Source organism: Bubalus kerabau, chromosome 12, assembly GCF_029407905.1.
Source record: "Bubalus kerabau isolate K-KA32 ecotype Philippines breed swamp buffalo chromosome 12, PCC_UOA_SB_1v2, whole genome shotgun sequence".
NCBI lineage: Eukaryota > Metazoa > Chordata > Mammalia > Artiodactyla > Bovidae > Bubalus > Bubalus kerabau.
In genome coordinates, this window is record NC_073635.1 from 4,810,672 (window position 1) to 4,954,850 (window position 144,179).

Below are 144,179 nucleotides of genomic sequence, written 5' to 3' on the forward strand. Positions count from 1 at the left end.
TCCCTGGATCAATTGACATTTGTTTATTCAATTAACAAAAATTAGAAGTCAATCAGGTAGATAAATATAAATTTGCCTGTGGATATAGACTGAAATGTGAGACCAGAAAGGTGACAAGTTTCATCCTGTGTGCAAACTTGATTAATTATTAATGGCTCTGGAGCAGTCAGTTAAAGAATAATTCTGGGACACCTTGGCCAAGCTGGAGTGCAATGATTGGTTCATAACGTCTATTCAAGGGTAAAAGTTGGTGGTTTGTTTTATTTAAAACCTCGTCTAAACTCTTCTTTTATAACTTGACTTACAAATTACTTTTATGTATGTATGTAAGTAAAGTTTTCTATGTCAAATGAAGAAAGTGATCAATACAGATATAATATCACTTGCCCTCTGCATTTTGGATGAGGCAAAGGTGTATTATGTGACCAATATCTCACATGATAATGAGGAAAGCAAATAAAGATCCTATTCAGATCTGATGAAGTATGCAAAATTAAGAGCAAAACGAACAGTAGTTAATAGAGCACTGATGCGTACGTGAAGGCCAGGAAATGATGATAACGGTGATGAAGAGTACTACCAACAATTACTAAGATATTTCTATCTGCCAGCCACTGAATTAAGAAGATTTAAATAAACTGAAAATCATTTTATTTAATAATTACAGGGACTTCTTGAGTTACTAACAAGTATGCTCATTTTTCAGGTGAAGAAATTGAGATTTTGAAAGTTTAAGTTAGTTGCCTAAGGTTCACATTATATTTAAATAACTTGTTCAAATTTGAAAACAGAGCCTGGCTCCAAATCTCGTATTTATTTAGAATTCTATTCAGATCAGAAAATTCAGTGTTCAAAAGTTTAAGTTGTCATTTAGATAAAATATTGCAGAGTTTTAGATAGGATATGGGTTCATAGTTTGGTTCTGGCATATATTAGCTTTGTCATTGTGAAGTTGGCCAACTTTTTAAGTCTCCTGACTCTTCAATAATAAGAAGGGTGCAAAAATATCCATCTTATGAGGATGTAATAAAAATTACATGAAATGAAATTGTTGAAAGCATGTAGCATAATCCCTTATATTTAATAAACACTGACAAAAGCAATACAAATTTTAGCATAATTGTACAATTGATTAGGTATAATTTGTCATAACCCAGCTAGCTTAAATCATAACCTGCCAGATGAAAGTAGTGGTGACCATAATTTTCTTTACACAGCCCTCCTTTTTAAACCCTTAATGACTTTAACTTGAATATGTAAAGACCTTGAAAACTGGTCTTCAGTCTCTTGATCTCAGAATTCAATAAGATTTTTTTTTAAGTGTTCATAATTGAAAATTTCTATGAATTTTGATGAAAAACATCAGTTTTCTACTTTTTATTAAATAATAAAGATTTATTTTCAATATAATGGCTAGCATATTTATCTTGCTTATTTTTTATATCTGGTTGATTGAATCACAATTTATTTACTAAAACCTGTCCTGATTACAGATCTACTCAAAATTATATTGTGTTGAAAAATTAAGAGATATCATCATTAATACTGACCTCCCTGAAGACACAGCATAGCAAGGTGTTCCTGGCATACTGGGTCAAATGTGTCTTTGCTAGTATCTGTAATGCACAATTTCTTATGCTTATTTATGAATACTTCTTGGACTGATGTTTCTGTTGATGTCTTTGCTAGGAAATGGCATGCTATTTCGATCTGGCAACTGTTTCAGTTGCTACTTATCAATAGCTGAATTACAAATTGATTCTCCACCTAACCCTAGGTAATAAAAGGGTGTCCTTATGCAGCCCCTTTAATGAAAGATTTCCAGTGAGCAATTAATAATGTGATTTTCAAGAAGATAATTGACTGTAGTCTAGCAGATGGAATTTACAATTTCTTCTCTTACTTATGTTTGAATTGGCCTGACATCTTGGTCAGTATTAATATAACTCCTCAGGGTTTTTTTTTAACATATTGTAATATAATCTACATTTAATATTTTAAATGTAGGTTGTTTTTTTTTTTTGAAAGTGCCAGCACATAAAAAGAGTGAATGTTAGACTAAACTGTGGTGATAAAAATGGTAACAGCAACAAATGCTACCTATATAAGCAACGAACTCAACTTTGCTCTTCACTGATGTGTTTGGGTCTGTGATGTAAAATCTAGGAGTGTGTGTGTGTGTGTGTGTATGTGTGTGTTGGAACATTCAGAGTAGTATCATTTGGAGGTACTGAGGAGTAACTATAGTGACAGAAAGGTGCAGAGTAAGAGCTTCTTCTCAGTCTCTAAAATGTCTGCACATGTACAAACATCAGCAAAACATGGTGCAAATATATGGTTACAGCAAAAGAGTGCTAAAATAAAGACAAGGATATAAAACTTTTCATGTATTTGTTTTCATTATGTCTGCATTACTACGTAGCTGAAAGGAGAAAAGAATGAAGGTGTAGAGAAATCAGCTACTACGTATAAGACAACAGAGATATCAGCAAATCACATTAATCCTGACACGGTTACATGACTATGTCTTCTGAACCAAAACACAAATTGCATCAACAGACCCAGATTCTTCCCCTAAGCATCCTAGCCCCACAGGGGACAGAGGGATCCTAACCTTTCTCATCAAGCTTTGAGATTGAATTTTCCAAGATGTTCATGTTCCTCCAATCAGAATTTCTTTTTTCCTACTCTATGCCAAAGCACTCTTATCATATGCATATTATTGGACTTAATGTAAATGTCTTATTAAATTGTAAAATTTAAAAAGTTGCTTTTTTACAATTTTCCATGAATTTTTCACCTTTATAGGCAAATAAACTGAGGTCTTGACCTAGAATTTATTTAAAAATATCCAATGAAAGAGATTATCAAAGCCCCATTATTTATTAGAATATTCTAAATATCCTGAATTTCCAAATGGTTGATTTCCCACTTTGAGCAAAACTGTATGTCTGTTTTTACTTTTTTTTTCTTGTATTTTTCATGCAGAAATTGGTACCTTGGTCAGATATAACACAATTCTCATTTGCCTCATGACTTTATAAGATATTTGCAAAGTGAAAATTTCCCTTTAAGTTGTTAATGGGTAAATCCAAAGAAAGACAAAGCAATTTAGTAACATTGTTACAATCAGATACAAATTTGCCTCTGATTCAATCCCTTCAAGCATTCAGTTGAATCTCCATATATTACCTATATTACCTTCTAACTGCTATTTTATTTTATTTACTTATAACTCAGTTTATTCCAGAAAGAGTTTTCAATGGCATTCAATCTTGGGAATCCTAAATTATATAAACAGAAAATTTAGTTTGCCCCTGTACCTCTCTTAGACTATCTGAAAAGAAAAGGGAAAATAAGAGAGAAGCTTCTATGATGTAAAATCTATCTGTATTGCTCTTTTTCTCTCTCATAGCCCTTAAGTCACCCACTTGGAGAAGGAAATGGCAACCCACTCCAGTGTTCTTGCCTGGAGAATCCCATGGATGAAGGAGGATGGTGGGCTACAGTCCATGGGGTCACAAAGAGTCGGACATGACTGAGCAACTTCACTTTCACTTTAAGTCACCCAGCCTCCCAAACAAGGTGGTTTGCTCTCAGCAGAGACAAACATAAATATTTTTTGAGTAAGATAAAAACCTAGGAAAGCCTCTAAAACCCATGGGGATTATGATTTCTCAAGATAATGTAAGCATGATTGTCACAGATAATGTACTAAATATCTGTAACTAACTTTGGAGAACGTTACTTTTTTAAATTATTAACTTTGGAGAATGGGTTGAGATGATGAGAAATACTGTAAATCAGATTATAATTTGATTTGCATAGGTAGGAAATAAAATATAGTGGTCAAAGCTGAAAAGTTAAATAATAAAGAAACAAAATATAAATATGTGATATTATTCATACTGATTAGCTAATAAATTCTTTGATGAAACAAAGAATTAAATGTATGACCATTCCTATCTTCACTAGACTTCAAGATTCATAACTCAAAGCTCCAGCAGGGCAAGGACTGTGATTACCTTGTAGAAAATCCCAGCCTTAATTGCTCATCCTACCCCAGGCGTCTATCTAGTTCTCAAGAAACATCTTGTAGGTGGATTAATCAACACATTCCTCACCCACTTTCCCTCTTTTCTCTTCTATTTATATATATTTTTCCATATTATCTAACTTCTAGGAGCTCATTTTTTAAAATCAATACCTTCCTGCTGACTGATATTGCTAAAGATGGCTGGAAATCATTAACCAATTGTGAATTGGGGTCACTACCAACTCTTAGTCTTTACCCTAAACTGGAAAGCCTTTGCAACATCCCCATTGAAATTCCTTCCCACTGAGGCTATTTCAAATTCTAGTGATCTTCCCCCAGCTCTTCAGATCCCTAATAGACTCACTATCAAAAGGTGACTTCTCCCCCTTCTTTATGGGACTTTTACACCAACATATACAAACTTCAATATCTCAACAACCATGAGCATTGTTGTTTCCATTCTATCTCAATCTATTCTATCATGATATAATTCCAAAGCAAAACAATGAAAAAGCAGAAAAACATCAACTAAACATTTTCTGACATCATTTTCCCCTTGTCGAGTTATCATTCTTTCACAGATAAGCTTCTCGAAGTAATCATTAAATTTGTTTCATTTACCTTTCCTTTACTTCCTGGCCATTGAAGTGCTCTCCTTAACCTTTCAAAGAAATTCTAGTCGAAGAGATTTTTTTGACTTAACCTTGACTTCTCTGCTATCTTTGGTTTCATTAGCAGGGGATTTTTTTTTTCCCTTGAGACACTTTTTATATTTTATTTTAGTGACTATATGCATTACAGCTTATCTTCCTATTTTCCTGATGTCACATGTTAATACATACATATATATATATAAAACATATATTTATATTATGTATACATACATATATAGATATGTATGTATTATATAGGCTTCCCAGGTGGAGCTAGTTGTAAAAAACCTATTTGCCAAAGCAGGAGGCACAAGAGACTTGGGTTTGACACCTGGATCTGGAAGATCCCTTGGAGGAGGGCATAGCAACCATTTCAGTATTCTTGCCTGGAGAATCCCATGGAGAGAGGAGTCTGGTAGGCTTCAGACCATGAGGCTGCAAAGAGTCAGAAAAGACTGAAGTGACTTAGCATCACACATGCAGCATGCATGCACACATACACACACATAATTCCACTTACATTTGTATTTGATGTCCCCTTATCACTCGATATACTTAGTGAAAGCCCATAGTCATGTCTTCATCTATTACTTGTGTGTTGATCATCCCAAGATCCATCTTGAACTGCAAGAAAACATTCTTTGCCCCCAAACTGATTTGCTCAGATGTCTCACATTACCTTAGCCTCAAATGTTGAAAAGCGGCTCCCCTTTGCACTCTAAACTTGCATCTTTTTGTCTCTATTTTCATTTGATAACAGTATACAAATAAGAAACCAGGGGCAGTCTTGAGTCTTCCTGGTTCCATAATTCCCTTGTCCAGCCAACAGATCACTTTGATTCTACCTACAAACTACCACTTGAGTTATGAATATAACTAGTTTTAATATTCTCACTGTTGCCACCTTAATTTCAGCCCTGACCTTGTCTTGTTTGGATTCCTGTAACAGCCTCCTGGCTGGATTCCTTCTTTCTAGTTTTACTTTCCTCTAATCCATTATTTACACTGCTGCCAGAGTGAGCTTTCTAAAATGCAAATCTAATCATGTCTTTTCCTTGCTCAAAATCTTATAATGACTCCCATAGCTTTCATGATAAAGTCCAAACTCCTTAGCATAGAAATATAAGGTATTTTACGACTCTTGAGAGATATTGGTATTTTAAGACTCTTGAGAGTTCCTTGGACTGCAAGGAGATCAAACCACTCTATCCTAAAGGAAATCAGTACTGAATATTCATTGGAAGGGCGGATGCTGAAGCTGAAACTCCAATACTTTGGCCACCTGATGTGAAGAAATGACTCATTGGAAAGGACTCTGATGCTGGGAAAGATTGAATTCAGGAGAAGGGGATGACAGAGGGTGAGATGGTTGGATGGCATCACCAACTCGATGGACATGAGTTTGCACAAGCTCTGGGAGTCAGTGATGGACAGAGAGGCCTGGTGTGCTGCAGTCCGTGGGGTCTCAGAGTCGGACACGACTGAGCGACTGAACTAAACTTTTTTCTCCCTGACTGTCTTGTATTGAACAAAGGCTGTTCACAAGAAGGGTCCCCCCTGCTCCAGCCTTTGCCTATCTATGACTTGACGGTTCCCCACCACTCAATTTCCAAGTAGTTTTCACTCATCTTTCAGAATCCAGTTTAGGGGATCCCTCATCCCAGAAGGCAAGTTGTCTTGATTCCAGTCCAGTTTAGACTAATTTCCTTCTTTCTTTTCATTGTATAATGCTTAGCAAGCTGTTGAATCATATCATATTTCTGGGACATATTTTCACTACTTGAAGACAAGATGTGAAATGTATAGAATATAGCTTATTTTTCTCTCTTGTATCCTATACATATTTCATGAAAAAATGAAAGAATGAAAAACTCCAGACAAGTCTGGTAACTACATTTACATATCTGTTAGGGAGCCAAAGGAGACATTCAAAAGAAACATTCCTAGCTCTAACAGTTACCAGTTGTGAGACTTTAGATAGTTACAGAATTTCCTGAAACTGCAGTTATTTCATAGAGATAGCCCATCATTCCTAACACATAATGGAAGCTAAAGTGAGGTAATTCAGAGGAAGCTCTTATGACTGTGCTTTAAAAAATGCTAACTCACAATCCTCACCATACAGTAGTTACATGGGCAGATATGTTTGGCCATAGTGGTTGGTATGTACAGATGGACATAGTTTTTCTGATATAAGGACAAACTTCACAAAAGTTTTACGTTCCCTATAATCAAACAGCTGCCTTGTGAAAGTAGTGCAAATGTACAGTAAGGGAGACCAAAAGTGTCACAGTGTATTAAAAATAAGAGATTTTAAATGACAGGAATTCAGTGTGATTTGAAATGTGGTATGGTTAATAGAAAAGGAAATTATGACTTAAAGGAATATCAGATCTAGAAAAAGCAATGATAGTTCAATTTACACCATGCTTATCAAATTATACCTGGAATTTTCAATCCACTCTAAATTTAAGTGAGAGGAGAGGAAAAACATGTGGATGATAAAAAATTACAAAAACCAGTGAGGTGAAAAAGGCTGAAAGGGAACTGGGAGAGTTCAGCGTGGATAGAGGAAGACCACAGGTGAAAATTACAGCTGTTTTCAGAAATTGTAATGTGATGTGTGACCTCAGGGGATGGGATTTTAGTTCTGGCTTACTGATTTATAAGCAATGTGAACTTGAATGTCTTCAATATTAAACATCCCTAAATTTAAATTTCCTCATTTGTAAAAGGGGAAAATAATAACTGTTTTTTTATGTTGTTGGGAAGGTGGAATTGGATAATATATCTAAAGTTGTTATCTTGGTGACTAGCATTTAAAGAATGGACAAAGTTTGAAAATTATTTCTAACAAGAATTTTTAAGCTTATTCTCCAATAAACTATAAAATCTCAATCAAAAGAGAGATACCCGTTTTACATAAGGTAGTATTTTCCAATTGCTAGAGGTGATAGTGCTGACTTTGTTGTTATAACTCAATAATTACTTCTTCAGGGAAGCCTTCTTTAAATATCAGTTCCCTGTGCTTTTCCTTCATAGCATATTAACTCAGTTGTTGTCTCTTATTATGAAGCACATCTCTGCCGTTTAGGCATAATTTTCCATGAAGAAAGGATTATTCATACTTCATTTTACTATTGTTTTCCCAGAATCTTACACGTGAAGGTTTGAAACAGGGTAATTTTTAAGTAGTATTTCTTGAAACACTGAAGAAAGGGTGCCTGAGGAATTAATTAATACACTCATATTCCAGTAATATTTCTTGACTTAATGAATGACTGAGGTGAATGTCAAAGCTATTGTAGAGAGGATTTAAGAATTTGCGAGAGGTTAGACAAATTACTTGCTCAATTCTTTCCAACACCAAGATTCATTTAAACTTGAGTGAGCTGCTATCCTTAGAAATTTCCAATAAGACTTGCTCTACATCCATCAGAAATAATTTAGAAAAGAGTCCTTCACTGCTTAAAAGGTTGGATTAGGTGGTCTTAAGTCCCCTTCCAACACTGACATCCAGTGAATTATTTCATGATTACTTTAGCCATGAATTGAAAAAAAAAAAAAAAAAAAGTCTACAAAATACAGAAAGAGCTACCAACAAAGAGTAAACACATTCACAGGTTTAAATGAAGATCTGAAATCAATGTCTCTCTCTCTTTCTCAAGTGGTTTGATTAATTTTAGTTCTGAGATATAATAATTATTGTGATAGCTTTTGCTGTATAAAGACTGGCATCTTAGGAAGTTGATCATCTAAGTAAATTACCATTTCAGAAATGATAAATTAAATCTACTAAAATTTTTCATTAAGTCAGAAATAAGAGGCAGCTGAACCTGGTCACTTTCTACTTGCAGTTAATGTAGGACAAGCTCAGTAAAGTTGATGCAAACTTCTTGAGCCTTGCTACAATTCTGAAATAATCCCAGAAGGGGGATGTTTTAAGTAGATGACTTTTATTCTCAAGACCTTGGTCTCCACCTCTCCCCATTCTCCCCTCATGCTTCAGGAAACTGGCATTTCTAAATAAATGACTTTATGCTGTCAAGAAAAATCATACATGCTGATTCCCTAGTTCTTATGTTCCTGAAGCTGAAATCTGTGCTGCATGTAAGCAGAAAAATATTTTAAAAAAGAGAGTCTGTACATATAAATTAAGTGGAAGTAAACAATTTGGCTGTCACAGAAAAGTAGCATGTATGATTACAGAGATATCCTGTGAAATCCAGGACTCACGTTCATGAGTTAGGCTGTACACTTTTCTCCAACTTGGAATTATTGACTTTTGAGGCTGGATAACTCATCGCTATGGGGGACTGCCGTGTACGTTGTAGGCTGCTCAGCAGCGTCCTCAGCCTCTTCCCATTAGATGCCAGTAGCATCTCCTTCCTCAGTTACGACAGTCCAAAGCTGTCTCTAGTCTCCCTAGATGCTCCCCAGAAGACAACGCCGCTTCCAGTTGAGAACCACTGTTTTAGAGGAATGGAGAGAATTCCCAAGTCTAGGATAGTTTCCCAGTATTAAAGCTGTAACAACATTAAGGAGTATCTCTGATATAAGCAGGGAAGTGTCCTAGGTCTAGTCTCCCACTCTGAAGCCCAGTGGTTGAAAGTAACTCCACTTAATTTCTGAAGGTAACCAGATCCAGATATCAAATTATAAAGAAACACTGAGTTTTGATAACAATTCCCTCTTCTGACACCATCCTCCCCACCAAAGGCAAAATCAGCTTGTTTGTATTTAAGTATGATATAATTTACAGTTTTAAGTCAGAACATTCATAACAATTTTTATAAAGTTATTATTTTTCCCCCATCAACAAGAAAATGTGAAAGTTAATAGAATACAATGGTCCAATTTCTTTCTGACTAGGGGTTCTCTGGAGTATGTGTGTGGTTATGTGTGCATGTGTGTGTGTGTGTTTATTTAATGTAATTTTGAAAATGAAAATGGTGCCCACTGACTTCCAAGTTTTTTATTTCTAACCTATTACAACCAAGTGTTTGCTTCTGGGTTTCTCTCATGAGGTAGTGAGTGGATTAGGGGAAGATTTAATACATTCGTTGCATAGCACTTGTATTTGCTTATGTCAGATAACAAAGGAAAGTTTTCCTAAGGTAGTTGGTAAATGTCCCGTGTCAAAAAAGCTCCACTATAAACATTCTGCAGTTTAATTTCACATGCTACTCTATTCCATATGTGCTTATTACTCTCTCAAGGGGTCAATACCAGACATGAATTCTCTGCAAAAGGCTAACCAGTAAGGAAAATAAAACTGACAAACAAAAGCACTGAAGCCTTAAACAATCAGAAAAAGTTTAGACCCTTCTTATTTTTAGTGAGATTTGTAAACAACTTCAGATTTTTCCATACTCAGCCACTCCTTTGAGGTTTGTGTCTTCCTTACATAATTATTCTTATAAAATTCTGTTTATGTTATTCTTTTATATATCCAAGATGACCTTGACTAATACCAAAAAAAGAATGTCATTTAATGAATGTTTGTTATGCTTACTATTGGGGAAGAGAAAATCCCCAGGGGCGCATAGACCATAATCGGTATAAATTGAGCTTCCCCAGGCCGCTCAATGGTAACTAATCCACTTGCCAATGCAGGAGATGCAGGTTTGATCCTGAGTCTGAAAGATCCCCTAGAGGAGGAAATGGCAACCCACTCCAGTATTCTTTCCTGGAAGATTACACGAACAGATGAGCCTGGGGTCTATAGTCCATGTGATCGCAAAGAGACATGACTGAGCATGCATGCCCACAGTGTATATTATATACCTTGTAGGTGATTTGGTACATAAAACAGGTGATTCATATTTTACAATTACTTCTTTAGAATAAAATTTGTTTTGTTTTTATGGAAAAAGTGAAAGTTTTAGTTACTCAGTCGAGTCGTGTCTGACTCTTTGTGACCCCATGGACCATGTAGCCCACCAGGCTCCTCTGTCCATGGAATTCTCTAGGCAAGAATACTGGAGTGGATAGCCATTCTCTTCTCCAGCGGATCTTCCTGACCCGGGAATTGAACCCAGGTCTCCTGCATTGCAGGTGGACTCTTTACTTTCTAAGCCACCAAGGAAGCCCTTTATAGAGAAGGACATATTCAAATTATATTTTTCTCTATTCCATGTACCTATATGGCAACTTGGAAGGAAAATCAGATGGCAAATCCTGCAGCACTTCTGTGTTGTGTCCTGGTGCCCCTAGCAATTGACCCTCTTGAATGTAAGAGGCAAAGCAACATATTTTGTGAATTCTTTCTTGCTCGGATTATTGGTTCAGCCTTTCTCTGCAAAGTTCAATGAGGTTCATTAGCTTATCTGAAGAGAATGGGACCAGTCCTTTCGAGACAGCTCCTCTCTGTGACTTTTCTAATTAAACCCCTTCCATCAGATGAAGAGCTGCCCTTTTTACTTGACAAACATTTGTTCTAATTTGGCCTTGCTTGATTTTTCAGTGCTTTTAAGTCCCTCTCCCCCTCTCTATACCCATCAGCATCTGTTAGTCAGAAGATCACTCTGGCTGACATTTACCCTGAATGTGCTTGCTTATTAAAATATTTCAATGTTAGACAAGCTTATCAGTTGAAAAATACAATATAGTTCCTGGACACTGGTGGAGCTCAATTTAAAGAAGGATTTTGTTGTATAGATGCATATTTCTTATTTTTTATGAGGTAAGATTAAATGTATTCACTCATACATATAAAGTCTATGGGAAGCAGAGAAATAATATATTTCATAATACAAAACTGCAACCTCTCCTTCCATTTGATCTTACGTGGAAGAGTTATAAGTTGTCTAGGTAAACATAGGAAGTAAGCCTATGATTAAGAGGAAAATAACCTAAAGCAAAAGGACAGATCTTATTTGAAACTAAAACTAAATAATCAGGATGGCATCTGACCAACCTGAAAGGAGTTGAAAACTTTAAACTGAATTAAAAGTTAAAAAAAACATTCAAATTCCCAGCATTTTCAGCAAACCTCGAAAATACTAGCAAAAGTACCCAGATATCTGGGTGACCTCTGGCTAATTCTTCAGGAAGACTCTTCTTCATAGACAAAATGATAATATGTAGAGTTAAGTGCTTACCTAGGAGCGAGTGAACAGCTGGGGCTTTGGGTGTTCACCCTGGACTTCAGAAAGATATACTCTGTCAGTGACATGCCTTGCTACATTCAGTTTATTCTCCTATTTTCTTTAACACTATCCAGTGCTATTAGCTTGCCAGCCATGTAGTCTGTAAGTAATAGGTTGCAATAGCAGCTGAAATTGACAAGTGCTTAGCCCAGAGCATGGATTGAATGTAATTCATAGGGTTCCTGAGTTAATTTCCAATACCTATTTCATCAAGTCACACTGATAGATGGCTGCCAGCATCTTTTGGTTTTATCTGTAAATCCCTATGTCTTTTACTGCCATCATCTCATTTTTTAAATACTTTCTGCCCCTTGCATTTGTTCCTCCCCATTTCCATAACTTCAAATGGAGCTTCTCTCTAGACACATCAGTCATTTAGGTTAGAGGCCCTTGCAGCTAAATGCAAGACCTTCAAATGTTATTGAAGTGTATTTTTCCATGTGGCCCTGTTTAAAGTGATGTTTCTTTAGGGACTACAGGGTGAAATATGAAGTTATCTGGGAGAGTAAATCTGAGATGTTGGACAGATGGTGAAGCATCAGTGCATCCACAGAAATGCATTTCATTTTTATACAGGGGACACTCTCAATCAATTTTGGCTTGAGAAAACAGTTGCTGGTATTGCATCAGTGATTTTCTTTTATTTTTCTTTAACAGATCAATAGTGAAGCTTAGAATTCTCTAATATATTTTAGGTAAATTCTTTAAATAAATGTGGAGCAAATATAAAATGGGAAAATTTCTTAAAGATTAAGAATTTATCAAAAATGGAACAAAGGTTACCACTGAAAGATCAAATGGAATGAGTGTTGGTAAGATGTAAAACTCTGTTACTCTATAGGATGGGAATTTTCATTTCTTACCTAAAATGTGCTGTGGGAACAACATACCTTTTCTAAAGTTCTTATTTAAACTTGGTAAAATGACTTTTTCCACTGACGTTCCAAAGCTTCCATTTACACTGCATACATTTGACAGCCATTAAATTACCCATCTCAATCTTCTTCTATTTCCTTAAGTCCTACTCCAGCTGCCACAGTCCTCAAGGCACTGGTTACATCTAGCATTTTCAAAAGAACATTTAGAATATTAGATATTTTATCTATTGTGAAACAGCTACTTAAAATTTTTCAAATGAAAATCCAACAATATTTTGGTGTGTGCCATCCATTCATGGTCAATGTCCCAGACAATATCTTCTGTGCTATGGTTATGATTTACCATTTAACAAATGCTTGATAGATTAAGCTAAAACTGATTTCCTCAGTCAATAGAAAATATAAACAAACTTAGAAAAATACATCAAATATATATATATATATATATATATATATAGTGTATGTAAAATTCAGAATCATTTGAATTATTCAAAGATCCATTCATATCACTACAATTATGTAGTCTCCACAATTGTATGAAAAATGTCCTAAAGTGCTATTTCTATAATTTAAGAAAGACTAATTCTTTATAACTTGTTGCTCTGTACTTTGTGAATTCCAGTGAAATCTGTCTACAAGGAGAAACATTGCTTTGGTGACAGTATTGGGTACTAGAGGGGATAACTTAATGATGTAGTTGCTAGAGCACAGGTTGGTAAATTTTTTCTGTGAAAGGCCAGATAGCAAGCATTTTCATCTTTGTGGGCCATGTGGTCCCTAATCCAGCTACCCAACTCTGCTGCTTAAAGCCCAAAAGCAGCCATAAGCAATTCGTAAACCAGTGGGCATGACTGTATTCCAATTAGACTCTTGAGAGTCCCTTGGACTGCAAGGAGATCCAACCAGTCCATTCTGAAGGAGATCAGCCCTGGGATTTCTTTGGAAGAAATGATGCTAAAGCTGAAACTCCAGTACTTTGGCCACCTCATGTGAAGGGTTGACTCATTGGAAAAGACTCTGATGCTGCAGGGGACTGGAGGCAGGAGAAGAAGGGATGAGATGGATGAGATGGCTGGATGGCATCACTGACTCGATGGACGTGAGTCTCAGTGAACTCCAGGAGTTGGTGATGGACAGGGAGGCCTGGCGTGCTGTGATTCATGGGGTCGCAAAGAGTCGGACATGACTGAGCGACTGAACTGAACTGAACTGAATATAAGTAGAGGAGTGAGTGTTATAGTCTGAGTGTTTGTGTTCCCCCAAACTTCAGTGTTTAAATCCTAATGCCTGATGTGATGGTATGAGAAAGAGGGGCCTTTGATAGGTGCTCATATGGTGAAGGTGGAGCCTTCATAATGGGATTAGGGCTCTTAAAGAAGAAATCCCACAGGGCGCCCTAGCCCCATGATGATACAGCAACCCATAGGCAGTCACAAGGAGAGGAACTTTGCCAGAATGTGAGCATGCTGGTGCTATCAGCTTGGAGTTACCAGTCTTCAGAAATGTAAGAAATAGATTTCTGTTGTTTAGCCACCCAATCCATGGTATTTTGTGGTAACAGCTCACAAACTAAGATTAAGGATTTCCTACACACTGCTTTAGAATTCAGGTGGAATCACACATACCAAGATTTGAAGCTTAACTTTCTCATTTACTAGTGTAAATGAGACTTGTGTGACTTATGGAAAATTCCCTTACACTTATCAGCTTCTTCCTCTGTACTATGAAGATAAGAATAACACCCAGGATGTAGAGTTTTTAAATGAGAAAGGATCTTAATGTCTGTAATATGTTGTTAGTGGTCATAAGTGAAAGACATTGATGCCAGATGTGGGTAGTGACCATCTACTTCGGGGACATTGAAGATCCAGGGAAGAAAGAATGGTTCAGAATGACACATGCAGAGGGAACCATTTAGATTTGCTAAGGATAGTCCTGGGAGCCAAGCAAAAAGATCTCCACAAAAGTCAGCAGCTCCTATTTACTGATTTTAGAATTCTGTAATGAGAGACCCGTGGAACTCAACATTGATGTGGGAAGAATATTGCAATACTTCACTCATTCAGAGTAATTGAGGTGGAACCCTTTCTGGATCATTGAGAAGTCTGAATTATATGATGCTTTTATAGAAAGAGGTTTTGTTGTTTTTCAGTACATATAACAATTGGCAAAATATCCAAGAAAGTATTGCCAAGTAGACTTCCTGCTGGCATGTTTAAGTGGAAAACTGAGATTCATTTAAAATTAGCATAGCATTATGTGTGTATGAAAATGGCCCAAATAAAGTTCCTGAAATCAGTTTGTTTTCTTAGGCTAGTTAGATATTCTCCATAGTTTATTATATGACAAAAATAAACAAAAACAGGCAGTTTTTAATCTTTGTGCTTCCTCAGTGGGATTATTTTCCCTGCACATTTAACTTGTTTTGACTTGAACTAATAGCTAAAACATGTCCTTGGAATCCCAGCATTTCTCAGGCAGCTCTTGCTTATTGGCACGTGGGATTCCTTCCCATAATTCAAAATAGACTGGCAAGCCATTTTGAATGGAGACCTACTTCTTGCTAAGTGTGAGTGTTCATAATAATCGCAAGCAAGTATTGTGTTAAGACTTTAATAGAGTGTATATCTCAAACCTTATATAAATCATTATAGATAGCTGTCCTTGTCATTCCTCTTTCTAGTTTGTAATATCTTTTTATAGGCATTCAATTTTAAAGGAATTATTCTAGGTAAAATTTGACCTTCTTATGGCCCAGATTGGTGCTAGATTTTTTTCCTTCAAGCCCTTTAAAAGCTTTAAATAAATGGAGACTCCATTCAGTACATATTCATTTAGTCAATAAAATTTTGCTGAGTCACTATTGTGCCACTAGGGGCCAGGTATGGAGAATATAAGAATGGCTACATATGTTTATTTTCAGTGGGGTTTTCCTCGAAGGCATGGGCTGTGTCATTTTAAGCCTTGGGGACCTTTCTAGAGCCACTTTAACTAGAAGGTTGCAATACTCCTCTAACAACTTCTGCTCAATGATCCCTACCTTCACTGTTGCTAATTTTCTCCCTGTATCCCACCAAAATGAAAATCTAGGTTGACTATTCTTGTGTGAGGATGAAACTATCCTTCTAGTCATCACTACTATAGCAAATAAACCAGTTTCATTGGCATCCTAACTCTATGGTCCTTGGTTATTAGTTTTCTCCTTTCTTCTTTGGTCATTACACTTAACAATATTCTTATCATAATTTTTTGTCTCATTGTAGGCCATACTGTCTTGCATCTAATTCTATATTTCTCTTTTATGGTGGCCACTTTTCACTTATGTCTGCCTCCTGAAGTAAACAGTTTTTTTGACCCAGCTTTATTTGCCAACAAAGATCCGTCTAGTCAAGGCTATGGTTTTTCCAGTGGTCATGTATGGGTGTTGTTTTCATTCTCCTATTGCACATCCTCATGAGACAGATGCTACAGTTGCATTTTACTTTCTCTTGGTTCAAGTTTAGAGAAAGAAAGCAAACACCTCTTCAAGGTACTCCAACAAAATCCCTGGAATAGGCAGTAAAGGGGCCTCATGGAGCCATTTTGATGGTAATCTGTACGGCCAGAGTAAAAGAATGCACTGCCTACCTAAGCCTAAGCTGCCTTCCATTCAAATACTCCACTTGAAAACTGGAGCTAGGTGTTGACAAACAGAGATCACAGGCTCTTAATAGCAATAAATGGGTGACTGGATACTAATGTTAGCCCACAGACAATAGACAGCCGCTAGGAGAAAACTGATTGCAAATTCATGTATTATTTCATACCCTGATCATTAAAGATAATAACTGAGTAGCAATCATTGATAGGAGAATGCTGGATCCCACCAAAAAAAGATACCCCACCTCCAAGGGAAAAGGAGAAGCCCCATCAAGATGGTAGGAGGGTCAAAATCACATTTAGAATCAAACCCTGTACCCTCCAGAGATGCTTGGAGGGCTCAAAATCTTGTGTGCATCAGGACTCACCACACAGACTGAGCCAGACCTGCCTTTGAGTGTTTGAACATCTCCTGTGGAGGTACAGGTCAGCAGTGGCCTACTGGAGGGGCAGGGACTCTGGGTACAGCAGACCTGGGTCTCACACAGCCTGTGGCATGAGCCCTCTTGGAGGAGGTCACCATTTATCCCACCATAGAGCCGCCAGAACTTGTACAGAACTGGGGCAAAAGAAGCTTGAAGGGCAGAAATAAAACCTTGTGTGCACCAGGACCCAGGAGAAAGGGGCAGTGACCCCACAAGAGACTGACCTAGACTTGCCTGTGAGTGTCCAGAGGTCTCGGGTGGAGGCTTGGGTCAGCGGTGGCCTGCCTCAGGGTTGGAGTACGGCAGTGCATTCACAGGACTTTAGAAGGAGGACTCAATCATCTTCATTACCTCCACCATAGTTTGGTCTCAGGTCAAACAACAGGGAGAGAACACAGCCCCACCCATCAACAGAAAATTGGATTAAAGATTTACTGAGCATGACCCCTTCCATCCAAATAAGAACCAGATTCCCCCTCAGTCAGTCTCTCCAATCAGGAAGTTTCCATATGCCTCTTATACTTATCCATCAGGGGGCAGATAGAATGAGAACCACAATCACAGAAAACTAGTCAAACTGATCACATGGACCACAGCCTTGCTAACTCAATGAAACTATGAACCATGCTGTGTAGTGCCACCCAAGATGGACAGGTCATGGTGCAGAGTTCTGATAAAATGAGGTCCACTGGAGAAGGAGCTGCAAACCACTTCAGTATTCTTGCCTTGAGAACATCATGAACAGAATGAAAAGGCAAAAAGATATGACACTGAAAGATGAACTCCCCAGGTCAGTAGATGCCCAATATGCTACTGGAGAAGAGTGAAGAAATAACTCCAGAAAGAAAAAAGAGATGGAGCCTAAGCCAAAATAATGCCCAGTTGTTGATGTGTGTTGGTGATGGAAGTAAAGTCTGATGTCGTAAAGAACAATATTGCATACAACCCTGGAATGTTAAGTCCACGAATCAAGTTAAATTGGAAGTGGTCAAAGAGGAGATGGCAAGAGTGAACATTTTAGGAATCAGTGAACTAAAATGGACTGGAATGGGTGAATTTAACTCAGATGACCATTATATCTACTACCGTGGGCGAGAATCCCTTAGAAGAAATGGAGTAGCCATCATAGTCAACAAAAGAGTTGGAAATGCAGTACTTCTGGAGGCAATCTCAAAAACGAAAGAATCGTCTCTGTTCGTTTGCAAGGCAAACCATTCAATATGAGAGAATCGAAGTCTATGCCCCAAACATTAATGCTGAGGACGCTGAAGTTGAATGGTTCTCTGAAGACCTACAAGATCTTCTAGAACTAACACGCAAAAAAAAAAAAAAAAGAGTTGTCCTTTTCTTTAAAGGGTACTGGAATGCAAAAGTAGGAAGTCAAGAGGTACCTGGAGTAACAGGCAAATTTGGCCTTGAAGTACAAAATGAAGCAGGGCAAAAACAAACAGAGATTTGCCAAGAGAATGCACTGGTCATAGCAAACACACTCTTCCAACAACACAAGAGATGACTCTACACATGGAAACAACCAGATGGTCCATACTGAAATCATATTGATTATATTCTTTGCAGCCAAAGATGGAGAAGCTCTATACAGTCAGCAAAAACAAGACCAGGAGATAACTGTGGCTCAGATCATGTACTCCTAATTGCCAAATTCAGACTTAAATTGAAGAAAGTAGGAAAACCACTAGATCATTCATGTACGACCCAAATCAAATCCCTTAGGATTATACTGTGGAAGTGACACATAGATTCAAGGGATTAGATCTGATAGAGTGCCTGAAGAATTATGGATGGAGGTTCCTGACATTGAACAGGAGGCAGTGATCAAGAACATCGCCAAGAAAAAGAAACGCAAAAAGGCAAAATGTTTGTCTGAGGAGGCCTTACAAATAGCTGAGAAAATCAGAGAAGCTTAAGGCAAAGGAATAAAGGAAAGATATACTCATTGGAATGCAGAGTTCCAAAGAATAACAAAGAGAGATAAGAAAGCCTTCTTCAGTGATCAATGCAAAGAAATAGAGGAAAACAATAGAATGGGAAAGATGAGAGATCTCTTCAAGAAATCAGAGATACCAAAGGAACATTTCATGCAAAGATGGGTACAATAAAGGACAGATGTGGTATGGACTGAACAGAAGCAGAAGATATTAAGAGGGGCAACAATACATAGAACTATACAAAAAAAAAATCTTCATAACCCAGATAACCATGACAGTGTGATCACCCACCTAGAGTCAGACATCCTGGAATGCAAAGTCAAGTGGGCATTAGGAAGCATCACTATGAACAATGCTGGTGATGGAATTCCAGTTGAACTATTTCAAATCCTGAAAGATGATGCTGTGAAAGTGCTGCACTCAATACGCCAGCAAATTTGGAAAAGTCAGCAGTGGCCACAGGACTGGAAAAGATCAGTTTTCATTCCAATCTCAAAGAAAGGCAATGCCAAAGAATGTTCTAACTACTGCACAATTGCACTCATCTCACACACTAGCAAAGTAATGCTCAAAATTCTCCAAGCCATGCTTCAGAATGTGAACTGGACACAGGACATGAGCACAGGATGTGAACTGTGTATTTCCAGATCTTCAAGCTGGATTTAGAAAAGGCAGAGGAACAAGAGATCAAATTGCCAACATCTGTTGGATCATTGAAAAAGCACGAAAGTTCCAGTAAACCATCTGCTTCTGCTTTACTGACTACACCAAAGCCTTTGACTGTGTGGATCACAACAGACTGTGGAAAATTCTTCAAGAGATGGAAATACCAGACCACCTGACCTTCCTATTGAGAAATCTGTATGCAGGATAGGAAGCAACAGTTAGAACTGGACATGGAACAACAGACTGGTTCCAAATAGGAAAAAGAGTATGTCAAGGCTGTATATTGTCACCCTGTTTATTTAACTTATATGCAGAGTACATCATGAGAAACGCTGCATTGGATGAAGCACAAGCTGGAATAAAGATTGCCGGGAGAAATATCAATAACCTCAGATATACAGATGACACCACCCTTATGGCAGAAAGTGAAGAAGAACTAAAGAGCCTCTTGATGGAGCTGAATGAGGAGAGTTTAAAAACTGGCTTAAAGCTCAACATTCAGAAAACTAAGATAATGGCGTCCGGTCCCATCACTTCACAGCAAATAGATGAGGAAATAATGGAAACAGTAACAGACCTTATTTTTTGGGGTTCCACAAATCACTGCCTATCGTGACTACAGCCATGAAATTAAAAGACGTTTGCTCATTGGTAGGTAAGCTATGACCAACCTAGACAGTGTATTGAAAAGTAAGGACGTTTCTTTGCCAACAAAGGTCGGTCTAGTCAAAGCTTTGGTTTTTCCAGTAGCCATATTGATGTGAGAGTTGGACTATAAAGAAAGCTGAGCGTTGAAGAATTGATCCTTTCTAACTGTGGTACTGGAGAAGAACCTTGAGAGTCCCTTGGACTGCAAGGAGGTCTAACTGGTCAATCGTAAAGGAAATCAGTCCTGAATATTCATTGGAAGGACTGATGCTGAAGCTGAAACTCCAAACTTTGGCCACCTGATGCGAAGAACTGACTCATTTGAAAAGACCCTGATGCTGGGAAATATTGAAGGCAGGAGGAGAAGGGGGTGACAGAGGATGAGATGGTTGGATTGTATCACCGACTCGATGGACAAGACTTTGAGCAAGCTCTGGGAGTTGGTGATGGATGGGAAATCTTGTCATGCTGCAGTCCATGGGGTCACAAAGAGTCAGACACGACTGAGTGACTGAACTGTACTGAGGGTTTTTTTTTTTTAATTAATTAATTTTTTATTGGAGGATAATTGTTTTACAGATTTTTTTTTCAAACCTCAACATAAATTAGCCATAGGTGTATACATATCCCTTCATTCTTAAACCTCCCTTCCATGTCTGTCCCCATCCCATCCCTCTAGGTTGATACAGACCACCTGTTTGAGTTTCTTAAACCATATAGCAAATTCCCCTTGGCTATCTATTTTACACATGGTAATGTAGCCATACACAAAGATACATGCTAAATGGATCAAAGATCTAAATGTCAGACCATAAACTATGAACTGAACTTTAGCACATCACTTAACCTCCCTAATCCGTTGTATTTTCCTTTTGGAAATGTGATTAAACACAATTGGTGATAGCATTGTCTTAGGTAATAAAACCACATACATGAAAATACTATGTACGATGAATTTTTTATTATTAGTGGCAGTAGTATCATTTATGCCAAGATGATTGAAATAATTAAATTTCAGAAATGGAAAGAAGACCCAACTAGCAGTATTATACTGGAAGCATAAATAAGAGGTACTGGTAATTTAACACTTAGACAAGTGGTGAGGTTTAGATCTAAAGAGTTTTAGTTTGAAGGACATTGACACTATAGTATGGAGAAAGGCATAAACTCAGAGTAAAATAGATAAGAAAGTACAGGGCAAGGCCATGTGCTAAAACTTTTGGAACTTGCTTTCAGAAGATCAACACAGAATTGTGAGAGAAAGTAATCTACTAATCAGACTTTATCTTTTAAGACTCAGTGCAGGTGTCGTGCCTCTCCACTGCCTCATCTGTAGTTGGGATATGTCTTATTGTTTGCTCTGTTTTTTCCACATCTATCTATCTCTCATCTCTCGCTAATACATTAACTTGGACTGGCATAAGAGAATACGACATTTTGGGTGGCTTAAACAACAGACATGCATCTTCTCTGTCTGGAGGCTGGAAGTGCAAGACCAAAGTGCCGTCAGTGCTGGCTTCTGGGAGGCCTCTCTTGCCGGATTGCAAGTGGCCACCTCGATGCTATGTCCTCACATGGCCTTTCCTCTGTGTGTGTGATGAAAGAGAGGTCTTTGGTGTCCATTCCTCTTCTTATAAGGACACTGGCCCTATTAGATTTAGGCTCACACTTACAACTTCTGCTGCTGCTGCTAAGTCACATCAGTCATGTCCGACTCTGTGCGACCCCATAGACGGCAGCCCACCAGGCTCCCCTGTCCCTGGGCTCCTCCAGGCAAGAACACAACTTCATTTAACCTTAAATGCATTCTTAAAGGCTCTACCTCAAAATAGAGTCACACTGGGGTTTAAGGTTTCAATATAGGAATTTTTGTGGGGCAGGGTTAGGGGGCATGAACAATTTAGTCCATGCCACTACCTAGTATCTGTCTCTTTTCTCACGGTAGTTCTTAAAACTACTTTGTAATTGATTGCTATTCTCCTATTTTCCTTAAGTGTATTGACCTTATCTAACTCTTTTTATATTTTTAACTCATAGTATATTTCTTGGTATGCTGTGGTGTTCAATTAAAAAAAAAAAAAACTGGTTGGTTTCTTGACTTGAATTGATAATACATAAAAAGCTAACCACAAGAATTCTTTCACTTTTGTCTACTAGTGTGAGAACTGATATTGGCCTTGCTTACACACCTCACCACTCTTCTCTGTTATCAGGCTCATTCAATATCTCATTCAATAAACTTGATGGATTATAATATTTCCCCTGGGAAATCACACTCAGTCTTCCATTAGAATCTGAAAATATTGTAAAATATAACATATAATTTTGCCTCTTTCTGGCATAATTCTTCACATTTTATAGAGGTAGAAAGAAGTAAAATTATTAAAAAATATATATACAATAAATTTATTTAATAAAATTTTATGTTTCAAAGATGTCTCTCACACACATACACACACATTTTAACCTACCTAGAATTTTTCAGACAGGAATTCCAAATTAGAAGCATCAGATTCAAATAAACAAATTTCTGAAGCACTGAATGAATAGGCAATCACATTCTGGTAACCTTTTAAGCATCTGATACTTGTGAAGTGTGGTACTATGCTAATCACTTTTCACATTGTGAATTGCTCTTTTTGTTAGACAGTAAATTTAGAGACCTTTTTTTTTCCCTAACCCCCCAAATAGTTTAAATTTCTTTCAAGGAAGCAGTGAAATCATACTTAAAGACTTATACCGATATTTGGTTTGTCAACATTGAGTTAAGCCGCTAGATTATCTAACCCTTTAGATTTCTGTTTGAAAACTGTTAGAAGGGTATGTGCAACCCACTTTTAAACGTATGCAACCGGAATACTTTGGAGGTTAATTACATTAAAAAATCTGCAAATTGCTTGGGGTTGGAGGCTATATAAATATAGCTGTCATTCTTTTCCTAGGACATGACCACATTCCTTTTAAAAGCAAAAGATTTTCCTCTTGTTTTCCAGAAGCATGACCTGTGTTAGCAGTCACGGTGCTTTATAGCATTGATGCAGCTGCCTACTGAACTGTTCAGAGCACCTTTAGATCTGGAAACTTTGATTACATTTTATGATAACTCTCCTAAGGTCAAAGAATTTGATTTGCATCCATCAGACAAGTAGAAAGAAAAAAAAAAAAAAACTTTCTGAAGGATTATCACCAGCTTATCTTAGGTGAATTCTTCCAATAACATGCTTCATACACATTCAGATTTTCATTACTTTGAATGTAGATGTTTTGTGTTAATATTTTTAGAGCTAACAAGTAAAATCATGAACTTTGTAGAACCTAGAATTAATACAGAATTTCAATGTTACACGGCTTTAGGTCTTGGAGAGCCATTGACATGTTGAAATGTTTCAGAAAGCAGAAGTACTTGTTTGATAAAACCATGTAGCCACACATCAGACAAGCATTATGTAAAGGGCATGGAGCTTGGTGGAGACAATATAATTTAGGCTGCAGATGCTGTGCTAACTTCCTCCTAGGATTTGGAGAATCAGCTCTGGAGCCATACCAGAAGCTGTCTACTAAGCCACATGTGAGAAAACTTAAAACAAATTAAGTCTTGGAGCCACTTAAATCTAATGCTCTTCACTAACTTTATTAGACCCGAATGGAGAAATATTTGCTATTCGAAGCCTACCACAGATATAATAAAAACTGGAAAGCTATGAAAGTCAAAAGGTATCAAGCCCTGCTTGCAACTTGACAAAGAAACAAACAGGAGAGGGTCAGCAGCTATTTCATGCCCTAGGAGACAGAGAAAAGATGGAATTTAATGTATGAAGGATGGCTGTTCACAAAGTTTCATTTGACTTGATGCAACTCGATGTCAAATTGTGGCAAGAGTAAAGAATGTCAGAAAAGCTGAATTTTATCAAATGGTTTATGTAGTCTCTTTACAAGGTCACCTTAAGTTTCACTACAGAATTACCAAGATTTCCTATTTTGTCAGAATACCATTACCACCTCTTGCAACATCTATAACATTTTTTTTTTCAGAAACAATTTTCTTGGGAGTATTTATGCCACAGACCTCCATATTTAATAAAGATGTCTCAGTAAACTTCAAGGTATTTCCCAACCCTTCATTTTGGTTGGCTTATTCTACAGTTAATTGGTAATCAATCTTTGTCAAGATAAGCAATTTGATCTACCTTAATGGAGTAGCAAGTTCAGTTGGGAAGTGATAAAAACTCATTTCATTTTAATATGACCTACACTGCAGGTATTGCATGGGTTAGCACAGACATTCTGTTTGTTTTTATGATACAGAGAAAGAAACGCCCAGACTTATCATAAATGTTCTGATACTACATTTACATATAAAATGTACATTAGCATGGTATATAATTACATATTAATTAAAAATCATTGGTCAAGCATTTATTGATGCCTAGAACCATGCTATAATGTGGTGAGTGTCTGGGATTTTAACAGATGAAAAGGTTATGCTTACTTGTCAATCAATTCAGAAGTCTCCATAGGAAAACAAAGGGGACGATGCTCTGGGATTGGTGATGGCCAAGACAACTTGAGAGTCTGGATAGATAGCAAAACTAGCTGCTGTGGCATACTTATAACCCCTGAAACATAACCAAACATACCCCCTTCCTCCATACTGCGACTTAATTGAGTTTGTTACAGGAATCAGTTTCTTCACGTTGCATGAGAGGAAACTGTTTAGGTGACAGTCAAGAGAATATAAATATAACCCAAGTGCAGCCTGAAAGGATAAGAAAAGAATGATAATCAGAAGACTTCTGTGACTTCTCCACTCTTCTGGTAGTTAAGGTCCTGAGCTTCCACTGCAGGGTCACCAGTTCAACGCCTGGTCTGGGAGCTAAGATCACACATGCCACATGACGCAGACAAAAAGAGAGAGAAAGAAAAGAAATATTTGCCTCGACATAGAGTTGTTCCAAAATAAAAGACGTGAGAGGCAAAAGTCATGAAGAAATGGGTTAGTGTGAAATATGCAGCTCTGCTGCTGCTGCTGCTAAGTCGCTTCAGTCATGTCTGACTCTGTGCGACCCCATAGATAGCAGCTTTGAGTGGGTATTAAATATTGAATTCTAGAGAAAATCCTATTATAACACATTGTGAGTTGAATTACTAGGGATGAAGTATCTATATAGTCAATAAACAAAGTAACTTATGGATATCATGTATGCATGTCACTTAAAGACTCCTGTTAGGTATATGTGTATGTATGTACTTCATAGCCAGGAAGAATGACTAGGTATCTAGTGATTTATGCAGTGCCAAAAATTATAGTTCATTTTTGTTTTCTTCTTATGCTCTTGGTAATCATTGTGATGCATTTAACATATTTAATGTTGAGTCCATGATCAGGAATACAATCTATACCTTATTTATTTATTTAGAAAATTTAATGCTAGTTGAATTATTAAGTGTAAATGACTCTCAGAAAGACATAGAGTCATTTGGTTATATTGGGGTGTGTGTGTGTGTGTGTGTGTGTGTATGAGAGGGAGAGAGATGGAAAGAATTTGTGTGCTGTGCTTGTGTTTGTATTCATATCATTGGAGGTTAATAGCAGGTAACAATCCCAAGTGTTTGCGTTTGTGTAATTTTAGAATATTTAGAAACAGATCAAGCAATCAAATTAAATTATATCTGTCAGAACAACCAACATACAAGACTGTAGACTTTGCATTTTGGATTAGTTTTATTGAAACAATAGTTAGGGTCCTGAGACTTTGTACATGTTCAGCTTCATAAATTGGCTTAGCAAATCAATGGCATAAATTATTAATTTTACAATTTTTCCAGTCAACCAGTGATTCTTCATCTGTGTTTTGCTACATGCAAATCCTCAATAAATTGTTTAATTCCAGTGTAAGAGGATTCTCGTATATGCATACGATACAGGAGACTAGCTCTTTAAACTGAGTTAAACGACTTTATTTTGTTTTATTGAAATACTTTTGTAAACAACAAAACATGTTTTCCTTCTTCAAACTCACTCCAGGAAAACAATTTAGCTTTTTGACTTTTTAAATTCTGTACCTTAAAATTATTTTATATTAAATAACATGAAAGTATATATCATATCATATATAATAAATTAGAAGGTATTCCTATTATTTGATTTTCCTATTTTAATTATTATTTCTAGCTTCATCAATAACTATCCCTCCAATTTTGTATACTCACAAGAATAAACTTAGTCCTGATTCATTTTTTCCTGTATGGCTCTTTTCTTAGCAAGTCTTACCAGTATTGTGTGGAATACTTTTTCCATTTTCCTTTTGTTCTCATTATCAAAATCACTGGTTAAACTCTAACTGCAGCAGGTGTATGCATTTTCCCTATCCTTTCAGAATATTTAACACAGAGGCCTTTATAACTTTCATCCTTGTATTAAGGTTCTCTAGAGAAACAGAACCAATAGGAGATTTGTTGAGAGGAATTGGCTCATACAATAATGAAAGCTGAGATTTCTCACAAACTGGCTGTCAATAAGGTGGAGATTTAGGAAGACCAGTAATGTTAATTCAGTTCAAGGGTGGGGATGTGAGAATTGGAAGCCTGGCATGCTGCAGTCCACAAAGTCTCAAAGAATTGGACACAACTTAGCTACTGAACAAGAACAGAAAGTGGAGAGTCAGGAGGACTGGTGGTGCTAATTCAGTTCAAGTGTGAACACCTAAGAACCAGGGGAGCTGATGATTTAAGCCCCAATTTGAGAGTCAGAGAAGATAGAAAAATATGTCTCAGCTTTCCTCCTCCTGCCTTTTGTTCAATCCAGGTCCTCACTGGTAGAATGATGCCTACCCACACCCCGCGGTGTGCAATCTGCTTTATTGAATCCATCAATTAGAATTACCCTTAAAGACAATGTACAGAAACAGTGTTTAATCTGAGCATCTATCACCCACTAAAATACATAAAATTAACCATCAAAAACATATTGCTTTTTAACATTTTACCCAGGTTTATCCTTAAGTATGAATTCCAAATTTCCTCTTACGACTCTTGTTGAATAGCTTATTCATAATCCATAAATTGTAAATGACGATTTTTCCATGAAGCACTCCATGCCTTGAATGAAATTCAGTTCAATTTAGTCAGTTCAGTCACTCAGCCATATCCGACTCTTTGTGACTCCCATGAATTACAGCAAGCCGGGCCTCCCTGTCCATCACCATCTCCTGGAGTTCACTCAATCTCACGTGCATCGAGTTGGTGATGCCATCCAGCCATCTCATCCTCTGTCATTCCCTTCTCCTCCTGCCCCCAATCCCTCCCAGCATCAGAGCCTTTTCCAATGAGTCAACTCTTCCAATGAGGTGGCCAAAGTACTGGAGTTTCAGCTTTAACATCATTCCTTCCAAAGAAATCCCAGGGCTGATCTTTAGAATGGACTGGTTGGATCTCCTTGCAGTCCAAGGAACTCTCAAGAGTCTTCTCCAACACCACAGTTCAAAACCATCAATTCTTCGGCGCTCAGTTTTCTTCACAGTCCAACTCTCACATCCATACATGACCACTGGAAAAACCATAGCCTTGACTAGACGGACCTTTGTTGACAAAGTAATGTCTCTGCTTCTCAATATGATATCTAGGTTGGTCATAAATTTCCTTCCAAGAAGTAAACATGTTTTAATTTCATGGCTGCAGTCACCATCTGCAGTGATTTTGGAGCCCCCCCCAAAAAAGTCTGACACTGTTTCCACTGTTTCCCCATCTATTTCCCAGGAAGTGATAGAACCAGATGCCATGATCTCAGTTTTCTGAATGTTGAGCTTTAGGCCAAGTTTTTCACTCTCCACTTTCACTTTCATCAAAAGGCTTTTCAGTTCCTTTTCACTTTCTGCCATAAGGGTGGTGTCATCTGCATATCTGAGGTTATTGATATTTCTTTTGGCAATCTTGATTCCAGTTTGTGCTTCTTCCAGCCCAGCGTTTCTCATGATGGACTCTACATAGAAGTTAAATAAGCAGGGTGACAGTATACAGCCTTGACGTATTCCTTTTCCTATTTGGAACCAGTCTGTTGCTCCATGTCCAGTTCTAACTGTTGCTTCCTGACCTGCATATAGGTTTCTCAAGAGGCAGGTCAGGGGGTCTGGTATTCCCATCTCTTGAAGAATTTTCCACAGTTTATTGTGATCCACACAGTCAAAGGCTTTGGCATAGTCAGTAAAGCAGAAATAGATGTTTTTCTGGAACTCTTTTGCTTTTTTCAATGATCCAGCAGATGTTGGAAATTTGATCTCTGGTTCCTCTGCCTTTTCTAAATGCAGCTTGAACATCTGGAAGTTCACAGCTCATGTATTTCTGAAGCCTGGCTTGGAGAATTTTGAGCATTACTTTACCAGCATGTGAGATGAGTGCTATTGTGCAGTAATTTGAGCATTCTTTGGCATTGCCTTTCTTTGGGATTGGAATGAAAACTGACCTTTTCTAGTCCCGTGGCCACTGCTGAGTTTTCCAAAGTTGCTGGCATATTGAGTGTAGCACTTTCACAGCATCATCTTTCAGGATTTGAAATAGTTCAACTGGAATTCCATCATCTCCACTAGCTTTGTTCATAGTGATGCTTTCTAAAGCCCACTTGACTTCACATTCCAGGATGTCTGGCTCTAGATGAGTGATCACACCATTGTGATTATCTTGGTCATGAAGATCTTTTTTTGTACATTTCTTCTGTGTGTTCTTGCCTCCTCTTCTTAATATCTTCTGCTTCTGTTAGGTCCATACCATTTCTGTCCTTTATCGAGCTCACATTTGCATGAAATGTTCTCTTGGTATCTCTAATTTTCTTGAAGAGATCTCTAGTCTTTCCCATTCTGTTGTTTTCCTCTATTTCTTTGCATTGATCGCTGAGGAAGGCTTTCTTATCTCTCTTTGCTATTCTTTGAAACTCTGCATTCAGATGCTTATATCTTTCCTTGTCTCCTTTGCTTTTTGTTTCTCTTCTTTTCACAGCTATTTGTAAGGCCTCCCCAGAAAGCCATTTAGCTTTTTTGCATTTATTTTCCATGGGGATGGTCTTTATCCCTGTCTCCTGTACAGTGTCACGAACCTCTTTCCATAGTTCATCAAGCACTCTATCTATCAGATCTAGCCCCTTATATCTCTTTCTCACTTCCACTGTATAATCATAAGGGATTTGATTTAGGTCATACCTGAATGGTCTAGTGGTTTCCCCTACTTTCTTCAATTTCAGTCTGAATTTGGCAATAAGGAGCTCATGATCTGAGCCACAGTCAGCTCCTGGTCTTGTTTTTGTTGACTGTATACAGCTTCTCCATCTTTGGCTGCAAAAAATATAATAAATCTGTTTTCGGTGTTGACCATCTGGTAATGTCCATGTAGAGTCTTCTCTTGTGTTGTTGGAAGAAGGTGTTTGCTATGAGCAGTGTGTTCACTTGACAAAACTCTATTAGCCTTTGCCATGCTTTATTCCATATTCCAAGGCCAAATTTGCCTGTTACTTCAGGTGTTTCTTGACTTCCTACTTTTGCATTCCAGTCCCCTATAATGTGAAGGATATCTTTTTTGAGTGTTCGTTCTCAAAGGTCTTGTAGGTCTTCATAGAACTGTTCAACTTCAGCTTCTTCAGCATTACTGGTTGGGGCATAGACTTGGATTACTCTGATATTGAATGGTTTGCCTTGGAAACGAACAGAGATCATTCTGTTGTTTCCAAGATTGCATCGATGTACTGCATTTTGGAATCTTTTGTTGACCATGATGGCTACTCCATTTCTTCTAAGGGATTCCTGCCCACAGTAGTAGATATAATGGTCATCTGAGTGAAATTCACCCATTCCAGTCCATTTTAGTTTGCTGATTCCTAGAATTTTGATGTTCACTCTTGCCATCTCCTGTTTGACCACTTCCAATTTGCCTTGATTCATGGACCTAACATTCCAGGTTCCTATGCAATATTGCTGTTTACAGCATCGGACCTTGCTTCTATCACTAGTCACATCCACAACTGGGTATTGTTTTTGCTTTGGCTCCATCCCTTCATTCTTTCTGGAGTTATTTCTCCACTGATCTCCAGAAGTGTATTGGGCACCTACTGACCTGGGTAGTTCCTCTTTCAGTATCCTATCATTTTGCCTTTTCATACTGTTCATGGGGTTCTTAAGGCAAGAATGCTGAAGTGGTTTGCCATTCCCTTCTCCAGTGGACCACATTCTGTCAGACCTCTCCATCATGACCCACCTATCCTTGTTGGCCCCACAGGGCATGGCTTAGTTTCATTGAGTTAGATGAGGCTGTGGTTCTAGTGTGATTAGATTGACTAGTTTTCTGTGAGTATGGTTTCAGTGTGTCTGCCCTCTGATGCCCTCTTGCAACACCTACCGTCTTACTTGGGTTTCTTACCTTGGACATGGGGTATCTCTTCACGGCTGCTCCAGCAAAGCGCAGCTGCTGCTCCTTAACTTGGATGAGGGGTATCTCCTCACCGCCACCCCTCCTGACCTTGAACCTCTAGGCCCTCCTGCGCCCGTGCAGCCACCACTCCTTGGACGTGGAGCAGCTCCTCTCTGCCGCCGCCCCTGGCCTCGGGCATGGGGTAGCTCCTCCAGGCTGCTGCCCCTGGCTTTGGGTGGGGGCAGCTGCTTCTGCGCTGTGGCAGCCTGGCACTCTCGGCCACTGCCCCTTACCTCGGACGCGGGGTAGTTCCTCCCAGCTGCCACCCCTGACCTCCTCTTTGGGGTAACTCCTCTTGGCTGCCGTCCCTCGGGCATGGGGTCCCAATTAGGTGTTACCAATTCTGTCTGTGTAAATATATATATGTATGTGTGTGTGTGTGTGTGTGTGTGTGTGTGTGTACTGTTCACAGATGACATGATACTATGCATAGAAAATTCTAAAAAGAAACACAAAAATATATATATTAGAGTTCATTAATGAATTTGGGGTAAAGTTGCAGGATACAAAATTACTGTACAGAAATCTGCTGTGCTTCTATAAACTACCAGAAAGAGATATTAGGAAAGCATTCTCATTCACAGTCTCACTAAAATAATAAAATATGTGGAGATAACTCTGATTAAGGATGTAAAAGACCTATGTTCAAAAAATTATAAGATACTGATGAAAGAAATTGAAGATGGCACAAGCAGATGAAAAGATATACGGTGTTCATAAATTGAAATGATTAATATCGTTAAATTGACCAGATTTACAGACTCAGCACAATCTTTAGCAAATTAACAGTGGCATTTTATTTAACAGAACTGGAACAATGATTCTCAAATTTGTATGAAAACATAAAAGAACTCAAAAGGCCAAAATGATTTTGGGAAAGAAGAAAAAGATTGATGGTATAATGTTCCCTGATTTCAAACTCTACTACAATGCTAGAGTAATCAAAACAATACACTTCTGGAACCAACACAGACACATAGATTAATAGAATTAAATAGGGAGTGTAGAAATAAACCTAAACTTATACAGGTAATTAATCTCTGACAAAAGAGGCAAAAATATACCTTTGGATCCATCTAGTACTCTTGCCTAGAAGATCCCATGGATGGAGGAGCCTGGTGCAGGTTACTGTCCATGGGGTCGCAAAGAGTCAGACACGACTGAGCGATTTCACTTCACTTCAGTGGAAACTATGTTTTTTCCAGTAGACATGCATGGATGTGAGAGTTGGACTATAAAGAAAGCTGAGCACCAAAGAATTGATGCTTCTGAACTGTGGTGCTGGAGAAGATTTGTGAGAGTCCCTTGGACAGCAAGGAGATCCAACCAGTCCATCATAAAGGAAATCAGTCCTGAATATCCACTAGGGCTGAGGCTGAAGCTGAAACTTCAATCCTTTGGCCACCTGCTGCGAAGAACTGACTCAATGGAAAAGACCATGATGCTGGGAAAGATTGAATGCAGGAGGATAAGGGGATGACAGAGAATGAGATGGTTGGATGGCATCACTGACTTGATGGACATGAATTTGAGCAAGCTCTGCCAGTTGGTGAAGGACAGGGAAGCCTGGCGTGCTGCAGTCCATGGGGTCACAAAGAATCAGACATGACTAAGTGACTGAACTGACTGACTGAACCTCTTCAATAAATAGCATTCAGAAAACTAGATAACTACATGCAAAAGAATCTGACTGAACTATTTTCTCATATCATATATACAAATAAACCCAAAATGGATTACTTAAATGTAAGTTTTGAAATCATGAAACCTCTGGAAGAAAGTGTACACTTTATGCCCTTTGACATTGATTTTTGCAATATTTTTTTGATATGTCTCCTTATGAAAGGGAAAAAAACAAAAATAAACAAATGAAATATAGCAACTTTAAAAAGATTTGCACATTGAGAGAAACTATCAACAAAACAAACTATACTTACTGAATGGGAGAAGATATTTGCAAATGAAATATCTGATAAGGGGCTAATATCCAAAATACACAAAAACTCATACAGTTCAACATCAAAGAAATAAACAGTTTGATTACAGAATGGAAAGAATACTTGAATAGGCATTTATCCAATGAAGACATTTAGATGGCCAGCAGACACAGGAAAAGATACTCAATGTTGCTAATCCTCAGAGAAATGCAAATTCCAACCACAAAGAGACGTCACCTCACGCCTGTCAAAGTGGCTATTATAAAAAAGACCACAAATAACAAATGTTGGTGACAACCTGGTGAAAAAAGATGTGCTGTTGGTTATAATATAAATTGATACAATCACAATGGAAAGCAATATCTAGCTTCCTCAAAATACTAAAAATAGATCAAATGAGCAACTCCAGTCCTGGGTATATATCTAAAGAAAACATAAACACTAATTCAAAAAGATATATGCATCTCAATGTTTAGTGCAGGATTAAATACAATAACTAAGTTACACACTACATATTTTTCATCCACTCACATGTTGATGGATGCTTAGATTGCTTCCATATCTGAACTATTATAAATAATGCTGCAGAAATATATATACATACATGTTTGTGTATATATGTATATACATTATATATCTATCTATCTATCTATATCTATATATATATATATATATATATAGATATAGATATATATACACACACACACACAAAATCACTGCAGATGGTGACTGCAGCCATGAAATTAAAAGACGCTTACTCTTTGGAAGGAAAGTTATGACCAACCTAGATAGCATATTGAAAAGCAGAGACATTACTTTGCCAACAAAGCTCTGTCTAGTCAAGGCTATGGTTTATCCAGTGGTCATGTATGGATGAGAGAGTTGGACTGTGAAGAAAGCTGAGCGCCAAAGAATTGAAGCTTTGGAAATGTGGTGTTGGAGAAGACTCCTGAGAGTCCCTTGGACTGCAAGGAGATCCAACCAGTCCGTTCTAAAGGAGATCAGCCCTGGGATTTCTTTGGAAGGAATAATGCTATAGATGAAACTCCAGTACTTTGGCCACCTCATGCAAAGAGTTGACTCATTGGAAAAGACTTTGATGCTGGGAGGGATTGGGGGCAAGAGGAGAAGGGGATGACAGAGGATGAGATGGCTGGATGGCATCACCGATTCGATGGATGTGAGTTTGAGTGAACTCCAGGAGATGGTGATGGACAGGGAGGCCTGGTGTGCTGCAGTTCATGGGGTCACAAAGAGTCGGACATGATTGAGCAACTGAGCTGAACTGAACTTATGTGTGTGTGTATATATACACACAGTTTTCCCTGTTGGCTCAGTCAGTAAAGAATCTGAAGTGAAGTGAAAGTTGCTCAGTTGTGACCCCATGGACTATACAGTCCATGGAAATCTCTCGGCCAGAATACTGGAGTGGGTAGCCATTCAGTTCTCCAGGGAATCTTCCCAACCCAGGGATCGAACCTAGGTCTCCTGCATTACAGGTGAACTCTTTACTGTCTGAGCCACCAGGAAAGCCCAAAGACTCTGCCTGCAATGCAGGAGACCAGTATTTTTGCCTGGAATATTCCATAGACAGAGTAGCTTGGAGGGCTAAAGTCCATGGGATCACAATAGTCAGATACAGCTTAGTGACTAAACCACCACAAGTACATATATATACACACACAATGGAGTGTTACTCAGTCACAAAAAAGAAATTTTAACTGTGTGACAACATAGATGGACTTAGAGCATATTTTGTTAAGTGAGCTAAGTCAGAGAAAGGCAAATAATGTATGATTTTACTTGCATGTGGACTCTAAAAACAAAACAAATGAATATAACTAATCAGAAATAAAGCCACAGATACAGAGAAAGACAGAGGGGAAGGGAATGAAGGGAGGCAATGTATATTTGAAGAAGATTAAAAGGCATAACATTTCAGTTACAAAAGGAATGAATCATAGATATGAAATGTACACTATGGGGAATATAGTCAAGGATTATATAATATCTTAGTATGACCAAAAAAAAAAAAAAAATTAGTTTCCTTACTGCTTTGTAGTTTTTATTCTCATGAGGGAAGCTATTTAGATAATAATTATTGACAATAAGTAATATATAAATTAAAAAAAATAAGGCTCTGATAAATACTATAAGAGAAATACTTAAGCTATTGTGTAAATATAAATCTCTTACAGACTAGGTAGGGAAGCCCCCCTGAGACATTGAACTTGAGCTGATATTTGCAAAGTTCAAGAGTCAGTCACTCAGAGGTCCTTAAAACGTGATTCTAGGAAGGGAACATGGCAAGGGAAAAGATCCTGAGGTGGGGACAATTTTGAGACTTAGAAGACCTGCATGTTATGGGATTATAGCAAAAATGGATAAGAAAGCATCACATAGAATCAGAAAAAGAAGAGTTCAGTTGTGTAGGCTCTTCTAGGCCCTGGGACAAAGTTTGGATTTTATTCTAATGCAACAATAAATGGAGTAATAGGTTGATGTGCATTTCCCAAAGATCATGCTATTTGTTTCTGTATAGAAACAGGTATACCACGTAGACTTCTACTTCATTCCTCTAAGCAATAACAAAGCTAGCACCATGCAAATTGTGTCACCTCACATTTTCTATATAAAAGGACAGAAGAAACAAGAGAAAGGAGGGAGGTCAGAAAGAGAAGCTTTTTCTAAAATAGAGTAAGTATGCACACTTTTAAATCATTTTATAATCTTTTGTAAAGGATAAACATCAATTTTAAAGAAAGAAATAGCATCAGTATTGCTAATATTCATCACTATATTTTAATCACTTATTGTACTAAGTCTCTTCAGTTGTGTCCGACTCTTTGCAATCCTATGGACTGTAACCTGCCAGGCTTCTCTGTCCATTGGATTCTCCAGGCAAGAATACTGGAGTGGGCTGCCATGCCTTTCTCCAGGAGATCTTCCTGACCCAGGGATTGAATTTGCATCTCTTATGCCTCCTGCATGGGCAGGCAGATTCTTTACCACTAGCGCCACCTGGGAAGCCAACAGGTTTTATTCCGAATCAAGAATAAAGCAGGCTTTGGGTAAGGAAGTACTCACTGGACTTCCTAGAACAACATCTGGTTGGCATATGCTATCATCTCACCATAAAAATCTAGTACTGCAGTGTTCATAACAGCCTTAGATGTTGTGATAATATTAATAGTTTCTTTTCTAAGATCAAGGTTCTGTATTCCAGGGTCTACTCTCATCCTCCTTGAGTAATCGTGGTTGCCAAGAAGTCAAGAGGTAGAAATGTGGTCTCAGTGGTAGATAAGCTGAAGACTGCACAGCCCACCTGTTCAGTGGTCCATGTAACCCTCAGAGCAGCTGAGTGATTTACCTGCACTCTACCTAAGGACTCATTTTCTCAGTTTAAAAATTATTTTGCAAGACATAATTAATATATCTATGATTTCTTAACTATTTTCTGTGTGCCAGGTAATGTGCTAATTATTTCTATAATATTATCTTAATTTTCAAAATAATCCTATGATATGGGTATTACTAACACAATTTAAAACATTAAAGGAAGAAAGAAATCAAATTTTCACCCAAAGTGATAGTTTGCAAATATTACAATGATTAAAATCCAGATCATGTTGGTAAGCAAAGATCTCTTGACCCCAAAGATCATCCTCTACAGTAATATATTATCCTTTTATGATAGCTAAAACACTTTATTTCAAATAATTGCAATAGATGATTTGGGAGATATATATATATATATATATATGTGTGTGTGTGTGTGTGTGTGTGCATCATATTTATTTATAACATATATATTTATATAGAAATATGGTTTCATCCTCATTTAATCACTAAGTCATATTCCATTCTTTCATAATCCCATGAACTGCAACCCACCGGGCTTCTCTGCCAAAGGGGATTTTCCAGTTAAGTATACTGGAGTGGGTTACCATTTCCCTGCCCTCCAAGAGATCTTCCTGACCCAAAGACCAAATCAGCATCTCCTGCATTGGCAGGTGGATTCTTTACTACTGAGCCACTAGGGAAGCCCAATATAGAAATATATGTGCATATAAATGAATATATTTAAATTTTTGGTGTGATTTTAAATATCAAATCTACTTGCCACTTAAACAATCTCAATTTTATTTCTTTCAGATAGACCCCTAGGATAGTTGTTAAAAATTTTAGTTTAGGTAAGCTTAATATGTTAAGGTAGTTTCAGATAAAATTAAGTGTAAGTAATATTTATAATAATTACTCATACATTGCCATAGATCATTTTTCATCTTAAATATCCCATAGGTGTGCCATACCCCACTCTAAGAATGCTGCCCTAGGGTAGAAATGTGTGGATTCTTGATATCATTTATCCCATAAAATTTAGTCTTCATTCATTTAATTGATTTACTAATACAAAATTATAAAGTTATATGACTTTGAATGCCTAATTCAACTCACAATGGAATCCCTATGTTGCCAAGATGTAGGAAAAAAATGACTAAATCCTGTGTCACACACTTGGTGTGATTACCAGATGTGCATTAACTGTGTGAAATGAGAGAGATTCCTTCAAGCACTGGATTCTCAATTGTGACCTCTGCTCTCTACAAATTCTTCGTGGGAGGATGATGTCACTTGATGACCCTCCCTTTTTCTTTGTCTCCAATCTCACACAGATCAGCATTCTTTTCCCATGTATATTTACTTTCATCCACACTCATGTGAAAAGTAGAAAGTTAAAGTGAATAAAAAAGTAAATCTTTTCAGCCACGCTACCTTCCATGAGCCAGATATCGTTCTTGCAAATTCCTTTCAATGGACAATGTTGATAAAGTATAATATCAGGTAGTAAACAGAACTTTCTTTAAGTATCTCTGTGGGTGATATTTCTTTAAAAAAATCATTCACATCTCACACTTCCAAGAGATGAGGCAAACTTTCTCCTAGGACAAGTGAGCAAGTTAATGAGGATGAAAATGGTAGCTGAAGAGGAAGATGGACAATCTGCCACCTGTCGCTTTCATCTTGCTGTAATCTCAAGTTTGTACTCGCCCATGGGGAAATTACAAGGGGATAGCAATAAACCACTACCTGCTGACAAAGCAGAATGCTTTGTGAAGGCATTCCAACTTATTGACAAATACATGGCAAAGTGTTTAATTTATCAGAGTAAATCGTAGTTCATTTCTCATTCGAGGGTCAGTCTGACTACTTGTCTAGATCTGAAGATGCATATCAAGATCAAAGTTATGAAACTGTATAAAAGCAACAGATAGAGTTAATAGTTGATATTTACATAGTTCATATTAATATATACATATGATTTACATATTATTTATATAGAACTTTTATTTTATTTTTTCATAATTAAAATATAGCCTAAATCTTATACAATTTCACCTGCAGGAAGAAAGGAGAACCATGAGAATTTAAGAGCAACATTGATGTTTGTATATATAAAGGATTTCCTTTGTCTGTTTCCTATTTTTCGTAGATTCAGGCTAGCTCCTAAGCTTATTCCTATCCTAAGAAAAGTGTTTTAAATAAGTTTTATTCTGTCCCTCTTCCTCTTGTGTTACCACAACATTATAATTCCAAGGTATTTAGTTGATGTAGAATGTAAGGAAAGATAGGAACGTGTTATGATTTCAATTAAAGTGTAATACCTCTTTATCTTACTTTCATATATTTTTATTTAGGAATATAATATCAGGATCCAAGAGAATTCAACTATAACATTTCCCAAGAAGTAAGGCAACTTCTCGTGTTTTTGGAGCCTTTTCCTCTTTCTACCCAGGTTCACTTTGGATTCTATGAGGCCAACAGGAGTATCTAATTTCTTTCAATTGCTTCTCAAGTTTCACATAGTTACAGAAAAATATTTGCTTTCTATGTACTTAAATGTACCAATTAATAAATATTTCAGTTCAGGCAACTCTTTTAAAGATTAACCTGTTTTCTAGGAAATAGACAAAATCCTGGAAGTACTAAGATGAATAAGAAGTCTCCTTATGATGAAATGCTTAAAATCCAGTAAGGAAGTTGGACACAAAAGCATGAATTGAAAACATGGGCTTTTGTGAAAATATAAAAACAAAATCTATTCATAATCTAAAAGCTGTCAGAAAATTATGTAGTGAAACAGTGATGTTTGATATATGTTTTTGATGATGAGTAACTGTCCATTTCTGCTTTTTTGGGTCCATACCATTTCTGACCTTATTGAGCCCATATTTGCATGAAATATTCCCTGGGTATCTATAATTTTCTTGAAGAGATCTCTAGACTTTCCATTACTGCAAAATTCAGACTTAAATTGAAGAAAGTAGGGGAAACCACTAGATCATGCAGATATGATCTAAATCAAATCCCTTATGATTATACAGTAGAAGTGACAAATGATTCAAGGGATTAGATCTGATAGACAGAGTGCCTGAAGAACTATGGACGGAGGTTCGTGACATTGTACTGGAGGCAGTGATCAAGACCATCCCCAAGAAAAAGAAATGCAAAAAGGCTAAATGGTTGTCTGAGGAGGCCTTCAAATAGCTGAGAAAAGAAGCTAAAGACAAAGGAGAAAAGGAAAGATACACCATTTGAATGCAGAGTTCCAAAGAATAGCAAGGAGAGATAAGAAAGCCTTCCTCAGTGATCAATGCAAAGAAATAGAGGAAAACAATAGAATGGGAAAGACTAGAGATCTCTTCAAGAAGATTAGAGATACCAAGGGAACATTTCCTGAATATTCATTGGAAGGACTGACGCTGAAGCTGAAACTCCAATACTTTGGCCACCTATTGTGAAGAACTGACTCATTGTAAAAGATCCTGATGCTGGGAAATATTGAAGGCAGGAAAAGAAGGGGACAACAGAGGATGAGATAGTTGCATGACATCATTGACTCAATGGGCACGCGTGAATAAACTCTGGGAGTTGGTGATGGACAGGGAAGCTTGGCGTGCTGCAGTCTATGGGGTTGCAAAGTCAGACATGAGCGACTGAACTGAGCTGAGCTGTCCACTGGGAAATTTGGAAATAATTAGTGTGTGTGTGTGTGTTGGGGCCATGTGTGAGGTGTGAATCAGGCACAGGTGCCTGGAACAGTCTGTCCCAGTGGGGAATCTGTAAGGGATGGCAAAGTAAAGGGATGTAAGCAAAGAGGAATTTGAGGCCATAGGATAGGGGCCACATTAAGGAGAGCCTCCTGTGTCATACAGAGGACTTTTTAGTAGTCCTGTAGTAAACAGGGAATCATTAAAGGGTTTTAATCAGTGGCAAACATGATTAGATTTGCATTTTAGAAAAATCAATCTGGCAGTAAAAGCCAGGTGCATTGTTCAAGACTGGAGGCAAAAACTATTTAGGAGCATATTATTATAAATCAGGCTGTGGTGAGGGTCTGCACAAGGGTAATAGCAGTAGCAATTAGAAAGGAGAGATCAGATACAAGGCAGGTTAAGAAAGTACAGTTGAGAGAAACTGACAATTGATTGTCTCCAATACAGTGGCAGGAATGATAGACACGATGGAGGAGTTAATCATTCAGTTTATGGGCTTGAAGATTCATGGGGGAAATTTGGAAACCAGACATCTAGTATAAAGGCAGGTGTTGAAGAATTAAACGTGGTTAAGGTTACTCAGAAATCTTTTTGATTAGAGAGAGAAGCCCAAAGATAAAAATACAGGGAAGACAAACAAATACATAAAGAAGAAACATAGGAATTGGAGCCAGCAAAGAAAACTGAGAAAACATGCTTAGTAAAAACTGAAAGGACCTTGGAAAAAGTAATATTATAAAAGGCAGTTTAGGAAAAGTTTCCAGAGAATAGCTCATTCAGCAGAAATGCTGAAATGCCTTGCAGTGGTGAAGAGGAGGACTAAGAAGGTTCTTTGGATTGGTGACTATAGATGGCTGTCACTCTTTTCAAAAAGTAGACTCAATGAAATAAGGGCATGGCCTTGGATGGCAATGGATGAGCATAATGGACAAGATTGGTATCATGTTATAATGGAATGTTTTAGTGGGAATTGAAAAATATAATTAAGGAAGGATGTATACAGAGGCCACATGTGGTGCTGGTATAAAAATAACAGCAACTTATAAGTTTTTACAGAATGAGACAAAAAATGAGTTGAGAGAGAGGTTAAGAAAATACTAATCATTGGAGACTATAAATAGTGTTCTTAACAATAAAGCAGTAGATTATGTTGATATTTTGCAAGTGTTTAATTTCATTTCTTACAAAAAACACCTAGATGAGAAGTAAATTTGAGATTGAGGGTTTTTGTTTTTCCTTAAATGAAATCATATAAAGAAAACATTCCGGTAAAAGGACACCTTAAGTGGGTGCAGATTCAGTTATGTCTGACTATTTACAATCCCATAAACTGTAGCCCACCAGACTCCTCCATGTAATTTTCCAGGCAAGAATACTGGAGTGGGTTGCATTTCCTTCTCCAGGGGATCTTCCTGAGTGAGGGAAGCACAAATTGCTATTAAAAAAAAAAAAAAATCTGTACTGTATTTGTAGAAATTATAAACAAAAGTCATGAATGGGACTTCTTTTTTGGTAGATTTCTAAAACCCATTTATTTGCATGCAGGATGTCATTGATCTAACAAATTTAGGTATACAGATTCTTCATACTGGGTGTGTCATGTCATTTTATGATCATCTATTGCTTGAAGGGAAAGTGTGAAACTAATAACAGTTCTGAGAAAGCATAAATATTGAATGTCCTGCTATAAGATTGTAGAACTGCTAGTCTCCTTACTAGATGATGTGAAAATGAAAGGTTGTTGCTGAATCATGCAAAGATGCTGGGATTCTTGGCATCCAGAGGAGAAGAATTCAATTCAGGGCCAGAGACAAGGCTTGATCGCTCAGAGCTTTTGTGTAATAAAGTTTTATTAAAGTATAAAGGAGCTAGAGAAAGCTTCTGACATAGACATCAGAAGGGGGTAGAAAGAGTACCCGCTTGCTAGTGTTAGCAATGGAGTTATATACTCTCCAATGAATCCAAAAAATGTCTGGAGGTTGTAAAGATCTCACCAGACCTACTCCCATAATTTACATTTTAAGATAACAGGATTAGCTAGAAGGTTTAGTCCAGAGACTGCCTTCAGGCAGGATACATTATTGTTATATAATCCTTGTAAAGATCAGACCTACTCCCATAATTTACATTTTAAGATAACAGGATTAGCCAGAAGGTTTAATCCAGAGACTGTCCTCAGGCAGGATACATAATCCTAAAGAATGTAGAGGGAAAAAAAAAAAGTTGTCCTTATTCCAGACCCTTCTCTCCTTGGGGACTCCTAGACTTCTTATCAACCTGCCTAGGAAATGACTCTCTCAGTGAGTTATTTTATCCTAAAATTATTTAATCCATGTTCATTAATTGTATCCCCTCAGTGAGCAATAACACTCATTTGTAAAATTTTCTGAGTGGAGTTTGTGAAGGGAGGACAAACTGTGCAGTGGAACTTGGAAAGATACTGATCCATGCAGGGATTAAACCTGTGACCTTGGTTTTATTAAAATTTGTCCCAAACAATCATGCTAAGCAGCCTAAGGCATCAAAGCTAATACAGCATTGGTGGCTAATAAACAATATCAAATGAAAACATGCAGACATCCCTAGTCTGAAAAAAGATTTTCAAATAAAAAAAAAAAAGAGAGATAATAATAAATTAAAGAAACTCTAGAATTTAACTTTTACTCTCCAAGCAATGATGGAGTTTAAAGAAGCTTATTCATGAATGTTACCTGAGGTTATTTCTGGTTGCAGATTAGTACATGTGTATGGCATTTGAATACTCATGATGAGGATAGTAATGATAGCAGTTCATTAATTTCACTAACATATGAAAATGGTATGAGTTGGAAATGGTATCAAAATTTAGGCAAGATGAGAATTAGGCTGAATCAAAACTTAGAATCAAAACTTAGGCTACAGTTTTAGAGGAGCCCCACACTTCTGGAGGTTTACTTCCAGGAACACCACCAAGTTCTCAAAACAAAGATTGTAGAAAGATGACCTCTGGCCTCTGGCAGGGGAAGGGAAAAGTAGATATTGTGAACTATACCTATAATTTTTCTGTAACAGATGTATATTCTCCAGAAGGGGCAGGGTGAATAAAAGAGCCTTTCCCACCTGGAGAAGCTTATCCCTCCCAAACGAGTCCCTTCCAGACTTCCTATATTTCTTAAATGTAGGAAGAAGACTGTACTAATGGAGAAATGTGTCCTGAGGCACAGATTACTCAAGGCTGAGATTTAATCATAAAATTAAAGAATATGCTCAGTCACTCAGCCAGGTCTGACTTTTTGTGACCCTATGGACTGTAGGCCACCAGACTCCTCCATCCATGGGGTTTTTTCAAGCAAGAATACTGGAGTGGAGCCAATTTCCTCCTCCAGGGGATTTTACCATCTCAGGGATTAAACTCACATTTCCTGCATCTCCTGCATTGGCAGACAGATTCTTTATCACTGAGCCACATAAGAAGCCCAAGATTAAAGAATACTTTCCCCCAATCCTAAGTAACAAACCAAATGGACTGGTATAATCATAGAGGATTGCAGGTGATAAAAACAGGAATAACTAGAAAAGCCCAAAGACGAGAGATGAGATTAAAAATAAAAGAAGGACACTGATGCTTTTGAAACATACAGCTATGGCAAACACTAACCACAACCCAATTTCTAGCTGGATCAGTATGAATCCTCACACCCCACTTATCTTAGTCCCTACGGTGCTATGCCCAACTTTCAACAAATAATTACAAGCTATGGCATAAAGACAACAAAAAAAGTCTTAAGAGGCAAAGCAGGCCATAGAATTAGACTCAGGTATGACACTGATGTTGAAATTATCTGATAAAATTTTAAAAATAACTATGATTTATATTATTAGTCATATATATGACTAATGAAAGTGTGAACAATATGTGTGAATAGATGAGTAATGTAAACAGAGAGATAGAAACTCTAAGAAAGACTCAAAAGGATATGCTAGAAATAATAATAAAAAACCTAACTATACTGAAGAATATTTCTTATGGTTTTATATGTAGCGGGGACATAGTTGAGGAAGAAACAAGTAAGTGAGTTGGAAGATAATCAGTCACAATTTCCCAAACGGAAACACAAAGAGGAAAAAAAGGAAATGAACATTAAGAACTGTACGGTAGTTTTAGAGATGTAGCACATTTGTATTTGGAACTTCAGGACAAGAAGAAAGAACAGAAGAGAAAACATATTTGAAGTAATGATTTCTGTGAACTCGCCAAATTTAATGACAGATCCAGCAAGTTCAGGGAACACAAACCAGTATAAATTCCAAAATAAATAAATGAAACACAAACAAGCAAAAATCCAACGTTACCTTGGTATATCACATTCAAGGTGCAGAAAACCAAACGCAGAAAATAAATCTTGAAGCCATTCTGTAAGGCCATCCTAATTTCAACACCAGGAAAAACAGACAGACAAAAAACACCTGTGGGCAAATATCTCCCATGGACGTCAATGCAAAAATCCTCAAAACTGTTAGCAAATCAAATCCAACAATGCATGAAAGTTTTATATACTACAGTGAAGTGAGATTCATCCCAGATGTACAAGCATGCCTCAAGATTTGAAAATCAATGTGCTCACCATATCAACAGATGATAGATGAAAACCTGTACATCAGTTAATGAATGAAAAACATTTGATGAACTCCAGTGCACATTATAATAAAAACCTATCTCAGAAAACTAGGAATAGAGGGATTCTTCCTCAGATTGACCAACAGCACCTACAAGAAACCTATAAACTAACATATTTATACAAGATGTGATGTGCGCGTGTGCTCAGTCGTGTTCCACTGTTTGCCACCCCATGGATTGTAGCCCGCCAGGCTCCTCTGTCCTTGAGATTTCCCAGGCAGGAATACTGGAATGGGCTGCTCTTTCCTTCTCCAGGGAATCTTCCTGATCTAAGGATCTAATTCACATGACTTGAATCACCTGCATTGGCAGGTGGATTCTTTACCACTAGCGCCACATGGGAAGCCCTTTATACAAGATAAGGAGCTGAATGTTTTCTCCCTAAAACTGGGGACAAGGCCAACTGTCCTTTCTCAGCACTTCTATTCAGTCAACATAATGGAAGTCCTAGCTGAGCAATAAGACCAGAAAAATGAATAAAATGTATATGTATTGGGAAAGAAGATATGAAACCTTTTATTCACAGATGACATGACAGTCTATTTACAAAAAAAAAAAAGTGTTGTTGAAAACTTTTGAGACTAGCAAGTGAGTATGTTGTGTTTACAGGATAGAAGTTAAAAACATCCCAATTGTTTTCCTAAAATAAAAGCAATGAATAAGTAGACTTCAAAATTACACCACCATAAAATTGAAATACTTTTGAAATACTTACATGTAAGTATAACATAATATGAACAAAATTTATATGTCAAAAACTTAAAAACTCTGATAAAAAAATGTTAAAATCTCTTAACTGGCATCTGCATATATTTGTCTATGTGTGTATGTGTGACATGTCCTTTCAGATCTCTTACTCATTTTTATTGGATCTTTTCATTTTCTTATTGCTGAATTTTACAAACATTTTTGATGCATTTTGCTTATAAGTTCTTTATCAGGTATATGTTTTTAAATATTTTCTTTGTATGTGAACTGCTCTTTGATTTTACTAACAGTATCTTTCTCAGGGCAGAAATTGTTAATCTTTTTTTTTTTTTTTTAAGTGTCAAAGAATATTAGATAAAAAGAAATTGTTAATCTTAATGAAGTCTAATATCAACAGCATTGTACCTAAAATCTCATACCAAATCCAAGATCATCCATCTATCTATCTACCATATTTTCTTTATCCATGGAAATCTACCTGGCTTCCATGTTTTGGCTATTATAAATAATGTTTATATGAACAACAAGGTACATGCATCTTTTCTAGTTATAGCTTTCTCAGAATATATGTCCAGGAGTGGGATTGCTGGATCATATGGTAGCCTACTCAATGGACATGAACGTGAGCAAACTCCAGGAGATAGTGAAAGACAGGGAAGGCTGGAGTGCTGCAGACTCTATTTAGAGACTAAACAACAACAATAACTCTATTTTTAGCTTTTTAAGGAACCTTCACACTGTTCTCCATAATGGAAGCACCAATTTACATTCCTACCAACAAAGTAAAAGGATTCCCTTTTCTCCACACCCTCTCAAACATTTATTGTTTGTAGACTTTCGATGAGGGCCATTCTGTCCAGTGCGGGTTGAAATTTCCTTGTGACTTTAATTTGCATTTTTCTAATAATTAGCAATGTGAAGCATCTTTCCATGTGCCCATTGGCCATTTGTATGTCTTCCTTGGGGGGAAAAAATGTCTCTTTAGATCTTCTACTCATTTTTTTTTTTTTTATATCAAGCTGTATGAGCTGTTCATATATTTTGGAAATTAATTCCTTATTGGTCTCATTTTTTGCACATATTATCTCCCATTCTGTAGGTTGTCTTATTTTGTTTATGGTTCCTTTGCTGGGCTTCCCTTGTGGCTCAACTGGTAAAGAATCCACCTGCAATATGGGAGACCTGAGTTCGATCCCTGGGTTGGGAAGATCCCCTGGAGAAAGGAAAGGCTACCCACTCCAGTATTCTCACCTGGAGAATTCCAGGGACTATATAGTTCACAGGGTAGCAAAGAGTCTGACATGACTGAGAGACTTTCACTTGTCGCTTGTTGCTGTGCTAAAGCTTTTAAGTGTAATCAGGTCACATTTGTTTATTTTTGTTCCCATTACTATAGGAGACAAATCTAAAAAAATATTGTGATTTATGTCAAAGAGTGTGCCTCTAGCCATAATATGTTTTCCTCTAGGAGTTTTACATTATCAAGTCTTACATTTAGGTCTTTAACTGACTTTAGTTTCATTTTTGTATGTGATGTTAAAGAACGTTCTAATTTCATTTGTTTATATGTAGCTGTCCCAGTTACCAATTATTGAAGAGACTGTCTTTTTTCTGGGCTTCCAGGTGGCAAAGAATCTGCCTTCCAGTAGACATAAGAGATGTGGGTTCCATCCCTGGGTCGAGAAGATCCCCTCAAGAAGGGCATGGAAACCCACTCCAATATTGTTACCTGGAGAATTCCATGGACAGAGGAGTCTGACAGGCTACAATTCATAGGATTGCAAAGAGTCGGGCAAAACTTAGTACACACATCCCATTGTATAATCTTGCTTTCTCGGCATAGATTAATTGACCATAAGTCTGTGGGTTTATATCTGGGCTTTCTGTTCTCTTCCACTGATCTATGTGTATATTTTGTGCCAGTATCATACTGTTTTAATGACTAGTTTTGTAGTATAATCTGCAGTCAGTGACTGTAATCTCCCCAACTTTATTCTTTCTTGGTTTTGTTTTAGCTATTCAGGGTCTTTTGTGTTTCCATAAAAATTTTTTGTTCTAGTTCTATGAAAATTTTCATTGGTAATTTGATAGGGATTGCATTGAGTCTGTAGATTGCCCAGGGTAGTATGATCACTTTAACAATATTGAATCTTTCAATTCAAGAACACAGTATACCTTTCCATCAGTTTTAGTGGTCTTCAATTTATTCCAACAGCATTTTACAGTTTTTGAAGTATAGTTCTTTTGCCTCCTTAGGTAATTTTATTTCTAGGTATTTTATTATTTTTGATGCAATGGTAAATGAGATCATGCTCTTAATCTCTCTTTCTGATACTTCATTGTTAGTGTATAGAAATGGAACAGATTTCTATATATAAATTTTGTAACCTGCAACTTTACCAAAGGTATTGATGAGCTGTAGTAGTTTTCTTTTGTCATATCTTTGGTATTTCCTATGTATAATATCATGCCATCGACAAACAGTGAGTTTTACTTCTTCCTTTCCAACTTGGATGGTATATTTCCTTTTCTTCTCTGATTGCTGTAGCTAAGACTTTAAAACCTATATTGAATAAAAGTGGCAAAAATGGGCTTCCTTTTCTTGTTCCTGATTGTAGAAGAAATGCTTTTCACTGTTGAGCATGACAGTAGCTGTAGGTTTGTCATATATGGCCTTTATTATGTTGAGGTATGTTTCTGGATGGCTGGCTGTGGGGTCAGGGGACCCAGGTGGTAAGAAGGGTAGTTCCTGACATGGCTGGTTGAGGGGTCCAGGGTGTCTAAAATCTGGGGTCTGCCCACTGGTGAGTGGGCCCAGATCTCAGATTCACTGGATGAGGGCATCAAGCTTTCCTGGAGCTGCTGTCTGTCTCCTGGTGGGCAGGGCTAGGGTCCAGGGCACCTTCGGGGTAGTGCCTGGTGTAGGTCCTGAAATCTCTGGCTGCTGTACCCAGGGCATCCTGGAGCTGGTCTGGTGTTGTCTTAGTGATGTGTGAGGCTGGATCCTTGGTCTGCTCTCTGAGGTGCCCAAGGCATCCCACAGCTGGTGCCAGCCTGCTTGTGGATGTACTGGATCTTGACATGTGCAGGCTGAGGGTCTGTGATGCTCCCAAGACTGGTGTCCACTTGCTACTAAGTAGGACAAAGGTACTGTGCTCATTCCAGCCCACTGGTGGGTGGTCTGGTTCAGGGGTCTGAGTTGTGAAGAACTGGTTGTCAACTTGCTTGTTGGGAGGGTTGGGACCCAGGTGTTCCCAGGATCAGTACTAGTTCTCTGGTGGGTGGAACCGGATCTCAGTGTCTCTGACTAAGGACCATAGTGGTCCCAGAGTTGGTATTGACTTGTTAGTATGTGGAGCCAAGACCCAAGTGTCCTGGGGCTGGTGCTTACCAACTGGTGGATGAAGACAGATAGTGCCAGCTACTGGTGAGATGAGCTTTCTCAGGGTCTCCAAGTGCTGGGGCCTGAGGTCAGAGACTTGTGGACATACACTGGTGGCTGGGGCTGGGTCACAGGGCTTCTGATGGGTGAAGAGAGTCTCCAGGCAGTCATGGGATCAAGGATTTCTAAGGCAGCTGGTGTGCTAGTGGGTGAGGTTGAGTCCTGGGGTGGCTGTCTGAAAGGGCTGGTGTGACCTGGGGCTAGGGCTAGCTCATCAGGGGTTGGTAATCTCTTGATGCTAACAGTCTACAGGGAGGACCCCATAGTGGCACTTGACAGCTCAGGTACCCTTATGACAGAATACATTTCCCAAAGTGGCCGCCATGAGCGTCTATGTTCCCCGGGTGGATTCCAGTTTCATCCTTCTTCTCGGAAGCCTCTCCAAGATGGGCAGATGGGTCAGGCCCAGTCTCATTTTTAATCCCTTCTTCAGTCCTGAGTCTTGGAGCATGTCAAGTTTCCCGGGCACCTTTTAAATGAGCAGTCTCTCTTTCCCACAGCCTTCTGGCTCTCCCAAAAGTAAACCTCCTGGCTTCAAAGCCAACATTACAGGAACTCCTCCTTGCCACACAGAACCTCTGGACAGAGGGCTCCAGTGTGAGGTGCACTCCTCGCTTCTTAAAGAGATACTCTTCCATGTGTGGGTTGCCCACACAGGAATGTTGGTCTTGACCATCCCATGTCTCTATTCCTCCTGTGCTTCTCAGTGTGGAAGATCTTTTCCAGCAGTCTTCAGGTCTATCTCATCAATAGTTGCTCTGTATTCAGCTTAAATTTTGGTAAGTCTGTGGGACGAGGTGAGTTCAGGGTTTTCCTACCCTCCTTTGAAAGTGTAACATTCAAAATATATTATATTATAATAATCTTAATAATGTTAACATTGGAAATGCTTTTTAAGTGCTAGTGTATAAAACATTGGGTACTATAGTGGGAAATAAAGATAGATTTCCTTTAAAAGAATGAACAGTGAAAATTACTAATTACGAATACAAATACTAAATATTTTTCTATTGAAAAAATATAGAATTTCTAGGTAAATGCTTTGTGACTACATAGAAAAGAAAGCCATGAGCACAAGGAAATATGATCATTCTAAGAACAATCTGTGCTAAATGGAAATTATTAATTTTTAGATACAGATGATGATCAAAATATATTTAAATATCACCTTATTAAAGAGATGGACATACCAGACCACCTTACTTCCATCCTGAGAAACCTGTATGCAGGTCAAGAAGCAATGGTTAGAACCAGACATGGAACAATGGACTCGTTCAAAATTGAGAAAAGAGTGATTTCAGACTGTATATTGTCACCGTGTTTATTTAACTTATACACAAAGTGTGAAATGCCAGGCTGAATGAAACCCAAGCTGGAATCAAGATCGCTGGGAGAAATATCAATAATCTCAGATATGCAGATGACACCACCCTTATGGCAGAAAATGAAGAGGAACTAAAGTGCCTTTTGATGAAGGTGAAAGAGGAAAGATAAAAAGCTGGCTTAAAACTCAACATTCAAAAAACAAAGATCATGCATCTGGTCCCATCACTTCATGGCATATAGATGGGAAAAGAAAATAAACTTCGAAAGACTTTATTTTCTTGGGGTCCAAAATCACTGTGGATGATGATGGCAGCCATGAAATTAAAAGACATTTGCTCCTTGGAAGAAAAGCTATGACAAACCTAGACAGTGTATTAAAAACAGAAACATTACTTTGCTGACAAAGGTCCTTCTAGTCAAAGCTGTGGTTTTTCCAATAGTCATGTATGGGTGTGAGAGTTGAACCATCAAGAAGACTGAATGGCAAAGAATTGATGCTTTCAAACTGTGGTGTTGGAGAAGACTCTTCAGAGTCCCTTGGACTGTAAGGAGACCAAACTGTCACTCCTAAAGGAAATCAACCCTGAATATACATTGGAAAGACTGATGCTGAAGCTGAGCCTCCAATACTTTGGCCACCTGATGCAAAAAACTGAATCATTAGAAAAGACTCTGATGCTGGGAAAGATTGAAGGCAGGAGGAGAAGGGGATGACAGAGGATGAGATGGTTAGATGACATCACCAACTCAATGGACATGAGTTTGAGAAAGCTCTGGAAGATGGTGAAGGACAGGGAAGCCTGACACGCTGCAGTCCATGAGGTCAAAAAGAGTCAGACATGATTGAGTGACTGAAAAAAAAAGAAAAGCTGAGTGATGATGTTATATTTTATGAATTGCATTAAAATTACAGTGAATCTAAGCAATGAAGAGTCTGCTGAGAGAGTTTTATGAGAAGCAATTGAAGGGATTGGATTTCTTATCTAGGATTTAAATACAAGAATTAGATTATGCATTAGACTTTTTTGATAGAATTATTACTGTTTTTTAATGGAAGGGAGAAGGAAGTTGTACTCTACATAACCTTACTAGGTCAAGTAGGAAAATACAGTTTCAGCTAAAAGAAAACCTTTTTTTAGTTGGACAAAAATTCAAAAGTCATGTGATGAGTTTATGTCATTTGGCACATTATAGCAAAAGCTATCAAGATAGTTTTCCAACATTGTTTCATATAGTTTCTTGTCTTTAAAAGATATTAACACAATAGCTTCTAAGTTTCCTTTCAAATCTAACACATGCCCAACTTGGACATAAAGTCAGTAAAATACATACAAAACGTGTGTCCAGACATGTACAATTTGACAGATAAAATTTTAAATACACTGACTAGTGAGTGGAGTAAAGTGGAAGTGGATATTTGTCAGGGAACAAAGGACACAGATTTGGTGCAGATATAAAGGATGTGTTGATAGCATGCTACAGAGCCTGATGACTGAATTTAAAGAGGAACTTTCCCTAAGCTTTACCTTGGAAAACATACACAGGTAACTGTGGGATTTATTAATAAATATATAATTAAATAAATGTAGTGATAAGGAGTGGAGAAGGAAATGGCAACCCACTCCAGTGTTCTTGCCTGGAGAATCCCAGGGACGGGGGAGCCTGGTGGGCTGCCGTCTATGGGGTCGCACAGAGTCGGGCACGACTGAAGTGACTTAGCAGCAGTGATAAGGAGTAATGGAAGAGACAGATATTAAAATATATTTGCTAAATTAACTCTTCTTGTACACAAAATGAGAGGAAAAGTCAATGTAAGTTTATTGGGGCAATTTGATAGGAGGTAGCAGGAACATGCTCCACTCACAAAGATCCCTTGGAGGAGGGCACAGCAACCCAATCCAGTATTCTTGCTTGAGAATCTCGTGGATAGAGGAGCCTGATGGGCTACAGTCCACGCGGTTGCAAAGAGTTGGACATGACTGAAGTGACTTAGCACAGCATGCAATAAGAACTTTAAAATGGGAACAGAGATTATCTTGAAGAGGAAGAAGGTATGTAGTCTTTTTCTTCTTCATATATTAAAAATGTTTTCCAAATATCCTATAGAACAGTCTTTTGGACTTGTGGGAGAGGGAGAGGGTGGGATGATTTGGGAGAATGGCATTGAAATATGGATAATATCATATATTAAATGAGTCGCCAGTCCAGGTTCGATACACGATACTGGATGCTTGGGGCTGGTGCACTGGGACGACCCAGAGGGATGGTATGGGGAGGGAGGAGGGAGGAGGGTTCAGGATGGGGAACACATGTATACCTGTGGCAGATTCATTTTGATATATGGCAAAACCAATACAATATTGTAAAGTTAAATAAAATAAAATAAAAAAAACAAATATCCTGTGGATATATTACTTTTACATGCTAAATAAAAATGGTAAAGTAGTTTTGCAAATATAAGAATGAAGAAATTGAAATTACAGTGTAAATTCTTCTGTTAGTGAAAGTCAAGCTATACTAATGACTCCTCTGAAAACAACATTTTTCTTATGTGAAGAGCCATGTGGAGCTCTTACTGACACTTGGGGTCCCTCTAGTAGCCTGGGTTCAGAAAGGAAATGTTGAAGTAGCAGTTATTCAGTTGACAGTAGCATTGCAGAATAGCTCCTACTGAAGACTATATAATTGGCCGAACTTAGTTGCACGAGAAGCTTTTCAGTTTACAGCTGTGTGCAGATGCTCTTCAGCTGGATGGAAAATGAACACCAGGAATGGTAAAGTTACCAAGTAACTCCCTACCTTGTCAGGAGAAGGTAATGTTTCAGGACATTTTCACTTCCCTCTCTTGGTTCTTTGCTTTGGGGAGGGGTGCCCCTTTTATTTCAGTATTCTTTCTATTGTCACCTTTTCTGTCTTGCTCCTGCTGTTCTCCAAGTGTCCATTTTTCTTCCTTTCCATATCCACACTCTACTCTCATCTTTCTAAATGGCATTCTGAAAAGCACCAATGCAGAGCAAAATAACTTTGGATATGCAGAGTGGGTCCCTAACTAATAAGTTACACTTTTACTAATTTTAGTAAAAGCTTCGGAACATGTTAATCTCTCTGGGGCATCTGACCTTCCACTGATCTCCGGGGTTGCCATAGGTCAGCAGATTAGCACCTTTTCAATACTGGGCATTCGTTCCAAGGGCATTCCGAGATAAAGAATCTTTAGTAAGATGAATCCATCATTCTTTAGTAAGATGAATACTATTGGTCTTAAAGAGAAAAGAGTTTAAAGTTTCTAGCTCATTCCCTTTCTCCTCCAATTATCACAAAACCCATCACCACCACACTTTACCACCACCAAAGAAAAGTGCTAATTGGATGGATCAAAGGACACTAATTAGATGACTTTTGTTGTGGTATATCATTAGCTGGAGGGTAGTCTATACTGCGGAAGAGATAGCTTTTTTCCTTTGGAACTTTTTAATACAGGCAGAGTGATAAAGTGGCTTGGGCTCCTCCTTCTCATTTCTCAAAAACTCTCTCTTTCATCTCACACTAAGTGTCTGTCTCTGGGTCCTTTTCACTGTCTCTCTCTTTTTCTCTTCAGTGAATCTGGAGAAACGTGACATAACCCATTCCTTTGTGGGTGCGTGAGCAACCAGGGTAGATTTTTTGAAGGTCACTGCCATGTACATTGCCCCATTCTTAAAGATCTTTGTTAGAGGACTAGACACATTTCCCTAAACAGCAGGAAAAGTTCTTTGCTTTCTGAGGACTGATATGATCTAGGGTTGCCTTTCCTTGATGCTGGAAGAGGAGTCTGAACATGGATGTGAAAGGTGAAAGCTGAAAGGGCAGGCTATTCTGCGGCTACACTCTCAACTCAAGGTATCTTGTGTTCAAGCAAAAAAAATTTCTCTTCTTCTCAGTATAGCTCATTAAAATTTCACACTTGGGTTTGGAGCCCAGCTTAATAATAATATAACTCTTTTGAACTGCTAAGAGGAAGGGCTAACGTACCTGATAAGATTCAGGAATTTTTCTGTTCCCTCTTGCCTAAAATCCCACTTACATCATTCTGTCAATGCCTATAACAAATTCTATGCTCACTCCTTTCCTCCTCAGTATCCTCACTAAAGTCTCTGTAACTTCTGTTACATCTGAAGCAATTGGAAAAAAATAAAATAGAGATTTCCCTTCAGTAAAAAGATTTGTATCCTCTGATGCATTATAAATATTATAATAAACCTGAAACTTGAGTTAACCAAAATTGTTACACAGTCAGCTTTTTAGGAAAAAAGTCAAATGACCCAAAAAAGGCATAATAAACTAAGTTAATATCAGGGCTTTGGTAAAAATGCAATTTCTAGAGTTTTACTTATACTCACTAGAGTTGCTGTCTGATCTATGCCCATAAAATGAGGATTGATGTTTAGAATGATGTCCCTGAGGCATTGAGGATTCTGAATCATGAAAGATTCAATTACCTTCAATAAACTGAACTTAACCATCTCAAGGAAGGTGATGAATACAAATTAGAAATATCATCAACAAGCAGTGCTGAAACACAGAAGTTTTTTGATTAAGTATCAAGTAACTAGCATTTCTGATTTATTAGAAACTATATTCTCTACATAGCCTAAAAAACAGAAATTTTCTATGTGCATTTCGCTGCAGTTCAGCACACTGTGGTACAGCACAAATTGTATTTATACTATCAAATAAGTAACCATAGGTAACAAATGACTACCCAAATACCCCAAATATTTTGAGTTAATCCTACTCCATCTCCTTTGCCACACTATCTTTGACTTGGTTCCAAAACTAGTCACTTGTACCACAGATATTATTTTTAACTGAATTAACTTCTTTGCTTTTAATTTATTTTAGAAACATCTATAAAGCACTATGTAATTTGATTTTATCTTCTTATTGAAATTCAGTTAATGTCACTGTCTCCCTTCTCACTCTGGTACTGACAAATAGGATAACTCAGTTTCTTCAAACTATCCTTCAAAGGGAATGTAGAAATAGATCCTTGTATAGATGAGGACATAATATATAATGCTGTTTCCAGTCAGGAGCACTGTGATTCATTGCTCAATATTACTGACACAAATGGATAGGTGTTTGGAAGAAAACAAAATTAGGTTCTATCCTAGAGAATATACATCAGAAATTCCAGGTTAATTCAATATTTATGTGTAAAAATAATAATTATAACACTATAATGAAAAAAAAAAATAACTATCAGTGTAAAAATAATAGGCATAACAATGTAGGAAAACCTAGTTGAATAAATGTAAAATCAGGTAGGAAAATCCCAAAACCCATATTCAAATATGAAAACTGAATTTGCAAGGAGAAAGTCCTGTAAATTAAGATAATTGAGAAAAATCAGATTTATGGAAAATATTGGCAATATGGAGCATGGAAAATATAAGAACTACTTAAAGTTTGATCATATGGAAATTAACAATATAAAAGGAGCAATGAAGACAAAATTTATTAACAGAACAGGCATTTCACAGAAGAGCAAACCCAAATTGCAGAAAATTATGAAGAGATAGTCAACCTTAGTGGTCATCAAGAAAGTAGAATTAAAGTCACCTCATGGTATCACATTTACTTATGAAACAGGCAGAGTCTTAAGTCTAAAAGTGTTTCTCTGTGACACCACCAGTGATGCAGATGAGAGAGTACTTTCTTCATTGCTGCTGGAAATACAAGCTGTGCGTCCTTTTTAGAAAACAGCTAGGTGACAACTACCAATAAAATAATAAAAGCTGTTTGACTATGCAATCAAATGAGGGCAATTTTCCCCACAAGGATCTTGAACCCAGCTCTAAAATGTGTATGCACACATGCCTGCTTGCAAGCACTCATACGATTTCAGAAGTTTTTTTATAGTGGCAAAACCCTGAAAAATGAATATATGTGCTATGTATATAAGAAATTAAATATGGAATAAAACGTATTAAATTATGGTCAGGGGAAGAGATAACGGGAAGAGAAAAGGCAAAAATGAAAAAATGAAACAAAATGGCAAAAAGACTGATTTAAAAATTATTCATGCAGGTGTTTATGTGAAAGGACAAGAGGTTTTTGTTTTTAATGAATAAAACTAGAATTCTTCAGAATCAAAAGAAAAATTTCTGAAAGCAAAATATATTGTTAGTATTATCAAATAATATACATAAAATTAGTGTATTTTTATGTAAATTATTTTCTTGAGAAAGGTAGTTTGAAAAGAAATAAACTTCACCTGGTAATTTGTACCATGTGGAACTTGCTTCCCTGGCGTCTCCAGGCCAGAACTCTTTCCTGCTTTGTGTGGCTGGCTCTCTTCCCTCCAAACACCCTTTTTTAAGTGATCACACAATCCCACTTTTCTTTTTTCTTTTCTTCTTAGTGCTTAGCACATTAATCATCTATATATTTATTGCTTTTCCTCTCTACCAGAGAAGAAAGTTCTGTGAACCTCATCTGTCTTATCCATTATGGAATGTCTTTTCATAGCACCATGATTGCACAAAATAGATTCTCTGCTGATGTTTGTCAAATTAAGGAATAAACATTTTAAATCCCTTTTTGTGTCTTCATATCCCTTGCTACCCATTCAACTATGAGGCAGGGTATAAGTACTACTTTGAAAGGGAGAGACAGAATTCATTTTATTCACACTACATGCCAACCACTGGACTAGTCAGTGCCTTATAAATTTTGTCTCATTTAATGTCTTCTATGAACCATACCATGACCCCCATATGTGATGGCAAAATATGATTAATTAACTATTTTCATTTTATAGGTGAGTTTACTGATAATAATTGAGGTGAAATATTTTACCCTAAGACCATAGTCATAGTAGTTGACACAGTGAAGACCGAAATACAGGTCATTAATAACCACATCAAGTGTGCTGTATGGTATATTACACTTCTTCAAATCCTACAATTCATTTTAGAGTGTGAAAGTTCATTAAAGTTATCTTGACTCCTGGTTGGATCCAAGCTTTTAGAAGTTAGTGTTATTATTTTTCTATTAATATAATCATGGTCAATTTACCTAACTTGTCTAATTATCATTTTTCATGTTGATAAAGTTGATAGTAATAGTATCCACCTCATAAGATTATTTTGAGGATTATTAAAATAGTTAATGCTGCTGAAAAGTGAAAGTCACTCAGTCATTTCTGACTCTCTGTGACCCCATGGGCTATACAGTCCATGGAATTCTTCAGGTGAGAATCCTGGAGTGGGTAGCCTTTCCCTCCTCTAAGGGATTGAACCCAGGTCTCCCACATTGCAGGTGGATTCTTTACCAGCTGAGTCACAAGGGAAGCCCAAGAATACTGGAATAGGTAGCCTATCCCTTCTCCAGGGGATCTTCCCAACCCAGGAATCAAAACAGGGTCTCCTGCATTGCAGGAGAATTCTTTACCAACTGCTGAGAATGCATCTATTTTGAAGAAGTGTACAAAAAATACTAACAATGAAGTACTTATCTTAAAATTATGAGTGACTTCTGAAACTCAGAAAAATAAGTGACCTGTGAACACAGGATCAAAAAAAGGTGAAAAAAAGGACTTGGATTTCTTCTATCTTACTATAAGCCCATGTTTCCCCCCGTTGCTTCACACAAAGTTACCCTTTGAGGGGAATGCATTACTTCATTAGTATAGTATTTGGATGGTCAAACATGAGGTTCACCTCTGAATCAGAGCATGGCTTCTAAAGTCTGTTTTCTCTTGCCAGGAAAGGAAGCATCTGAGATAGGTACTGCTTCTGTGTTGAGCAGAATTTTCATTGTTAAAATAGTGATTTTTAATAATAGTGACTATGGAAGTAATATATCCTAAGTATGCCCTAGGATACTTCACTATTATCAAGTCTGTCAGAGCTAATTCTGCTTCACAAGGGTCCCTGGTGTAGAGTCTGTGTGCAGTGATTGGCAATGGTAGGTATTAAGAACCTGGAGTTATGTGGCTCTTGATCACGGCTGCTCTAAACAAGGGCTGACAATCTGGGCTGTTTGACCATGTGCAGGCAGAGGGCTGAGGAGAGCATCTGGGCCTTGATGACTCAATTTCACCAAGGTTCAAGACATTTGCTACTCATTTTTCTTTCAATCAAGGATCCAAAACATGTTCTCCTTTAAAAAAAAATAACTGCAATGCATGTGTGTCTGCTAATTCCTCATGTCCGACTCTTTGCAACCCCATGGGCAGTAGTGCAGCAGGCTCCTCTGTCATATACTTTATGTTGTTCTTAGCTGGTTCCCCTTAAAGTCATGGTAATGCACCGAAGTCGGAACATTATCTTGTTCATGAAATCTTAGGAAGCTTTACTAACCTATTGAAATTGTCTGACATCTTGAGAGCAGGCAAATGCAAAACGTGGCTCTCAGGAGACCTTTAATCAACACCATAATAATCTGTACTTTGGTTTGTTTAGCTGGAACTGTCTCCCACATAATCTTGTGGTTTATTGTTGTTCAGTTGCTGAATCATTTCAGATTCTTTGTGACATCATGGACTGCAGCACACCAGGTTCACCTTCCCTGTCCCCAAAATAATCTCCATGTCTCCAAATGATATCAAGGTCCTAATCCTCAGAAACTATGAACACTTTGCCTTACAGGGTCAAAAGGACCTTGAGCACATGATTAAGAATCTTGAGAAGGAGGATGTTATTCTGAATTATGTCTTTGGGCCAAATCTAATCACAAATATTCTTATGAGAGGGAGGCAAGATGATCAAAGTCAGAAAAAATAGATACAAAGATGAAACTAGCAGTTGTAATGATGCCCTTTTCAGATGGAAGGGATGACCACTATCCAAGGAGTGCAGGCAGACTGAAGACTGGAAAGTTAAAAATAATAAAAAGATTTCTACCCCCAAAGCCTCCAGGGGAACATAGCCCTGATGACTAACAAAAATAATTTGTGTTAAGTCACTAAGTTGGTGGTGATTTTTTACAGCAGCAATAGGAAATAATACAGATATATTGATGTAAATAATGCATTCAACGGTGACATTATCACCAAATATGTGAGTAATGAATCTACAAATAGGCCATCCTTCCCATTATAGATGGTTCTCATTCAGGAAATTTATCTTTTCCATGTAGGAAAGCCTATAAAATTTTTGATAGCCTATAAAATTGTGTCTATATATCAGTAAACATGTTTTTAATGGCAAGCAATAGAAAACTCTAGTTTATTAGATCCATTATTAAAATGAATTTTAAAAATATGCCAGTCTTATGGAAACTAAGAAAGAGCTTTAAAATCAAGCACCCGGAAAACAGGAGCCAAGGCTGGTCTGGGGAACTCTACAAAAGGCATTTCCACGGCAAACTAGAGTATTCAAGTGAGCATGATCTGGGCTCCAGCAACTCTAAGGATCTATGTCTTAACATTCATCAAAATGTTAAAACTCCTGATTGACACAGATTAGACCAAATATCCCTGTTCTGAATCTGCCAGTCATGGTCAAGGAAAAAAGGCCACAGAGTAACAATGTGGAGGCCGGAGGACCACTTCTGTGTGTTGCAGCCAATCCTAGAGGAGGACGATCCATGCAAGATAAACCTGACCCTGAGAGCTGACACTTAGTGTTCTTGTGACAGCATGGCTATTGCTGGATTCATTTGTTCCTTTCCTGAGGCCCAGGAAAGAAAGATGAAAAGGTGGAGAAAATCCTTCAGATTTAGCTTAATTACACGAGATAGAAAAGGTAGAGAAAAACATTCAGATTTAGCTTAATTAAAAAAGATAACGCATACTATGACTTGGTAGATAAATAAGAAAACAATGGCTGTTAGTTGAAAAACACTCCTTAGGACCTTAAACGTTAATAAATAAATATAAATATAATTAAAAGGGAAATAAGAAAAAAAAGTAATACACAGGCTTCAGATATTCATCACTGAATCTATATGTCCAGAAAGTTTATCTCAATAACATTAATGTTGTCTTCTTTTTAAAGGCAAACCCAGCCCACTGAGGTAAGAAAACCTGGGTTAGAAGCCTCTCTCCACTGTTAACCAGATGTGGACATAATGGTACAATTAGTTGTTTAACCTACAATGCCTCAGTTTCTTTGGATGTCAAACAAAGATAATAATACTGTGAAGCATTATTAGAATTAGAAGTCATATGTGAAAGTAACTTTCAATAAATATTAGGTGTACTTTCCCTTCCCTCAGCATAAACTGGAGCGAGTCAGAGTGTGCGTGTGGTGAAAAAGCATGGATGCTTATTAGGAAAGAGGGGAAATTTTCCTTGAAAGACTAGTCTGTTCGTAAACCTCTCTGTTTCTAGTACACATCACAGATCACTTTTCCAAAAATATATTTAAGCTCATAAATAATTTATATACACGAGGAATGCATGTGTTTATCTGTGGAGCTGCCTGCTTTAGAAGTCACTGTGGCATTTCATAACCTATTTAACTATGCCCTTTATAGTTACTATCTTGCACTTTCATCTTTCTAAGGAGATAACTTACACAAATACACGCAAAGCAAGTGGCTATGGTGGCAGCCCTGGAGAAATGATTTAAAGTAAGACTGATGGAGGGATGGAGCGGAGTAAATGAAAGGGGAGCAGTATTTGCAATAGCTGGTGTCCTCTGTATGGTCAGTTTGTGGTAATTACACAGATTATCTTCAGAGGATAAACTTTTATGTGGGAGGCCTCGGCCCAGCAGGGGCAGGGCAGTGCAATTGTTGGGGGTTGGGGCGGGGCTCTGGAGGTCACAAGGCTGCTGCTTCTGCTAAGTTGCTTCAGTTGTGTCCGACTCTGTGCGACCCCATGGCTGCAGCCCACCAGGCTCCTCCGTCCATGGGATTTTCCTGACAAGAGTACTGGAGTGGGGTGCCATTGTCTTCTCTGGAGAAAGGCTGCCTGGTTGCAAATCTCTGATGCTGTTGTCTAGCTGTATGACGTTGAAGAATCTCTGGGTGTGCCTTTTCTTTTTGGTAAAAGATCATAGTTCCTTCTTTGTAGATTGATTTATGATGATTAAGAGTAAGCATTCTAGGCACTTAGATAGCATATGATATGCTGCATAACTCTTTGCTTTAAAAAGTAACAAAAATGTCGATAATTATTAAGATTCATCTTACTGCATAATTTAGCATTCCTAAGTCTTATTTTAGGCAACTAATAGTTCTACTGTTAGTTCTACTGCACGTGAAAAAAATGGGCAGTCTGGATTCATTTCTTTCTTCCTTGTGTCCAGTCCAATTGCTAAAGAATAGTAGATGTTTATTGTGAACTTTCTTGCACTTAATTTAGATTATTAGAATCACTAACCAAGTGAAGCACGTGAACAGGCAGTCAAAAATCTTATCCAGCTCAGGCACCAACACCAGTTTCCACACATATAAACAGAAAGCATTCTAACTTCCTTGTTAGTCTTTAAATGAGGATTTTTATCCTGTGTGTAGAAGACTCAGCACGATCTTCAGTTGTTGTATTATTATTTTTGAAATACTAGACATCCTGTATGATGGAGTGAGGCTAAACAATGATGGGTTAATTCTAACTAAGAAGATAAACTCAAAATCCTTCACACTGCTACACAGACAGATTTTGTCTGGTGTGTCAGGTATGCTGGTATCATATATATTTGCACCCCTTGCTTCTGCACTGACCTCTCTTCACTGGCAGTGACAATCTCAACCTTTGTTGCTGCCTTGAAGACCAACTTTATCCTGTGATATAAAATGAAACTTATCTGCATATCTCTTTTGCTGAAATGAACTCCATGAGAGATTTAGGGACCTTCCTCTATGCTCTTTTGTCTCCTGTCCTTGTGAGCTCAGTCGTATCTGATTCTTTGTGACCCCATGGAGTGTAGGCTCCTCTGTCCATGGGATTTCCCAGGTGAGAATACTGGAGTGGGTTGCCCATTTCCTTTTCCACTGGTACCCATTAGCCTATCAAATAGATGTGAAAATCACCTTAACTCAGTAAGTCAAAAATAATTAATGAAGTGGTGATGGTGGTCTAGTCACTAAGTCGTGTCTGACTCTTGGGACCCCATGGACCTGGGGACATAGCCTGCCAAGCTCCTCTGTCCGTGGGATTCTCCAGGCAAGAATACTGGAGTGGGTTGCCATTTCCTTCTCCAGGAATCAAAACAAATAGAAAAAAAAAGTAAAATAGGTTTTATAGTGAAAACCAACTTAAATATTTTAAAAAATTACTTGATATCCCTTCTTATTTCATCAGAGTATCTAAGTAAACACATATAAGACATTATAGATTGTGAAATGTATGCTTTGTATGCTCCCTATAGAATTCAGGGAATTCTATAAAATCAAGTAGATACATCTTGTTTTAAAGCAGAATGTCAGGAATAAACAACATACTGTTTCTTTAAAAAGGAAAAAAAAAGGAAACCTAGTTTCAAGGCTGAAGAAATTTATACATGTAACTAACTGATAGCAATAAACTTACTCTCAAAGTTTTGAGCAGTCAGCAAACCAGTTGGTAGAGACAGAAGGTAATACAAATTGACATCAGTATTCCTGTAGCAATCTCAGTGTACAAATAATTTGGCATATACATTATCCATAATATTATTTGTTTTCAACTTTGAAGTTAATTTCTATAAAGAATGCATTTAATTTTAGTGCAAAATTGTATGTATTAATTAAATATAAATGCCAATGTCATATTTCTTTTGTAATAATAATTCAGTGCTCAGTATAGGCTTGGAGAAGCTAGAGCAATATTTTACTGAGATGGTTTCTTTAGAGGATGATACATTAATATCCTTTTAATATCTCAAATTTGGTCTCCAGTTTTCATGAATTCTAAGTTTTGCATAGCAGACAAAAATCATTTATGTTCTCCTCCTCTGTCATCACACTTCTTTTCCCGAGTCTTCCTTGCTTTCTTCATCCGCCCGCCCTCCCTCCCTCTCTTCTTTTCCTTTTTTCATCCTTCAGTTCTTCCTTTTTTTCCTTCACTTAACAGCTGCTATAAGCAAGCATTGCTCAAGGGTCCCAAGGATATACAATTAATACATAGTCCTTGACCTTAAGAAGCTTGTACACAAGCAATGATAACTTAGTTTTCATTTCAGACATATTCTGACTATAAAGTAATAACATGACTAAAAACTAGCAAACATTTCTGTTGTTTAACTTTTCCCTGCCATTCCTCCAGCTTCTTAAACCTAGCTGTTCCTCCTCTTGATGTCATTCTGACTGATTTTAATGAGTTACTTCCTATAACTGCTCTGAGTTACTTTTTTTTTTTCTCTAATATTTTACTGGATTAGTCTCCTGGGGCTGTTGGAATCAAGGACTACAAACTGAGTGAATTAAAATAACATAAATCTATTCTTTCAAAGTTCTAGAGACTAGAAGCCCAAAATAAAGGCTCCAGCAGAGCCATGCTCCCTCTGAGACTCTACTGAACTCCTTCCTCATCTCTGCTTAACCTCCAGTGGTGGCGTTAATCTTTGCTGCTCTAATGCATCACTCTTTAAGCTCTGCCTCTATTGCCAAATGGTGTTTTCTTCCCAGGCCTAACTCTCCTTTTCTTATAAGGGTTCTTGTCATAATGGATTAAGGGCCCATCTTTCTCAAATATAATTTCATCTTTACTTAATTCATTATATTTGCAATGAAGATTTCCAAATAAAGTTACATTCTGAGGTTCTAGGATTAGAGATTCAATACACCTTTCCAGGAAACACAGTTCAACCTATAACAGATGTGGATGGAGACCAAAGCTGAAAAGTGCTATCAAAAATACTTGCTAATAAAGAGTCCTTGTGGTAGTGTATGACTGTCCATAGACTACTTGTTTGATTCCACAACAGGGACTTGGAAGCACCATTCAGTTCTCTCTGGATTTAATCTGTTCCCACTCTGAAGACTGTTATTATCATAAATAAAGGTACTTAGTTTATACATTTTCCTTATCTTATATTTTCTGCTATTAAGAAAAATGTATTTACTTGCCTTGGCCTCAACATGCCAATATTACCTCTAGAAATGCTTTGATTTCACTCAGAATACAGAAATGTAGAGACAGAGGAGATGTCATCCAGCCTTTACCCCAATACAGAAAACTCTTACACAATATTTTAGTTTTATAATCAGTCCATATCTAGCTGTACCCTCTCAGTAGTTGGAAAGCCGTGGTTGAAACAGAGAAGATGTAGTGTATACTGAGTGTTGTATGCATGGCAGTGTATCATGTAAGACTATTTCATCCCTACACATCTTTAGGAGGGAGTCCTCATGACCCCCATTTCTGAGATGAGAAAAGAGTCTGAACTAGTTTAATTGCATTATGTGTCATAACTTGTAAGGGGCAGAACTATGAACTGAAAGAATGAAAATTACATCTACTTGCCTGCAAAGCCCTACTCTTTTCCCAATATTCACTACCTTTCAAATAACAGAAACATACACAACCATAAAAAAAAGCTATAAATGTAACAGTCGAAACAGGTGAGTTTCAAAAATAAAAATAGTATAGGTGTACAGTATAGACTGTGTTTGAATTTTCCTACATATTATATAAGTTAATGCTAAGAAGGAGAAAAAGTTGCCTTATGTATGTCTCAGTATAAAAGGTAAGCATGATTATTTAAAAATAATGTGTATTTTAAAATATTATTTAATCATATATTTCCCAAAGATTAATCATTTAAAAATTAGAAGACCTGGGCAGTAATCCTTCTATTTTCTGAGTTATAAAAATTCATGTGGATAACTTTAGTAAAGGCAGTCCAAAAAATCCAGCCTAAACCAGAATTTCTCTGTCTCTCCTATGCTTCTGAAGTAAAGAATATAAAGTAAAAGCTTTGTAATCTTTGTACCTAATTCATATGACTGCAGATTCTACTAACAAGGTGTGATATTTTTAATCTTTCCACCTAATTAATATTCATTTTTGAAAAGTGGAAATCAGCTTACTTATTTTAAGTAAAAATAAAGGGTACTGCTGTTTGTAACTAATTGCTAATTGAGCAATTACTTTATCATGTGGCACTGGTAAAAACCATTACTTAAGGTTTTCAGCAACTTCTGATTTTAACTTAATGATCATTTGAATCAAAATTATTTAGTAAATTAAACATTTCTTTACCAGGCACTCTTTATACTTCAAGTAATTTCTAATTATGCTACCTAATGAAGTAATTATATCATTAGTTAGAAATATGCCAGCGTAGTACGTCTTTTTTAAAAGAATAGTAAAGTGTGGTGATGTTGTGTTCCATAAAAAGAAACTATAAAAAATATAAGCCATTAAAAATGCTAGCCAAAATGTGTGTTTACTTCTGGCCCGTGGAGAGGGAATTCACAAAAGTCTTGCCCTTAGCTTTGGTTAGTACTGATTCATGGTAGATTAACCAGAAGGTTAAATGGGATCAAATACTCAGTCTTCACTCCCTCACTCTCATTTTCAATTTCCCATCCTTGCGCTGCAGGTACCTTGAAGAATCTGAGCTAGAATCAATTGGCCTAGGCATGCAGTCTGATCTATTAGGTCTTCTACCAGAAACCTTTGGAAATTGTCAGATCATCGGTGCAAGGGCTCAAAATTCTCCCAGCGCTCATCAAACCTGACTTCAGTGCCAAGAAAACTATTTCTACTTTGCTAGAGCTCTTCCTCATTAGCAAAACTTTCCAGCAAATAGAAATATGCCCTGGCAAACTGTACTTATGAAGCACTGAACAATAGGCATCTGAAAATGGAGAGACTGTTCAGCTAATTTCCTCTGCTAAAGAAAATGTTATATTAGCTGCACAGAAAATTGGCTACCGCCACTCCTCCTAGTCCCTGTCCTATAAATACTGCCAGTTCATCAGCCAGAGCTGAATGAGAAGCCCCCATCATTTCTGCTCTCACTTGTTCTTTTTCCAATATCATTATTACATAGAAGTGCTGGGATGTGCAATAGACTTGGCAAAGGAATTCTTGGATTGTGTGTACCCATTAGTCACAACTCACTTTTGTAAATTTAGAAATGTTTTTGTGTTTGGACTTATGTCTTCTACTTCCTACTAAAAATGTGTATGTTCACTTTTATTAAGAAAATCTTTTGGTTATAGATCCCCAAATATTGTAACACCTGAAGATCCTCTTGATGAAAGTGAAAAAGGAGAGTGAAAAAGTTAGCTTAAAACTCTACATTCAGAAAACTAAGATCATGGCATCTGGTCCCATCACTTCATGGCAAATAGATGGGGAAACAGTAGAAACAGTGACAGACTTTATTTTCTTGGGCTCCAAAATCACCGCAGATGGTGACTGCAGCCATGAAATTAAAAGAAGTTTACCCCTTGGAAGAAAAGTTATGACCAACCTAGACAGCATATTAAAAAGCAAAGACATTACTTTGCCAACAAAGGTCTATCTAGTCAAAGCTATGGTTTTTCCAGTAGTCATGTATGGATGTGAGAGTTAGACTATAAAGAAAGCTGAGTGCCAAAGAATTGATGCTTTTGAACTGTGGTGTTGGAGAAGACTCTTGAGAGTCCCTTGGACTGCAAGGAGATCCAACCAGTCCATCCTAAGGGAAATCAGTCCTGAATATTCATTGGAAGGACTGATTCTGATGCTGAAGCTCCAATACTTTGGCCACCTGATGAGAAGAACCAATTCATTGGAAAAGACCCTGATGTTGGGAAAGATTGAAAGCAGGAGGAAAAGGGGATGACAGAGGATGAGACGGTTGGATGACATCACTGATTCAATGGACATGAGTTTGTGTAAACTCTGGGAGCTGACAATGGACAGGGACGCCTGGCGTGCGGCAGACCATTGGGTTACAAAGTCAGACATAACTGAGCAACTGAACTAAACTGGACATTATGCATTTCTCTAAAAGGTGAAGAAAAATCCAAGGACAAGCTGTATTCTCATTAATTCTTCGCAGTAAAGGTAAAAACATCATGAGTAAACAGACAATAATGTCTTATTTGCCAAGTATTGTATAAAGAGATTCTGGGGCCTCCATATCTTTGATATGTGCTAGGATGAAAACTTTACTGAGTCTTTAGTAAATAAAGTAAATAAACCCTGTTGTCTGATCAGCTATCCAACTGAAGTGATCTTCAGGTTGCTTTCATAAAATTTGATTTTGTACTGATGCTTTTCAGTCACTTATGACTTATATTTAAAATCATTTGATTTAAATGATGAAGCTTTTTCATTTGGCAATTATTGACAGCATGAGCCAACTTTTGCTTTTTATTTGACTCTACCATGTTTAAATCAATTAATTAATTCAAAAGTATGTACTAACATGCCCAAACTTCCAGCCAGTGAATATATATTCTGGTCTCCAAAGAGATCACATTTCTCTTCTCAATCTAGTGAAGAGAAACTATCAAGGATACAACTAGGTACACATTGGAGGATCACCATCAGAACTTCTAAGTGAATACTACACAATGGAATCATGTGAGAAATTGTCTGCAGGTAGAGACTGGTTTACCTATCGTGCTCAGGAAAGGTAAATGCTGAACTCTCACCTGAAAAGTGGCAGCAGCCATTCAAAGGTCTGAGAGAAGTGTTAAAAACAAGAGAAAGCAAATGCAATGATCTTGAGGCAAAATTGGCCTTGCCAGTTTCAAGGTGATGATAGAGAAGATGCTTAGCTAAGGCCAAGTGAGTGACGAACAGAAGAATGATGAAGTGGGGAGGCAGATAGGGCGTGTGGAACAGGTACGAACATAGGTTATTCCTGAGATGACAGTCCGGACTTTACCTTCTGTTAGGTTAAAAAAATAAACTAAATTACCTTTGGCAAAGGACTTTTCTTTTGGCTTATGAACCTCCCAGTCCAGTTACTTTAAATCCATGTACTGCTAACACATGAAAAAGACATTCTTAACCTTCATTCTTGAGAGTTAGCTCAAGGAAAAAATTAAATTAAAAAAGACCATTCTGAGTGCTGGAGATTGATGTCTGTGTGTCAGAGGAATGAGAGCCCCATGCAAAGCCTGCAGCAGGCTGGCCGACCTGGATGCGGAAGTCTACCCAGCGGATGACGTCAAGAGCTGGGATCCTGCAGTCTCACGTGGGTGCTTATATGTTGGCCACAAGACCTGTAGGTATGTTCTGAAGTTTGCTAGGGACATAAGTGTTTTAATTGTAGTTGCTCCCAAAGTGGGAGTAAACACGGTAGCAAAAATTCACTTATTTGGACATCGATGTAAAAGAGACAAGTGAAAATTTGACTGAGTTGAATTTCTGTGCTTCTTTTTAGGGGAAAAAACAAACAAATAAACTACCTTTCTTATGCTTTTACTTCTTTCCCCCTGTTTCGTGTATGACAGTTGAACCAAATACTGAGAAAGAAACAAAGATTTTTCTTTTCTTTAAGAAACTTGTGATGGATTCTTAGAGCATTTCAATGCTCTATTAAGATCAGATATTAATCTACTGATTGATATTTTTAAGACTCATACTAAGAAATGATAGCAAATAACCAAAAACTGCCTTTTTTTTTTTTTTTTTTTGCATTTTGGGGGAGCCACTTCAAACATTTCCAGATAAGTTCCCCAATATAGTGTAGGCTCATCTCTGTAGTAACTTCAGAGAGACTTTTCATCATTAGCTAACTGTCTTTTCTTTCTATTATGATTTCTCACAGCTGCTCCACAGCAATACTGGGGGAAAAAAGGCTGAAACCACTCTTAACTCTGGAATGCAGACAAAGAGAAGGCTGCCACTTTGCTGCTCGACTCCCAACTCAATCTGCCAATTTGCAGAAGTAGGTTACCAGTATTATTGCTAATGATGAGATCAGAAGATACTGAAGCTGCTCTCACTCTAGCAAGTAATAGCTATCCCCTTGTCATGGACGTGGTTTTCTTGAATTTTTCTAAAGGATCAAGCTGTTAGTACTACTGCTAAATGTCAATATCAGAGAAGAAGTTTTCAAAACTGTGGGGTACATTCCTTCTCTACTTGCCAAAAAGGAGGGGTTCCACTCATCTACAATTTAAAAAAAAAAGAAGTCAGGGTAAAGGGGGAGGCAGTCCAGAGTGAACAAAGCCTTGGACTGGTGGAAACAATGTTTGCAAAACATTAGAGATACTTCTATACCAAGAAAAGCCAAAGCCGTGATAACTCCAGAGATGTAAAAGGTCTCCCGCTGTGGCCCTGTGCTTTCCTTGTAGAAAACCTGAAATTACAGGAGAAAGCAGGTCACCCAGATTGCATAAACTAGTAGGAGGAGGGAATCATCCATATTTTATTATCTGAATTAACTACAGTAGTTTTTTTTTTTTTTTTCCCTAACTTGCTTGAGAAGTGTAACTGTACTCTGAAAGCTCCATTTTTATTCATGAAGCCATCTCAATCAAGTAATTAAACAGCAAGCTAAGGAAGTGTAATATAAGGCAATTCCTGCAATGTCCAGTGTCACGGGAGAAACTTCAGTTGCAAACTGAGCTGAGGGATTCATGTGAGCCCTGGCTTTCATCTACTTTTAAAGAACAGGCAGGAACAGAAATATGTTCTACCCTTGTGATGTTTATCAGTAGCAAAATAATTCTCTGAGTACCTCTAACCACAGTAAGAACACTTATATATTGAAGTCTCACTGTTTCCAAAATGGCCCTTGTTAGGGACAATGCAAGAAACAAAACGACGATTCCAGTCAAGGGGAAAGAGATAGGTAGATAATAAATATACAGTACACTTGAAAATGATAAGGTCTACTAAATAAACACACAGCACTGATAAGTGTAGGGATAAGGATTTGAGGTGTAGAGACAAGCATTAGAAATTGTAACTAGAGTGGCCAGTAGGGTGAAGACCACATTCTCAGAAACTCTCTCTAAGGTGCTAGGTGATTGCTGTAAATGACAAACCTCTAGAGGTTCTGGTTTACTCCCCTGGGATGGAAAAGCCAGAATGATGATGAATAAGAGGAAGTCACTCTTGCTCAATGGAAATAGAATAGGACTGGAAAGGAATGTTTCAGGCTGGATTCTACCAGCAAGGGGAACACATGAGCATGGCAACCCTACGACATGGGCATCCTTGGTCAATTGCTTTGGTCTCTCTCTCACCCCGACACACACACCCACTGGAAGACACCTCTTTATCAGAAAATGCTCTTTCTGAAAATTGAAAAAAAAAAGTACTAACAAAAATAGATCAAAGAAAGAAACTACTAATGGACTGGCTGACTCTGGGCTTCAGCCCAAGTCCTTTTCAAGCTTGTAGAGCTGCAGCAAAAGAGAAAAAAAAAAAAAAAAAGACCAATTGAATCAGGAGGAATTGTTATCAACTAAGTTTTCAAAAAAAGGAACACATTCATTTGACAGTTGAAGAATGAAAATTGAACTATTGATGTCATTTGTTTGTGAAAATACTGCACACAAAAGATTTGATTGACTTGTTCACTTTGGGTGATATCCCAAAGTAACACTTGTCACAAACATATGCCAGTTTTTAAATTTAATACTATCAATTTTGCAAAGAAATCCAACAGATGCTTAATTAATATTAGAAATTGACTTGTACATGCTTTACAATAAGTCTCTTTTTTTTTTTAGCTTTTGAGGTATAATTGACAGAATTGTTACATGTTAAAAGTGCATGTCCAGGTGATTTGATAAACATACCTTGTGAAAGAATTCCTCCATCAAGCTAATTGACATAACCATTACTCACATACCTATGTTTTCTTCCTTTTTCATGGGAACACTTACATTTCATTATTTTAGCCAATTTTAAGTATACAACACAGTGTTATCAACTATAAGCATCATGCTATACATTAGATTATTGAATCGTATTCATTTTATAACTGAAAGTTTGTGTCCTTTTAGCAAACTCTATCTTTTCTATCCTCTAATCCCGGACAACCACTATTCTACTCTCAATTTCTATGAGTTTGACTATTTTTTAGATTCCTCCTATAAGTGAGACATGCAGTACTTTTCTTTCTCTATTGGCTTATTTCATGCAGCATAATGCCATCCAGTTTCATCCATGTTGTCTCAAATATCAGGATTTCTTCTTTTCAAGACTGCATAATATCCCTGTATATATATATGTGTCTACATATGTATATACGCACACACACACACATAGACATTTCCCATGTGTCTCAGCAGTAAAGAATCAGCATACAATGCAGGAGGCATAAGAGATGTGAGTTCAATCCCTGGGTTTGAAAGAGCACCTGGAGGAGGGCATGGCAACCCACTCTGGTATTCTTGCCTGGAGAATCCCATGGACAGAGGAACCTGATGGGCTACAGTCCATAGGGTTGCTACAAGAGTTGGACTAGACTGAAGTGGTTTAGCATGTACACATATATGTGTATATATATATATACACATTTATGCATTTATCCCTCTATGGATATTATTTTCATACCTTAGCTATTGTGAATAATGGATTGCACATATTTCCTCAAGGAGATTCTGATTTCATTCCTCTGTATTAACCAGAAGTGGGATTGGTAGATTGTATTATTAACTCTACTTTTAATTTTCTGAGGATTCTCTATACTGTTTTGCATAGTGGCTGCAATTTGTATCTTTACCAATAGTCCACAAAGGTTCCTATTTTGCCAAACCCTCACCAACACTAATCTCTTGTCTGTTTGATAACAGTCATTCTGACAGGTATGAGGTAATATCTCATTGTGATTTGTTTTTGTTTGCTTTTGGTCTTTCAGGTGTCTTGGTTCCCTAATCAGGGATCGGACCTAAGGCCTCTGCAGTGGAAGCCAGGAGTCCTAATCACTAAACACCAGGTAAGTCTGTTCATTGTGGATTTAATTTGCATTTCTGTGTTGATTAGAGATGTTGAACAACTTTTCATGTACCTATAGACAACTTACATGTCTTCTTTGGGAAAATGTTTATTCAGTTCTTATGGTCCATGCTGTACATACACTGTTACATACAGAGTTACACATAACAAACCCCCTTAAGAGAAGCCCAGAAACTAGTTGAATAGTTCCTACACTTCAGGTGACTGAGAAAATATCAACAGTGAAATAGGAATCCCTCCCACAGACCCCAGCCCCAGCCAAGAACATACCCATAGCATTGTGAGAGAATCCCAGCTCCCATCTTATCCCTGGAATTTATGTATTTTTCATAGGCATCCATAAAAGATAATACCAAATCTGAATCCCTTAACTTTTGTATTCAGCTGCCTCCTGGACTACTCACCTCTATTTAAAAACAACAGACAAATCAAATCCAATATGTCTCAAACTTAGCTCCTAAAATCCCTATTTTTGTGAATGATCCTACCCATTCACAATCCCCAGTCCCCAGGTATTAGTCAGTCATATTAGAAACCCCCTCTCTTTTAATCCATATCTAGACAATCATTATGTTCTAAACATTTCAGCAGTATATTCTCCAATATCCATCCCCTTTGGTATAACTATAATTTAGAACCTCATCAACTCTTGACTGAACCATTTTTTAGGACTCCTAAGTAGTCTTCCATTGAAAACATAGTTCCTTTGAGAAAAAACCACATGCTAACGATCGTATAACAAAATAAAAGAGAGTTCCAACTGCCAAGGAACTGCAACCTGAGAAATAGTGAATATGATAGACAAAAGAAAGAGGTCAGTTCAGTTCAGTTTAGCCACTCAGTCGTTGCACTCTTTGCAACCCCATGGACAGCAGCACACCAGGCTTCCCTGTCCATCATCAATTTCCGGAGCTTACTCAAACTCATGTCCATAGAGTTGGTGATGCCATCCAACCATCTTGGCCTCTGTCATCCGCTTCTCCCCCTGCCTTCAATCTTTCCCAGAATCAGGGTCTTTTCCAATGAGTCAGTTCTTTGAATCAGGTGGCCAAAGTATTGGAGTTTCAGCTTCAGCATCAGTCCTTCCAATGAATATTCAGGATTGATTTCCTTTAGGATGGACTGGTGGGATCTCCTTGCAGTCCAAGGGACTCTCAAGAGTCTTCTCCAACACCACAGTTCAAAAGCATCAATTCTTTGGTGCTCAGCTTTCTTTATAGTCCAACTCTCAACATCCATACATGACTACTGGAAAAACCACAGCTTTGACTAGATGGACATTTGTTGGCAAAGTAATGTGTCTACTTAAACATGCTGTCTAGGTTGGTCATAGCTTTTCTTCCAATGAACAAGTGTTTTTTAATTTCCTGGTTGCAGTCACCATCTGCAGTGATTTGGGAGCCCCAAAAAAACAAAGCCTCTCAATGTTTCCATTGTTTCCCCATCTATTTGCCATGAAGTGATGGGACCAGATGCCATGATCTTAGCTTTCTGAATGTTGAGTTTTAAGCCAACTTTTTCTCTCTCCTCCACTTTCATCAAGAGGCTCTTTAGTTCTTCACTTTCTGCCATAAGGGTGGTGTCATCTGCGTATCTGAGGTTATTGATATTTCTCCCGGCAATCTTGATTCCAGCTGGTGATTCACCCAGCCCTATATTTCTCATAATGTACTCAGCATATAAATTAAATAAGCAGGGTGACAATATACAGCCTTGACATACTCCTTTTCCTATTTGGAACCAGTGTTGTTCCATGCCCAGTTCTAACTATTGCTTCTTGACTTGCATACACATTTCTCAGGAGGCAGGTAGGGTGGTCTGGTATTCCCACATCTTTAAGAATTTTCCAGTTTGTTGTGATCCACACAGTCAAAGGCTTTGGCATAGTCAATAAAGCAGATGTTTTTCTGGAACTCTGTTGTTTTTTTGATGATCCAATAGATGTTGGCAATTTGATCTCTGGTTCCTCTACCTTTTCTAAACTTTACTAGCATGTGAGATGAGTGCAATTGTGTGGTAGTTTGAACATTCTTTGGCATTGCCTTTCTTTGGGATTGGAATGAAAACTGACCTTTTCTGGTCCTGGGGCCACTGCTTAGTTTTCCAAATTTGCTGGCATATTGAGTGTAGCACTTTCACAGCATCATCTTTTAGGATTTGAAATATCTCAGCTGAGATTCCATAACCTCCACTAGTTTTTTTTTTTTGTTTGTTTTTGTTTTTCATAGTGATGCTTCCTAAGGCCCACTTGACCTGGCATTCCAGGATGTTTGGCTCTAGGTGAGTGATCACACCATCATGATTATCTGGGTCATGAAGATCTTTTTTGTACAGTTCTTCTGTGTATTCTTGCCAACCTTTTCTTAATATTTTCTGTTTCTGTTAGGTCCATACAGTTTCTGTCCTTTATTGTGCTCATCTTTGCATGAAATAGTCCCTTGGTATCTCTAACTTTCTTGAAGAAATCTCTAGTCTTTCTCTTTCTACTGTTTTCCTTTATTTCTTTTCATTAATCACTGAGGAAGGCTTTCTTATCTCTCTTTGCTATTCTTTGGAACTCTGAATTCAGATGGGTATATCTTTCCTTTTCTCCTTTGGCTTTTGCTTCTTTTCTTTTCTCATTTATTTGTAAGGCCTGCTCAGACAACCATCTTATCATTTTGCATTTCTTTTTCTTGGGGATGATTTTCATCACAGTCTCCTGTACAATGTTATGAATCTCCATCCATAGTTATTCAGGTACTGTGTCTATCAGGTCTAATCCTTTGATCTATTTGTCATTTTCATTGTATAATTGTAAGTGATTTAAGTTATACCTGAATGGTCTAGTAGTTTTCCCTACTTTCTTTAATTTAAGTCTAAATTTTGCAATAAGCACTTCATGATCTGAGCCACAGTCAGATCCCCGTCTTGTTTTTGCTGACTGTATATAGCTTCTCCATCTTTGGCTGCAAAGAAAATAATCAATCTGATTTCAGTATTGACCATCTGGTGATGTCCATGTGTACAGTCGTCTCTTGTTTTGTTAGAAGAGGGTGTTTGTTATGACCAGTGCATTTGCTCGATAACACTGTTAGCCTTTGCCCTGCTGCACTCTATACTCCAAGGCCAATCTTGCTTGGTACTCCAGGTATCTTTTGACTTCCTACTTTTGCATTCCAATCCCCTATGATGAAAAGCACATCTTTTTAGGGTGTAAATTCTAGAAGGTCTTGTAGATCTTCACAGAACCATTCAATTTCTGCCTCTTCAACATTACTGATTGTGGCATAGAGTGGTATTAATGGTTTGCCTTAGAAACGAGGAGAGATCATTCTGTCATTTTTGAGATTGCACCCAAGTACTGCATTTCAAACTCCTTTGTTGATTATGAAGGCTACTCCATTTCTTCTAAGGGATTCTTGCCCACAGTAGTAAATATAATGATCATCTGAATTAAATTCACCCATTCCAGTCCATGTTAGCTCACTGATCCTAAAATGTTGATATTCACTCTTGCCATCTCTTGTTTGACCACTTCCAATTTACCTTGATTCATTAACCTAACATTACAGGTGTGGTGTTGGAGAAGACTCTTGAGAGTCCCTTGGACTGCAAGGAGATCCAATCAGCCCATTCTGAAGGAGATCAGCCCTGGGATTTCTTTGGAAGGAATGATGCTAAAGCTGAAACTCCAGTACTTTGGCCACCTCATGTGAAGAGTTGACTCATTGGAAAAGACTCTGATGCTGGGAGGGATTGGGGGCAGGAGGAGAAGGGGATGACAGAGGATGAGATGGCTGGATGGCATCGCTGACTCGATGGACGTGAGTCTGAGTGAACTCCGGGAGTTGATGATGGACAGGGAGGCCTGGTGTGCTGCGATTCATGGGGTCACAAAGAGTCGGACACGACTGAGCGACTGAACTGAACTGAGCTGATGCAATATTGTTCTTTACAGCATCAAACTTTACTTCCATCACAGTCACATCCACAACTGAGCATTTTTTTTTTTTTTCCTTTGGCTCCATCTCTTCATTTTTTCTGGAGCTATTTCTCCACTCCTCTTCATTAGCATATTGGACACCTACTTACCTGGGGAGTTCATCTTTCAATGTCATATCTTATTGCTTTTTCATACTGTTCATGGGTTTCTCAAGGCAAGAATACTGAAGTGGTTTACCATTCCCTTCTCCAGTGGATCATGTTTAGTAGATTGTCATATGGAAATAATGGGATGTTGGAAAAAAGGGCACATTTTCCAATTAGAAAAATGTCGTGGAGTTGCTGGATCATTAAAAAAAAAAAACAAAAACCAAGAATAAACAGAAGAAAAAAATTGTTGACATATAGTGTAACCCAAAATTATAGAATGCTGTGTGAAAATGATACTGGTGGGATGTAGTTAGAGGGTCAAAGTGCACATACAGGTTAGCTCCTGAACTCTACATATTAGACCATCATGGATGATCATGAGCTAGCACCCAAGTCAAAAACAGAGAGAGAATTCGTTACATAACAGAGCCATTTTTGACTTTTCCTAAGGGAACATGCCTGGACACAGATAAAGAAGTGGGTAATACCAGTGTGTAAGAATCTCTGCTAGGAGTAAGCATTCATTGTGTTCTGGTGGTTGATGACTCCTCAGCAGGTAGTCTCGATAAATCCATTGTTACATTATTAAAAGAGGATCATTAAAAGGTCATTGAAAGGGACTAATGATCTTTCAACATTATCAGAGAATCAGTGTATCAAATATCAAATCAATGTATCAAGTACTGAGGTTTCTTTCTCTGTGATTTATTCAATTCTCACAAGCCATTATCTTTCCTCTCTTTAGTGAGGTTTAAAAAGCATTATTTTCTTAACAAATATAGGTATGTAGTGTATGTAGTGTTAGGAAGAAAGGAGACTGAGAAGAAAATTACTCAGACTATATAAATCAGCCTAGAATAATTCTAGCTGAAATATTCATAAAATTATTTTTTAAAATTATTATCTGTACTTAGATAGCTGAGTTAACTTCTTTATTGCTCTCATTGATACAAACTATTGCAATTAAAATGGCAATTTTAAGTTATGATAAAAATACTATTTTTATTTAGTAGTACATTTTTTACTTTTTCTATTTTAGTTGGGAAAAAAAACTCTCAAAATGTTAGGTGATTGACTTATTCCTTTCAATAATAGGGTAAGCAAACAATTAAACATGAAGGAGTTTATAAATAGAGGTTAAAGAAAATGTATTCCTTACCAATTAAGAAAATAGAAAGATCAAAGGAGAAGAATTTTAACACTGTGGGCTTGGAAGTGTAAGTTATAAAAACTTAAATAAAAGGAGAATGATGCAGTGAAAAGAATTGGATTACAACAGTTGGGTGTGTTTATTGCCCACAGAGGCCCAATCTCTTCCAAGCACAGTAATTGTGGGTAATTGAGAGGTAACCTTTGGGGGCAATGATATGAAAAACTTACACTGTTTGATGGCTTTTCCATTTTCTTCTCATATCAATACCTTCATTAGATATCACTGCTGTAGTAAATTTACCAGATTAGAAAATAAAAGCTGTGTTAATGATTAAAACTATGGTTGTAACCCAATCTAAGTCAGTAATTAATATTGTACAGTTACTTTTTTCATTGTGTTTAAAAATTTCTCCTAGTCTTTTGTTACATAGTTGTAAACATAATAGACGTGCATGTATATGCATATGTAGGCATGGGCTTCCAAGGAGGCTCAGACAGTAAAGCAGCTGCCTGCAATGCTGGAGACCTGGATTTGATCCCTGGGTCGGGAAGATCCCCTGAAGAAGGAAATGGCAACCCACTGTAGTATTCTTGCCTGGAGGAATATTTATAAAATTATAAATAACCTGCCAGGGGAGCCTGGCAGGTTTCAGTCCATGGGTTGCAAAGAGTTGGACACAACTGAGTGACTACCACATATGTATGTAGGAATATACCTATGTATTCTCATATGTTTATAAGAATATATGCATATGTGTTGATTTTTAACAATGTATTTATGCATTTCTTTTATCTTCAAATCCATCCTTCTCATGGCCCGGCTTATGTTTTAAGTTTGAACCAAGGTTTCCTTAACGTAGTCCCTCTCTTTAGTATATTTAGTTTATTTTCATGTTTTACATTTGTTTAGTTAGCTCAGGAGTTCAGTAGTGTCCAACTCTTTGCAACCCATGAACTTATAAATGCCTATGTCTTCCCAGGTAGCTCAGCTGGTAAAGAATATGTCTGCAATGCAGGAGTCCTGGGTTTGATTCCTGGGTCAGGAAGTTCCCCTGCAGAAGGGATAAGCTACCCATTCCAGTATTCTTGGCTATCCCTGGTGGCTCAGATGGTGAAGAATCCACCTGCAATGTGGGAGACCTGGGTTCAGCTCCTGGATAGGAAGATCCCTTGGAAGAAGGCATGACAACCCATTCCAGTATTCTTGTGTGGAGAATCCCCATGGACAGAGGAGCCTGGCGGACTATAGTCTGTGGGGATGCAAAGAGTCAGACACAACTAAGCGACTAAGCACAGCACATGTAATACAAGATTTTGCTACTTTTGGATTATTCACTAGGGTCATTTATAGAATCAAAAATAATTTTCAAAACTATTAATGTTTTATTATTTTTTTCACATAGCCAGTATGCTTCCCCAAAGGTTATGTGTAGCAGTTTATATTCTTTACAGTAATATATGTGAGCATATATTTAAATATCCTTTTATACCATATATTGATTTTAATTTTTTAATCTTTGCTGGCAAAAAAGTGCATTTTGAAAGAAAAATAATGTATATCCAGAATATCATAGAATTAGGTGAAATTCAAAACCATATCTATACTTTCAACCTATTTAGAAATTGCACAATAATGATTAATGACTCTTTGAAAACCCATGACACCACAAAATCCTGAAATACTATTTATATTTTCAGTTAAGAACTAAAACTTGATTTCTTTGTAACCTTATTATAAAAGAAATCTCAAGTGATTTAATTGGATTATACTAAGGCTAATGTAAAAGAGTATTTTTCTCAAAAAAAAATAAATCTCAAAGGAAAAGTTATATATTACCTGAAGTATCTCCATAGAAATAATCCATCATTCTAGGTGAATGGTTTATATTTGCAATAGTAACTGATTATAATTTCACAGTTTGTTCACTTCCTAATTGCCTATTCTTAGTAAATACCTTATCAAACTCCAATTACATAGAATAGGAAACCAAGTACTATCTAAGAATATAAAATATTAACTCGGGAAAAAATTGAAGATAATCTGTTGTAACCTGAGTTCATATCAACAGCTCAGGTTATTAAAATCAGTTAGATCAAAATTAGGATATAAAAATAGGAAATGATAAAACTCATTAAAGGGCAAAAATGTTCTCCCCTGAAAGGTAGCATCTGGCAAAGATAACATGAGATTTTTGTGCCAATTATCTGTGGTTGCTACATCAGTTCCAATGTAAGTGCACAATGTAAGTCACTTGCAGTCAAAAATCAATTTCTTTAAGGGATCCCTGGAATGAATCCAAATTCAATTTGAAAATTAAAGAGTGCATGGTCATGGCAACCCTAGGCATTGAAGAGTGGAGGAAGCAACTAGTGTTACATTGATGGCTTGACCCATACTGCAAAGGCAACGTTCAAGTCATATTTCTACAAGATGCAAACACTGATCCCCAGGAAAAGGTTCTTATAGACAAAATAAAAGTGTGTTGGGTAACTACTTATGTTTCTTTTTCTCTGACTGCTCTTTCTCCAACAGCAGGTGAATAATGATAGATATTTTCTCTCAGTCCTTCTCTGGAGACCAGACTTTTCAAAATAAAATTCAAACCAATGAAACATATACAACTGAAAATTGTCCAAAAGAGAAACATCAATTGTGTTTTAATAGCATACTAAGTGTGCTTTTTCTCTATTTGGAGCTTATTACCTAGACTATAATGAGCCATAGAATTTCTGTGACCAAAACATTATCTATATCTACATATACAAGTCTGTTGGTGAATATGAATAGCATGTTTATTTGTGTTTGTCCACATTTATAATAATCCACAAATGATATTAGTAGTTATATCTAGTTTGAGACATTATATGTAATTGTATATATAAACAATATATAATACATATATGTCTGTATACACATAATTATCTTCAGTTCTCCAAGGTGTCAAAATGTACACATATTTTCCCTTTTACTTATATATACACACAGTTTAAAGAAAGAATCAACCAGCTGTGCATGTAATAATTTTTATTTATTTAATTTAAATATATTTTTATAGATTAATATTAAAATGTGCAAACCTGTCTCTACTCTGAGACTTTACCTTGAAATAGAATAATGACTTATGATTATTGCTTTTCTTGAATACCTGGAAACTCAATCAAAACTCAACAAACACTTATGACTGCATGATTCTATGACAAGAAAACATAAATCAATGTTGGTGTTTTACAGACTGTACTCTGAGTATAACTATACAACTAAATTCTTCTGTTCCAATAGTGTACAAGAAAGGTCCTAGTTCTATTGTTGTAGAAAGTGGAATCTTGGCATCAGATTAAAAACCATGTATTAATCAAGTAATGGTAGCAATCTAACAGATGGAAAAAAAAGGAATTGAATAATTGAATAGAGAATGGAGCTACAACTCAAAAATTTGAATTACACTCAAGCAATGTTTTTACTTCTTGTTAAGATTATGTATTAAATGAAACCCCCATATTGGTTCATGATTAAACCACAGATTTCGAAGTAAGGATTATTTGTTGATCTGTTTGTGAAGTGTGCGTGTGTGTGTGTGTGTGTGTATGCTATTATTTCAAATCAATGGAAATCAATCTATTTCAATCCTTGCTTAAAGAGACTCTATTTCTCTATTTCTGCTCCCTAATAGAGTACCTGAGAATTCAAAAAATGTTTAAGTGAAATAAAATTTTAGGGCTTGAATTTTCTCAAAATTTTGATGTCTTAGAATAGTTTTCCTATTCATTTGTCATAATACCTACCTGTTTATCATTAGAGATCCTTTGCTTTGGGACTGATATTACCCTCTTCAGGAGGATTCTTTTAATAAGATACAATCTAAGTAATATGAAAATCCACCATGTAATGAAAGAGATTTTTCAGCCTAATTAGTATTGATTATAGGTACCATCAGATGAATAAAATATTGGAATTAGTGTAGAATCACAGAGAGTTGAGGTATTCTAGTTTACAAATTTGCATAGGGTCAGCCCTATGCACTTGAGTAAATTAAGAAGATACTTTATATAATTTGCCCACAGATTTCTGACATATTTAGTTAAACCTGTGTGACACTGTTGATTTTTGCATCTCTGGTAAGAAGGCAAAATATGCCTACTACTTGACACCCCAATTTTATTATATTACAAATTTTCACTTACCTACTGCTGAAAGTATATATCATCTTTTCTTTCTTATTTGTATTCTTAATTACTCAATTTTAATCTTTTGGTATATAATTTATCATCATGGATAATTCTCATACCAAGTTAATGCATATTTACCCTTAATTATTCACAACCTCTTTTTGAATTATTTTTCAGGACACCATCCCCTCATATGAATCAAAAATGTAGTACAGTGAATAATAAGTTATGGACACTCTGCAAACGCTGTCATTTTATATCATATGAACAAGAGTTAAAGTGATGGTCTTTCTTAGAAATTTTATCCCAGTTAATGTGATACCACCATTTCAAATGTCAGTAGAATCGTCACCTATTTTCTTCAGACCTTTGAGAACATCACATCGACCATTTTCTCTCTGAAATAAAGAACTCTATCATGACATTGTCCCGTCATCTCATTATACATGCCACTGCTGTTCTTCCATCTGGTGGATCTTAATATAAAGTCAATGGGAGCCATAGGACATTCAAAATTTTTATAAGAACACAACAGTGATAAATGAGTATAGAGATTAAAGATAATACAGGAATACCTAGAAAATATCTAGACTGAAAATGTTTTATAAGCAGACCTGGTAGATAAACCCTTCCTAAAGCAATAGCTACTGTATGTCCAAAACTGGGCTAAATGATCATTTGTTAGCAACCAACACATATCTTTTCCTGTTCAGCTATATATGCTCTTCTGAAAATGGGGTGTTCACATTCCCTACACAAGCACAGATTTCAACTACATTACTTATTTTTTAATTTCACTTATTTTCATTTATTTTCTAATTTCATCCTTAAATACAGTTTTCCTGTGTTTGAGGATACTAGAGAATTTCTATGTGGATCTAAGTAATATTAGTACAGAAAAAAGTAGAAGATTCAAAACTACAAAATGGTTAAGAGAAAGAAGCTCTGTGTTAAATTGTGCTTTTAGGGTTAAGACTAATTATTTCAATATTGATTGAGATATATTTCTTACATGTGTACTACTTATAAAGTTGATGACTATATAACACATTTGTTGTTATAATAAAATTCAAATTACTTTGTTCAAGAAAGAGCCATGCATAGTAAATCCTTTGTCCCTGGTACAGAGTAGAGAGGGAATTCCCAGTTCGTTATGCTATCAATTCTCCAATTTTATTATTTCTTATTCTTCTCAGTAGTTTCCAATTTAGGTTATACATATTTTTCTGTATTTTCCTTATATGCTTTTTCTTTGTTCCCTCAGTGTGAGAATTTGTGAAGTACCCTCAAGGTACATATCCACCTTTAGATATTCAACTCAATTTCATTATGTTTGTAGATTTCACTTTAGAAATAATAAAAGCTGAATCTTGCAGTGGAGCAATAAACCTGGCACCTTCTGGTGTGCTTAGAGGTATGACTGTGACGACTCCTATTTTACCTGTCTTAAGCAGGTACTGTTTTCAACCCCAAGCTACCAAATTTAAATTCTAAATGTTATGGGGTGGAGAGGCAGAGTTACTCCGAACAGAAACTAAGTGTCTGTATTTGGAAATGACAAAAGCATATTTATATGTCATTGTTGAAGAAAAAGTGCCTCAAGTAGAAATACATTCATCATTTCACACTTTTACCCAGCAACCTACAAACATTTTCTTTCTATAAATGCTATACTCAGTCAAATGGCAAGGTATTGGCACTTGACTCTGGGTTTTTAACTGTGGCAATTGTGCAGCTGAAAACCTTCTGGTAGGCAAAACATCCCTTCTCAGTGCTTCAGATAAAGAGTAGCAACAGTATTTGACATGTTTAATTGCCAGAAGTAACCAATTTTTCTTTGCATGTGGAGACCAATAGAAAGAACATATGCATTTTCTATTATAAATGTCATTTATATTAAAAAACCATAAACAATCACATGGAGAACTTTGTAAGCACCAGTGGAAAAGCTAGATTAATAACATGGAGCCCTGGAGTCTATCAGCCACTTTCTAATGGGAGAGAGAAGCTTATATCTATCTATCTATCTATCAGATCAGTCGCTCAGTTGTGTCTGACTCTTTGCGATCCCATGAATCGCAGCACGCCAGGCCTCCCTGTCCATCATCAACTCCCGGAGTTCACTCAGACTCACGTCCATCGAGTCAGCGATGCCATCCAGCCATCTCATCCTCTGTTGTCCCATTCTCATCCTGCCACCAATCTCTCCCAGCATCAGAGTCTTTTCCAATGAGTCAACTCTTCGCATGAGGTGGCCAAAGTACTGGAGTTTCAGCTTCAGCATCATTCCTTCCAAAGAAATCCCAGGGCTGATCTCCTTCAGAATGGACTGGTTGGATCTCCTTGCAGTCCAAGTGACTCTCAAGAGTCTTCTCCAACACCACAGTTCAAAAGCATCAATTCTTCAGCGCTCAGCCTTCTTCACAGTCCAACTCTCACATCCATACATGACCACAGGAAAAACCATAGCCTTGACTAGACGAACCTTTGTTGGCAAAGTAATGTCTCTGCTTTTGAATATGCTATCTAGGTTGGTCATAACTTTCCTTCCAAGGAGTAAGCGTCTTTTAATGTCATGGCTGCAGTCACCATCTGCAGTGATTTTGGAGCCCAGAAAAATAAAGTCTGACACTGTTTCCACTGTTGCCCCATCTATTTCCCATGAATTGTTGGGACCGGATGCCATGATCTTTGTTTTCTGAATGTTGAGCTTTAAGCCAACTTTTTCACTCTCCACTTTCACTGTCATCAAGAGGCTTTTGAGTTCCTCTTCACTTTCTGCCATAAGGGTGGTGTCATCTGCATATCTGAGGTTATTGATATTTCTCCCGGCAATCTTGATTCCAGCTTTTGTTTCTTCCAGTCCAGTGTTTCTCATGATGTACTCTGCATATAAGTTAAATAAACAAGGTGACAATAAACAGCCTTGACGAACTCCTTTTCCTATTTGGAACCAGTCTGTTGTTCCATATCCAGTTCTAACTGTTGCTTCCTGACCTGCATACAAATTTCTCAAGAGGCAGATCAGGTGGTCTGGTATTCGCATCTCTTGAAGAATTTTCCACAGTTTATTGTGATCCACACAGTCAAAGGCTTTGGCATAGTCAATAAAGCAGAAATATATGCTTTTCTGGAACTCTCTTGATTTTTCCATGATCCAGCGGGTGTTGGCAATTTGATCTCTGGTTCCTCTGCCTTTTCTAAAACCAGCTTGAACATCAGGAAGTTCACGGTTCACATATTGCTGAAGCCTGGCTTGGAGAATTTTGAGCATTACTTTACTAGCGTGTGAGATGAGCGCAATTGTGCGGTAGTTTGAGCATTCTTTGGAATTGCCTTTTGTGGATTGGAATGAAAACTGCCCTTTTCCAGTCCTGTGGCCACTGCTGAGTTTTCCAAATTTGCTGGCATATTGAGTGCAGCACTTTCACAGCATCATCTTTCAGGATTTGGAATAGCTCAACTGGAATTCCATCACCTCCACCAGCTTTGTTCGTATTGATGCTTTCTAAGGCCCACTTGACTTCACATTCCAGGATGTCTGGCTCTAGGTCAGTGATCACACCATCTTGATTATCTGGGTTGTGAAGATCTTTTTTGTACAGTTCTGTGTATTCTTGCCACCTCTTCTTAATATCTTCTGCTTCTGTTAGGTCCATACCATTTCTGTCCTTTATCAAGCTCATCTTTGCATGAAATGTTCCTTTGGAATCTCTGATTTTCTTGAAGAGATCCCTAGTCTTTCCCATTCTGTTGTTTTCCTCTATTTCTTTGCACTGATCACTGAAGAAGGCTTTCTTATCTCTTCTTGCTATTCTTTGGAACTCTGCATTCAGATGTTTATATCTTTCCTTTTCTCCTTTGCTTTTCACTTCTCTTCTTTTCACAGCTATTTGTAAGGCCTACCCAGACAGCCATTTTGCTTTTTTGCATTTCTTTTCCATGGGGATGGTCTTGATCCCTGTCTCCTGGACAATGTCATGAACCTCATTCCATAGCTCATCAGGCACTCTATCTATCAGATCTAGGCCCTTAAATCTATTTCTCACTTCCACTGTATAATCATAAGGGATTTGATTTAGGTCATACCTGAATGGTCTAGTGGTTTTCCCTACTTTCTTCAATTTTAGTCTGAATTTGGCAATAAGGAGATTATAGTCTGAGCCACTGTCAGCTCCTGGTCTTGTTTTTGCTGACTGTATAGAGCTGCTCCATCTTTGGCTGCAAAGAATATAATCAATCTGATTTCGGTGTTGACCATCTGGTGATGTCCATGTAGAGAGTCTTCTCCTGTGTTGTTGGAAGAGGGTGTTTGTTATGAATAGTGCATTTTCTTGTATATGTATATATGTATATTTCTTTTATATATTTCTTATATATATGTATAAGCTTGTATATATATATACATTTATTTATAAATGTATATATATGCATATATATATAAGAAATATATAAAAGAAATATATATATATATATAGGAAATATATAAAAGAAATATATATATATATATACACACACACACAGAAGAAAATGCACTGGTCAAAGAAACAAATACATATATATATATGTGTGTGTGTATATATATATACATATACAAACAAATACATATATATATGTATATATATATACACACATATATATATATACATATACAAACAAATACATATATATGTATATATATATATACACACATATATATATACATATACAAACAAATACATATATATATAAGCTTATATATATATAAGAAATACATATATAAGAAATATATATATATATATACAAGAAAATGCACTGGTCTAGCAAACAAATACATATATATATACACATATATATATACATATATATATACACTTCTTATATATATATATAAGCTTATATATATATATATATATATAAGCTTCACAGGGAAGCTTATAAATGTATATATATATAAGCTTATATATATATAAGAAATATATAAAAGAAATATATATCTATATATCTATATATAGATATACAAGAAAATGCACTGGTCAAACAAATACATATATATATACATATATATACATATATATATACTTATGTATATACACACATATATATACATTTATATATACATATATATACACATATATATACATATACAAACAAATACATATATATATAAGCTTATATATATAAGAAATATATAAAAGAAATATATATATAAGAAATACATATATAAGAAATATATATATACACACAAGAAAATGCACTGATCAAGCAAACAAATACATATATATATACGCATATATATATACATATATATATACATTTCTTATATATATATAAGCTTATATATATATATAAGCTTCCGTGTGAAGCTTATAAATATATATATAAGCTTATATATATATATAAGAAATATATATATAAGAAATATATATATATATATATACAAGAAAATGCACTGGTCAAACAAATACATATATATATACATATATATACTTATATATATATATATACATATATATATACATTTCTTATTTATATATATAAGCTTATATATATATAAGCTTCACACGGAAGCTTATAAATGTGTATATATATATAAGTTTATATATATATAAGATATTTATATATAAGAAATATTATATATATAAGAAATATATATATATATATACACACAAGAAAATGCACTGGTCAAACAAATACATATATATATTTCTTATATGTATATAAGCTTATATATATATATATAAGCTTCACAGGGAGATGATAGTTTTTCCTTAAAGCAGTATAGCTATATGTATGAAAGGCAGAGAGATGAGAAGGGCTTTTCTGGTAATGGATGGTATGGAGTGGCAACTCTGAAGGGGTTCTACTTTGGTATTCTCTCAGAATTCCTTGGTATTCCTTTACTCCTTCCAAACAGTAAGAGTAGTAGGTAGACAAATTGTCAAAACAGAAGTTTTGGGGGAATAATGTCATGGCACTGGCATTTTAACAGAATTTCTTTTACTGCAATCCATTGAGGACTGTAAAGAGAGCTGACAAAATATTTCAGATAAACAACATAATTTACTGAAAACAGTCTTTGAAATATGTTCTAATTCTTATTTGAGTTATATATGGATGTAATAGTTTGTAAATAATACATGATACTATATGTAAAATATATAATAAAAACATAATTTATTCATATTCAAGGGAATCTCTAATTATACCTTGAGCATGGGCTCAAAAACAAAGTGGGTTGTCTTGTTTCCTTTCTTGGTTTTTTATTCTAGACTCAAGAATTTATCTGGCAAAGGAGAAAAGTTTGCAACATACATAAAGGCAAGAAAAATAAGATTGCTAATCTTGATCAAAAATCTTTCTTTGTTTTTTTTAATCCTCTAAAAAGAAAGCAGAGAAAGTATGGAAATAGAATTTCTACTATAGTCTGGAAAAAGAAAACAGAAAATTCTTCTTCTCTTACATGAAAACTTGGTGGCCATTCTTAAGTCCTTTTCCTTTTTCAGAAGGAGAGTCTGTCAATTGGCTATTGAATTCAATTCTGCAGTTCTTATGAGTTTACTATATCTATTTATGTGGACTTGCAATTGCATGCTCATAACAATGTTGTGAATCCTGGAATATAATGAAACCAGATCAAAAGAGTTTGGCTCAAAACAAACAATCCCAGAATCTCATCATTTCAAGCATTTCTTCTGAGTAATTTTCACACATATAGCAATGGAAGAAAAGAGGTCATTTTCTACATTTACTATATGAAGCATCTTGTGTTGCTGATCCAAATACACAGCATAACTTTCTCAGTACTTAAGGGAAAAAAATATACAGCACTATGTATATGTGAAACTAGCTTACAAACTGATTTTTTGTGTGTTACCCCTTGCCACTTTATGTGTTGATAAATGTGCAGCTAATGGATAATATTTCTTTAACCATATATTGATTTTATCTACATGGTCAATTTGTAATATTATAATGTATATCCTAAATTATCCATGATCTCTGACATCTCATTAACAAAATAAAACTGTAATAATGTTTTGGCCATGTGCTGTATTTGTGCGTGAATACTTGCTCCATTGTGATCGACTCTTTGCTACTCCATGGACTACAGCCTGCCAGGTTCCACTGACCATGGAATTTTCCAGGCTAGAATAACTGGAGTGGGATGCCATTTCCTACTCCAGGGTATCTTCTTGATCCAAAGATGAAACAGCATCTTCTAAGTGTACTGCATTGGCAGGCGGACTCCTTACCAATGCACCACCTGGAAAGTTTACCATCACTCAAGTTAAGTAGGGCAGAAGGCGATGGCACCCCACTCCAGTACTCTTGCCTGGAAAATCCTATGGATGGAGGAGCCTGGTAGGCTGCAGTCCATGGGGTCGCTAGGGGTCGGACACAACTTCACTTTCACTTTCATGCATTGGAGAAGGAAATGGCAACCCACTCCAGTGTTCTTGCCTGGAGAATCCCAGGGACGGGGGAGCCTGGTGGGCTGCTGTCTATGGGATGGCACAGAGTCAGACATAACTGAAGCTACTTAGCAGCAGCAGCAGCAGCGGCAAGTTAAGTAGTAAGCACACTAATTTATTTTAAGAAATGAATATATATAGTTGAATCATATATATTAACCCTATTTCCTAGTAATACTTGTATTAATTTTTATTGGAGTACGGTTGCTTTACAACATTGTATTAGCTTCTGCTATACTGTAAAGTGAATCAGCTCTATGGATACATGTATTCCCTCTGTTTTTGGATTTCTTTCCCATTCTGGTCACCTCAGAACACAGTGCAGAGTTCCCTGTGATATACAGTAAGTCTTCATTAATTATCTATTTTATGCATAATAGTGTATATATGTCAATCCCAAATCTCCCAATTCACCCCTCCCTCTTCTCCCCTTGATATCCATACATTTGTTTTCTGCATCTATTTCTCTATTTCTGCTTTGCAAATAAGTTCATCTGTAGAATTTTTTGAGACTCCACTTATAAATGATGTACAATATTTGTTTTTCTCTTTCTGACTTACTTCATTCTATATGGAAGTCTCTAGGCCCATCCACATTTCTATAAATAGCACAATTTTGTTCATTTTTATGGCTCAATAACACTCCACTATATATATGCACCCCATCTTCTTTATCCATTTCTCTGTCAATGAACATTTTAGACTTCTTCTATGTCCTGGCTTTTTGCAAATAGTGCTGCCATGAACACTGGGGTGCATGTATCTTTTTGAGCTATGGTTTTATCTGGATGCAGACCCAGAAGTGGGATTGCTGGGTCATATTGTAGTTCTATTTTTAAATAAGCTTTGTAATTGTTCTCCATAATAGCTGTATCAGTTTACATTCCACCAGCAGCATAAGAGGACTCCCTTTTCTCCATACTTTCTCTAACACTTATTATTTGTAGATTTTTTTAAGAATAATCATTCTGACCAGTGCAGTTTTGATTTGTTGTTTGTTCTTGTTTAGTCACTAAGTTGTGTTTGATTCCGCCAACCCACGGACTGTAGCCCACCAGGCTCTTCTGTCCATGGTATTCCCCAGGTAAGAATAATGGAGAGGCTTGCCATTTCCTGTTCCAGGAGATCTTCCTGATCCAGGGATTGAAACTATGTCCCCTTCTTGGCAGATCTATTCTTCACAACTGTGCCACCTAGGAAGATTTGCATTTCTCCAATAATTCATGATGTTGAGAATATTTTCAAGTGTTTATTGGCCATCTGCACATCTTCTTTGGAGAAATGCCTATTCACTTCTTCCAATCATTTCTTGATTATATTGTTTGTTTGTTTTGATATTGAGCTGTATAAGCTGTTGTATATTTTGGAGATTAATCCTTTGTCAGATGCTTAATTTACAAACATTTTCTCCCATTCTGAGGACTGTCTTTTCATATGATGGTTTCCTTGCTGTACAAAAGCTCTTAAGTTTTATTAGGTACCACTTGTTTATTTTTGTTTTTATTTTCATTACTCTATGAGGTAAATAAAAAAGGATCTTGCTGTGATTTATGTCAAAGAGTATTCCACTTATGCTTTCCTCACATAATTTTATAGTGTCCGGCCTTACATTTAGATCTTTAATCCACTTTGAGGGTTTTCTTTTCTTTCTTTTGTTTTTTTTGGTGTGTGTGTGTGATAGTACAGAGTATTCTAATTTCATTCTTTTGCATGTACCTGTCCAGTTTTCCCAGCAATACTTATTGAAGAGAATCACTCTCCTTTGTATATTTTTGTCTTCTTTGCTGGACTATATGATATTGAAAATAACATCTAACTGTAAGACAGCGAAGAATAGAGCAGGGAGAAACTATGGAGGAAATCAAAAAAGTATATTGGATTTCTCCTTAGTATAAATAGAAATTAGAAAGAAAAGTTCATTAATTCATTATGTTAGCTCAGTCAGTAAAGAATCTGCCTGCAAAAAACCCAAGGAATCTGGTTCAATTCCTGGGCTGGAAAGATCCACTGGAGACAGGATAGGCTATCCGCTCCAGTATACTTGGGTTTCCCTTGTGGCTCAGCTGGTAAAAAATCCTCCTGCATATGGGAGACCTCATTTCAATCCTGAGTTGGGAAGATCCCCTGGAGAAGGTAAAAGCTACCCACTCAAGTATTCTGGCTTGGAGAATTCCATGGACTGTATAGTCCATGGGATCCCAAAGAGCTGGACATCGCTGACCAAATTTCACTTTCACTTTCATGTTGTTAATTTAAAAACATAAGTCAACAGGCATTTCTTTTAAAAAACTTCTCATTTTGGAAAAAAAATTAAAATGTTTGATTTACAGAAAATTTTCAAGGAATTTACAGCAATATTTGGCAGAGTTTTTACTCAGTTTACATTGTCTCTAAAGTTATCATCTTTCACTGTTGGGCTTGCCAAAATTAAGAAACCAATATATTAGTGCATTGTATTAACCAACCTCCAGAATTTATTCAAATTTCACCAGTTTTTCCGTTAATGTATATACATACTTTTCTGTTTCAGGATTCATGCTGCATTCAGTTATTATGTCTGTTTAGAATCTGCCGGTCTGTGAGAGTTTCTCAGCTTTTCCTTGACTTTTGTAGTTACCTTGACAGTTTTGAAGAGTGCTGGTCAAGAACATTCCTCACATTTGGTTTGTCTGTCGTTTAATGATTCAGAATGTAGATATCATACCACAGAGAAGAAGCAACCTCCTCATCACATCGTATCAGGACATCCACATGGCATCCCTGAGGATGTAACTCCATCACTCGGTTAAGATAGTATCTTCTGGATTTGTACTATTTTTTTTTTCTTTTCTTACTCTATTTTCTTGGCAATGAGTCACTAAGTCCTGCCAGTGTTCAAGGCCAGGGAGTGAGGGTGGGCGGGTGGATGTCTATATAAGCCATTTCATACTGTGGGAAATGTCTGCATAAATCATTGGGATTCTTCTATCAGAAAAATTTGTCTACTGTTTTCCTTATTTATTGATGTAATAATTGATTTATTATTAATTTATATCAATATGAACTCCTGGATATTTATTTTCTATCTTGACTTATGAACTAATACTATAATATTAATTTCATTGTTCATGTGTCCCAGCTCTGGCCACTGAGAAGTCCTTCTGATTAGCTCTGGTGTCTCTTCGACAGGTCTCTATTCTCTAATTTTGAACACTCCTTTACTTTCTTGTGCAATGACTTGTCCCAGAACCATTTTACATTCTCCATGTTCAAACCCTAGAATCAGCCATTTTCCAAGGACTCTTAGTGCCTCTGGTCAATCCATATTTAATAATTAAGTTACTCTAAAACTTATGAAAATGTAAAGAATTTCGTTTTCTAAATATATCCAAATGAGCACACATTACCTTGTATTTATCTGGCATTGACTCACAAGTGGTTCAGCTATTGATATTTAACTATTTTCTGAAAGTAGTTGCCTCAACTGTATTTCTAGATTTATTTTGAACATTTGCACCTCAAAACATCTATTTCTGCTTTATTGACTATGTCAAAGCCTTTGACTGTGTGGATCACAATAAACTGTGGAAAATTCTGAAAGAGATGGGAATACCAGACCACCTGATCTGCCTCTTGAGAAATTTGTATGCAGGTCAGGAAGTAACAGTTAGAACTGGACATGGAACAACAGACTGGTTCCAAATAGGAAAAGGAGTACGTCAAGGCTGTATATTGTCACCATGTTTATTTAACTTATATGCAGAGTACATCATGAGAAATGCTGGGCTGGAAGAAGCACAATCTGGAATCAAGATTGCCGGGAGAAATATCAATAACCTCAGATATGCATATGAAACCACCCTTATGGCAGAAAGTGAAGAGGAACTAAAAAGCCTCTTGATGAAAGTGAAAGTGAAAAAGTTGGCTTAAAGCTCAACATTCAGAAAACGAAGATCATGGCATCTGGTCCCATCACTTCATGGGAAATAGATGGGGAAACAGTGGAAACAGTGTCAGACTTTATTTTTCTGGGCTCCAAAATCACTGCAGATGGTGACTGCAGCCATGACATTAAAAGACACTTATTCCTTGGAAGAAAAGTTATGACCAACCTAGATAGCATATTCAAAAGCAGAGACATTACTTTGCCAACAAAGGTTCATCTAGTCAAGGCTATGGTTTTTCCTGTGGTCATGAATGGATGTGAGAGTTGGACTGTGGAGAAGGCTGAGCACCGAAGAATTGATGCTTTTGAACTGTGGGGTTGGAGAAGACTCTTGAGAGTCCCTTGGACTGCAAGGAGATCCAACCAGTCCATTCTGAAGGAGATCAGCCCTGGGATTTCTTTGGAAGGAATGATGCTAAAGCTGAAACTCCAATACTTTGGCCACCTCATGCGAAGAGTTGACTCATTGGAAAAGACTCTGATGCTGGGAGGGATAGGGGACAAGAGGAGAAGGGGATGACAGAGGATGAGATGGCTGGATGGCATCACCAACTCGATGGATGTGAGTCTGAGTGAACTCTGGGGGTTGGTGATGGACATGGAGGCCTGGTGTGCTGCGATTCATGGGGTCGCAAAGAGTTGGACACGACTGAGGGACTGATCTGATCTGATCTGATATTTGCCTTGGTACCTGAGAACTGACACAAAGGCTTTCTTTCGCAATTTTAAAGCTAGATTTATATTTAAATCAAATATTCTTCATTATTTCACTTTCTAACATAGCTCTCTCAGGTGGCTTATTGGGAAGACACTATTTCTGTAAATATTTTTGTTTCCATAACCTTTGTAGAAAAACATACAATCATTTCAGTTCAGTTGCTCAATCGTGTCCGACTCTTTGAGACCCCATGAATCGCAGCACGCCAGGCCTCCCTGTCCATCACCAACTTCCGGAGTTTACTCAAACTCATGTCCATCGAGTCGGTGATGCCTTCCAGCCATTTCATCCTCTGTCATCCCCTTCTTCTACTGCCCCCAATCCCTTCCAGCATCAGAGTCTTCTCCAATGAGTCAACTCTTCGCATGAGGTGGCCAAAGTATTGGGTTTCAGCTTTAGCATCATTCCTTCCAAAAAATACCCAGGACTGATCTCCTTTCGAATGGATTGTTTGGATCTCCTTGCAGTCCAAGGGACTCTCAAAAGTCTTTTCCAACGCCACAGTTCAAAAGCATCAATTCTTCAGCGCTCAGCTTTCTTCACAGTCCAACTTTCACATCCATACATGACCACTGGAAAATCCATAGCCTTAAGTAGATGAACCTTTGTTGGCAAAGTAATGTCTCTGCTTTTGAATATGCTATCTAGGTTGGTCTTAACTTTCCTTCCAAGGAGTAAGCATCTTTTAATTTCATGGCTGCAATTACCATCTGCAGTGATTTTGGAGCCCAAAAAATACAATAAAAGCACATAAAATCATCTTATGATTAATGCATGTTCTGTGGCCTCAATATTTCGTGCAGAAATGAGCACCATGTCTCATGATTGGATGGTGATGTTCTTTATGACTCAGTTTATTTCTCTTGCATTTTCTTTCAAGACTGTATAAAAGAAAGTCTGAAAAAATGAATGTAGATGATTCATACTGATTAGATAGAAGAGAGTTCAGTGAACAGCCTCATTCTCTAGAAATTTATATCCATATTTATATTTAAATTTTCCTTCTGATGAAGAAAGCCTAGTAACAATATTACATTATTAAGTTTACTTTTCATGAAATATAAAAAATCTTTTATGCAAATATTACTAATTGTCTCAGTAAATATATCTGTGTCTGCCTCACAAAAACAAGTATTCCTTTATGTTGGTATTTTCTTTGTACATAAAAGCTTATTAAATAAATAATAATTAAATAATTTTTGAAATGATCAAGATAAGGTTATTATGGCTAATTATTTCTGTTGTTTAGTCACTAAGTCATATTCAACATTTTGTGACCTCATGGACTGCAGCATGCCAGCCTTCCCTGTCCTTCAGTATCTTGCAGATTTGCTCAAATTCGTGTTCATTAAGTCTGTGATGTTATCAAACCATCTCATCCTCTGCCAACCCCTTCACCATTTGCCTTCAATCTTTTCCAGCATCAGGATTTTTCCAGTAGAGTTGGCTCTTTGCATTGGATGGCCAATGTATTGGAGTTTCAGCTTTAGCATCAGTCCTTCCAGTGAATATTCAGGGTTGATTTCCATTAGGATTGACTGGCTAGTTATTTGTGAATGTTAAGTATATTTTAGCCATTATTAACTCATTTAAAAGCTACTAAATTTCACCATGTGAAAATAAAATGAAAACATACACATCTAACGCACACAATATATGATACATACCTAAAGCATCTATATTTCTTCACGTCCCAAAGTGCACATATAGCTTTCAGTCACAAGGATTATTTCCTGTATATTGCAGTGAAAATATTGGCTGGGCATTTGGAAATAATAATTACTTTTAGGGAATAGCAAAAACATACTTGGAAAAAAAATAGGTTAGAAGAGAAATGCACACTGCCATGTAATTCTACAAATAGTTTGGAAAACACAGGTACATGAACACTGGCTCCAGTTGAAGGCACCCTGATGCAGATGCTTTCACAGACAGTTCTTTTCTCCTTCTGACCCTCATAAGCAGCACCCGTGTAAACTGCTTTCTGGTATTCAAAGATTCAACTATGTGTGATTCTGTGAAGTTCTGGAAATGTATCTACTATGCACAGCAGATTGAAGCTAGAGAAGATTGCTCCATACGAACTCCTAGAGCCTTTTGAAACTTTGGGAGAATACAATAATTTAGAAGGCTTTATAATTTGGGGGCTGCTGAGAGTATTCAGTAACGTTTTGTGTTGATGTTTTTGTCTCTGAAACTGGTATTCCATTAGAAATAAAGATATTTTCTACATGCAGTCCCCGGGGCAAAATAAACCTGAACAGGACCTCTCCATGGCCAAAACTCAGTTTCTCAGATCTGGCTTATTTTATTTTATTTTTTTAATTAAATGATATAAGAGAGGTGTGAAAGAGGATGGAATAGATTTGCAGAAAATTATCAACAGGCCAGATATTTTCTGTAGTCTATTGTCTTTTCCCTATCTGGCATAAGAATACTTGCCTAGATGATTTAATTACCCTTGGAAAGCACACAAATTGGATTTAATTTTTAATACTGTCTATTTTTCTCCACATTCAATTAGTATGATGATAATAACCAAAAAATGTCTATGGCCAGTTAAGACAAAAAGACCTCTGTGTAAACATTATTCTGAGCAGATGAGCTGATTTGTAACAAACTCTTTAGAATGTGTGTCCAGTGTGTGTTCTATGTGATCTCTGCCCATGACAAGCAAAGATTTAGAAAGACAGCATCCCCCTTGGTCCCTTGGTGCAAACTCTAGAGATTAGAATTAATGGAGCCAATAAGCTTCAATCACTGTTAGTAGGACAAGCACTCCTAGGGTCCAGAAGAAGGACCTTGTTCCTAGGCAACCAGTCCCAACTGAAATGTAAGTAGTGTCCTTACAGGTAGACAAAGTAGAATAAAGTAGACAAGTAGAATACAGTTCACTTATCTAGATATTGGTACCCAATGAGTCCTTGGTGTATATGTATGTGTGTTTGGGACTAATGGAGTAACGAAGTAATGGAGTAATGAAGATGTGTTGGACTTGCTTTTATTATTTCAACAACAAGATAGTTTGTGAATATTCTTATCTGCTGAGGTGCCTAAAAGTCTGCCTTTTACTATTAACTAAAACAATGGGAAAAACAAAGTTAAATATGGAAGAAAAAAGTTATTATTTTATAAGGAGAAAGAAAGAACTGCTGAGGATTTTCAAAGTAACCAGGCACTCTTTCAAGACAGGAAATTTAAGAAAATTTAATTCTTGTTCTTGTCTGAACAACAAAGACATTTGAAGACTTAGAGAACAGTTGCCATTTTAGGAGGAGGAAAATCAGAGTGAACCTAGAGCTCCTTTCACACTTCAGTTCACCCCGGGGGAAGTGGTGGGTGAAATAAAATCCCTGGCCTCCCACCAAGATTCCCACTTCGGGGTTGAATTTCCATATGAAAGGATTTTATGTTATCCTTTGTGCTCTGACTTCAAGTTATGGGTGAACACACTCTTTATGTCATTCTTAATATTAGCTGACATGTTCTTCATCTACCTAACAGCCACCTCACCTGCAGAAACCTTGATTGAACTGTAAATGATCTTTTATATATATTTTTTTACTCCACAAGTTATAACTATTGCAGGAACTCCTTAGTTTGTGAGCATTTGATTTTAAACAGCTTCTCCAACAGAAAATTCTAGGATAAAAAACTCAACAGCAGCTATCGATAGACAAAACAAAAATAGCCTGAATCATTGAGGTCAAAGGGTGACAAGTTGGTCATCTTGAACAACGTCACTTTGGATTACTGTCTTTATCTATCCCTTGTCAGAACTAAGCATTGGACAAGATATACAAGCCTATTTTGGAACATTCTTATTATCACTGAAGCAGTCAAGTATTTATATATTTTATAAAATAATATGAGAAATTTTTGATCTGAACTATATTAGGCACATACAATATGCAATGAAGAAACTAGGCAGTTTGCATATTTAAGCTTATCTAAATGTTTTCTCCAATAAAAATTATCATTGGCATGCTTTAACAAAACAGTATTAAGCATTAGTAATACTTAGATGATCCATTTCTCATAAGTGCATTTTGTCTATGTACCTGAATATTCTTTACTGAGCTAGTTAAATCTCTCTTTCTCTTTCTCTCTTTCACACACCACACACACACACCGCATTTCAAAGAAATTACTGCTTATTTGCATCTGCCTTTATTTCCTTGTCATTAATTTCTGACAATTTCTTAAGAATAATCTGTGTATAGGTTTTTATCAAAAGCTGGACAAGTTTCTTTCTTAACTAAGCAGACACTCAACAGGGTTCCTCTATCATTAAACAACTTGTGGAGTATATTAATGAGTGTGAAGTGTTGCACAGATGCCATCAAACAAAGTGACCAGAAAGCAGGGAACAATAGAAATGATAGAAGGGAAGCAGGCAAGGAGAACACTTACTTAGACAAATGAGGAGGCTAAAAGTCACAGCCAGGAAAACAGATGAGTAGGCAGAGAAAGAAACAAAGAGCAATAATACAAAACACACAGGCCACAGAGGCATGTCTGAGTAATGGTGGACAGCTGTATATTTTGAAGACACAACAGAAGGGAGAATTTTACACAAAACTTTGAAATAGCTTCAAATGATTGTCATAAGCATAGAAATCAGAAACAGATTTATGAGCATCCTTAGCACCAATAGCAAACATTTAAGGAAGACATATTATACATTGGACATTGTGCTGGTTATGATTTTAAAATGCACTTGTCTTCACGTTCTTCAATAAAAATATATGATCCAGTCTACCAAAGAGCAATGACTTATATTCTAATTTAATATGCTTAGCCAGAGAGCAAAAGCAGTTCCTAACTCAGATTGAAACAGAAGCAAAACTCGAGTTTCACAAGAAGTGACTGTGTATTTGAAAGCACTTTGGTGAAACTCAAAAGGAAATGGACTCTCCATCATTAGAAGCATGTAATTATCAACTGAATGAATCCTTGGCAGAGAAGTCACAGAGGTTTAAAAATAATAGCAATATTAATTATGGCTTCCATTTTCAAATTTCAAGCATTGTGATTAGAACAGCTGAGCTTGAAGTGCTGTACAATCTGGAGAATCTAATATTGTACATGAAGAAAACTTGTCATTCTTTTGTAAACAAGTGACAAGCATTGTGATAGGCCATTTGTATATATTTTATAATTTACTATTCACAACACTGCTTCCAGGTAGTTATTTCTGAGTCATTTCACCAAAGGAAAAATAGAAGCTTGCCTCAGAGAAGTCAAATGATTTGCCCAAGTGCACACAATAGTTATTGTCAGAGTCAGATGTTTTCTGATCTCTCTGTGGTATATTTAGGCCATGGCACATGGTTATGGCCTCCTTGGGTGAAGTGTTTGACTTCCGGCTTTTGTCATCTCTCTTCCTACTGCGGAAATGTTTCTAATTCCTTTATAACTTTACACCTCACAGTCATTTGTTCATCTGGGTGTTGGGAACTCAGGTTTATCCGTGCACATCAACGTGCTGGAAATTCTCATTCAAGTCACAGTCTGCACATTTCTGCCTTCTTTCTTGAATTATTAGTATTCTGGCTAAATTTAATCACATCCCTCTTAATCGGCTGAGTTCTCCCAGCCATCCAAAATGATTTTCTGGAACGGATGTGTTTGTACAATTGCTTTCCCACAGATTGGAATATTTACTTTTTAGAGTTCTTTCAATTAACATCTGCACATGAACATCATTGTTCCTTCCATATTGATTTTATTTCTATTGCTTTATTACTTCAAAAAAAAAAAAAAAAAAAGAGAGAGAAAACTCAGTACGATATATCTGAGTTTTGGAACGTGACTTCAATCATGGCTATATACCACAAAATTCCTTTTAAGGGTTTAACATGATAGGATCAGAGGGTGCGAGTGAAATGATTACCTCATTTGGGATTATCTGGTGAGAACCGTAGACTATTTTGTAGCAGCCTCTTATTCTGTAATCTCTAATGGCAAAATCTTGTTTATCGAGAAGAACTCTGTGAGCAGCTGCAAACAATTTGCCTTTATTGATTTTACTGCTAAGTCTGACTGACTGCTTCACCAGGGCTCCAAACTGCCTTGTCAGGACCACGCCCCCTCTCTTGAACTTTTCCCATCTAGTGCAGAAGAAGTCATCCACTACCTCTCCAATCTCTATCAAAGCCTAGAGATCAATTAATTACTCACTTCCTTTATCAAAAGACATCTCGTCAGCAATTGCAATGGGTAAAATAGGATAGAATATTAGCCTTAATTACACTTAGACTTGAAGAAAGCCCGAATTCTTAAAGAAGACACACACACAAAGAGATTATAGATTGCAACAGATTAAAGAGACATAATCAGTTTCAATGTGTGAATATTATATGCATCTTGATTTCAAAACAAACAAATTGAAACAAATTTTGAGACAATAGGGAAATTTAAACTTTAACTACATTTGATATTAAGTAGCTCTGAGAATGATATATAGAACATGTAATTTTGTAAAAGTCCTAATTTTTTAGAGATATATTCTGAACTTTTCACAGATTAAATGGCAGGATGGCTGAAATTTATTTTCTAATAATCCATTGCTGGAGAGAGAAAAATTAGGGGTTGAATTTAGAACCATGAAATTGTTTAAAGAGCCTCTTGATGAGGGTGAAATAAGAGAGTAAAAAAAGCTGACTTGAAACTAAGCATTAAAAAACTAAGATCATAGCATCCAGTCCCATCACCCTATGGTAAATAAAAGGGGAAAAGTGGAAGTAGAAGAAATAACAGATTTTATTTTTTTGAATTCCAAAATCACTGTGGACAGTGATTTTAGCCATGGAATTTAAAGATGCTTGCTCTTGGAAAGAAAAGCTATGACAAAACTGAACAGCATACTAAAGAGCAGAGACATCACTTTACTGACTAAGGTCCATGTAATCAAAACTATGGTTTTTCCAGTAGTTATGTACACGAAGATTGAGAGAGGAAATAGAGTTTAACCACCAGTGTGGAACTCCCCTCCTTGCCAGCCTCGACCACCACCACACAGTAATTACCCATAGGGAGGTTGGAAACTCACAGATGTGAGAATTTGTGGATAGATGAAATATTTACCCCAGACCCTGTCTGGAACCTTAGAAAAAAATAATCATTGTGGAATGTTCTATGCTAACATGGAATCACTGCAATAGAGGAAAAAAATGTTAGCAGTGCATGGGTTGCTAAAAAAGATCCAGAGATAAGTCTCCTTCACCATTAAATTTTCTTCCCAGGTATAGAAGAGATCTGCAAATACCCACGGTAGAGTTAAGTATGAGATGAAAAGCAGTAAAGAATTAAAGAATATTAAAAAATGGTGATGGTGGGATAAATGCGGGTGGTGGCCTGAAGAAGTGGTCATGGCAGAAGAAGAGGCTTCCCAGAAACCACAGCCAGAGACCACCTGATGCGAAGAGCCGACTCATTGGAAAAGACCGTGATGCTGGGAAAGATTGAAGAAAATAGGAGAAGAGGGCAACAGTGGATGAGATGGTTGGATGGCATCACTGACTTAATGGACATGAGTTTGAGCAAACTCCAAAATATAGTTATGGGCAGGGAAACCTGGCAGGCTGCAGTCCTTGGGATAGCAGAGATGGACATGACTGAGCCACTGAACAACAACAAAATCACTTACCTGACAAGTGGCAGAGCCATGATCCTATATTCCCTTCTACTATTGCCATATTTGAAGTATGTGGTCATCTGATTACTGTTTGGATTCTTTCTCTATTTTATAATTAATATTATTGAAGGTATTTTCAAACAAATACTACATGAACCAGTTTTCTCCCAAGGAATCTTGGTTAATAACTGAAACTTCATTTTTCAAAATCTATAGAATTCATATCCAGTTTGTTTTCAGTTTTCATTACTAATGATGTCTTTGTATTATAATTTACCCCTGAAGAATTTTCATAAATTTTCTCATTTGCTTTTAATGCTTATATTTTCTAATGTGAACTGATTTGATTCTCTAGTTGCTAATTCCTTAGCATTTTTATTAAAGAGAAATACTGATCAACAAAACAAACCACATTGATTGAGTATTGAATAGCTTTCTGAATTAAAAAATCTTCAATTATCTACAGAGGACATCAATTATTCTGGGCCTCAGTTTTTCATCTGAGCAAGAAGGAAATTGACTTTCAAAAGACCTCATGCATAATGATATCCTATGGAGGAAAATGTTTCCTGATATTTCTCAGACTTTTCAAGTCCAATGACACATTAAGGATTTTTCACACTGCTATTTCTTTTATTTCTATCTAATTCATATATTCATATCCATGTATATATTATATATCCATATACTCATTCATATATCCATATACTTAGTTTCTATGTTATCTATATATCTATATCAGTCCTTTCCTTCAGGTATGTCTTCAGACATTTTGTTATCAGTGAGAACATGTTTGAATATACCACACAAAAATAGTACATTTTTTTCTCTCTCTTTATATTGCCTAATTTTTGTTTTTAGCACTAACCCTTGTCAAAACAAAAATTGCACTGGACAAAAATCATGCTGGCAAAAATGAATGTTTTTAAAGCTATTACTTTAGGGGAAAAGCCAGAACTCAGGTTGAACTCAACTGCTCTGAAACAAAGGATGGAGTGCTTATTAAACACTAGAGTGAGGATACAGTCTTGGCCCTCTGTGTTGGCTAATTGGCCTGACCCACAAGAAAAATAAACTTCTTGTGTCCTCATGACATAAAGTCATTTCACAACTTGGAGAAAAATGCCCTCCAAATTTAGTCTTCTACCCTCCCAGGAAACTGGAAGATATAGCTGTCACCTCTCTTCATATTTACTGATTTAAAGATGGTCCATAGGTCCTTGAGAAAGACATTCTGGGTTGTAAAACTGAGAAGAGACTTTTTAAAGATTTACATCTCAGAGGAGGAGAGGAAATTTACAGTGTTGTCCTGTTCTAAAGTAAATGCTCTAAGAAAAGGGAGGTGAGGTAGGTAAGAAGGATAGAATCAGGAGGAAATCTGTCTGGAGTTTAGTTATGCTGCATTAAACTTCTTGGTGAACCTTCATATTGAGAAGTCAAGGAAAAATCTGTACACTTTTCTTTGTGTATGTTTAACATTTTCAATAAATACATATAATAGATTGCATCCCCTGCAAGATATCTTGGAGGCAGGGGAGCTGCTGACATTTCTGTACCCCCTCATTGTTTTATGTAAGACAAGGAATATTGTTCAACCACCCACAAGAAAACTTAAATTTGAACATTTTCAAAAGTGATGTACATTAAACTATTTTAACAACTAAATTTGAAATGACCTAATATTTTTAAAAAGTGTTCGGATATTACAAATCAGTTGAAAATAGGACACTAGCTTTATAGTGAAAAAGAGTATTCTTAATTTTTATTAAGTAGTGAAAAGTTATCTTGAATCAAATCTGCTGTGAATTTTCACATAAAATTAATTGTTCCTTTCAGACATGGTTCATATTTTAGCTTTTGTACTTTTATCAGTTTGAGGAGATTGCTCTTAATTTTTTGTTTTCAGGATCTATTCATATGAGGTAATTCTTTCCTCCAGGTAACTAGTTTTGTTCTGTTTAAAAACATGCTTCTTTTTAATGTATTCACACCAAGGTTTTTCATACTATGAATACTATACATTTGATAGTCCTATTTTTCTAAGCAATTAATCAATAGGTTTTTCTGTTCAAAACCATCAACAAGTCAGAATTTTCTCTGAGAATTTGCATTCATTTAGAAAATCTTTTGAGAGCGGAGCACATTTTTTTTAGATCATTATGTCTTTCAAAAAATAAACCCCAATAATAAAAGATAATAAGGTACATTTGTAAACATTCACTGTATTCTAAAAAAGCCTTAGTTGTCTTTTCATGTTGTTTTTCTTTAATTCTCACAGCAACCCAAGGTCAGATGCCCAAGGACACCTGGCCAGTAATTGCTAAAGCTGGAAATGAAACTTGGACACTAAAGCTACTGCTTTTGCCTGTTTTTTTTTTTTTCCCCTTACCTATAACCTGTTAGTGACACTCTTGTATATTATAACATTTGTGGACCTCAGTGTAGTTCATGATATTACTCAAATACTTAAATGATTATATGACCCAGGGTGCAGAAAACATTTTGCATGTATGTAATTATACCTCTGAAAACTGTTAGATAATAGAAAGTTTAAATAATCCTTAAAGTGAATTGATTAGAGAAGCAAACATTGATTACCCCCTATAAAGTGAATATAATCTAATTAGGAGAATATGCTAATCAGCTATACATAGCTATTCTATATAATTGATGCTTTTGAACTGTGGTGTTGGAGAAGACTCTTGAGAGTCCCTTGGACTGCAAGGAGATCCAACCAATCCATCCTAAAGGAGATCAGCCCTGGTGCTCAGTGGAAGGACTGATGTTGAAGCTGAAACTCCAATACTTTGGCCACCTGATGCAAAGAGTTGACTCATTGGAAAAGACCCTGATGCTGTGAAAGATTGAGGGCAGGAGGAGAAGGGGATGACAGAAGATGAGATGGTTGGATGGCATCACCAACTCAATGGACATGGGTTTGGGTGAACTCTGGGAGTTGGTGATGGACAGGGAGGCCTGGTGTGTTGAGGTTCATGGGGTTGCAAAGAGTCAGACACGACTGAGTGACTGAACTGAACTGATATTCTAATAGAGCTATTCTATATTCCATATATAGTATCTTGATTAAGTATTGAATGGAAAAAATTATAAGAATATATTTTCTTGTGAAATATTTTGGCACCTTAATTCGTACCAAGCCCTTCTTACTAAGTGACCACAGAATATATACAAGTTGTGAAAACACACCTTTTCCTGGATCATGATACTGATCTTCAACTTTTCCATGTAAGGAAAGATGTTTCCATCTGTACATAAGTTATATCAAAGGGACTAGTAACAGTTAAAGTTCTGATCAATAACTATAGGTGGAGAAAAGGGAGCTATTTTCCTTTGATGAAGTATCGCTGGACAGAACACAGATAAAGGGAACATAAAAACAGAGAAAAGAAGAAGAATCTAACATGGCAAGCTCCTGGATAAGATTATGAGCGTGCTTTTACCAAAAGAACATAACATTTTAAAAGCTTTTATTTAGAAACCTGGATATTTCAGCTGGTATTTTCAGTCTCCACACTAGTATTTTGACGTGCTTGTGGAGCTTTAGAAGTTGCCAACACTTGGACCGGAAAGGCTGGACCTTAAATTTCTAAGTGACTAGAAAACTGAAACAGGCCTCGCAAATGAGTGGGATGGACAGGATAAGCCTTCGTGAGTTAATGAAGGCTTCTCTGCAGGGACTGTGGTGTGTGGTGAACCTGAGAAGCCAGCAAGGAAGTGAAGCAGCAGAGGACGGCCGTGAAAAGAAGATCCCTAAGATCACGGCATCCAGTTCCACCACCTCATGGCTAATAGAAAGGGAAAAATGGGAAGCAGTGACAGATTTCACCTCCTTTGTCTGCAAAATCACTTCAGACAGTGACTGCAGCCACAAAATTAAGGCATTTGCTCTTGGGAAGGAAAGCTATGGCAAACCTAGACAGCATATTAAAAAGCAGAGATGTCATTTTGCTGACAAAGCTCTGTACAGTCATAGCTTTGATTTTTCCAATAGTCACATGTAGATGTGAGAGTTGGACCATAAAAAAGGCTGAACACTGAAGAACTGATGCTTTTGAATTGTGATGTTGGAGAAGACACTTGAGAGTCCGTTGGACTGCAAGGAGATCCAACCAGTCAATCCAAAAGGAAATCAGTCAAACATTAGCTCTTATGATTGAAGATAGATGAGAGATCTAGAAATGTCAAAACAACTTCTACACCAAATGAAAGTTTCATGCTAAGGTAGTTCACACCTACAAAATCATCTCTTCACTCATCATTCAGACAGAAATAGGAAGACAGCCCTTTTTCTAAGCTTGATGAAGTTCAAGAAAACTCTTTTAGACACTGTGATATATCTTCATACAAAGGTTCACTGGAAGTAGATGCAATGATAGTCTAGTTTTTGCATCAGTTATTTCCTAAGTGAGACCTGAGGGATAAAATCTGCTGTAATTGGTAGAACCAGAGTCTCAACTGGAGTCTTAGAGTGGTAAGGGCTGCTCCTCCAAAACAGTGTTGGTCAACTGTGCTCACCAGGGTCTTAGACATCGATTACCCAATTATGATAGCACTTGTAAAATATGTCTATCTAATTTATAAATTTGAATGCTGCTCACTTTATTAATGAAAACTGCTTGTAATACCGCTCATGCTAATTAATGAACTTATTATGAAGGTGCAGTTAAGGTTAGTTGAAGCAGTTGTACTGATCACTTCCAGAGTGTGGGTGCCTTATTACTGTTTTTCAAATGTGAACTAACCACCACAGATTGCTGATTTCATGTTTGAGTGCTTCAAAACAAAACAAAACAAACAAACAAAAACAGTGTCCCTTAAGACAGAGAGCTTAAAGTTAGTAGACAACAATACATAAATATTAAGTTGTCTGTGCTGAAAATATTAAAATTAATTATAGGCAATGTAACAGGTAGTATATCTGTTAGGATGCAAGAAGATGTGGCTCACTTGTAGTCATGAGAAATGAAGCAAGAATTCCATTGCTGAAGCTATTACTTTCTCATTTCCTCTATGAGATTGTGAAGTCTGTTCATATTGCTTTTTATTCAGTGAGGGCTTTGAGACTGCAAGGAGTTGCTTTTGGCACATATTATAAAGGCAGACAAGGACACTGCTCTTTTAATGGTAATAATAAACCAAATCAGAGTTTATTCAAACTTATAATGCCAAATGGTTTTCCCCCAATATTTCTCATTCAAAAACACACACCCCTATCAGTTCAATTCAGTCGCTCAGTCATGTCCGACTCTTTGTGACCCTATGGACTGCAGCACGCCAGGCCAGCCTGTCCATCACCAACTGCCAGAGTTTTCCCAGACTCATGTCCACTGAGTCAGTGATGTCATCCAAACATCTCATCCTCTGTTGTCCCCTTCTCCTCTTGCCTTCAATCTTTCCCAGCATCAGTGTCTTTTCAAATGAGTCAGTTCTTCTCATCAGGTGGCCAAAGTATTGGAGTTTCAACATCAGTCCTTCCAGTGAACACTCAGGACTGTTCTCCCTAAGGATGGACTGGTTGGATCTCCTTGCAGTCCAACAGACTCAAAAAGCTTCTCCATCACCATAGTTCAAAAGTATAAATTCTACGGCGATCAGCTTTCTTCACAGTCAAACTCTCACATCCATACATGACTACCAGAAAAACCATAGCCTTGACTAGATGGACCTTTGTTGGCAAAGTAAGGTCTCTGCTTTTTAATATGCTGTCTAGATTGGTCATAACTTTTCTTCCAAGGAGTAAGCATCTTTTAATTTCATGGCTGCAGACACCATCTGCAGTGATTTTGGAGCCTCAAAAAATAAAGTCTGACACTGTTTCCAATTTCTCCCCATCTATTTCCCATGAAGTGATGGGACAAGATGCCATGATCTTAGTTTTCTGAATGTTGAACTTTAAGCCAACTTTTTCACTCTCCTCTTTCACTTTCAGCAAGAGGCTCTTTAGTTCTCCTTCACTTTCTGCCATAAGGGTGGTGTCATCTGCATATCTGAGGCTTTGATATTTCTCTAGGCAATTTTGATTCCAGCTTGTGCTTCATCCAGCCTGGCATTTCACATGATATTTTCTGTATAAATAAGCAGAGTGACAATATACAGCCTTGACATACTTCTTTCTCAAACTGAACCAGTTCATTGTTCCATGTCTGATTCTTTTTTTTTTTTTGTAATAGTTTTCATTGCATTATTTTTTTTTTAATTTTATTTTATTTTTAAACTTCCATGTCTGATTCTAACAGTTGCTTCTTGACCTGCATGCAGGTTTCTCAGGAGACAGGTAAGGTGGTCTGGTATTCCCATCTCTTTAAGAATTTTCCACATTTTGTTGTGATCCACATAGTCAAAGGCTTTAGCATATTCAATGAAGCAGAAGCAGATGTTTTTAAAATAGATATTTGAAAGTGGTGTTTTTATAATTTATAGTGAAAGCAAGGTAAATAATACTTGCAATACTGAAATAAATGATAAGAATTGGAAGAAGTTTAGTATTGTGCAGAAAACTTCATTTTTAAATCAAGAGACTGGACTTATATTTGAGATGTACTGATTACATGAACTTAGGTTGTTCAACTGGAGAAGGCAATGGCAACCCACTCCAGTACTCTTGCCTGGAAAATCTTATGGACGGAGGAGCCTTGTAGGCTGCTGTCCATGGGGTCGCTAAGAGTCGGACACGACTGAGAGACTTCACTTTCACTTTTCACTTTCATGCATTGGAGAAGGAAATGGCAACCCACTCCAGTGTTCTTGCCTGGAGAATCCCAGGGATGGGGGAGCCTGGTGGGCTGCAGTCTATGGGGTCGCACAGAGTTGGACACGACTGAAGCGACTTAGCAGCAGCAGGTTGTTCAACACCATAAAATGTCACCAGTGATAATATTTTCTATATTATATGGGCACTTGAATGAACAAGACACATATACCTAATGGAGCAGAGAGCCTAGTCCAGTGATCATACAATATTAATTTGGTTGCTTTTGTTGATGCTATTCGTGATAGTAATAGAGATGTTCTCCTTATCCTCTGACCTTCATTTTCCCTAATGATGGATTATTCATCCAAATTAATTATGCTAAACCATTTTAGTACTGTCTGAATAATCCAAGACTTCTGTCAATTACATATGTGTATTTTCCTCTCCTGATGTTTTTCATTTAAAATTTTGAAAAATGATTAAATGATCTTGCCAAGACTCCTTTTTTCCCTAATAAATAGTGAAGAATCAAGGATGGAGAATTAACTCAAGATATTAGAAAATGAATATGTATTATTATTATGGATCATAGAAAAAGATTGACTTCAAAACTTCTAGCCATCAGAGTACTATCAAATGTGTTATCCAACATGAATGGACCTAGAGATTAATAATACACTTTACACTTGTTAAAGTAAAAAGTTATAAAATTATTTTTATTTAGTAAGTACTAAAAATAATAACTCGCACATAATGAGTATTTTCTATGAACTAATCACTCCTATATGATTTTTTACATGTATGAAATTTAATTCTCATAATGATGTTATAATTATGCTAATTTAAAGGAAATAAAATAAAATACTTATTAATAAAATTAATAAGAATATTCAGGATTTACTTGCAAAAAAGAAGAGAAAACTCTTACAGTCATAGAGGGTAAATAAAGAATTAAATACACAGAAAGACACATTGTCCTTTAGAGAATAACTTTATATTTTACTCTTCTTAAACATTTTTCAATTTGATGTTTCTTTACAAACACAAATCAGCTGTTTCCAAATTCCACATAAAAATTTATATTTGAAAAAGAAAAATAGAAAATTAATGAGAATATGTAATCTCATTAGTTTTCTTTTTTCCAATTTAAATTTTTACATGGAATGTGGATTTGGCTTCCTCAGTGGCTCAGTGGTAAAGAATCTGCCTGCAATTCAGGAGATGCAGGAGATGTGGGTTCAATTCCCAGGTCAGGAAGATCCCCTGGAGGAGGGCTTGGCAAACCCACTCCAGTATTCTTGCCTGGAGAATTCCATGGACAGAGGGCCTGGCAGGCTACCGTCTATGGGGTTGCAAAGAGTCGGACATGACTGAAACTATTGAGCACATACAAAATACTATTCTATCCTGTCAGCCACTAAAATGCTCTCTTCAAGCTGAGATAATTAGGATTTACCATTTAAATTGAGAAATAGATTAACAATACAAAAGAGAAACACCAAATCTATGTGTGCATCTATCTATAAAGTTTTTATGTATCGTGATTATAAGGTTTCAAGTCCAAATCTTGGGACATTAGCTAACTATTTGGGAAATAAATAAATAAAACTAGATTCATATTAGTGTCACTAAAACAAATTATTTGTGAAAAAAGTTGGACTAGAATAAAAGAAATGCTGTCAGTCTATCATCAAATATAGCCATCAACAGAGTCTTTTAAATAAATGTGAAGTATATAACTTTAAAAATAAGATGCAAGCAGCCAGAAATGATAAAGGAAAGGATTGATGATAAATATGACTCATAATAAATTTTAAGCTGGAAAATAATTCATAAACTATATCAAAAGATAAATAGGACTAGATGCATGCAGCATAAATGATGGATGAAAGCCTAATTTCCTTATCATAAGAGTATTTTTAAATCATTAAGAAAGTGATCTAAATGACCAAAATATAGAAGAAAAAGAGACATAGCATGAAGATGCTGTTCACTATAATAAATAAAAACAAAGATAAATGACTTTTAAACATATGGAGGAGGAGCCTGGTAAGCTGCAGTCCATGGGGTCGCTAAGAGTCGGACACGACTGAGAGACTTCACTTTCACTTTTTACTCTCATGCATTGGAGAAGGAAATGGCAACCCACTCCAGTGTTCTTGCCTGGAGAATCCCAGGGACAGGGGAGCCTGGTGGGCTGCCGTCTATGGGGTCGCACAGAGTCAGACATGACTGAAGCGACTTAGCAGCAGCAGCAGCAAACATATGAAAACATAATCTTGCACATAATTAAATGCAAATTAAACAAATAATGAGATACCATTTTTCACTTTCCACATGGGCACAGATCAAAAATAGGTGACAATGTTATGTAGGTGAGGGGATGAGGAAACAAGTCACTTCATATACTATCTAGGAGAGTGGAAATAGGTAAAAGCTCTTTGAAAGTAATGCAAAAATTTGACAATTCAAACATACACATTCACTTACTAGGTATTTAATTTCTAAGATTGAATTTTGCAGATATGTAAAGGTGCATATGCTTATGTAAACTACTGCACTGTGACAATAAAAGACTAGATAAAATAAATTCTAGCAATATCAAGTTAATGTAGTAATTAAGAACATACATGGACAGATTTATGCAGTTATTGACAAGACAGACATAATAGATTTACATATACATTGAAAAATAATCTTCAAGGTATATTTTTATTAATGTTCTTGTGTGTGTTATGCTTTAAGGTCTGTAAGCACATTTGAACACACAGCATACACATTTACATTGTGTAAGTGTGAATATTTCTGAGAGAATGCATAATAAGTATATCCATATTAGTGGTAGCCTCTAAATCTGGGATGTCGAGATCTGCAGGGTGAAGGTAGGAAGGATATTGATCTTTTACACTATTCCGTTTTGTATTGTTTCAAGCTTTATCATGTTTTTACCATTTCACTATCCATTTCTTGTCTATTTTGATGAAGAAATATATTACTGAAGAATGATGAAACATGTTGAGCAAAAGTTAAGATGTAAAACACACACAACTTACAAACCAATCTCACCACCCTTTTAGTTGTAAATAGTAAACCTTTCTCCATGGGTTTGATAAGCACAGTTTTAAATTTTTGCTTTCCATGGAAAAAATGCTTGAGAGCAAAGAGATCATGGGCTTTGAAGTGCAACACTCACTGTACAAATCACAGTTCTGTAAAAATTATGCAATCTCAGAAAGTAATATTTAGCCCTCATCCTCACTGCATCCTGTTTGGTTATCTAAAATAAGGTTTTAATTTTCTTTAATGTACACTTGAAATGAAATGAATTAAATTCTGTAAAGTTCTTAGCACTTTTTTAAATCCTCAACGATTCTCCATGGTTCTTGGATATCAAAAGTCCTTGACTCACATGAAAGTCCCTTTGCTTTGCAGTTCACATGTTTTTCGTTCTCTAACATGGTGTTAATATTGCAAACAATATAGACTTGTTCCTGGACTCAATCCAAACCAGAAGAGACAATTCAATTTTGCTAAATTGTGGTTAGCTACTATAGTCCTAATCATTTCTTCCATGGACATGGGGGAAAATAAAACAAACAAATAACAACAACAAAAACTCTAAATAGGCCAATGTTTGTCTGGATCACATCCTCATTTTTCATATCAAGAGCTGGAAAGATTTTTCTCTCTAGGAATGCCTCTCTTCTTTAGTCATTTATCCCTTTAAATAACAGACTGCTTCGTTTTACTTTACTGAAAATATTTAAGCTAACTCATTACTTACTGGTGCTTCTATGCTACTGTTTCAGAAGTTGACCTCTGAACAAATAAAGCTAAATTTTATCAGGAGAAGGTAACACTGGGGAGGTAGCAAATACTAGCATGGCAGAATCAGATAGTGTCAAGGAACCATTTCTAGGTTTTGGAATAAAACCCCAACCACTAGAACTTGCATACATACAGATAAAATTGAGGTGTAGGTTAGCAGTTATATATGTCAAGAAGATAGGAATTTTACATATCAAAAAAGCCCTATATGATTCAACATCTAAATATAGGTCCATGAAAGGGCACTCTCCCTACAGGTGGCATTAAAAGATATTTTAGCAGGACCCATAGTGGTGATTGAAACTGAATTAAAATCTTAATTGAAGCTGAGTCCTCAGCATACTCTAAAGTATACGTGGGGGGAATGGAATTTTAAGGAAAAGTTTCAGCTGAGATCTTAAGAAACTGAAGGAAATTTGAACTGAAGACTTTTATTTACATCTTAGAGAAGGCCGCTAATGACCTCAAAAGCTTTCCATACCTTAATCCTGAAAAATGTGAATCTTATATTAAAAGGCAAAATAGGCTTTGCAGATACAGCTTCAAAATAGGGAAATTATACTGGATTATCAGAATGTATCTGAAGTGATAATATAAAGCTTAAAACAGAGAATTGAATCAACCTGCTGTAAAAGACAGATGCATCAGAAGAGGGAGGCAAAAGAGATGCAACAGATGGGCAAGCCAGAGAAGCTGCAAGTCTGAGAAGGATTCTGAGTGAGCTCTAAGGCTGAGATGTACTGGTCCATATGCAAATGCAGAGGAAGGCTCTTCAGGGAGTCAAGAAGTCCCTTATCTGACAACAAAGCAGTGCACTTAGTCATACAAAAAATGGTTCTGCCAAGAACGAGTGAATTTAGAAGCAGGTTCTCAACTTCCGTAATGCAGAAGTCTGTCTTCTTGAGTTCAGTTCTGTGTGGCCCCCATAGAGACCCAAACTAGTGATGCCAAGTCCAGACTTCAAACTCACAGAAACTGTAAAAGAACAAATGGGTATGGCTGTACTGCTAAATGAGGGACAATCTATTTCAGCTGTATTAGAAAATTAATACACATTCCTTCTAAGTTAGATTATATCTGCTCCCTGGAGAAGCTAAATAATGCCATTCTAAATCAGAGAATTGGTTAGATGTTTATGGAAAACCCAGAGTATGGAACCCATGGATTACAGCTGATTAAAGTGAAAGTGAAAGTCACTCAGTCGTGTCCAACTCTTTGTGACCCCATGGACTATACAGTCCATGGAATTCTCCAGGCCAGAATACTGGAGTGGGTAGCTTTTCCCTTCTCCAGGAGATCTTCCTGACCCAGGAATCGAAGCAGGGTCTCTTGCATTGCAGGTGGATTCTTTACCAAATGAGCTATCAGGGAAGTGGACAGGTGGTTAAAAGCACAATTATAATGAGAGATTTTAACAGACTTCAATCACATAAGCACAAGTAAATGTGATTGAAGCCTAATTAAAATCTCTCATTTTCATTCCCTCCACACCCATTTTTGTTGTTCAGTTGCTCAGTCATGTTCGACTCTTTGCAGCCTCATGAACTGCACCAAGCCAGGCTTCCTTGCCTTTCATTACCTCCCAGAATTTGCTCAAACTAATTTCCATTGAGTCAACAATACCATACAACCATCTCATCCTCTGTCACCCCTTTCTTCTCCTGCCATCAATCTTTCCCCGCATCAGGATCTTTTCTAATAAGTCAGCTCTTCACATCAGGTGGCCAAAATATTGGAGCTTCAGCTTCAGCATCAGTCCTTCCAATAAATATTCAGAATTATTTCCTTTAATATTTACTGGTTTGATCTCCTTGCTGTCCAAGGAAGGCTTCAGCACCACAGTTCAAAAAAAGCAATTCTTCAGTGCTCAGCTTTCTTTAAGGTCCAGTTCTCACATCTATACACGACTGCTGGAAAAACAAAAGCTTTGACTTTACAGACCTTTGTCAGCAAAGTGATGTCTCTGCCTTTTAATATGCTGTTTAAGTTTGTCATAGCTTTTCACAAATTGTAAGGGGCCGAAGTATCACCAAAGTGCTTGTTACAAATTCAAGTTTCTATTCCCTGTTCCCAAAATTTTGCTTTCAGGTGGTCAAGTCTTATAATGTGGGTACAGACTGATATTTATCACATCTTTTGTGGGTATGTGTGCATTTAACAGGCATTCAATGAGTGGCCACAGTTCAAATCCTTGTGCTGGGTTATAGAATGATAAATGCTGATAGAATGCCCAGCTTCAGGGAGCGTCTATCCAAAGAAAAGCTAATTAGGTACATGAAATATTATAAACCAGAGAAGGTCAGTGGTAAGAAGTTAAACTGACATTTAATGTTGGTTCAAATTACCCCAAATGCAGAGGGAGAGCTAGAACCATTGGGAAGAATTCACATAAGCAAAGCAGACAAATGTAGAGCACTCATTGCATTCTGTGTGTGTTCTGTCTGTCTCTAGCTCCTCCTGGATGCCTGCCTGTATAACTTCCATGAAGCAGTCAGGATTAGAACAAGAGCTTTGCTTGTGGTGTGGATTCCTATTCCTCCATAAAGACTTTTTGTCTTCCTCTCTGGGTCTTACTATTGACTTTGGGTTATCTTACTAGTTCTAAAGTTCTTCAGTTGTATCTATCTATGTAATATTCACTTTGGTTTTGTTTTAAAATACCAGGACCAGGATTATGAATGTAATCTTTTTAGTACTTTTATTTATTTTTAATGTATTTTTGGCTGTGCTAGGTCTTTGTTTTGTTGCTGTGCGGGCTTTCTCTAGTTGTGGCGAGTGGGGGCTTCTCCCTAGTTGCAGTGGCTGATCCTCATTATGGAGGCATCTCTGTTGCTGAGCACTGGCTCGAGGGCACGCAGGCTTTAGTAGCTGCACACGTGGGCTCAGTAGTTGTGGCTCACTGGCTGTGGACAGAGGTCAATAGTCATGGCACACATGCTTGGTTGCTCTGTGGCATGTGGGATCTTTCAGGATCAGGGATCGAAGCCTAACGTCTCCTGCATTAGCAGGTGGTTTCTTTACCACTGAGCCTCCAGGGAACCCCATGAATGTGACTTTTGAAGACAGAAAAAAAGCATTTGGAAAAGAAGAAGGCAAAGAAACACTATTAAATTTTTGTTTAGCTATAGTTGCTAACATGATTCTTTAAAAATATAACCAGAAGGTGATGGGCAGGCCATGATGATTTTCTGTGTATATGTTATCAAATTGTAAGAAATTTATTTTCAAATTTATTATTTAAATTATTTTACATTTCCTATTATTTAAGTTAACATTGGAATAAGTTATTCCATCTTCTCATCTTTTTTCCATCTGCATCTATGCAAATTCAACAGTTATCCTCCTTTCTCTCATTGACACTTTTTTTTTGTGAACCTGGTCAGAAAGTTCACTCGATTAGCAAATGATGTCAGGCTTCACTATTCAGTCCAACTCACGGTTGCAGCCTCGACTTGGGTGACACAGGCACCTTGCTCATTGCATGAATCACTGCTCTTACATTTTCTTTTCATTGCATACACCAGTCTTACAGGAAGACATAATAATCCATTTAAACACATTGACAAGAGTATTCAGGTTGTTTCAGTGTTATCTTTTCCTTTGCAGTGACCTGCAGATGTCTTTTTATTCTGGTGCTCTCCACATTTTGAGTAGGGATAAGAAAATGCATTTACAGTGGCCAACCAAGAGCTTTTCTGCATTGGTTGATTCTGATTTTTGAGCTAAGCACAGAACTCCAGGGATTCAATTGTATATATTCATGCAATATCATTTTAAGCTCATATTGGAAATGCAAAGGTTTGCTGAACATCAATAGCTGTAAGAAAAGCTATATAGCATAAATTATATTTCAGTAAATTATGTGTAGGTTTGAAATCAAGTTAAAATAACCTGTTGAAATAATAGTAGTAAGTTAAAAACACTCACTTATAGAGAAAAGGCCATTTTCTTAGCCTACAATGTATACAAGTTTCTTCCAAGTTGAAAATTCCAGTATTAACTCTAACTTTCCATCTTTGAGAATAAAAGTCACTTCATATAATTTATTCTTGTATTCCACTGGGTTCCTGTATTTTTAATGCTGAAATTCACTTTTCTTTACTACTTCACTATATTTCCCTATTACAGATTTCATTTTCAGATGTCTGCATATCTAGTTTGCAAGAAGATTGTATGGAGTCTCAATATTCAATTTATATGTAATAATAGCACCATTTGTATCAAATGCCATTTTATTTTGTGGACTTTTTTCTTTTCTTCATTTTTGATAGACACAATGAAAATCAATTCCATTTCAGAGGGCCAATCATTTTGAAGAATATCTTTTTTATTCCTATAATGGAAAATGCCTGCTTAATAAGGCTTTAAATATTTTAGATTTTAGACATTTGCCTTGTCGAGTGTTAGACAATACCCTGCTGCTGCCATAATCTTTAATTCTAATTTTAAATTCTTTGGTTTTATACTTTAAAAAATTGAACTATAAAACTATTTTTCTTTGCTTATCATTGTATTAATTTATACTCATAGATATGCTATAAGATGTTACATCTAGGTTTTTGTTATTATTGTTATTTTGTTTTTTAATTTTTTAAATTTTTTAGAATCATACATCACTCAAACATCTAAGCAATGAGCACTTTTGTACTCCCTTTATAGACAGAGTGTAATCTGTCTCTGATTATTGGGTGGATATAATGGGAGGGTACAGCCAACAAATTAAATTGAACTTATCCTACCTTTTGGAAATACAGATTATCATTGTATACAGGTATTATTTTCTTCAATGCTCAAAATTCTCTATGCTAGGTTCCATCAGTATGTGAACCAGAACTTACAGATATACAAGCTGGATTTAGAAAAGGCAGAGGAACCAGAGATCATTTTGAAAAAATCTGTTGGATCACAGAAAAAGCAAGAGAATTCCAGAAAAAAACATCTACTTCTGATTCATTGACTACGCTATAGGCCTTGACTGTGTTTGCTTCAGTTCACTCGTTCAGTTGTGTCCAACTCTGTGACTCCATGGACGGCAGCGTGCCAGGAGTCCCTGTCCATCATCAACTCCTGAGGTTGCTCAAACTCATGTCCATTGATTCGGTGATGCCATCCAACCACCTCACACTCTGTCATCCCCTCCTCCTCCTGTCTTCATTTCCAGCATCAGGGTCATCTCCATTGAGTCAGTTCTTCATATCAGGTGGCCAATGTTGGGGATTTAGCATCAGTCCTTTCAATGAATGGTCAGGGTTGATATCCTGTAGGATTGACTAGTTTGATCTCCTTGCTGTCCAAGGGATTCTCAAGAGTCTTCTCCAACACCACAGTTCAAAAGCATCATTTCTTCCATGCTCAGCTTTCTTTATGGTCCAACTCTCATATCCACACATGACTACTGGAAAAAGCATACCTTTGATTACATAGAACTTTGTCAGCAAGTAATGTCTCTGCTTTTTAACATGCTGTCTAGGCTTATCATAGCTTTTCTTCCAAGGAGGAAGCATCTTTTAATTTCATGGCTGCAGTCACCATCTGCAGTGATTTTGGAGACCAAGAAAATAAAGTCTGCCACTGTTTCCATTGTTTCCACATCTATTTGAGAGAAGTGACTGTGTGGATCGCAAGAAAACTGTAGAAAATTCTTTAACAGAAGAGAATACCAGACCACCTTATTTGCCTCCTGAGAAAACTGTATGCAGGTCAAGAAGCAAGAGTTAGAACCAGACATAGAACAATGGACTGGTACAAAATTTGGCAAAGAATACCACAAGGCTGTATGTTGTCACCTTGCTTATTTTAGGTATATATAGAGTACATCATGCAAAATGCCAGACTGGATGAAGCACAAGCTGGAATCAAGATGCCAGGAGAAATATCAGTAACCTCAGATATGCAGATGACACCACCCTTATGTCAGAAAGCAAAGAGGAACTAAAGAGCTTCTTGGTGAAAGTGAAAGAGGAGACTGAAAAAGTTGACTTAAAACAGTATTCAAAAAACTAAGATCATGGTATCCATTCCCATCACTTCTTTGCAAATAGTTGGGGAAACAATGGAAACAGTGACAGACTTTATTTTCTTGGGCTCTAAAATGAATGCAGATGGTGACTTTCAGCCATGAAGCTCAAAGATGCTTGCTCCTTGGAAGAAAAGCTATGACAAACCTAGACAGCTTATTAAAAAGCACAGACATTACTTTGCTGACAAAAGTTCATCTAATGAAAGGTATGGTTTTTCCAGTAGTCATGTATGGATATGAGAGCTGGACCATAAAGAAAGCTGAACACTGAAGAAATGATGTTTTTGAACTGTGGTATTGGAGAAGACTCTTGAGAGTCCCTTGGACTGCAGGTGATCAAACCAGTCAATCTTAAAGGAAATCAGTCCTGAACACTATTGGAAGGACTGATGCTGAAGCTGAAACTCCAATACTTTGGCCACCTGATGCGAAGAGCTGACTCATTAGAAAAGACTCTGATGTTGGGAAATATTGAATGCAGGAGGAGAAGGGGATGACAGAGGATGAGGTGGTTGGATAGCATCATCAACTGAATGGACATGGATTTGAGCAAGCTCCGGGGGAAGGTGAAGGACAGGGAAGCCTAGTGTGCTACAGTCCATGGGGTCACAAAGTGCTGGACACTTCTGAGTGACTAAACAATTGTTTTCTTCTTACATTTTGTATTCTTACTTTGTTTTAAAGTGAAAGTGAACTCACTCAGTCATGTCTGACTCTTTGTGGCCCCATGGACTGTAGCCCATCAGGCTCCTCCATCCATGGATTTCTCCAGGCAAGACTACTGGAGTGGGTTGCCATTTCCTTCTCCAGGGGATCTTCCCGACCCAGGGATCGAACCCGGGTCTCCCTCATTGTAGGCAAACGCTTTACCGTCTGAGCCACCAGGGAAGTTTGTTTTACATCAATTTAAATGACTCAAAATCAAAATCCTGTTCTGACATTAATGTTTAAAGCATATAGATGCTTTACAAAGCATGTTGAAGTGAAAAGAAAGACATGACATCGAGAGTAAGTTCTGTATTTCCCTCATTCTGCATTCTGTGTTTCCCAAGAAGGAAGAAAACAGCATGAAGTGTTTGAAATTCTCAACAGATTTGCCATGCTGTCATGGTAAAAGAGGATGAAAACTTATCCTGTTTTAGAGAGAATATACCAGTTAACCAGTGTATAAAAATAATTCTGATTTCAAATGGGTACTTACTCACATTTTAAGGACATCTGTTTAAAATTAAGAATGAGATAGTTGGTAAGGAATCTGCCTGCAACGCTGGAGATCCCAGTTCGATTCCTGGATTGGGAAGATCTGCTGGAGCAGGGATAGGCTACCCACTCCAGTATTCTTGGGCTTCCCTTGTGGCTCAGCTGGTAAATAAATCGTCTGCAATGCGGGAGACCTGGGTTCAATCTATGGGTTGGGAAGATCCCTTGGAGAAGGGAAAGGCCACCCACTCCCGTATTCTGGTCTGGAGAATTCCATGGACTACATAGCCCAGAGGCTGCAAATAATTGGACACGAATGAGCAATTTTCACTTTCACTTTTCACCATTTCCAATATTGTTCCCAACAGAAAAATGCATCAAAGTCAAAACATCTATATGTTACCCACATCATGGCAGAATGAAAAGCATGGTCATAGAAGACAGGATGTTCAGATGTGATGCAAACTCACATATCAGACGTTTCTAACAGATAGCAGAATATTTCAAAATGCCCTTCTCAAAGCTGATGAAAAATATAAACTATGGCCACCTAAGGCAATGGTACACATTAATCTGACATACACGAGATGGGGAAAAAAAGCAACTCTACATTTATATTTTATAAACAATATCTTTGGGAGAACCACATCCTGGATGTCCATACTTTTAGGCTAAAAGAAACATTTGCTGATTTACATAAACTGCCCTGGTGGCTCAGATGGTAAAGAATCTGCTTGCAATGCAGGAGATCCAGGTAAAATCCCTGGGTGGAAAAGATCCCCTGGAAAGGGAATGAGTGTCCTCTCCGGTATTCTTGCCTGGAGAATTCCATGGACACAGGAGCCTGGCAGGCTACAGTCCATAGGGTCGCAAAGAGCCAGGCACAACTGAGGAAATAACACACACCCTTCAGAACTGTCTAAAGAACAAATGATAATCCCACACTCTGACATTTTATCTTCTGTTGACAAAGTTTATAAACTAGCCAGATAAGTAAATTTTATTCTTTTCTATTTCCAGCCTACCAAAGTAGTCAAAAGGGGTTAGTGCAAGACAAACAATATAAATATGAGAATCTTTGTAAGCTAGGTATGAGGTTTTTTCACAATATATCAACTTTTCACTTATCAAAGGAATAATAAAGGAGAGGGTCATGATTATTCTCCTCACTTTGAAGTTAAGAAAATGGAATTATCATAAATTATATAACTTGACTAAGATTAGAGGTTGGTAATGAGCAGAGTCGGAATTCACTTTAAGCCTCCTGAGACCATTACAACACCCTGGTTTGTCTAGTAAAATATAAAAATGAGATTTCTGAAAACCTCTTAGCTCAGTTCAGTCATTCAGACATGTCTGACTCTTTGTGACCCCATGGACTGTACCACGCCAGGCTTACCTGTCCATTACCCACTACCAGAGCTTGCTCAAACTCATGTCCATCAATTTGGTGATGCCATCCAACCATCTCATCCTCTGTCATCCCCTTCTTCTCCTGCCTTGTCTTTCCCAACATCAGGGTCTTTTTTAATGAATCAGTTCTTCCCATCAGGTGGCCAAAGTATTGGAAATTAAGCTTCAGCATCAGTCCTTCCAATGAATATTCAGGACTGATCTAATTTAGGTTGGACTCATTTGATCTCCTTGCAGTCCAAGGAACTCTTAAGAGTCTTCTCCAACACCACAGTTCGAAAACATCAATTCTGCAGTGTTCAGCTTTCTTTATGGTCCAGCTCTCACATCCATACTTGACTACTGGAAGAACCATAGCTTTGACTGGATGGACATTTGTTGGTAAAGCAGTGTCTGTGCTTTTTAATAAGCTGTCTAGGTTTGTCATAGCCTTTCTTCCAAGAAGCAAGCATCTTTGAATTTCATGGCTGCAAGTCATCATCTGCAGTAATTTTGGAGCCCAAGAAAATAAAGTCTGTCACTGTTTCCATTGTTTCCCCATCTATTTGCAATGAAGTGATGGGAATGGATACCATGATTTTAATTTTCTGAATGTTGAGTTTTAAGCCAGCTTTTTTACTCTACTCTTTCACCTTCATCAAGAGGCTCTTTAGTTTCACTTTGCTTTCTCCCATAATGTGGTGTCATCTTCATATCTGAGGTTATTGATCCTTGCAATCTTGATTCCAGCTTGTGCTTCATCCAGTCTGGCATTTCACATGATATATTAGAGCTTCCCTGGTGGCTCAGACAGTAAAGCGTCTGCCTGCAATGTGGGAGACCCGGGTTCGATTCCTGGGTCGGAAGATAACCTGCAGAAGGAAATGGCAATCCACTCCAGCACTCTTGCCTGGAAAATCCCATGGACAGAGGGGCCTGATAGGCTATAGTCCATGGGGTCCCAAAGAGTTGGACACAACTGAGCGACTTCATTTTCACTTTCACTCTATATATACCTAAAATAAGCAAGGTTACAATATACAGCCTTGTGGTACTCCTTTCCCAATTTTGTACCAGTTCATCGTTCCATGGCACCCCACTCCAGTACTCTTGCCTGGAAAATCCCATGGACGGAGGAGCCTGGAAGGCTGCAGTCCATGGAGTCGCTGAGGGTTGGACAGGACTGAGCGACTTCACTTTCACTTTTCACTTTCATGCATTGGAGAAGGAAATAGCAACCCACTTCAGCGTTCTTGCCTGGAGAATCCCAGGGACGGGGGAGCCTGGTGGGCTGCCATCTATGGGGTCGCACAGAGTCGGACACGACTGAAGTGACTTAGCAGATCGTTCCATGTCTGGTTCTAACTCTTGCTTCTTGACCTGCATACAGGATTCTCAGGAGGCAGGTCAGGTGATCTGGTATTCTGATCTCTTTAAGAATGTTCCACAGTTTGTTGTTATCCACACAGTCAAAGTCTTTAGCATAGTCAGTAAAACAGAAATAGATGTTTTTTTGGAATTCTCTTGGTTTTTCAATGATCCAACAAATGTTGACCATTTGATTTCTGGTTCCTCTGCCTTTTCTAAGTTCACCTTGAACATCTGGTAGTTCTTGGTTCATGTTTTGTTGAAGCCTAGCTTGAAGAATTTAGAGCATTACTTTGCTTGCATGTGAGATGAGTGCAATTGTGCAGTAACTTGAACATTCTTTGGCATTGCCTTTCTTTCGGTTTGTAATGAAAACTGATCTTTTCCAGTCCTGTGGCCACTGCTGAGTTTTCCAAATTTGCTGGAATTGAGTGCTGCACTTTCACAGCATCATCTTTTGGGATTGAAATAACTCAGCTGGAATTCCATCACCTCCACTAGTTTTTTTCATAGTGATGCTTCCTAAGGTCCACTTGACCTCAAAAACTTCTACGTTATAAAATTTGGGAACATAGATTCTTTTCTTTGTATGGACCTCATTAAGATTAACCAAGTATTATTTCACCATGTGGCAAGAATTCTGTCTTATAGGTTAATACTGGATACTTACATTAAAAGAGCATCTCCTTTACACCTTATGTAATAAAACATCAGCTGCCTCTGATATTTGTAAAATCAGAATACATGGTGATCCCAATGTGTTAAGACTCTTAGCATATAAGGAAAGAAGCATCTATATCTTCCTTAAATTATGTAACTATTTTTTAATCTCTAAACATTGGCCAATTAGAATTGTGAGTGAACAAAGGGAAACTATTTCTTTTTCATCTGCATAACTTGTGTGTTCCAGGCTAACCAGCATTTGTGTTGCTGTTTTCATTGCTAATAAGCAAGCCAATGGCTGGAATGTTAACTTTTCTTGAAAGGGAAAAAGATGTCTCAGTAAGAAAAAAACAACCTTAAGTCTTATAGTTCTATTTTGTTAAGGTAAATCTGTCTCTTGCCTCTTCTCTCTGGGTAGATTTTGTTCTCTAGTTCTTTGTCATTCTTGAAATTAGGATTTGGTTTATTTATACCTAATGCTAGAGATGCCACAGCAATAGCTCAGCAAAGTGCTAGAGCAAACAAGGCATGCTCTTCTCTGGCTTATATCAATGGATGGTTTGACTCAGGCAGTTACTACTATGACATTAGTGACCACTTAACCAGCCTCTAGAGGACTGAGCCTGTATTGTTCCTTCAGGCTCTAGAGCGATGGCTTGCATTCAAAATAGCCTGTCCTATTAATTGGATATGACCCAAAGGATTCCTCTATTGTGGAAAGAGTGAAATTTTGTCTTAATGTTAGACTTGATTCTCAACTATTTGCATAAACAGGGATGGCTCTAAGAAATAGCTGATGAGCATGTGGATGCAGTCATCTGAATGTTTTCTAAATTCTCTTCACAGACTTAGAAATCACATACTACCCAATTAAAGAAGTGTGTGAAACGTGGCCCATAGACAAAACCCCATCTCAGGTGGCATCTCGTTTGCTCAGACCTTATTATTGGGAAGGAAAAAACCCAAGAGAAAAAGAGACTAAGGGGTGAACTGCTCAGTAGTCTTGTCATGTACCTCATGCTACACATTCATTAGAGCAACAGATTTTTTAAAGCTGAACATGTAGACTGCTGCTCACTGGTAGATACTGCTTAGTGAATGAGGATCTTTGCAGTCTCTGAAGTGGTTTGAGCAATGAACAACTCCAGTGGCCTAAATGATTACAGACAAAGTGGAAGTTTCTGGATTCAACCTCATATCTATGATCATTTGGATTTTTTTACTTTATGTCATCAAAGCCCGGGAAATAATTTTTGTGAGCATTTGTTGAGACGTCTGAATTCTCCAGACATGTTGTGACCTCTGAAATTAAAAATGACTGTGCAGGGTCTCCTGCAATATTTAGGGCAAATTTGTGTTTAGAATGCTGATTATAAAATGGTTCTGTGGTATTTTCATCATCTCTAAAAGCCCCTTGCAATACCAGATAATATCATCTTATGGGAATTTGCCTGTATGCTCTATTAATATTTTCCTTTGTTTCCCATAACTTTGAGTTTGTTTATAAATGGAAAATGAAGACAAGGATTTATTATTCAAGATCTCCTCCACCTTACTGGAGATTTCAGTGATTCTATTTTACTGACCTTTTTCTTTTACTTTTCATTCTAAGCTGACAAAAAAATTTAAATGACATTAATTACATGAAAGTATGTGTACATACATTAATATATATATATATTCTTTTACTTTTCATTCTAAGCTGAGAAAAAATTTAAACCACATTAATTACATGAAATTATGTGTACATATATACATTAATATATATTAATTATATATTCATGTGTGTACACATAATTTCATGTAATTAATGTATGTACACATAATTTCATGTTATATACTTAATCTAATATTAATCAAGATTTAGTGTCACTATATACAATTTAGTATTGTGCATATATATATATATATATATATATATATATATATGCGGAGAAGGCAATGGCACTCCATTCCAGTACTCTTGCCTGGAAAATCCCATGGATGGAGGAGGCTGGAAAGCTGCAGTCCATGGGGTCGCTGAGGGTCGGACATGACTGAACGACTTCACTTCCACTTTTCACTTTCATACATTGGTGAAGGAAATGGCAACCCACTCCAGTGTTCTTGCCTGGAGAATCCCAGGGACGGGGGAGCCTGGTGGGCTGCCGTCTATGGGGTCGCACAGAGTCAGACATGACTGAAGCGACTTAGCAGCAGCAGCAGCATATATATATGCACAGCTTCCCAGGTGTCACTAGTGGTAAAAATCCCACCTGCCAATGCAGCAGACATAAGAGATTTGGCTTCAATCCCTGGGTCAGGAAGATTCCCTAGAGGAGAGCATGGCAACCCACTCAGGTATTCTGCCTTTTTGCCTGAAGAATCTGATGGACAGAGGAGTTTGGCAGGCGACAGTTTATAGGGTCTTAACGAGTCAGACACAAGTGAGGCGAATTAGCACAGATGCACATATATATATATATATATATATACATACACATAAAATTCAGGTCTGATATAACCATTTATATTGCTTCCCCTCAACTGAACTAAACTATATTGATTATTTAATAAGGTATTTAGTAATTGGTAGATCAGAGCAATCATAATGCTTATCTGCAAACAATAAGCAGTATGGGTTCCCTGGTGTGAAATAGCTGATCACACACCTAGGATACAACCAAGGAATAATTAAATTTAAGGAATTTGTAAACAGTCATTATCATAAGAAATTATTAATATTTATGCAACATCACTAAATCTTGATTAATATTAGATTAAGAAAAAAAGCAAAACATTAACGATCCTTAGTGGTGGATTCTTTACCAAAAGGGATAAAAGTAATAGGTATGGCAAATGTCAATTAGACTAGAATCTAAGAACCTGAGTTCTAGTACCTTCATTGGTACTACTTGCCCTGAGAATGTCGGCATGCAATTTACCAACTGTGGGTTTGGTTTCCTTCAGTTCAGTTCAGTTCAGTCGCTCAGTCATTTCCTACTCTTCGCGACCCCATGAATTGCAGCACGCCAGGCCTCCTTGTCCATCACCAAATCCCAGAGTTCACTCAAACTCATGTCCATGAGTTGCTGATGCCATCCAGCAATCTCATCCTCTGTCATCCCCTTCTCCTCCTGCCCCCAGTCCCTTCCAGTATCAGGGTCTTTTCCAATGAGTCAACTCTTCACATGAGGCGGCCAAAGTACTGGAGTTTCAGCTTTAGCATCAGTCCTTCAAATGAACACCCAGGACTGATCTCCTTTCGAATGGACTGGTTGGGTCTCCTTGCAGTCCAAGGGACTCTCAAGAGTCTTCTCCAACACCACAATTCAAAAGCATCAATTCTTCGGTGCTCAGCTTTCTTCACAGTCCAACTCTCACATCCATACATGACCACTGGAAAAACCATAGCCTTGAATAGATATACATGTGTTGGCAAAGTAATGTCTCTGCTTTTTAATATGCTCTCTAGGTTGGTCATAGCTTTTCTTCCAAGGATCAAGCATCTTTTAATTTCATGGCTGCAATTACCATCTACAGTGATTTTGGAGCCCCAAAAAATAAAGTCTGACACTGTTTCCACTGTTTCCTCATCTATTTTCCATGAAATGATGGGACCAGATGCCATGATCTTAGTTTTCCGAATGTTGAGCTTTAAGCCAACTTTTTCACTCTCCTCTTTCACTTTCATCAAGAGGCTTTTGAGTTCCTCTTCAATTTCTGCCATAAGGGTGGTGTCATCTGCATATCTGAGGTTATTGAGATATTTCCCAGCAATCTTGATTCCAGCTTGTGCTTCTTCCAGTCCAGCATTTCTCATGATGTACTCTGCATATAAGTTAAATAAGCAGGGTGACAATATACAGCCTTGACGTACTCCTTTTCCTATTTGGAACCAGTCTGTTGTTCCATGTCCAGTTCTAACTGTTGCTTCCTGACCTGCATACAGGTTTCTCAGGAGGCAGGTCAGGTGGTCTGGTATTCCCATATATTTCAGAATCTTCCACAGTTTATTGTGATCCACACAGTCAAAGGCATTGGTATAGTCAATAAAGCAGAAATAGATGGTCTTCTGGAACTCTCTTTCTTTTTTGATGATCCAACGAAGTTGGCAATTTGATCTCTGGTTCCTCTGCCTTTTCTAAAACCAGCTTGAACATCTGGAAGTTCATGGTTCACGTACTGCTGAAGCCTGGCTTGGAGAATTTTGAGCATTACTTTACTAGCATATGAGATGAGTGCAATTGTGTGGTAGTTTGAGCATTCTTTGGCATTGCCTTTCTTTGGGATTGGACTGAAAACTGAAATTTTCCAGTCCTGTGGCCACTGCTGAGTCTTCCAAATTTGCTGGCATATTGAGTGTAGCACTTTCACAGCATCATCTTTCTGGATTTGAAAGAGCTCAACTGGAATTCCATCACCTCCACTAGCTTTGTTCGTAGTGATGCTTTCTAAGGCCCACTTGACTTCCCATTCCAGGATGTCTGGCTCTAGGTGAGTGATCACACCATCGTGATTATGTGGGTCATGAAGATCTTTTTTGTACAGTTCTTCTGTGTATTCTTGCCACCTCTTCTTAATATCTTCTGCTTCTGTTAGGTTCATACCATTTCTTTCCTTTATCGAGCCCATCTTTGCATGACATGTTCCCTTGGTATCTCGAGTTTTCTTGAAGAGATCTCTAGTCTTTCTCATTCTGTTGTTTTCCTCTATTTCTTTGCATTGATTGCTGAGGAAGTCTTACTTATCTTTCCTCCTGAGGTCGGGGGTGGTGGCCAAGAGGAGCTACCATATGTCCGAGGTCAGGGGAGGCAGCTGAGAGGAGCAACCCCACATCCAAGGATCAGAGGCTGCACGGGTGCAGGAGGGCTGAGAGGAGCTACTCCATGTTCAAGGTCAGGAGGGGCGGCCATGAGGAGATACCCCTCATCCAAGGTAAGGAGCAGCAGCTGCTCTTTGCTGGAGCAGCCATGAAGAGATACCCCACGTCCAAGGTAAGAGAAACCCAAATAAGACCATAGGTGTTGTGAGAGGGCGTCAGAGGGCAGACACACTGAAACCATAATCACAGAAAACTAGCCAATCTGATTACACAGACCACAGCCTTGTCTAACTCAATGAAACTAAGCCATGCCATGTGGGGCCGCCCAAGGCAGGATGGTCATGGTGGAGAGGTCTGAAAGAATGTGGTCCACTGGAGAAGGGAATGACAAACCACTTCAATATCCTGGTTTCCTTACTGGAGTTAAAATAGAGCAGCTATAAATGTGCTGCTTTTATAGCTGGTGGCATCTTAGATATGAATCTCTCTTGTCACCACTTAAAAATTCTGCATAAAATAAAAAAAATCAAACTACATTCTGATTGAAGTAACAAGACAAAGGGAATGCATAAATGCTGACATAGTGGAGAGTTTGTTGATAATCAAAGATGTGCAGGAAACTGTGGAGCTAGAGCACCCTGTGCAGGAAGTGAGAAAATGTTTTAGAATATAGTTCTGAGGGACAAAGCAGCAGCAGATCCCAGAAGGAAATTACAAAAATATGTTCTCAAAGATCAGTTACCCATCCTGAATTGCAAATGTCAGAGGGCCAAAATGTAACAGGAAACTTTCTGCCCAGGAAAGGAAGAGAATGAAGACTTGTAAAGTATGTTTCTGGTAGGGCTTCAGTGGAAGAGATTGGGGAGGAGTCCTGGGATGCAAAACCTAGAAGTTTTAGGAAAATGACACATCTTAATTGTGTATCAATTGTTCTGGAGTCCACCAAATGTTGGTTACAGGAGTCCGTGGGAAACTGGGCTGCACATACAGGCAAGGAAGACTTCCTAAACCTATTTGTCTTCAAAAGACAAAATGAAAACCAATAGAGGCCCATGTTTTAATAAGACATTTGTTCATCCAGGCAACAGAAGAGGTAGCCTTTGGGATAAGAAAACCTAGAGGACAATTTTGGATGCCATCGCCCTCACCTCCAGCCCTGCTCCCCCCAGAAAAAATGAAAGCAGACAATATATTTGGCTCAAAAGTAACTAAAAGGGATCTCACACAGCAATACTCTAATAAAAATTGTGGACAAGTGCAGTAAAACTTATGGAGAGAGGAAACATGCTTCTCAGTAAATATATTGTTGCATATTAGAAGAAAAATTTAACTGAGGATTCCACCATGAGTTATACATAGGAAAGAGAAAGACAAAACTCCATACAACAACTCAGGCAAGATATGGCCTGAACCTGAGAGAAGCAGGATATGAAAACTGACAAAACTGTGACCTAGCAAAATTTAGGAAAGAAAATGAAGGAAAATACTCTTAAGAACTTTGAAATGCCTGAAGCCCAAGAGAGGAGATGAGGTGGCATATAGTGGAAAATATGGAAGATAGAAATGAGGAACCCCTCCCAAACACACACACACAGGTGTGCACACACACACACGCATGCACACGTGCGGACTCACACTCACACACACAAGCACACACACGCACACCCACACACACATTCAAGAAGCAAAGGAAGAATTAGAAAATAAGAGTTAGAAGACAGTGAAAAGAGAATGTTTCACACCAGTGAAGCAGAATAAATCATTCAAAATGTAATAATAAGAGGAAGGCTCGCATATGCATAGTGAAAGCTCCACTGTGCACCAGTGCAAACAATATACAATAGTTAATGTTAAGATATATTCTAATAAATGTATTGGAATTTTAAAATAAATATGTTGGTAGTAAAGGCAAAAAATCAATTCACATGTTAAAAAAACGAAAAAAAACTTTTCCTCAAGTGACTCTACCCAGTTATTCAACTCCAAAAGACACTGGACTCAAAATATTCCTAAGAAGATAAAGGTTGAGCAAAATATTTTATATCCAACCAAGATCTTTCAATTATAAAAGCTATAGACAAATATTTTTTTTTCCTCAAAGAATCTCCTGAGGAATCTAACAGAATGAATCCAACCTGACAAGAGTTCTTGGTTGAAAATTTAGCCAAAGCCACAAGAACAAGCATTAAATATCTTGAACAATAAAACTAAATTCTAAAGGAAAATATAGGCCAGAGCAGCAAGATACAGTAAAACCATTGTTGAACAAGTAAAAATAATTGAGAAGAGTGTGAGGGGAAATACTGAGAACTCACATATTGCCTCCTGTGTTGCAGCCATGAGCCAAAACATTATATCATAAATGTGACAAATCAATTAGTTGAAGCAGAATTATTTTGGGGTTTCACAGGTGGCTCAGACAATACAGAATCTGCCTGATGTACAGGAGACCTGGCTTGAACCCTGAGTTGGGAAGATGCCCTGGAGAAGGGAAAAGCTAATCCAGTATTCTTGCCTGGAGAATCCCATGGGCAGGGGAGTCTGGTGGGCTACGGTCCATGGGGTTGCAAAGAGTCAGAGACTAAGCAATTAACACTTTCACACTTTCAGAAGTATATTTAATTATACAAAACAGAACACTAAAAAAGAGTGTACCATAAGTCAAATGTTTGAATATAAAAAAATGATAGGAAAAAAAAGAGAGAAACTGTAGAAAAATATTGTTTTTTCATAGGATTAAACTAATATGTACTCTATACAGAAATACAGAACTAAGGCATGATATAAAGGTAATCTCTGGAATAATCATTGAAACTTTGTAAATATTTTTAAGAAGCCGCAAATAGAACAGAGGAAAAATGCTGCAAACATAAACATAAAATAACCATCTAAAATTAAGATCAGACACATTCCTCGTATCAATACATGTAAATGATAACTTATCTATTAAAAGAAATGAGAAAAGACTTCAGCTTATATTACGAAGCAAAATCTGAAGCTATAAAGTATAAAAGTGATCCATTGAAAAACGGTTATATAAATCTTGAAAAGGTTGAACAAAGTTATTTCAGGAACATGCTTCCAGCTAAAAAGCAACAAAAATGACAAATAAAAGCACTTAATAATATACAATGAAGAAAATAATTATGAAAATCTATATATCAAATTACATGGCAGCAACTTGGTCAAACATGAAATACAGGAGGCAAAAGGAAAAATAACAAGAATTATGACTTTAATAAATCTCTCTAATTTCAAAATAGATTATACAGGACAAAATAAACCAGAATATATAAAAGGTTACTACTATAATTTATAAAGATAGCTGGTTTAATCTATATTGACTTCAATATCCTATAAATAAGGAGTGCACCTTCTTTTTTTGAACTCTATGAGATATGCATGTTAAATAGATTCTGTGTATATATATATATATAGTGTGTGTGTGTGTGTGTGTGTGTGTGTGTATATATAGAGAGAGAGATTTTAAAGAATTGTCTCATACAGTGGTTGAGGTTGACAAGAACAAAATCTGCAGCAAAGACAGAAAGGCTGTAGACCTAGGATGAGCAGATCTTGCAGCTTGAGTCCAAAGACATCAGAGGCAGAATTATTTCTCCCTTGGGGGATTTGGGGCTTCCCTGGTAGCTCAAATGGTAAAGAATCTGTCTACAATGTAGGAGACCCAGTTTTGATTGGGAAGATCCCCTGGAGAAAGGATTGGCAACCCACTCCAGTACCCTTGCTGGAGAGTCCCATGGACAGAGGAGCCCAGCAGGCTCCAGTCCATGGGGTCACAAGAGTCAGACGATGGGGGATTGGGTCTGTTTTGTCTTAAGGCCTTCAAGTGATTGGATGAAGCCCACACATATTATAAAGAGGAATCTCAAAGTCTAGTTTTTCAAATGTGAATCTCATCTAAAACTATCAGTACCTCACAGCAAAATGTAGACCAGTGTTTGACCAAATATCTGAAAACTATGGCCTAACCAAGTTGACACATAAAACTAAGCATTAAATTTAGATATGTGTGTATGTGCTTGTGCATGTGTGTGTGAAGTATGACATAAATGCTTTTCAGTGTTACAAACTTTGGAGTAAAATCATCTGCTGATGTTGCATTATCTTATAAAAATATGTACTTCAGAATATACTTGGAGACATCTCTGTTGTTAAACGTGACGGCATCCATTCCTATCTTACCAGAATATTTCCTCTCCTTCCTCCTTTCAGTTTTAGAACAATCACACCACCAAATTTATTTTCTTGAACTTTTTTATTTTATATTGGGGTATAGCCAATTAACAACTTTGTGATACTTTCAGGTGAACGGTAAAGGAACTCAGGCATGCATATACATGTATGCACCTCCCCCAAACTCCCCTCACTTCCAGACTGCCACATAATGTTGAGCAGAGTTCCATGTGTTATACAGTAGATCCTTGTTGGTTATCTATTTTAAATACAGCAGTGTGGACATGTCCATCACACACTCCCTAAATATCACTTCCCCCTATCCTTTCCCTCTGCAATCATAAGTTCATTCTCTAAGACCAACAAGTTTAAATAGGTACACTATACTCAAATCGACACTTTTGAACTATGGTGTTGGAGAAGGCTCCTGAGAGTCCCTTGACTGCAAGGAGATTCAACCAGTCAATCCTAAAGGAAATAAGTCCTAAATATTCATTGGATGGACTGATGCTGAAGCTGAAACTCCAATACTTTGGCCAACTGATGCCAAGAACTGACTCACTGGAGAAGACCCTGATGTTGGGAAAGGTTGAGGGCAAAAGAAGAAAGGAATGGCAGAGAATCAGATGGTTAGATGGCATCGCCAACTCAATGGACATTAACTTGAGCAAACCCTAGGAGATGGTGAAGGACAGGGAAGCCTGCAATGCTGTAGTCCATGGGATCACAAAGAGTCAGACATGACTTAGCAACACAACAATGGCTCAGATCAGATCCGTCGCTCAGTCGTGTCCGACTCTGCGACCCCATGAATCCCAGCACGCCAGGTCTCCCTGTCCATCACCAACTCCCGGAGTTCACTCAGACTCACGTCCATCGAGTCAGTGATGCCATCCAGCCATCTCATCATCTGTCATCCCCTTCTCCTCTTGCCCCCAATCCCTCCCACCATCAGAGTCTTGTCCAATGAGTCAACTCTTCACATGAGGCGGCCAAAGTATTGGAGTTTCAGCTTTAGCATCATTCCTTCCAAAGAAATCCCAGGGCTGATCTCCTTCAGAATGGACTGGTTGGATCTCCTTGCAGTCCAAGGGACTCTCAAGAGTCTTCTCCAACACCACAGTTCAAAAGCATCAATTCTTCGGCGCTCAGCCTTCTTCACAGTCCAACTCTCACATCCATACATGACCACAGGAAAAACCATAGCCTTGACTAGACGGACCTTTGTTGGCAAAGTAATGTCTCTGCTTTTGAATATGCTATCTAGGTTGGTCATAACTTTCCTTCCAAGGAGTAAGCGTCTTTTAATTTCATGGCTGCAGTCACAATCTGCAGTGATTTTGGAGTCCAGAAAAATAAAGTCTGACACTGTCTCCACTGTTTCCCCATCTATTTCCCATGAAGTGATGGGACTGGATGCCATGATCTTCGTTTTCTGAATGTTGAGCTTTAAACCAACTTTTCCCCTCTCCACTTTCACTTTCATCAAGAGGCTTTTGAGTTCCTCTTCACTTTCTGCCATAAGGGTGGTGTCATCTGCATATCTGAGGTGATTGATATTTCTCCCGGCAGTCTGGATTCCAGCTTGTGTTTCTTCCAGTCCAGCATTTCTCATGATGTACTCTGCATAGAAGTTAAGTAAACAGGGTGACAATATACAGCCTTGATGTACTCCTTTTCCTATTTGGAACCAGTCTGTTGTTCCATGTCCAGTTCTAACTGTTGCTTCCTGACCTGCATACAAATTTCTCAAGAGGCAGATCAGGTGGTCTGGTATTCCCATCTCTTGAAGAATTTTCCACAGTTTATTGTTATCCACACAGTCAAAGGCTTTGGCATAGTCAATAAAGCAGAAATAGATGCTTTTCTGGAACTCTCTTGCTTTTTCCATGATGCAGCGGATGTTCACTTAAAAACCTAAATTGTACAGTAACCCTTGTAAACATTTATCTTGAGGTCATTGAATTTTGTGAACGAGATATAAATGAAAAGAATGCATGCACCTTCCAGTCTGCATCTTTAAAAATGCAGTTACTTACTGTTCCTGCCCTCTCTTCCTACTGTCCACAGACTGAATACCAGAATTGAGAGAGACCCAACTAGAAACAGAAACTACAGTTGAAGATGGAGCAAAATAAATTGGGGAGAACTGGGGTCTCCAGATAACCTCTTACTACCCAATTATCCCACTCTCCTCTAGATCAACCAGATGTTTATATAGGATATGAGTAAGTTCTGGTCTCTTTACTCTGATCTCTGCAGTCTCTTTACTACTCTATCATAGTATTTATTCCAGTAATAAAAAGTATCAGTCAAGTTCAGTCTCTTAGTTGTGTCTGACTCTTTGCAATCCTATGGACTGTAGCACGCCAGGCTTCCCTGTCTTTCACCAACTCTTGTAGCTTGCTTCAACTCATGTCCACTGAGTTGGTGATGCCATCCAACCATCTCATCCTTTGTCATTCCCCTCTCCTCTAGACTTCAATCTTTCCTAGCATCAGGGTCTTTTCCAGTGAGTCAGTTCTTCATATCAGGTGGGCAAAGTGTTGGAGCTTCAGCTTCAGCATCAATCCTTTCAATGAATATTGAAGACTGATTTCATTTAGGATGGACTGGTTGTATCTCCTTACAGTCCAAGGGACTCTCAAGAGTCTTCTCTAACACTGCAGTTCAAAAGCATCAGTTCTTTGGTGCTCAGCTTTCTTTATAGTCCAACTCTTACATCCATATATGACTACTGGAAAAAACATACATTTCACCAGACGGACATTTGTTAGCAAAGCAATGTCTCTGCTTTTTAATACCCTGTCTAGGTTTGTCATAGCTTTTCTTCCAAGGATCAAGTGTCTTTTAATTTCATGGCTATATATTACCAACATTTTTATTTTACAGGTAATTCTTGTTGCATGTCGTACTTTTTCGATATGTTTGATATTTAATAAACTTTTTTAAAAATAAATTACTTCATGAAAAGATTGCATCCATTTGTGTTGCCACCTTATGTTTATAATAATAGCAACACCATTGAAACCTAATTCCATGAGACTTCTTTATGACCTGAGAGAGGTCACAGGTATTTTCCTTTTTGTTTAATTGGCTCTATTCATGGCACTTCTTTCCCTTAACTCTTAGAATTATTTAAATACAGAAACTATCACAGAAGTTGAGAAGGCTGGGAAAGAGAATCTGAATTTGGTTTTCCTTTAGGGCTTAGAAGAAAATAATCATCTTCATTACATGGTACTTTTCATCTTTAACCTGACTTTCAGTAATTAGAACCTCTAATCACATCAATTAAAAAGGCTACATGAAGATGAATGACATTTGGAAGGGAAAGTATTAAGGAAAATTTATTTTAGATTTTGCTTTGACTTAGAATGTTACTTACTGTTGACTCTGTTCAAATGGCCCTCTATGTGAGGCTCTGATTACACTGTTCACTCCATTTCAGATGAAGGGAAATTCAAAGCCCATTTTATCCTCAAGCCCTCCACAGTTGTTTGGACAATACTATTATTGCAAAATACGCTATGCTGAGAAAATATAACTTAGTCCTATTTTAATTTTGCTTACATGAATATTTGTCATAAGCTTTTGAAAGTGAAAGTCACTCAGTCATGTCCAACTCTTTGTGACCCCATGGACTATACAGTCCATGGAATTCTCCCGGCCAGAATACTGGAGTGGGCAGCCTTTCCCTTCTCCAGGGGATCTTCCCAACCCAGGGATCAAACTCAGGTCTCCCACATTGCAGGTGGATTCTTTACCAGCTGAGCCACAAGGGAAGAGACCAAGATTTCTGACAGTCACACCCCCACCAATGTAACAATGACTCACATGTAAAGATGAATCTCAGGCAAGCTCTGATTCCAGCATCTCCTGGCTGGCAGCTTGTAGAGCTCCAAGGCTGCTTTCCCTTGGCCTGTGTTACTCTCAAGGGTCCAGCAGGTTCCCAGACATTTGCTCAAGCCCAGACTGTCACAACTGAGGCAATTAAAGTGGTAATGAGAATCTGGCATCCAAAATGTTATTTCCTGCAGGACTTGTCATTTTTTCAGAGTATATTAGGAGTAAAAAAAAAAAAAAAAAATCTGCTTTGTCTCTTTGCAACCTCTAATTGTTGGCCCCTGAAAATCTCACACATTAGAAGCATACCAGAGAAAGAGACCAAAAATAGGGGCAGAGGGAAGCACTTGAAGTTTCCAAGATGGAAGACAAGCTGATGAAAGTGTGGTGCTACTGAGAAAAGAGGTCAAAAGAATGTTAAATATAATTGTTTCCTCTACTGCTGAAGTTTGTACAAGCTATTTCTTTAATGTAGATTATCTCTAAGTTTCAACACATGTCTATGGGAGACTGAACTTACTCCCAGGAATCAGAAGGTCACACCTTTTCTCTACACATGAAATTGTATCATCACATTGAAGAAGAGTGCACAAGCCTGAAAACAGATCTTTGGCAAATTTGTGACACAAACTTACAGTTTTCTAGGCATCTATGACTCTGCAACTGAACTCGATTTTAAGATAGAGAAGTGTTTCATTAAATTGTGAGGTGAGAAAAGTGGAAGATTCACTCCTATGAAATTTCCCAAAGCAAAACTGCAGAATAAGTCTTTCCTCTGATGGGGTTTCAGTGCCATGTGTAATAATTATCCTGTGAAACAAATACAGCAAACTCATCAATGTGCTACACTGTTTAATTAGTAAATCAACTAAACATTGATGATGAAAATCAGAAAAAAAAATTGATAATGCTTTGGAAAGTTAACTTAGTTCAGGCCATTTTCATCCATTTATAGCCTTTAGAATATTTTATAATGAAACCTAGAGTATCTGTGTCAGGTTTAATAGTCTAAGATTCTTAAGTCGCAGGTTCTCCAAAAATGGACAGTCATTCTCATTCACAGGTGTCTTCCCATTGTGGCCCAGTTTCAGGAAAGTGGTGGTTTGTGAGTGGAGCTTCATAACTGAGATGCAGTGGCTATGCAGATGGCCCATGTCCCCATATCTGTGTCTTTTTGCCAGCTCTACAGCCTAAGAAGGCTGCCATAATGCAGCTGCTTCATACCTCCATACATTTTCACAGAGATGGAACCATTGTCTCTTATGTAAAATCTGTTTACTTTTCCCCATACTTATGGCTTAGCATAGCTCATCATCTTTTACTCTCCACATCCCCTAATTTCTTACACAAATGGACCTACAAGGAATAAAGTACTACCATTTGAAAATAAATTTTCTATACTGTTCATAAAAATACAATTAAATTAATGTGATGTTGAGAGGAAGAGAGAAAAAGGGCAGAAATATAGGATGAGGTGACTTGAAATAGCGTTTTGGTAATCTTTTCTGTTCAGTTGCTCAGTCGTGTCCAACTCTTTGAGACCCCTAGGACTGCAGCACATCAGGCTTCCCTGTCCTTCACTAACTCCCGGAGGTTGCTCAAACTCATATAATCTACTGCTTCCTGAGCTCAAAATGCAGGTGTACCAAAAGAAAGAGAGAGAGAGTCAAAAGGGAACTCTACCACAATGTATGAACTATTCTTAGAAGGCACACAGCAACTTCTCCCGCATTTGTTAGAAGTGAGTTTTAAGGCCAATCCATACTGGGCAGAGGATAAATGCCACATAAAAGTAGGAGGAGTTGTCAAAGAATTAGCAGACTTGTCTTAAAACCAAAATAGAATAAATGAAATTTAAAATGTCATTTATTTTCTATTTTAACATTAATAATCACAATAACAATATCTATAATTTTTTCAAGTGCTTAATACATGTCAGGCATACTAAGGTATTATCTGCAATATATCTTCTAAAGTAGCTACATTATTTTCCTCAGTTTAAAGATGAAGACTGACATTCAGGGAGGTTCATAGTGTGCCCATGGTCTTATTACTAAAAGGGCTGAGAGAGAATTTCTGCCAGGACCTTCATACCTCAGAGGACTTTCTCTTCAGCAGTACCGTCTACACATTACACCAACTTTCATATCCTTTAACTTGATATTCTACATAATATTGATGCATAAGGCAGACATCCCACATAATTTTGCTTGTTTTTTGGTTATATCATTTTACCTCTTTCTAATTTACAAATTAAATGAATTGAATGAAAGTACTTTTATAGATATGAGACATGTGTCACTGCTGTTTGTGAATTCATGACATGCTCTTAGAGAAAGCATTGGATAGTAAAAGAAATTAACTTGCAAAACCACTATTAATTTATGTTGACACAGAGCAAAGCTGAAAATAAGGAGGTATTTGTAGCTGATAGTTAACACCTGGAAAAACTGCTGAGTGGTTCTTTCCTAATGGGAACAGTCTGAAGTATTGTGTGATAGATGATGGTATTGTCCACTATTATTACCTTTTCTTCAGCAGGAGTTATTAAAAAAGCCTCTGAGCCAAGTTGCTTAAATCATCAATAACATTCATGTAAACACCCACCACAGTATAACCAAATACATCACCCTGGAGAAACATGGCAACTGACTCAGAGCAGTGTATTAAAACTAGTCATGAATATATCTTGCATACTAATGTAAGAATCAAGTTTACCATATGCCAGTCCTAGAGGTTTGAAATGATAGGCATGTGTATGATGACGAAGTGTCGTGTTAATGCACTTAAACACTAATAACAGATAATAAGAAAGATCAGTCAATGCACTTAAGCAATTGTTAAGTATTCTTGATTTTTACTGGTTCATGATATTTTTTCAAGCTATAGAAATTTAACAAAAGTTTGTAAATCTCATAATAAAGAACTATTCACAGTCAATTTTATCTATACTTAAAGGATTTGATAAGGTGAATATGAAAAACATACATTACACATTTTTGTCTAATTTTATTTAACTATATTACCTTTCTCACATGCTCTAGTCTTTTAAGTATTATCACATTCACAGTGAAATTGGAAAATTACCTGAACCTTCAATTCATTGATATTTAAAGATAAGGGTGTTAGGCTTTGGTTATTAAAACATGAGTTTTTAAAAATTAGATTGACTCGGCATGAATGAGGGATTTTAAGCTAAGAATTCAATGTATCTTCAATGTATAAACCAGTCTTCGTTACTCAGTATGTGTAATACTTAGGGCAAGTCTCTAAATCACTTAGTGGTTCAAGTTCACATGCAAAGATTATACTGTTAGAGAGAATATTTCAAATGTACTTTTCCTTATACATGATATGCATGATTGTATTTGAATCCTGGAGGAGGAAGAAACAGTATAAATCTGTAAGTTGGGAAATGACACATACTCAATGCATGTGACTTATCACAGAGCTCGTTAATAAAACATTTCCTGCACGTCATTCTCCCCCCACCAACAAAATGTCTGCTGAACTTCAATCTGGATTTCTGTTTATTAAATCATTTCCATTAATGGAAATCAGAAGCAAAATAGCAGGAACTGTTCCTCAGCACAGCAAGATTACATGTCTTTTACTGTGTCAAATATTCCAAGAGGAAAATTAAGGATCTGTGTATTTTTGGTACCACTCTGGCAGGGGTGATATGCAAGCCTACTTTGAAGCCATTCTTCTTCCACAAAAAATGAGGCAAGACAAAAGGAACTCCTTTTTTATTTTTATTTTTTTAAAGAGGCATTCAGATCAGATCAGTCGCTCAGTCATGTCTGACTCATTGCAACCCCATGAATCGCAGCATGCCAGGCCTCCCTGTCCATCACCAAATCCCGGAGTTCACTGAGACTCACGTCCATCGAGTCAGTGATGCCATCCAGCCATCTCATCCTCTGTCATCCCCTTCTCCTCCTGCCCCCAATGCCTTCCAGCATCAGAGTCTTTTCCAATGAGTCAACTCTTCGCATGAGGTGGCCAAAGTACTGGAGTTTCAGCTTTAGCATCATTCCTTCCAAAGAAATCCCAGGGCTGATCTCCTTCACAATGGATTGGTTGGATCTCCTTGCAGTCCAAGGGACTCTCAAGAGTCTTCTCCAACACCACAGTTCAAAAGCATCAATTCTTCAGCGCTCAGCCTTCTTCACAGTCCAATTCTTACATCCATACATGACCACAGGAAAAACCATAGCCTTGACTAGACGAACCTTGGTTGGCAAAGTAATGTCTCTGCTTTTGAATATGCTATCTAGGTTGGTCATAACTTTCCTTCCAAGGTGTAAGCGTCTTTTAATTTCATGGCTGCAGTCACCATCTGCAGTGATGTTGGAGCCCAGAAAAATAAAGTCTGACACTGTTTCCACTGTTTCCCCATCTATTTCCCATGAAGTGATGGGACCGGATGCCATGATCTTTGTTTTCTGAATGCTGAGCCTTAAGCCAACTTTTTCACTCTCCACTTTCACTTTCATCGAGAGACTTTTGAGTTCCTCTTCATTTTCTGCCATAAGGGTGGTATCATCTACATATCTGAGGTTATTGATATTTCTCCCGGCAATCTTGATTCCAGTTTGTGTTTCTTCCAGTCCAGCGTTTCTCAGGATATACTCTGCATATAAGTTAAATAAACAGGGTGACAATATACAGCCTTGATGAGCTCCTTTTCCTATTTGGAACCAGTCTGTTGTTCCATGTCCAGTTCTAACTCTTGCTTCCTGACCTGCATACAAGTTTTTCAAGGGGCAGATCAGATGGTCTGGTATTCCCATCTCTTTCAGAATTTTCCACAATTTCTTGTGATCCACACAGTCAAAGGCTTTGGCCTAGTCAATAAAGCAGAAATAGATGTTTTTCTGGAACTCTCTTGCTTTTTCTATGATCTAGCGAATGTTGGCAATTTGATCTCTGGTTCCTCTGCCTTTTCTAAAACCAGCTTGAACATCAGGAAGTTCACGGTTCACATATTGCTGAAGCCTGGCTTGGAGAATTTTGAGCATTACTTTACTAGCGTGTGAGATGAGTGCAATTGTGCGGTAGTTTGAGCATTCTTTGGCATTGCCTTTCTTTGGGATTGTAATGAATACTGACCTTGTCCAGTCCTGTGGCCACTGCTGAGTTTTCCAAATGTGCTGGCATATTGAGTGCAGCACTTTCACAGCATCATCTTTCAGGACTTGGAATAGCTCAACTGGAATTCCATCACCTCCACTAACTTTGTTCGTAGTGATGCTTTCTAAGGCCCACTTGACATCACATTCCAGGATGTCTGGCTCTAGGTGAGTGATCACACCATCGTGATTATCTGGGTCGTGAAGATCTTTTGTGTACAGTTCTGCGTATTCTTGCCATCTTTTCTTGATATCTTCTGCTTCTGTTAGGTCCATACCATTTCTGTCCTTTATCAAGCTCATCTTTGCATGAAATGTTCCTTTGGTATCTCTGATTTTCTTGAAGAGATCCTTAGTCTTTCCCATTCTGTTGTTTTCCTTTATTTCTTTGCATTGATCACTGAAGAAGGTTTTCTTATCTCTTCTTGCTATTCTTTGGAACTCTGCATTCAGATGTTCATATCTTTCCTTTTCACCTTTGCTTTTCGCTTCTCTTCTTTTCACAGCTATTTGTAAGGCCTTCCCAGACAGCCATTTTACTTTTTTGCATTTCTTTTCCATGGGGATGATCTTAATCCTTGTCTCCTGTACAATGTCATGAACCTCATTCCATAGTTCATCAGGCATTCTATCTTTCAGTCTAGGCCCTTAAATCTATTTCTCACTTCCACTGTATAATCATAAGGGATTTGATTTAGGTCATACCTGAATGGTCTAGTGGTTTTCCCTACTTTCTTCAATTTCAGTCTGAATTTGGCAATAAGGAGTTCATGGTGTGAGCCACAGTCAGCTCCTGGTCCTGTTTTTGCTGACTGTATAGAGCTTCTCCATCTTTGGCTGCAAAGAATATAATCAATCTGATTTCGGTGCTGACCATCTGGTGATGTCCATGTATAGAGTCTTCTCTTGTGTTGTTGGAAGAGGGTGTTTGTTATTACAATGCATTTTCTTGGCAAAACTCTATTAGTCTTTGCCCTGTTTCACTCCGTATTCCAAGGCCAAATTTGCCTGTTACTTCACTGAAGGTCAGGAAGGGTGGTGGTGAGGAGATACCCCTTGTCCAAGGTAAGGAGCAATGGCTGCGCTTTGCTGGAGCAGCTGTGAAGAGATACCCCACGCCCAAGATAAGAGAAACCCAAGTAAGACAGTAGGTATTGCAAGAGGGCATCAGAGGGCAAACACACTGAAACCATACTCACAGAAAACTAGTCAATCTAATCACACTAGGACCACAGCCTTGTCTAACTCAATGAAACTAAGCCATGCCCGTGGGGCAACCCATGACGGGTGGGTCATGGTGGAGATATTTGACAGAATGTGGTCCACTGGAGAAGGGAATGACAAACCACTTCAGTATTCTTGCCCTGAGAACCCCATGAACAGTATGAAAAGGCAAAATGATAGGATACTGAAAGAGAAACTCCCCAGGTCAGTAGGTGCCCAATATGCTACTGGAGATCAGTGGAGAAATAACTCCAGAAAGAATGAAGGGATGGAGCCAAAACTAAAACAATACCCAGCTGTGGATGTGACTGGTGATAGAAGCAAGGTCCGATGCTGTAAAGAGCAATATTGCATAGAAACCTGGAATGTCAGGTCCATGAATCAAGGCAAATTAGAAGTGGTCAAACAAGAGATGGCAAGAGTGAATGTTGACATTCTAGGAATCAGCAAACTGAAATGGATTGGAATGGGTAAATTTAACTCCGATGACCATTTTATCTACTACTGCGGGCAGGAATCCCTCAGAAGAAATGGAATAGCCATCATGGTCAACAAAAGATTCCAAAATGCATTACTTGGATGCAATCTCAAAAACAACAGAATGATCTCTGTTCGTTTCCAAGGCAAACCATTCAATATCACAGTAATCCAAGTCTATGCCCCAACCAGTAATGCTGAAGAAGCTGAAGTTGAATGGTTCTATGAAGACCTACAAGACCTTTTAGAACAAACACCCAAAGAGGCATTAGGATTAGAATTTGTTTACTGAGTTCTAATTACATGGAAGAAATGCTTTAAACTGTTCTTTATTCTTAAATACTCCACTATAAACAACCGTTTACTAAACATTATAAAGCTAAGTTAGATACTCCACAAACTCAGGGTGAATACACCATTTTATCTTTTTTTTCCTGGCTACTTCCTGTACACTGACATGTCTTACTACCATACACTGTACTTTTTGCAAGTCATACTCCACACTCCAAAATTTTCCATAGACTCAGAGATTTGATTTATTCTAATGGAAGTTAGAATTTTACGTGCAAATGTCTCTTTCTTCAATTTCGTCATTGTCATCTAAACTAACATCTTTTTCCTTTAAAACATCATCCTGAATTACTCACCTTGAATTCTTCCTATCTGTTCAACACAAAACACCCAAGATGGTAGCGACATAACATAAATCAGATCATATATTTCTGCTAAAAATTTCCATGGCTTTTCATTGCACATAGAAGAAAATTCAAACTTTAGTATGGGCACAAAGTTCTCACTTTATGACCCATGCCTGCTTGCATTTCTAACATCATTCCCTACTACTCTTTGCTATTAAGACCGTGACTCAATAATACTAAGCCTCTACCTGTTCCTCCACATCTGTATCTTTAGAACTTTTGAGTTTATTGTTTATTCTTCCTAGAAACTTAGATCTAGGTTGTAACTTCTTTATAAGTGAAGTGAAAGTGAAGTCACTCAGTCGTGTCCGACTCTTTGCGACCCCATGGACTGTAGCCCACCAGGCTCCTCTGTCCATGGGATTCTCCAGGCAAGAATACTGGAATGGGTTGCCATTTCCTTCTCCAGGGGATCTTCCTGGCCCAGGGATTGAACTCAGGTCTCCTGAAATGCAGGCAGACACTTTAACCTCTGAGCCACCAGGGTAGCTTCTTTACATCACTCAGTAAAATATATACACTTTCCACCCCAACTGGCCCAGTCATTTTCCACTATATCATTTTTTTTATATTATTTTGACAGTTATCATTAAGGAAAATTTCTTTCCTTTCATTTATTTTTTTCCCTTATTGTTGTTGTCTAATCATATCTAACTCTGTAACCCCATAACTGTAGCCTACCAGGCTTCTCTGTCCATGAGATTTCCCAGGAAAGAAACTGGAGTGGGTTGCTGGGAGGCAGATTCTTTACCACTGAGTCACCTGGTAAGCCTTTTTTCCCTTTTCCCCTCTGTCCTAATTACTAGAATCTAAGCTATTAAGAGTCAGTTTTCTAGATTGCTAAAATACGGGAAAATGTCTGGCACATAGCAGGCTTTTATTAAATGCCTAATAAGTAAATCTTAAATGAAGATTTTTTTTCTACTGCTTTCTACTGCTATTGCTTCAAGTTGTCACTAAGGTTAAATGTGGCAGACAAGACAGCTAGACCAAGGACTTTTGTTACAGGAAATAGCAAGAAAAGACCAAGAAGTCCTCAAGAATCAAGATGCTGGAGGAGAAAAGGTTAGTTGAGGTGCTGATGTTATAAGAGGAATTTTCTCCTCAGAACTCACTAAAAATGCAGGAAACTAATCTAACCCTGGGCTGTGAAGCTGTCAAGCCATCAGTTCAGTCACTCAGTCATGTCCGACTATTTGCTGCCCCATGGACCACAGCACACCAGGCTTTCCTGTCCATCACCAACTCCCGGAGTTTACTCAAACCCATGTCCATTGAGTTGGTGATGCCATTCAACAATCTCATCCTCTGTTGTCCCCTTCTCCTCCTGCCTTCAGTCTTTCCCAGCATCAGCATCTTTTCCAATGAGTCAGCTCTTTGTATCAGGTGGCCAAAATAGCTGTGGAGTTTCAGCTTCAACATCAGTCATTCCAATGAACATTCAGGACTGATTTCCTTTAGGATGGACTTGCTGGAACTCTTTGCAGTCCAAGGGACTCTCAAGAGTCTTCTCCAACACCACAGTTCAAAACCATCAATTCTTCTGAGCTCAGCTTTCTTTAAAGTCCAACACTCACATCCATACATGACCACTGGAAACATCATAGCCTTGACTAGACAGACCTTTGTTGGCAAAGTAATGTCTCTGTTTTTTAATATGCTCTCTAGGTTGGTCATCAGAGAAGGCAATGGCACCCCACTCCAGTACTCTTGCCTGGAAAAATCCCATGAACAGAGGAGCCTGGTAGGCTGCAGTCCATGGGGTCACTGAGGGTTGGACACAACTGAGTGACTTCCTTTTCACTTTTTACTTTCAGGCACTGGAGAAGGAAATGGCAACCCACTCCAGTGTTCTTGCCTGGAGAGCCCCAGGGAAGGGGGAGCCTGGTGGGCTGCCATCTATGGGGTCGCACAGAGTCGGACACGACTGAAGCAACTTAGCAGCAGTAGCAGTAGCAGGTTGGTCATAGCTTTTCTTCCAAGGATCAAGCATCTTTTAATTTCATGGCTTCAGTCAACATCTGCAGTGATTTGGAGCCCAAGAAAAAAAGTCTGACACTGTTCACATTGTTTCCCCATCTATTTGCCATGAT